The 144,179-nt window shown below is 46.7% G+C and overlaps 1 protein-coding gene and 1 long non-coding RNA gene across 2 annotated transcripts; one reads left to right on the plus strand and one right to left on the minus strand.

The window, feature by feature from the left end:
• Nucleotides 1-33,362: 33,362 nt before the first annotated feature.
• On the minus strand, nucleotides 33,363-100,969 carry LOC144827966 (uncharacterized). The gene is made up of 4 exons (XR_013610396.1): nucleotides 100,912-100,969; nucleotides 68,602-68,645; nucleotides 34,071-34,181; nucleotides 33,363-33,729 (listed from the first exon to the last, which is right to left on the minus strand). It is a non-coding gene; the product is annotated as an uncharacterized LOC144827966 (long non-coding RNA).
• A 166-nt stretch (nucleotides 100,970-101,135) lies between these two features.
• On the plus strand, nucleotides 101,136-107,219 carry TUBA1C (tubulin alpha 1c). Its single transcript, XM_078686125.1, has 4 exons — nucleotides 101,136-101,290; nucleotides 104,453-104,675; nucleotides 105,250-105,398; nucleotides 106,133-107,219. The coding sequence occupies exons 1-4, from the start codon at nucleotides 101,288-101,290 to the stop codon at nucleotides 107,102-107,104; spliced, it is 1,347 nt and encodes a 448-aa protein (XP_078542251.1). The 5' UTR covers nucleotides 101,136-101,287; the 3' UTR covers nucleotides 107,105-107,219.
• Nucleotides 107,220-144,179: the final 36,960 nt, after the last annotated feature.

Below are 144,179 nucleotides of genomic sequence, written 5' to 3' on the forward strand. Positions count from 1 at the left end.
CCGGGGGTTTTCATAGGCTTTTCTGGATTGGCTTGGGAGATTGTGTCACGTCTCTGTATTTTCAAAGGCACGGCACATGGAGTCCGGATTAATTTTAAAAATGGCTCCCACGCATGGAAGTTGCACATCCCCCCCCCCCTCTGGGTCACGAGGTTGAGAAGGGAGCAACACACCCTGTTTCCTGTTTGGGGCTTACAAATGGGTTTTATGGCCTGTTTTCTATTTCAGGTTGTATATCCGTCCTCGAGCGTCGTTTTACTGTTTTATGGGCCGCTGCGTCCGGGTAGCTCCTTGGTTTATGCCCCTGCTATTTTCGTGGGAATTGGGTTACAATTGACTTCTTGAATCATGCTGACTTGTTTTCTGCCATAGATCTTGTGGGCAGAGCAGTCGAGTAAAAGGCACGTTATCCTTTTCAGCTACACGTGCGTGTTCATTATGGCGGGTTCGCCATTAAGTGGAAAGGCACTTTCGGCTTCGTTCGAGCAGGATCAGGTTAGGCATGTTTGTGCTGGGACCGAGGGTGGTCGACTTGAAGGCGAGCGCGCATTGAATCTGTATGGCGCATCGACATCCCATACCCCACGTCAGGTCGTGACCAACAAGTGCGACGACCATCGCAACTTTCTCCCGGTGTAACCTTTCACAATGGGCACTTTTATGCCATGTGTTCATGTGCAATTTATGCTGTTTGGAATTTTCTCACTTGGGTTTTCTGGCATTAAATGTGACTAGCTTTCCGTGCACATGTAGTTCTAGTCTGTTGTGGTGTATGCAAAGCTGTTATTCGGCTGGATTGTTCATGTCCGTTTGGGCCGGGTCAAGATAGCTGTCTTTTGGCAGTCTCCCAGGTCAGCCCTGGGCTCAGTTAATAGCGTTTTTTAAAATAAAGTGAGGGAGTTCAGATCCCTGCAACCTACAGGCCTGTTGGCCCTCCCGTGATGGTGCCTTTAGCGGTGATAGTTGCCTGAAGGGTTTTGTTCCCAATTGGGGCATCGTCTGATGGCTACATGAGTTCTTCCCGCATTCTTTTGGGCTGGCTATCGCGGAAGTGTCTCTAGAGTTGACGTCGCTGTCACCCTTAAATCATGGAAAGGTCACTTCTGGCAACATTCCTCATTGGCAGCTATCATCTTGACGGCAATCCCACTCTATATCTTGCCTTTATATAGCGCAGACTTTACCCATGGTGTCAGGCCAATTATTACAAGAAGGAGGTAACAGTGCTTTTCAGGAGGAGAAAGTGACATGAGTGCAGGTTCTAAACGTACAATTTACAAGTAGAGGTATGAGACTGCAATACATAGCAGACAGTCTTACACAAAAACAAACGTTACGCAAGCAATGGTTGCACTTGCGCAGGTACCGGAAGCGAACACAATGTAAGAGGTAGCATTCAGTGTGTTACAAGATATAAGTGACGTGTGCATGTTTCATAAGAGTTCCTAACAGGTAAAAGGATAATACTGCAATTCGGCACTCTCTAACACAAGACCACTCTGGGAAGACACTTCCGTCTAGGAGAATAGAACTTACTATAATAAAAGGTCTTCCTTTAGATATTAGTGAGGGCTTTTGGAATTTTATCTAAAGAAGGAGAACCTTGAGTGTAGCCGGTAGGCCGGGGATGATGAGATGTTCCTTGGGTCGAATGGTAAGGGGACGAATACTAAGTGATTCTCATCACACACAACAAAGTGCATTGGGCATCATCAGACTTAGCATTTGCAGAATGGACTTAGTTTTTAGACAAAACACTACACCACGGCCTCCGGCGCAACGCAAGTGTTTGCCTCACCCATCTCCTTCCGAGAATGTAATATGGACAAACGATTTGTCGTACCTGACAAACAGGCTTGGCCTTGGGAATGTGGGGGACATTGATTGCCCCTGCCTCATTGCAGAGAACATATATTAGTATTTGAGGGGGGCAGGGCTTCTAATGGATGTTTATGTCTCACATACAGGAACCGCGCTTCGATCCCCTGTGACAAATTTGATATGCGTTGTCGTTAAACAAATGGTGTGTCTGGGCATATCATGCATCCCATGTGCAATAATGGAATGGGTCCCTATGTACAGCAACTGGGGCGCAAGTAAGGGGCTCTGATCCTGGCGTTCGAGGTAGCAATAGGCTTACCGGTAAAGGCTGTTTGGGGCTGTTTTCATGGATTTGTTCTCTCTTCCAGAAACGCACGGGTTTTGTTCCATATTGGTTAAAACAACGCATGGCAGGCCGGCCTGCCAGGGCTTGGAGCGGATGCAGGGGAAGAACACACCGGGGCCAGTGTGTGGGTTTCTGGGTCAGCACGTCCAGGACTGGAGTGCAACCTTTTTTCTAATTTCAGGACAATCGGATCAAGTACACAGGCAACACTCAGAGAAGGACAGGTGGGAACGGAAGCAGGAATTGCCAGGGCGCTCCCCGGTCCAGGGCCTGTACGCTGTTCCGGGTTATGTGCTCTTGGGGGGCAAGGTTGCAACTCAGTTCAGACTGCTTGTTGGGGAGCAGCAGTGTTAAGCGTATCGGTTGTGCCAGTGCCATGACATCCTTACACTTCAGCCCAGTGGTGCTCATTTACCGTATTCAAATACTGGCCTCAACTCAGAGATGACAGGAGGGATTACCACACGGGTAGGTTGGCGGAAGTCTGGTATGGTAATCATTAGAGGGGTGCTCAAGGGTCTCTCCCAGTAGTTACCTGTAGGTCAGTACTTGTGACACACTTTAGGGTTGCACACAGCAGGGGAGAGGGCCTGTCCAGGTGAGCAGGGGCAACGGTATTGTCAAGTTTAGACTTCCAGAAGTGCGCCAATTTTGGCCCACGTATAACATTCATGTAAGTTTCATCACCAGTTTCCTAGACCCAGGCCCATTGGCACTAGGGGGATGCGGGATCGATTTGCACAATTTTGTGCCTGATTTTGCATCACATATATCCTCCAGTCTGACCCCACCGGGACCTTCTAGCTGGCTCCGCCCCGGGTCTGGCAGACACAACAAAGACTCTAACTTGTTTAATTTTCTGGACAAAGGGTTGGTGCGTTTTGGCCATGTAGGCAATTGTTTTAGTGATTTTACGTGTAGGGTCCGGTGTGTGCAGGCTATTTCTAACAGCCTAAAAGGTTAAACAATCTTGGGTTGACACGCAGTGGAGGGCAACTGGCTAAGTCCACTGGTTAGCTTTCGCCTGTACAGTAATTTTTTTCGGGTCTTCATGTACTAAGCAAGGTCTCTCTTCGCAGTTTACACACGCCACGAAGTACTAGAGGTTTACACAAATGGGGTGACCCTGTGTCCCTCAGAACCTGGGTAAGTGCGGTTAAATACAAAGGTGGTTCTGTTGGGTGGGGGGAAAAAATGTCTTTGAGGGAAGGCTAGATCAGCTCAATACATATTGACAAAACCTCTCTGAGAACAAGCAAAATAGGAATACGGTCTTAATATTTAGTAAAAAGCAATCAGGATACATAAGAATTACTTCATTCTATGATGCCACAGGTTTCAATAAATGGTAAAAACAATAAGGAAACATGTGCTGAACGTGACTGTAGGTGAACAAAGTGATCAGTGCATTAAATCCAGTGACACATATATACAAATTATACATAGGGAAGTAGGATGGCCAGAATGTTGATTTAGTACTCCAAGGAGACAAGTGGTAAGTATGCAAGCTCCTGGAGTGTCTGGACCAGTGGTAAGCGTCGATGTTTCGACCCTTGTGCGCCCCAGTTGGTGGTCGCGGCGGGTCTTTATCAAGACAATGGACAGTATCACCTATCCTGAATGGTCAGTTCTTTCTCCCCTTTGGAAGTTGCAGATGGCATCTCCATGTGATGGGGTGCCTCTCTGGGTCTGGAGCCAGGTCAGGGTCTGCGTTCTGTCCAGAAGTCTGGTATGTCTTCAAACTATGGGAAGGCCATTTCGAAGGGGCAGCTCTCCTTTGCTGGCCAGCTCAGACGTGGAAATTAAGTTTCAAAATAAAATGTCCTCTAACAGAGGGTAGAGTCTGGCTCTGCTGGCCTGCCTCTCTGTTTATCTAGGCAGAATCTAGTACTGTATCCTCTCCGGCCCAGGTATGTATGTGTTGTTTCTATAGCGTAAACAGAGCCAAATGTAGCAGAATACTGTACATTGGGGATCTTTGTCTCTCCATTTCTCCAACCAGCGCCGGTGTCAATAAAGACCAAGAGGGAGGGTTCATCAGTGACACTGGTGGCCCTGCAGCTGTATGTCTGGAGGGAAAGATCTACTGAGATGGCCAATGCTTCATTGAGGTGGCCAGTGCTGTCCTCTTTCCATTTGGCTTGGTTGAAACTGACACCTAGGGTTGATTCATTTGGGTATGTCGGCGTAATTGGGGAAATTGCAACTTTCGAGGCCTTGTACCCTTAAGTAATATAGACAACAATTAAACCAAATATGTAAATGTGTAAAGCCTGTGAGTTGTCATTCCTAGAGTCAGGCTTGGAGTCCCCTCTTGAGATCTCCCTCCAGCATTTCACATAATTTCGTATAATTTTTCTAAAATCTCATGTAATTATGCAACAGGGAACTAAGCACACCCATACTTTTGAGCCCTTGGCTCTCTGAAATTTTAGAATAAAAATGGTCTTTATGGTAACAATAACTTCTCCAAATTGGTTGGAGATTGGCACTGTCCTTTGTAGCCCTATTTATATTGTGTGCCTAAGGATTTGGTGCCGTGCCCTTCTTTAGCTTTCAGGCTCGAGGTGTTGTCAACACTTTCACACAGGTCAGGAGCGTCTCCTTTCTACTTCCTTCTCTGATGTTTCTGACCCGGCTCGGCTCACTCTCCTGAACCTGGGAGAGCGTTGAGAGTGTATCTTGATCAACCAAATCCTTCAGAAAATCTAATTTCTTAATTGTGCCCTTGGGGCATACAGACACCAAACTATCAAGCCTTCCATTAGTGGGTGCATACGTTTTACATCAAACACAAAAAAAGGTGATGGGAGGAATGCTTGCAATAAGTCCAACCATTGGCATTCGCCTTGTGTAGCATCCAACTCATTGGTCTTTTGCCCACCACGCCACCTCAGATTAGACCCAGCAAATACACATACCAGTCTTGGTTCTGTTCCAATAGAAAAAGTCTAGCCCAGTGCTTAATTTGAGCCGGTGGTTTCCGGTGCTCAGCGCCAGCTCTTAATTGTCAACACCAGCGTTTGTACCAGTCTGCCACATGGTGGCGTTGTTAAAAATGACTATTGACTGCCAGCTAAGCCTTTCTTATAGCTTTGGGGGCCTAGAGAAGGCTGAATTGTCACACTTTTAAGAGTGTGATGATTAGTAATTTTGTTGGTACTGCCATTGGCAGCGCTGGAAGGGGCAATGTGTGGTGCAAGCTGCAGGGGCTTCCTAACCAGGGCCCTGGCACTTCTGTTTTTAACAAATTAAGCAGTGGACCAGCCTGAACAGCCGGGCCAGGTCATCCCTAAAGAAGAACACAAGCAACCCCAGATTGGTTTCAGTCTGATTGGGCCTCTTCAGTGAGGTGTAGCTTGATTCCACTCGCACAGTGTGCGAGGAACCTGTCACCTCCCTGTGTGATTGTTATTCAAACCCTTGGCACAGTGGGATTGAACCCACAAGGTACCACAGCGATGAAACCTCAGGCCCTCCCTGTCCATCTGCTCAACTGTGGCCTTCACACTGATTTTTGGAAGACCCAGAACCCTACACTGGGGATGCTGTTGGTATCTCCGTTCTTGAGTCAAAACGAAGGGTCCACAATCCTTAAAACATCTCTTAATGGGCACTCGGGCAAATAACTCCGCAGACAACACCACAGTGAGACAAACAACACCCCAGAACACCCACAGACCCTCAACAAAGAAGAAACCGGCATGTCATGGGCACACGAAATACCAGACGCCGAACTGGAGAACACGCAGCGAGAAATGTCGGCAGAATGGATCTGCTAAAGTGGCAGCAGTGTGCCCACTGCAAAGACACATGTTATGCCTACCACGAGAAAATCGATGCCATCAAGGCAGTTTCCGGACCTAGGCTGGCTAATGCCGCAGTGTGGAGCAGCTGCCAAGAATGACATCAAATGTCTCCCACAAGTGCAGCACAGGGGCCTGTAGCCAGGAGCCCGGCCCCATCCTGCACAAGAGCAGCAGGCCTGCAGAGAGCGATGCAGCACGACCAGCATTGCCAGCAACTCACTAACAGAGGCTCAGAATGTAAACCCTCTCACCAGACACAGACTTGCATCACTGCAAAGCTCCCAGAAGCCCATCGTAGCGCTGAGCCTGTGAAGCAGCACAGCTCAGTGACACAGCACAGGTGCCGCCGGCCTGATGCAGAGATAGCAAAGGTCCCTTGGTTTGATGGAATAAACAGCTATAAATGGAGTGCATTGCCCCCTCAGATCTCTGTGCCCGGTGCCACTGCACCTGCTGCTTTCGTGATAGCTGTGTCCCTGACTGCTCTGTGCTAACACAGATCAAGAAGAAAGCCAACCTGTGGGTAAAAGTGCAACTAGCAACCAAGGAGCAAGTTACCTGTAACCAGGGTCACTGCAATTATGCAGCAAGGGAAGAACAAATTATGCGGCTCGGTTCACTAAATTAAGTGGCAAGAGAAGGCAAATTATGCACCACAATTCAGCAAATTTTGTGATAGCATCAGTTCATTATTTTGCTGTTTTTACACATTTTAACACTATTTGGACAAAAGTTTGACCTCATTAATTTTACTGGCACAAAGAAAACCTAAAACAAAAATTAGAAACAAAGAAATTAAATTATCAAAAGCATCATACATATATATATATATCATACCTCCACTCTCTGACTCATCCCAAACCTCATTCCCCTCTATCTCTGCTTGGCTCCCCCCAAACCTCACTTTACTACTATGACCTCCCAAACAACCCTTTCTAAACTCTTCCCTCATGTACCCTAAACCTTATTTTACTATTATGATTTCCTAATCCCTTTCTAGAGACTTGTCACTCCTCCATCTCTCCTTTTACTCATCACGAGCCTCATCTTACAACTATAATCGCCTAAAAACACTTTCTATACCCCTCTTCTATCCCTCATTATCCTTGTCAATCCAACTAGCAGACAGACTCACATGTCCACTGCTCAAATTAACACATATTTCCCAAAACGAATCCACCACTAATCCTTTGAGTTTCAGAGCAGAGTGCTGCTCGCTGAAATGCACTTTGACGCCTCATCAGAGGTCCTACTAATATGATCTCCCAAATAACACCTTCTTCCCTCTTCTATCCCTCCATTATCCTAGTCAATCCAACACATGTCCACCACTCAAATTAACATCTATTTCTTTGTACTAACCCACCACTAATTCTTTTTGGGTTCCGGAGTAGCATGCTACTTGCAGAAAAGCACGTTGATGCCTTATCAGGTGTAGTAAGCGCAATATAAATGTAGTACTTGTAGTAGTAGTAGTAGTACTTGTATAGCGCACGAATCGACCCATGAGGGTATCTCAGCGCTTGTACGCATACCGCTGTGGAACCCTTCCTGGCTTTTCCCTGTGAAGTGCTCACTCCTGGGCACCCCCAAGGTGAAGCCAGGCATCCTAGCGTTGTTGGGGCTGTTGTGGAGATTAAGCAAGCTATTGCCCAGAGTTGCAGAGTGGGACCCATGATTAGAATAGGCACCAAGGCGAGAATTATCAGGTCCGAGGAAATTGAGCCCAAGACCCACCGAGGTGGGAATTGAACCCTGGTCCCGGGCTAGACCTCTGCATCAGGGTCTGCGGCTCTAACCATTGAGCCACACTTCTCCACAATACAATTACATGTAGGTATACCCAATGGCCACTTAGGGCTTGGGATATTACGTTGTGCCATTACATAAACCCATTCTCCTGCGTAGTTCCTGTTACAGTTTTTATGAAAGGGTGCTCAACGAGGTGGATGGCTGCATCTTCGGTAGCAGACTTGGCAACTCACTCGGTGCCACCATATGACACATGATATCGGCTATGAAAAAAGCAGAGTATGCTGTTCCTAAGTGGAGTGGAAGGTAGGAGAAGGAGAGGGGAAGATCTATTTGATGAAACCATGTGTTCATAAGGAGAAAGGAGAGGAGGGGATAGCTCCAATTAGGAGGAAGGGCCCTCACACCCCGAAGGGTGTCATGCTTCATCATTAGGCAGCTCCGCATTGGGCGGCGTGGCAATGCCCAATGGGCCCCGCAGGGGGGCTTTGTACCGGAGGTCTTCTCTAGTTGCCGATGTGGAGCTAAAAGATAATTTTGAGGCGTATGTGTGGTGAGTAGAAGTGGGAGAATGTGAGTGTGATTTAAACATGGCTTCGGGAATCCCAAAAGTTATTTTATTCACTGGGTGCCTGTGCTATGAGTAAAAAAAATAAACAAAAACCAAAGGTGATGATGTACGGAGCGTTGACAATACAAACACTCACCCCCAGTCAACTGATCTGGGTTTAATCCATCACCGTTCTTTAGCTCACTCCGCCACCCCAGTTCAGACATGGCCATATGCAAATCAGTCTGACCCTGTGCCTCATGGGAACAGTCCAGCCCGAACTGCCAAGCCATGTCTTCCCTGGACCGGAATCAAGCTTCCCAGGACTGGTTTCTGGCATTACTATTTCACACTATTTCCTTGTCTGATGGCAGGTTTTCTCTTTAAAAGCTTTTTGTATCTGATAGAACAGGACCAGAGAAGCAGGCAGTTCTCCACGGTAAAAGAGTAAAATGATTGTTTCTACCGGGAGGACATGACGAAAGCGCCCCTGGTCCCACAAAAAGCTTTCAAAGAGAAAACCTGCCATCAGACAAGGGAATAGTGTTTGAAGACACAGCACGCCTACCATTTCAGGACACCTAACAAACTACAGACTGCTCAAATTTAGGAGAGTAAACGAAAAATGAAGCAAATCACTATGCCGTAATAGACCCCCACATGATAATATCCAACGGATAGTTTTAAGGGTGATCTAACTGACCCCAGAAACTCGACAGACAGAACGTAGTGTCTTGACAAAGGTGGCCCAGAATCATATGTACCACCGAAACGCGTCGACGCATTTTATAGTATAATTCTTCAACTCGGACACCTGTGTTGACACATTAATAGACTGTGCATAACATATGGGGGTCGGATAGAGTTTGAATATACACTCAGTATTGCACAATTGAATGTCTCACTGTTGTCTGTCCTTGTAATTTGTTTCAATTTTGCAGGTCAATCTTGAATCCCATGTATTTTGATCATTTGTCTTATTAATTTTTTTTAACTGTTTTTATTTGTGTAAGTGGTGCTATTGTCCACTTGGTATTTTAAATAAATTGTGTAATTTAATAAATTGTAATACAAATTTTTTTTTTGCATAATTGTTGTTGATTTTATGTATTGAACTACTTGCTTGGAGTTTCAAATTGTTTCACTGTATATTTTTCAAGGGAATGTCCTTTGTTTATTGGTTGGTTAACCCTACTTCCCTTGATTTTAATTTAAAGGGGTACCTCTCATTATTTCTACCTCATGGGAACAGTCCAGCCCGAACTGCCAAGCCATGTCTTCCCTGGACCGGAATCAAGCTTCCCAGGACCGGTTTCTGGCATTACACCAAAAGTGGTGATGGACGGTCCTGGGAAGCTTGATTCCGGTCCAGGGAAGACATGGCTTGGCAGTTCGGGCTGGACTGTTCCCATGAGGCACAGGGTCAGACTGATTTGCATATGTGATGGATTAAACCCAGATCAGTTGACTGGGGGTGAGTGTTTGTATTGTCAACGCTCCGTCCATCACCACCTTTGGTTTTTCTTGGTTCGCCCTAAGTTGGCAGGGTATGCTCAGACGTGAGTCCCTTGCTCACTTTGCCACTGGAGTCAAGCAAGCCCGGCTGAAGACGGCTGTAATGCCAGAAACCGGTCCTGGGAAGCTTGTTTCTGGTCCAGGGAAGACATGGCTTGGCAGTTCGGGCTGGACTGTTCCCATGAGGCACAGGGTCAGACTGATTTGCATATGGCCATGTCTGAACTGGGGTGGCGGAGTGAGGTAAAGAACGGTGATGGATTAAACCCAGATCAGTTGACTGGGGGTGAGTGTTTGTATTGTCAACGCTCCGTCCATAACCACCTTTGGTTTTTCTTTGTTCGCCCTAAGTTGGCAGGGTATGCTCAGACGTGAGTCCCTTGCTCACTTTGCCACTGGAGTCAAGCAAGCCCGGCTGAAGACGGCTGTAATGCCAGAAACCGGTCCGGGAAGCTTGATTCCGGTCCAGGGAAGACATGGCTTGGCAGTTCGGGCTGGACTGTTCCCATGAGGCACAGGGTCAGACTGATTTGCATATGGCCATGTCTGAACTGGGGTGGGGGAGTGAGCTAAAGAACGGTGATGGATTAAACCCAGATCAGTTGACTGGGGGTGAGTGTTTGTATTGTCAACGCTCCGTCCATCACCACCTTTGGTTTTTCTTTTTTCTAAAAAAAATAAACGACTGGAAAGTCATGGCTGAGGTGGGAAAATTATACCAGTTTCAGCTCAGGGTAGTCAACATGTTTCAGGGTAGTACAGGGTAGTCGACATGGCAGGAGGTCGACATATTTCATGCCCTATGTAGCCCAAGTGGATCTAGGCATTTCATCAGGACCGGGGGATCCTCATCTACTCTAAGGGGACGGAATGGGTGTTTGTAAAGAGAGGTCATGTCCCCTATAGTCTGGACTCTTACTGTAGTCCTGTATGAAAGTGAAAAATTTATTAAAACGAGGTAAAGTGATCAATACCTTCTGGAAAAACACTTAGAAGGAGGGGTCTAGTGGTCCTAGCTGTGACGTCCAGAGTACTCGCTAAATGGCGAGAGGAGCAGTACTCAATTCGAGAAGCTCTGTACCGCAGGACCTACCCTTGTCTGGCCGTCACCGGGAGTGAATGATATTGGCTCCCATCATACATTCACCCAGTGAGGAGCCGCTACTGAACTGTTGAGTGTGAAAACACCCCAAGAACGTAGGCACCACCCTCAGCAAGCGTTTTTTTGTGAGTTTTTTTAAGGCGGGGGCTTGGGGGCAAAAGGGCCACTTAGGCCCTTCTTGGAACGAGGCCTCGCCCCTCCAAGGCCCGTCCCCTTCCTTACACAGTGAGATTTTTAGGTTGCGCCTTGTCAGTGCTTGCGCTGCACCGAGGCCCTCCTTGGTACTGCCTTGTCTGCAAGCGTTAGCTCCCAAAACAACTGGACCTTTTAATTATCTTGTTACATAGTCTGATTTATCTTAGCTTTGAGCACTATTTTGTTTAATGATTTGCCCCTATACCACCCACTACGTCGCAGCAGGCCACCCACTTTTATTTGAATTCTAATTACTAATGGCTGGCCGCTTTGACTATACAAGCAGCTTTTCTTTATTTATTTATTTTAGCTGCGCAGTACACTTTAAGTATGGGCGCTTTTACCACAAAAAAAACCATATGTTTGTCAACTTGACAAACAGATGCTTTTTTTGGTCAAAGCGTCCCATGCCACGGTTTCACTTTAATGTCAGCCACGCTCCTTTCTTTAGACTCTGCTTGCCTAAAGAAAGGGGCACTACCTCCATACATTTGAAAGCCCTGCATGGGTGCTAGTAATTTACATTGTAGTAGATCTCACATTTGCTAAAGTTTAAGCTATTGCATTGCCAATAGCTCAAACTCTCGTAAATGCGAGCCCTATTGCATTGCAAATGCTTGTTGTTCAATTTGGCAGGTCTGCGGTAGAGGCATTGGGGTTCCCCTGTTGTACATTTTAAAGGTCACAACTTGGATGTTGACCATCCCTTCTATTTCATACTATCATTTAGATGTGCCTGCAGCCCCTGTTGCAGATGGTGGGCCAGATGTATGACCATTGGCTTTTGTGACTCGCAAATTGCGAAAAATTGCGAGTTGCAATTTGTTAGTGGCAAAAGCCAATGTACAACAGTGTCAGAGACGCTGTTGGCGATTCCCAATGGGGTCGCAAAATGCGATGCTCATGAATGTTAATGAGCCACTTGCAATTTGCGACCCCATTGGGAATGGCAAGCACTCCCAGGGATGGTGGCCTGCTGGGATCAGCAGACCTCCATTTCTGGGACTGCTTTTCAATAAAGCATTTTTTTAATGTAGCTTGTTTCCCTTAAAGGAAAACGGGAAGCATTTTAAAAAAAAAGAAATGAAACGGTTTAGTTTAATTTTTTATGGGCAGGTAGTGGTCCCTGGGACTACTGCCTGCCTTTAAAAAATATTTTTAGAGCCAGTCCCATTTGCGACTCCATTACCACTCTCTTGAAGAAGGTGGTAAATTGTGAGTGTTTTGGAACCGCAATTTGGGTCGCAAAACGTTCATACATGGCTTGTGAGTCGCTATTAGGAAGGGAATGCCCCTTCCCAATAGCAAGTCGCAAAACATATATTTAGCGAAATTGCAACTCATTAAAGAAACGTTGTACATAGCCTGTAGGTTTTTGCATGCGCAAACGGGTCGCAACCCCGTTTGCGCATGCAAAAACAGGTCATACATCTGGCCCGGGGTTCTGAATTTGGCCGGTTCGTGTGTGCTTCTGCATTCTTGTAATTTTCTTTTGGAAATGCTATTATGCTGTGCTGTTTTTTGATCATTTACCTAAAATGGTCATATTGATTGACAGGTCTGTTCTGTGTGGTGAGGTTAGTTGGTCCCCAGCTAGATGCTTGCTACCGCATCTTCGCAGTCTGTGACGATGGTGAGTGGGCCCCGGAGTAAATAAGCTCTACCTTTTTCGATAACCCCCTCAGCTACCGAGACCGACCGGGATATTTCCCCGTTGCAGTTAATACCCGGAATGCTATGCCGGAGTAAAAGAATCCATTATTAACCCATATTGCGCTTTTCAACCGGTCCGAGCCGGCGGTTCCCGGCAGAAGTCAGATGACAGTAAGTGTGTGTGGAGGGGGCGGGGCCCCACAGCTTGCATTATTCAGCGCCGTTGGCCTTGCCGCTGGCAGAACAGACTCCCAGTCATTCATTTCAGGATGACGCCTCACCCACCCGTCCCTTTGTCCTCGGCCTTCCGACAGACAGCACAGTTATTCATTTAGCGGTTACATTTTCTAGGCCGCATCGACCGCCTGCGATGCTGCTCCGGGCCGGAAGCTCCTTATCAGCGATTTACGGCTTTCGAGTAGGACATTATTAGGCCTAATAGTATGCGTCCCAAGTGGTGGGGCGTGGGAGGGGGCTTGTTCAAATTCTAAGCGCTTGGACGTGTGTGCGCTCCGAGGATAACCCCCGCTCAGTCCTAGAAATATGACAGCGTTTCAAGGATCTACACCGACAGGTCTTACCACTTTGCTGACCAGATGTCTTTAAGGTTGTCAATGCCATGCGCACGTCCTAGGTTTTCATTAAAAAAAACGGTGCATTCTGGGATTGTAGTCCTGCTGTACACCCCAGTCGATAGAATTGAACTAGCACAACTGAAGAAAAGCACGTGTTTAGAACAGTCCCTTAGACTGCAGCATTGCACTGGTGACATTGAGTCATCTGGTACCTTCAGTAAGTGTCAGAAAAAGGGGGATAGCAGCCAATTCGGCCCTATTTCACCACTGGATCCCCTAGCCAGGCCTGCTTTATAGCCAAACGGCACACAAAACAATGGGGTCTCCATGCAGAATGTGGCTAGGGGGCTCTGAGATTCTCGTGGCGCACAGATAGTCAAAGGCCTTGTACTGAAAGGGCCCCCCCTGAAATGCTGTGGCCCTCATTTAGCGCAGGGGCCTGTGTTACACCCCTGCAGGGCAAAGCAAGGCGTGGCAGCGATGAGCCTACAGGCTGGATACTTTTACATTGTCAGTGTCCCTATGGGAGGACAACCAGTTAGCAAGAGCTCGGTTTCAATCCCAGTCACACAATGGCTGTCACACCAGGGCCGGGCTTTAGGTGGGCCAGTGCTGAGACGGGACCCTATTGGCTCTCTCTTTTTGCCCTCACCCTCAGGGTGAAAAATAAATATTACCTCTGCATCAGTACCACCCTTCACCGCCTTTGATGTTACTTCAAAGAGACTCGTTATAGTTCTTCCACTGTCTCATCATTTCAGACCTGAAGCATTTTCACTATTATATACAACAAATCCATAGTGGTTGCTTATTTATTTCCTGCAACTAACAACCAGTGGCAAAGCCAATAGTCCTGGCTTGGTGTAGGTGTAATGTTACCTGTATAATTTATTGGGATGCAATGACAGAAGCAGCAAAATACCAGTCGGATAGCACACTATGCTGAGCACAGATTTTCAGCTAACTTGTTTTTAAGCCGCACCCTTAATTACATTGGCCCCGCCCCTTTGAGAGACACCCCCCACACCGTTTTTTCCTCCCACTTAAAAGCCCTGTGTCGCCCTACAACAGTACCTGCATCTTAGTTGGGCAACAAACTATTCTAGTGACAGTCCTGGAGCCAAGAAGGTGGGGTAGAAGAATCTGGGTGGGCACTGCTAGGAGCTGGCACTAGCGGCCAGTCTGAGAAGCTGGCACTGTGTGGCCAATGTCCGAAGGAGGAACTAGGGGTAGTGTGAGGAGCCTGCTGTAGGGAGCAGCATGTGGAGCTGGCATTGGTGGGGATGAAAGGCGCTTGCATTAGTAGTTGGTGGGTGGTTATGGCACTGATGGATAGACTGGGCAGCACGCACCAGTTGGCTCTTTGGAGCATTGGTTGCAAGTCTCCCTAGGGATTGGGTTCCGCTTGCTGCGTTTGAGTCTCCATTGAATGTAGTATGTTATTTATTGGTTTATGTTGCTGCTTTAATTTATAACAGTCATTTTGTGTTTGTGTTGTAGCCAGAAGTGTGCTACAGATGGTGTGGGCTCCCAAGCTTCCAGTGAATGTTTCTGTCAGTATGGATTGCCAGTGCTTAATTTGAGCCAGTGATTACAGGTGGGACCAGCCGGCACTCGTTTTTGGGCACTGGTACTTCTTTTTCCTCAATGGACTTCGACCCAGAACAATCCATACTAATAATATAAAGAGAGAGACCAAACCTTTGAGGCGGGTAAGCTCCGGAACCACTGCGCCAACCGGAACACCGCATACAGCATTGGAAAGGTGAGGCAAAGCAGATGGACATAGGCTATACACCAGCACAAAATGTAGTTTGTAAGGGACAAAGCACGTTGTGGGACAAAGTAGTCTGTTGGATGTAGCACCACCTCTGAGGTAGGCGTGTTCATACAGCATAAGCGTGAGAATAGCGTTCTATCAAGTTGAAAATGTGTGGCGTCTGAGTATGCCGTCGGATGATGTTGACGCAGCGTGTGGCGTCTCAGGGGACCACGCCGTGTTGTTGACGTGCTTGAAAGTACGAGGCCAAGCAGAAGACACCCGGGCACGATGTGCACAGCAGGACGGCTGTGAAGCTTTTGCAGACTGTGAGGCCAGCGAAATTGGGAGCGGTCACACACGTGCAACCGTAGCGCCGTACATAGCGGATGCGTGCCGAATCACAGACGCATGGGAGCGGGTAATCACGCATGGGAGCGGGTAATCGCTGTGCCGTATATGCAGACTGTGAGGCCACAGAAGTTGGGAGCGGGCACACACGCTCAACTTCAGCGCCAAGGTGAGTTGCCCAACAACAAGATTACTGCAAGTGATTAATGACCCATTAGAACTACAGTGTAAATCATTTTTGTCATACCCGGACAACCGGACAAGGGATAAAAGAGAACCTGTAAGAGTGGGATAAGGGTGCAGAGAGTGTGTTGTGGTGGATTAAAGACGCATGATGTGGAATGAAGACTATTCAGCACCCTAACCATTGATAGCTCCTGCCGCGGGCTTCTGAGCACAACTTGGGTCCCGGCACCTATTCTTGTACAAATTAAGCACAGCGGATAGCTAGTGGTGTTGGACTGCAGCAGCTGATGTGCTTGCAAGGACCTGGCAGCAAAAGGAAGAACTGATAGAAGCTTCTGAAGCCGTGGGCCAGGTTTGAGTCCAAATCCAGCTGAAAGTGATCCTAAAGAGAGAGGGCCCCAGAGAAACCCAAGCTATTCTTTTGATAGGAGGCTGAATGATGTGTTAGGTTGTTACCTGGTAATCAGAGGATCAGTTTCCTTGCACAGGGAAACTGAACGGGCCTTTGCAGGCTCTGGTGTGAATGAGAACGAAGCTCTGCCTTTGTGTGCATGGGACTGTGTGAGGGAAACCTCGCTCGAAAGGGAAGCCCTTCTATGCATCAGCAAAAGTATCCAGTGTACCAAGCACTTATAGTCATCTGCCGAAAAGTGTTTTTATCATACCTTGCCATGTCAGAGGTTTTTGGGAGCCTGGGTCAAAAACTTCATTCAAGAAGGCCCTCACAAGCCTCCGACCCTTTTTTAGTTAATCAAATACGTTCTGTAGATTAAGCGAAAACAAAGCAGATCCGATATTTGGCCCCATCTAGTGCTTTTATCCACGTCGGCTGCCAAGTCATTAAGAAACAGCGCAGCCATTTGTTAAAATTCGCTGCAAGAACGAAGCACGGTGTCTTGAGAAATGGCGCCCCCACTGGCCATCCTATGCAACAACACCGATAAAACACTGGTGATTACTTCAACTGGACTTGCGCATTCTATACTGCACATTAGGGTAAATGTAAAGGGTAAATCGCCAGAAGGGTGTTGAAGGGGCTGGATGGCATGTCAGTCTAACAGGAAATTGTTCCAAAGTTTGCCTTTAAAGATAGCATTTTTCTTCCAGCCCAGTCTCTGTTGGAGGATTTTTCTACTCACTGTCAAATGTAAGAACGCATTTGGATCACTAGTGTTCGGAACCGGCTCTGAAAATAAATGTGTTCACAGTATAATACTTTTTGGGGGATGGAGAAATGTTCCCGACATGGCTCTGGGCAGTGTGTGCTCCTGCATCGATTTCATCATAGTAAGGTGTTGCACTTTGACCCCCACCTACACACCCAAGGGGATCATACATGTGCATTGGAGGCATGTCTGGGACAAGGACTGAAATCCAGAGTAGCGCTCTGTGGTCAGAAGGAACACGCCAACTCCACCCTCCTTTCCAAGTTCGTCTACTGTAAGCTCACCAGTGTGTACAGTACTGAAACTGTACTACAGATCACAGTGGTACAGCAGGCCTTTTCACATGTCCGTGCCGAGGAGTGTCTCCTACTGGTCCACATCTTCAGATTTCATGGACGTCATCAGGACTACAGTAATAAACCAGAAGATTCTATGTAATGGATAGAGAAACCATTCACTTCCTCATCTAATCATTTCTAGAAGTTGGCAGTTTTATTTTGAATCAATCAAAACACAAGACGTGTGCCAGAATTGGCGATCGTATTGTAAAACAGTATAATACAAGTCCATAAAGTGGACTGATTATTAAGCTATAGATCTCAAAGGTTTTTCAACCAGTTGAGAAAATAATACAATAATCACGTCCGAAAAATCATATCATCATTTTACTGATGCAAAGATATATGATTTTATCACAAATTTAGCGGGTCTAAATAACAGTCTGCACATGTTTGTGTCACATTTTCAAATACACAGAGAAAACAAATTCTGCAACGCCCAATCCCTTCACTATTTCCAGAGTGTTTCAGCAATGTCTGCATATGTCGTAGTCAAGATATAATGGAAATAATACTTATGTTAAGTAACCTTACTAATGTACTCCCCCAAACAGGTTGGTTACTATTGGGCTGTCACAGATGGAAACTGGGCCAGTATGTGCCAAGGGTGCCTGTGCAGGGCCACCTTTGGGACGCCACATCTCTTGTCGCTACAGACCAGTGAAAGCCACCTCTGAGCGAGGGAGGTCCCTGCGGGCAATGATAGGAGGGGAGCTTTTGCAGACCAGCAAAGGTGGATAATATGGAGGGCCAACATATGGGAAGTCCTTTCAGGCCTTAGTCCGAAGAATTCTTTAGGAGACTCCTTAACACCGGGACCTGCAGTACCCTCCGTCAACAAAGAGCCCAGGCCCGGCTTTAGCACTGGTGGCGCCCTATGCGACAATGTTTGTTTGCGCCCCCCAGTGGCGACTCCCACACTACTACCCTTTAACAGTACCCCCTCAAGTCTCCATAACCACTCTCTCTCTCGGATGTATTTAATAGCGCCACCTATACCAGTGTATGGTGTCAGAGCACTTTACATCACAAACACTACACAGAGACAATCAATCATAGGTGTGTAAATCAGTGTATAAGAAATGTTACATAATACAGAGGACTACAAGGTGTAGGAGTCACATGTCATCCATACTGGTAGACAGTATAGTTTAAAAGTGCTTGGTCTGGAGAAGCACAGACTCAGAATTTGAAAACATAACCGCATGGTTGGGGGTTACATTTAATAATATATTTTTTTTTACCGAAATGAACTCTTTTTGAAACATTAGAATAATGAAAGACAGAGGAAAACATCATGATGCTCTAATCCATACCTTGCAGTTTGCATGCAGTTCTTTGATGACAGTTATTAGCTCACTGTTCCATGTTAGATTTTTAACATCTACACTGCTAGTAACAAAAGAATGTAATTGACAAAAGCTCTGACCTACTTAAACTATATGCACTTTGTGATCTGCATGGTACACATTCTTTGCAGCAGGCACATTAACCCTCTGTGCTTCCATAAAATGAGCTAAAACTTCTACTTGACAAAAATCCTTCCTTCTCCAGGAAGAACATTACTCACAGAGTTATCTTGACCCTGCCGGCCCAGGTGTGTGGAGAAATCCTGCAAACCCTACCGTGAAGGGTTTTCACGCAAGGTTGATAGGGATGCTCCTCTAGGCAATGATGAGAAAGACGTTCTATCACAAGCCAGTGTGAGGGCGGCTCTTGCAACCCCTGGAGTAGGGACAGCTCCCGCAAGCAGGGCCGGACTGGCCATAGCGGGCACCGGGCAATTCCCCGGTGCGCCGCATGGGTGGGGGCCGGTTTTGGGCCCCTGGGAGCCGGTTTTGTTACTGGGCCGTTTTTGCAGCTTAGCTGCAAAATCGGCCCTGTACCAAAATCGGCTGAAAACCGGCCCCGTCAAAGAGCTTAGCCGCACCCCCAACCCCCCCGAGTGGGGAGGGGGGGCCGGCCGAGCACTTTGCCAGGGCCGGTTGTGGTTCCCAGTCCGGCCCTGCCCGCAGGCCTTGATGTGGGTGGATCTCTTGCAGTCCAGAGTGTGAGGGAGACTGGTGTGTGATCTAGGATATTGTCTATATTGTGTGTATGATAGTTATTTGTTTCTTGAAGTTTGATTTATCTGGTGTTGTGTACATTGCAAAAAAACTGAGAGTGGACCAAACTCTAGGGTCAAAGGAGGAAGATTCGGTTATTCCTAGGATAAGCGAGGATCCAGTAGCGGGGGAGGTCTCTTGCAGGTCATGGTATGTGGTAGGATCCTGCGACTCCTAGAGAGAGCTCTTGCAGGCCTTGGTGTAGGGAAGGTTCCTGCAGCCTAAGGAATGCCATGAGATGAAGGCAAGCGAGTAGCCATAAAATTCAAATACCCCATCTTTGAACCAAAGCTGTTATGGTACCAAGCAAGAGAAACAAGCCATCAACACCCTCCACAGAGAGGTTGCTTGTCTCTTCTATCCAAGTATCAATCCATTCAATCTTTCATCCTTCCATCCACCCGCTGATATCCACTGTTTCATTTTTACATTCTGTCGTCCATTCAATCTTACATCCATCAATCAGCCGCTTACCATTCCATCTGTCTGCCAATCCACATTCAGGCCTATCCATTCATCTTCAAACCTATCCATTAAACCTATCCAGCTACCATCTCACCCAGTCATCCAACCTTTCACTTATCCACCCCCCCTTTGATCCACCCATTCTTTCAATCATTCATCCATCCTTTCCCTCATCCATCCATCCTTTCACTCATCCACCCACTCTTCAACCCATCCATCCACTCATCCATTCATGCAATTACAGTTTCACACATTCATCCATCCTTTCACTGACTCATCCATCAATTCACCCTTTCGCACATCCATCCATCCCTTCATTCAGCCATCAACAGTCCCTCTCACTCATCCATCCATTAGTTCACTTACCTTCTCTCCAAGTATCAATCCATTCAAATTTTCATCCTTCCACTATTTCAACTTTCCATTCAATCTTTCATCCATCAGTCAGTCAGTCACCATTCCGTCTGCCCGTTCATCAGTCTGCCAGTCTATAGCCAAACCTCCATTCATCTTCAAACCTATCCATTAAACCTATCATTCCATCCACCATTTCACTCAGTCATCCATCTTTTCACTTATCCATCCTTTCACTCATCCTTCTATCAAATCACCTTTTCACTCATACATCCACCCCTTCCACCCAGCCATCCACATACCCTCCTTTTCACTCATCCATCCGTTCACTCATCCATCCAACCACCCCTTTGCTCACCCATCTATCCACCCTTTCCCTCCGTCCATCCATCCAGCCTTCCAGTCTATCGCCCATTCCCTCATCCACCCATCCATTTACCCTTTCACGCACCCATGCATCCTTTCACTCATCCATTCATCCTCTCTACCACACATCCATCCATTCATTCATCCATCCGTGCATCTATTAACGTTAATTATATGCCTTGATCTGCAGAGCCGCAGACAGAGAAGAGGGCCATCGAGCGCCCCACCCCCGCTGTAGCTGCGAAAGGGAAGGGGGTGTTGGAGAGGGGAGGGGGGGTGAAGCCCTGCGGGCCTCCCCGAGCGGGTTCTTGCTGGTCGTGTTTGAGGCCTGCTTGTGTCTGCCCTGGATGAGGAGCTCTCTCTCAAGCCCTCTGTGAGAGGCGCCTGCAGGTGGGGCCCAGCTGGCCTGACAGTGACGCAGCTCTCCTCACCCCCACGGCGGATCCATCTGCTGCGGAGCGCGGGGGAGGGTTGAAGGCAGGTGCTTCTCGCATGCACATGATCTGAGCTTCTCATCTTTCCATTATTCTCCTTCAGCGCCCTGATTTCGAGCTCGCTTAAGTGCATGGGTTTGCCACAGTCTCTAGGCAGGACGTAATACACCTCCACTTAATTGCAAAAATATTTTCAACATTATTTTACAGAAATCAACAAATTCAAAATTGAAGTATAGCATTGATACTTCCCAGAAGCATGCTTAATATTCAAAATGCCAGACCAAGCCGCCTGGTAACCCTGACAAGTGCATCACAACGTTTGTGCTCAAGACAACCTCCCTTAGCACCTATCTGGGCTATAGTCCTGGATACGCACCTCAGACCCTCCCTCCCAGATCACATCCAGGCAGCCATCTTTCTTAGGAAAAAAATACAGGCCATTTGTTCCCGGTTTATTATTCCAGACAAGCCAAGAGTTGGCAGGAGAAAAAGAATCCTTGCAAAATTGTCAGGATCTTGCCTAAAATAGCAATTGGTCCTCTGTTTGCTTTAATGATCATTCTGAAACGATCTAGACAGCTCCCATATATTTTTCAACAGCTTCCCGTATCTGTTTGCTGTTTTACATTTATGCGCGAAGGGAAAAATACAGGAAGGATATTTCACTGCTTTTCCGAGTATGCTTACCAGCTGGACTTAGTCATTTTTTTACAGGCCTGGCCTAAATTCATATGTGGCAAGTTACTGTGGACCGTTAAGGGCCATTGTTGGGATCAAGCCGAGCTATCCAAACTGGAGAAGGACGGGAGGGTGTAATATCTTGTAACCTGCCCTGGGATTGGGGCGGGCGGTGGCGTAAAGCAAAATGATTGGCCCCTCTGCAGATTGTCACAGGTGCCCCTGAGTCTCCCATAACTCATAGATATTCATTGGCCTTTGGTTCAATGGGAGCCCCTCGAAGAGTTGGGGGTCCTCCTAAAGGGTTGGGGGCCTACGTGCACCTCAGGGGCCTGCGCTACGCCCCTGGGCGGCGGCAGACACTCAATTATTCCATCAGTGCTGAGTGGAACCTCAAGAGAAAATACATTACCTGCATTCAGTGCTTAATTTGCGCTGGTAGTTTCCAGTGCTTGGCACTTAATTGTCTATACCAGCACTGTTGACAGTCTGCCACATGGTGGCGCTGTTTGTTTGATTTAGTGTGAGCACAACAGTTGTTTACTAATTCAATATACGTTAAAAGTGACTAATACCTGCCGCCCAAGCTATTCTATTACCCTTGAGGCTCTGGAATAGTCTGAATTGTCACACTAGTAGGATTGTGATGGTTAGTAGTTGTGTTGGTACTTTCATTGGCAGCGCTGGCAGGGGCAATGGGTTGTGCAAGCTGCCGTGGCCTCCGACGAGAGCCCTAGCACGTATTTTGCTTGAGGGCGGCGACCACAGTGAAATTAGGCACAATACAGACAGGGCTCTCATTAGAAATTCACTGAGGGCCTGTTAGGAAGGGGCTGCTGTTTTCTTATGTTTCCTGAACACACTGCTGGTTTGGGGGATGGGAAGTGTGAGGGTGAGACTGCAGTTTTTGTTGCTCAGGCGGGGGAGTCTCTGGGCAGGTCCTTTGCTTTGTGTGTCTGATTGTTGTTTCAGGAATGCTAGCTGACAGCCAGATGCGACAGCCTGCACTTCATTGTGGTTATGTTGTGGGTGCTCGAGGTTGGAGGCAGGCCACCTGCCCTGAGAAGAATTATTTCACACCAACACACTAAAACAGACTCTGTTCCCCTTCACCCTGCCGGATTATGGGAGGGAAAGGGGAGGAGCACCGCTAGCACAGACATATACCCCTTCCATGCTGATGACGAGCTGAGCTCGTCATCAGCGTTACCTACCGTGTGCTGATGATGAGCTGAGCTCGTCATGTAACGCGGTAAATCAAAAAATGCCGCATACCGCGGGAAAAACGGCCGCACGCATGCGGTTAAAATACAAGATTCATATTTCAGTGGTGTTCTCCATCAGATTTTATGTGAAAATGAAACCCTATTTAAATTATATTTACCAGTGGGTGGTGGGGTTATGTGTTCGTGCTTCAATTCTCATAGTAAGCGGTGGTACTGTAACACACAAAAATAATGATGTTTCCTTCTACAGTTTTGCGGGCTATCTCATAATGCCTTCACAATATTCCTAAAAGCCCTGCATGAAAACTAACATTGACTTAAAACTTCTGATTGTCGACTTTCTTTTGAACAAATCTCGCCTTCCTTTCTATCCTTTGCATACCTCCTGTCTCTGAGCACAGCCTACTCTAAGTCACATGTTATGTTTTGCCTTAACACCTATTATTTTGTCTGTGCACGTTACCCACACCTTATATCAAAGATCACAACCTCCGCCTCGAAAGTCATACCCCTGCCTTCATACAATACCTCGTTTTCTATATCTCATCTATTAAAACCGCCAACCAGTGCATGAATTCACATAACCCCTCCCCTCACTAAAGATCACACCTAACTCCTATTCATTGAATCTATCATATAGAAACTGGAGGAAAAGCGTGGCCTGCTTTTTTTTTTTTTAAGTGCAAGACTAATTTCAATAACCAAAATAACCAACAACCTGCTAACCCTGGGCTTCGGAGCAGGGTGCTTGTCCGTGTCAAGCCCTACAACACCTCATATGGGGTAGTAAGCACTATATAAATGCAATTACAAAACAAATACAATATATAATTCACAGAAATAGTAATATCATAACACTCAGTGGTTGGGCAGTCAACTGTAGTTCATACAGGATGCATCATAATTCCCTTTTACTCAGTGGCGTAGCTAGACCTTTGGCCATTTTGCTACCCGTGGTTATTGCATTTGCCGCCCTATGACAGCCAGCAGTAAGAGCGGGAGGTTGTACAGGGAGACAGATAACAACGAGGTTAAGGATAAAAGTGCTGCCGCCGCCCCCAAACTCGTCCCGCCCGGGGCAGAGACCGCCCACCCCGCACTCCCCCCTTGCTACGTCACTGCTTTTACTGATTGACACTCATGCATTCACATAAGACAAACTGCTAAGCGATATGTTCATTACTCAGAACTGTACCAGTCTAAAGCAAATAAACCAGCCTTTACCAAATGAACTATACTGAGGCATTATATAACTGAAGACATCTGCCATATGCAGCTGGCCAACAGAGGATTTTAGTTTAGTCGACCTCTGCTGGTCCCAACAAGCTACATACTTCGACCACTTCTTGACATCTCAGAATAACAATCAGATATGGCAAGATATTAACCTCTTCCATGCTCATGACGAGCTCAGCTCGTCATGAGGCACGGTTGAGCTGCACTCATGATGAGCTGAGCTCGTCATGACCGTTAGAACGTTCACACGCGGGGATAATATCCCCGCTGTGCTGAAAGTTCCAAAACGGGTGTGGCTGTGACAAGCTCCGCTCGTCATGAGTGCAGCTGCACTGTGCCTCATGACGAGCCAAGCTCGTCACAAGCACAGCAGCGACGCGCGTGGTCCCCCTCCCCCCGCACGGCGGGGGGAATACACCCCGCAGCGAAGCAGTTAACAAAGTCCTTCCCAGCAGATCGCTCCATCATTTCTACCTTTAACCTCGGCCTGCTCAGGACCATTAACTTTAAACAAAATATCTCAGAATGGACAACCCAGTGCAGGAACCAGTTAATTGAACTATGAACATAAAAAAATACCATAAATGGGCTTTCAGAGCTGCTCAAAGCTGCCAGCTTACTGAGAACTGTAGGCTGTGTGCCTATTCTCACACTTCTTCCATCACACTGCTAAGCGTTGCGTACCATTGCATGATAACCGCACCTCGGTGGTCATAACAAACCACAGGGAAACACTTCCCACATGGGACTGAAACAAAGACGTAACAATTGTTGAGTTTAGACTCGCTAACCTCCAGACTGGGTTCCCAATTCACAATGAAAACAGCGTTTTCTATAATAGGTTCATCAGCGTTTTTATTTGAAACGTTCAAGTTTGTCGTGTTTCATTTGAAGGTTTGTACAATTTTTTTATATCTTGTATTTGGCAACATAATCCAATTCTTATGCCGCAAACATCATTATAAATAATGCGCCACTTTTTTACAACACCCAATGCATTTCGGGTCGGAAACACATGACCCTTCGTCAGGGGTCTGTGGATTGAAAACAAAACAGGACCAAATTAGTCACTCTACGCGCTATCTCAATGGAAAATTAGTTTGACACATAAAGAGAAACAGAAAATAAAACACATTCGTCTGCCTGGGTACTCATTCTCTATGTTCACTGCTTATCAGCGTCAAGCATTAACTACAATCGTGCATCAATACTATTGACAGTAAATTGCAAGCCTACGCTACATGCTCTTTAACTAGGCATATATTAAACGAATAACGCGCCGTCATAACACTCACATCAATCTTAGCGCATTCGCGCCTCCAAGTAGATTCAAAATGTTTGCTTGCCGCATAACAACATAGCTTCTCATAGGTTTGATTGTATAACACGTGATCGCAGCATCCACCAATGGGGTTGGAATACTCCGATCATGTGTTATGAGTGCAATGGCTTCACCGGCTGAAATCGCCATAGTAGACGGCGGGAACTACATTACCCATGTTTCTCGTCCTAGATGATAAGGTGAAAATACGATAACATTTACTGGGCTGATGATTAAATGCTAAAACATAAATATATGCGAAGAACATGGTAAACAGAACATCAGGCTTTAAAACGAACATATTATACATTACCAACTTCGTTGGGGAACAGAAATGTGCTGAAACACTAGCTGTAACTCAGTTACATTATAATGCCCAAGTATGTTCAATACGATCATTTAAACCCCAGGGCAGGGTGGAATTAAGTCTCTTGATCCAATAAAATTCCGCTCTCAGTCTTTGTTTTATCGGATCCATGTCTGGGCGCTGTGTGATCGAGTCGATGACCATGAATTTTAATTGTGATATTTGATGATTCATCTCATTCCAATGGCTTGCAACTGATGATTTAAGATTGCATTGCCTGATGTTACTTTTATGTTCCGTAATCCGGATTTTGACTTTGCGTTCAGTTTGGCCAATGTATATTTTGCCGCACGGGCACTTGATCATGTATATACAATTAGATGTGTCACACGTACCAGAATGTTGCAATTCAATGGAATAACCTTTAGTAGGATGCGTAAAAGTTTTACCACAGATAACATTATTGCAGTGGATGCAATTAAAACATTTCGCCATGCCTTTCCATTTGGTTTTGTCTTTTACCGGAGCATTCAACAATTCTTTTAAGTTTTTTGATCTTTGGTAAGCAAAGGTAATATGCTCATCATATAGTCCTTTCAAATCAGGTTCCAACTGTATCAAATGCCAGTGTTTCATGATGGATTGTTTGATTCTGGCAGAATCTGATGAATACTTAAGTACACACACAGTTTTTTGTTGTTGAGATTGTTGCGCTTTCTGTGCTAAGAGGTCTATTCTCTTGATTTTATCTGCTTTCATCAAAGCATGTTGTAAAACTTCATTTGGATAACCTCTTTGTTTATACTTTGTTGTCTGTTGTTCAAAGGATTTGACTAATTCTTCTTCTGTGGATGTGATTCTCTTCAGTCGTATGTACTGAGACATTGGCAGATGTTTCTTCAATGGCTCTGGATTTCAAAGTTTCCATCCATCATTTGATACAGTTGGAACCTGATTTGAAAGGACTATATGATGAGCATATTACCTTTGCTTACCAAAGATCAAAAAACTTAAAAGAATTGTTGAATGCTCCGGTAAAAGACAAAACCAAATGGAAAGGCATGGCGAAATGTTTTAATTGCATCCACTGCAATAATGTTATCTGTGGTAAAACTTTTACACATCCTACTAAAGGTTATTCCATTGAATTGCAACATTCTGGTACGTGTGACACATCTAATTGTATATACATGATCAAGTGCCCGTGCGGCAAAATATACATTGGCCAAACTGAACGCAAAGTCAAAATCCGGATTACGGAACATAAAAGTAACATCAGGCAATGCAATCTTAAATCATCAGTTGCAAGCCATTGGAATGAGATGAATCATCAAATATCACAATTAAAATTCATGGTCATCGAGTCGATCACACAGCGCCCAGACATGGATCCGATAAAACAAAGACTGAGAGCGGAATTTTATTGGATCAAGAGACTTAATTCCACCCTGCCCTGGGGTTTAAATGATCGTATTGAACATACTTGGGCATTATAATGTAACTGAGTTACAGCTAGTGTTTCAGCACATTTCTGTTCCCCAACGAAGTTGGTAATGTATAATATGTTCGTTTTAAAGCCTGATGTTCTGTTTACCATGTTCTTCGCATATATTTATGTTTTAGCATTTAATCATCAGCCCAGTAAATGTTATCGTATTTTCACCTTATCATCTAGGACGAGAAACATGGGTAATGTAGTTCCCGCCGTCTACTATGGCGATTTCAGCCGGTGAAGCCATTGCACTCATAACACATGATCGGAGTATTCCAACCCCATTGGTGGATGCTGCGATCACGTGTTATACAATCAAACCTATGAGAAGCTATGTTGTTATGCGGCAAGCAAACATTTTGAATCTACTTGGAGGCGCGAATGCGCTAAGATTGACGTGAGTGTTATGACGGCGCGTTATTCGTTTAATATATGCCTAGTTAAAGAGCATGTAGCGTAGGCTTGCAATTTACTGTCAATAGTATTGATGCACGATTGTAGTTAATGCCTGATAAGCAGTGAACATAGAGAATGAGTACCCAGGCAGACGAATGTGTTTTATTTTCTGTTTCTCTTTATGTGTCAAACTAATTTTCCATTGAGATAGCGCGTAGAGTGACTAATTTGGTCCTGTTTTGTTTTCAATCCACAGACCCCTGACGAAGGGTCATGTGTTTCCGACCCGAAATGCATTGGGTGTTGTAAAAAAGTGGCGCATTATTTATAATGATGTTTGCGGCATAAGAATTGGATTATGTTGCCAAATACAAGATATAAAAAAATTGTACAAACCTTCAAATGAAACACGACAAACTTGAACGTTTCAAATAAAAACGCTGATGAACCTATTATAGAAAACGCTGTTTTCATTGTGAATTGGGAACCCAGTCTGGAGGTTAGCGAGTCTAAACTCAACAATTGTTACAGATTTAGAAGGCACGTTCATGACTACGTGCGACGACGTGGGCACCCACATGTATACTCAATTAACCTACACTAAATAGGAGTGCTCGGGATACCATTCTTTTTGTATCACTGAAACAAAGACAACACCTTTCCAACCACACATCCTCCATGGTTTAGCATGCTACCCATGTAGCTTCAGTGCCTAACCTAGGGGTAAGAAGCGCTAAATAAATATCACAATACAAGAAATGCCAGCAGGCATGTTGCGAGCTCCAGTGATAGCATTTCTAGTCACTTGATTTTTCTATCAACCACAAAACAAGTGAACCACAATGCAAAGCAGGTCTAATACATCCTCGGGACAGTGCTTTATTTTAGCCAGTGGTTGCCGATGGGGAGGCATCAGCACTTATTTTTGGGGACTGGCACTTGTTTTACTGATTTAGATGTTTTCCAAGCGGAAGAGAGGAAAAGCACACGGATGGGAAAGACGGAGGAAAATAAAGACGAAATAACCGGCTCACTGGGACAAAGCAGGAACCTGGAAGAGCAAGGTAAACAGGCAGGGCTGGTAGTGTAGCAAAGAGGCATGAGGAGAATTTAAAACCACTCAGCTTTGGTGTTCGGCCCCTGATATTTAATTGCGCCTAGCAGGGCGACCCAGCAGGGATTTAGGCACCGGTAAGCTTTCCTTTACAAATTAAGCACTGCTTCCGGACAACAGCCAACTTCTTTCAGGTGCAATACAGCTGCACGAAGTGCAATCTATTTCTCTCGTCTGATACGATACGATCAGCACCGCGTTTTCCACAGCACAAACAAACAATATGTCCGTACTTCATGGCCTCAGTAAAACTCTTCCCACATAGGTCATCATACTTCAACCAAATACCATACATGTCAACATTTTAAAAGTGGGAGTTAAAAAAAAAAGAAAATTCCGAGGGAATTTATTTTTCCCATTGACATACATTGAAGAGACACTTTTGGGCGGGAGACGGCTGAAATAACGTCATTTTGGCTTCACAAATCATGAGTCTCCCGCCTGAATCGGGTCTGTTGGCATGTATTAAATACTTGTGAAAACATGCACGCCCATCTGTAAGCGCTCCAGACATTTTGAATGCAATCATGCCACACTTGCGTCAGTTACACGCTATACAGCTGACATAACCTCTTCTTTGGTGAAAAACCGCGGTGCGTACCAGTTCCACAGCCACCCGAAATACTCCCACAAGTCGTTTAGTTGATGGGGTGCGCAGCTTTTTTGTACGGTTCATTTACTTCATGGGTGTTGGAGACCCGGCAGGCTACTTACTCAGTTCCGGATTATCAAATAGGCATAGTAGGCACTGGCCTATGGGCCCCACTCCTTTTAGGGCCCAGTGACAACGGATCAAAATACAACTTAAAGTACATAAACCAGAGACCTCAGATTCCCATCACAGTTTGTCTCTTAAAGCTCACCTTATGGCAGCTGTCGGTAAAAAGAAAATCCGGTGCATTGGGTATTAGAAGATAATTTGCGAGGGCCCCCTGAAACTCCGACTGCCTAGGGGCCTGCACAGGGTTTAATCCAGCACTGTACCTACTGGAGTGTGACAGATTTACAAGCAGTGTTCTCCTGGACTCAGTGTCTGGGGGCCAAGCCCTTCCCCTCTGAGGGCCCCCCATGCACAAGAGGGTGCTCCTCTTTCCTACTGAAAGAATTAGAAAGGTTAAAAGCAGCACACATCATGTAGGGTTTTGCTTATTTTAAAATACACCCAGTGACGCAGAGCAGTGAAGTGCCCTCTTTCTGAGGAGACAGGCCGGTGTGGGACTGAGTAGCACCCCCGAAGAGTGTAACTACAGCTGGACACTTGGAAGACGTGTCTGGAGGCCTCTGCACGTTGTTTATCTTAGCATGGCAACCGAAGGGAGATTAATTTATCTCTTACTCGAGGTGCCATAAATGGTGCTCTCCAACTGTCTCATTCAAGCAAGGCCCTTTCCTCCTTCTCCATGCTCTCTTCTGCGTGAGCTAACACCCAACGCGCTTTCTGAATTAATTTTTGCAGAATTGAGTACAAAGTGTAGAGGTAAGGTCGGAAATTATTCTATATTAGGCACATTGTGGAAAGTATTTCTAAACTTAGACCAGATACTTAATGAACCCTTGGGCTGTATTCTGAGATTTTAACCTCATCCATGCTGGTGACGAGCTCAGCTCGTCATGGAGTACAGTTGAGCTCCACTCATGACGAGCTGAGCTCGTCATGGCCGTTGGAACGTTCGCACGCGGGGCTAATTACCCCGCTGTGCTGAACGTTCTAAAAACTGGTGCGGCCGTGACGAGCGTCATGAGGGCAGCTCCGCTTTGCCTCATGACGAGCTCAGCTCGTCACCAGCATGGGGGCGCTGCGCGCGGCCCCTCTCCCCCCGCACAGGGGGGAAAACACCCGCAGCGAAGGGGTTAATGAAAATGTAAGCCTGTGTACTAGTGCTACCCAAAGCTGCAGAAGAAGCATTATTATTTGTTTAGGCCTCGCCTGCAGATAGCTTTTAGCTTTCTGTTTTGCGAAAGATATTTTGTAGACCGTACCAAAACTGGTAGGGGGCCTACAGCCCACCCATTTTTCACGATTGGTTGGCCTTCTTGTGACTCTCACTCATTTGTTTGCTTCTGGACGAGGGGCTGCATCCCCAACCTCACAGCCCTCGAAGAGAGGTGCGGGCCGGTTTGGACCCGTTTTGGGCTGCGGCCTAACGGTGGCCGCATTTTTCAAATTTTTCATAGGGTGCTTTCCCACGTCTAATTGTGTTTGGTCGAGGAGGGAGCGTTGGGGTTTCCTGGGCGGCTCACAGGAGTGGATGGGGGGCGAGTAAAAGGCATTACCTTAGCCTAGATAGCACCTGCTGCCTGCCTGCCCCAGTGGACTGCCGGTCGAACATCGCCCTGCGCGCTTGAGGACCAGGAACTTTTTAAGAAAGCATGTTCAAGGCCACAAGCGTCTTGCAAATGTAAGCACAATTGTTCCTTTTGTGTGATGACAGGGCACCCAGAGTTGAAATGTTTTAAGAAATCCAAGGAAAAAGGTGGACAGAAATTACCGGGCCTGTCCCCTGGTTTCAATAATCCCTCCAAGGTCTCACTACTGGTTATGAACCCTTGGTTAAATTAGTATCCACACCAGGAGCAGGCATACTGGTTTTCAATTTGGTTTTAGGATTCCCGCGGTAGGACTTCCGGGTCCTAAAGTTTGCAAAAATCAACAGTCATTAGTTCAGGGAGAGGAGGTGGCAAAGGGAAAGATTGACAAGAAATCGAATTTGGGAAGGGTGGCTGGGCAATTTTTCAAGCTGGAATCAAGCTCGCCTGGCTGATGAGGAGCCTTATGCCAAAACCGGTCCCAGGATGCTTGTTTCTGGATCAGGGAAGACCTAGCTTGGCATTTCGGGCTGGACTGTTCCCATGAGGCACAGGATGAAGACTGATATGCATATAACTGGGCCTGAACTGAGGAGGCGAAGTGAGCTAAAGAACGATGATGGATTCAACCCAGATCTGTGACTGGATGAGTGTCTGAAAAGTTTCAGCGCTCCTTACATCATCTCCTTGTGTTTGCTTTATTCACCCTGAGTTGGCAGGGTATGCCCAGACGTGGATCCCTTGCTCACTTGGCACTAGATTCAAGCTAGCCTGGCTGATGAGGGGTGTTACCCCGAAACTGGTCCCAGGATGCTTGTTTCCAGTTCAGGGAAGACCTAGCTTGGCAGTTCGGGCTGGACTGTTCCCATGAGGCACAGGGTCAAGACTGATTTGCATATAGCTGGGTCTGAACTGAGGTGGCGAAGTGAGCTAAAGGACGATGATGGATTCAACCCATATCTGTGACTGGGGTGAGTAAAAAGTTTCAGCACTCCGTCCATCATCTCCTTGTGTTTCCATTTGATAGGCCCCCATTTGCTGATTTTGTTTGCTGTCCCTTCAGTTCACCAAAAAGATCCAGGGAAATTTAGGTTGATTCACAATCTTTCAGCCTCTAAAGGAGCTTCTGTTAATGGCACCATAAACCCTGCCCTGACTTTGGTCACGTACGCTTCTCTTGATGGTCCCCTTGGGCTCTTAAGACAGCTAGGTCCAGGGCCACTGTTAGCTAAGGCGACATAGAGTCCACATTTCGTTTGTTGCCAGTTCAACCAGATGATTATCATATGTTGGCTTTTCAGTTCCAAGGAAAGTTCTATTACTTGTATGTGTGCGTATTTTGAACAATTCAGCACATTTCTTGAATGAGTCTTCACCCAGGTATCTGGATCTACATATGTCATTCACTATTTGGATGACTTACTGTTCTTAGGACCGGCTGATTCCGACCACTGTACCAAGTCCCTGGCAACATTTGAGGGTTTGATGTCTGAGTTCGGACTGCCCCTGGATCAGGAGAAAACTGCTAGTCCAGGATCAACATTGACTATCTTAGGGATAGAGACCGATTCCCTAAAAGGGGAATGAAGATTACCAGCGGAAAAGGTTCAAGCTTTCAGAGCGTCTCTTGAAGGTCTCCTTACATCAATTACAAGAACTTGTGGGTCAGCGCAATTTTGCTTATGTATAATACCAACGGGACATCCTTTCTCACATTCCATAGCCCAGGCTATGTCAGGCCTGCGAGATAAACACCATAGGACACGCCTGTTAGAAGATCAAAAGCAGGATTTAATTATCTGGTTGTCATTCCTCTCAGGTTTCAATGTGTCCAGGGTATGGCCTGTTCCTCCACAATCCAGTCATGATTTTGGTTTGTTCAGAGATGCAGCAGGAAACATTGTTTGGGTCTATTTTGGGCAACAAGTGGCGTGCACAGGCCTGGCCACAGGCTTAGTTTGAGTCTGCTTTGATAAAGAACATCAACTTTTTAGAACTGTTCCCAATCTTAGTGGCATTGCATATCTGGACTGACCATTTTTGCAATCAATTGCTCACATTTTGATCCGAAAACATGGCTGTTGTGGACAGCATTAATTGTCAGCATGCAACATGCAAGAAGGAGCTCATGTTGTTAATGGTGCTGGTCTTGATTTGTTTAAAGAATAACATTTTGTTTAAAGCAAGGCATGTCCTCGGAGTTTTGATTTACGCTGCTGATGCATTATCTCGTCTCAAGCTGCAGGAATTTCGGCACTACAAAAAAATAGACTCCCTCTAGACCTCAAGTTATTCTACAACCAACATAATCTAAATACATAATGTGAGCACCCAAGACAAAATTGTTTAATCAATAAACAAATACTCCAAAAATTACAAAAATATATTGTTTTATTTCATTTCTGTTATTAAAAATGTTTTCATCATTGTACTTTTTATAGATTTTTGTTTTCATAAACATCAGTTATAAATTCATCCATAATGACAAAAGAGCGAAGACAATAATTACAATATAAATAGCAAAAACCCAGGTAGAGAAATATATCAAATTCACACAACACCATTCAAACCATACTCACACACACCCAGGCAAACCTTCACATTCATAACATATCTGGGGAACTTAACTACAGAATGACTATGTAATTGGAAAGACCAAGTACAACAACTGCATATAGCAGGATATTATCAAGTCAGTGGTCGACGCGTTTCGGTGGCTGCAAATTAGTGAAATGACACCTTCCTCAGGACCTGCCAGATATGAGGCCCACACAAGGCCACTCCACCCGGGGAAAAAATGGTATCACCTGAAAGGTATAAAATACAATGAGCAAAAACTAGCCCATATACAATATATGAATACTATTAACATAGATTGGACCAATTTCCACAACAACCAATAAAACAGTCATAAATTTCATTGCTTTGACGTTGTATACTCAGAACTCATATTACATCATTTCCACTTAAAGACAACCAAGACCCAATACGCCCCTACCTACTCAGGGCTAGTATTGAGTCTGTAGAAATACACCCAGTGTTTTAACCATCACCAAAAATCATGAAAAAAACATGCACACAACATCAAATATTTGACCAGTGTTAACAATCCACAATAAACCCATTCTATTACTCTAAGGATACTTACTGTAAATAAGTTCCACTATGGTCTATTGCGATATCAACAGACATGATTGTATAGACTGACTCGGAATATGCCACTTCTCAAAAAGTGGTTGTAGGATACAGCTCTCAGATCCTGTGAGAGTGGAATACACAAGGGACATATATGTAGATATTTATATCTCTCAGGACACCCATGGATAAAACCATCCAATTAGTGCTTATGTCAATAAAGGTACTACCAAAAAACACAGGTGTGTCACCTTTCATAAAGACACTCCTCCGCAAGGCTACCCTTCTCCCCATTCAGGTAGTTTAGCAAGATGACAGCATTATCTTACCTAAGGCTCCTCAACACCGTATACTTATCCTACTGTTGCACTCACCGGAGTGGGAATAGTACATTTTATCCCTCTGCTATCCAACACTTTCCCTACAGTTGCACTCATTGGAGTGGAAATAGTAATATTTACTCATCCACCATCCAACACTTTCCCTACTGTTGCACTTATTGGAGTGGGAATAGTATGGTTTACCCCTCCGCTATCCAACACTTTCCCTACTGTTGCACTGACTGGTGTTGGAATAGTAAATGTAATTCCTCCGCTATCCAACACTTTCCCTTCTTTTGCACTCACTGGAGTGGGAAGACTTATTTTTACCCCTTCGCTATCCAACACTTTCCCAACAGTTGTACTCATTGGAGTGGGAAAAGTAATTTTTACCGCTATCCAACACTTTCCCTACTGTTGCACTGACTGAAGTTGGAATAGTAAATGTAATTCCTCCGTTATTCAACACTTTGGCTACTGTTGCACTCACTGGAGTGGGAATAGTTATTTTTACCCCTTCGCTATCCAACACTTACCCTACGGTTGCACACATTGGAGTTGGGATAGTAATTTTTACCCCTACGCTATCCAATATTTTCCCTACTGTTGCACTCACTGGAGTGGGAATAGTAATTTTTACCCCTTCGCTATCCAACACTTATCCTACTGTGGCACTCACTGGAGTGGGAATAGTAATTTTACCCCTACTCTCTCCAACATTTTCCCTACTGTTGCACTGACTGGAGTGGGAATAGGAATTTTTACCCCTTCGCTATCCAGCACTTATCCTACTGTTGCACTCACTGGAGTGGGAATTGTACATTTTATGCCTCCGCTATCCAACACTTTTCCTACATTTGCACCCATTGGAGAGGAAATTGTAATATTCATTTATCTACTATCCAACACTTTTCCTACTGTTGCACTGACTGGAGTTGGAATAGTAAATGTAATTCCTCCGCTATCCAACACTTACGCTACTGTTGTCACTGGAGTGGGAATACTTATTTTTACCCCTTCGCTATCCAACACTTTACCTACTGTTGTACTCAAATCGAATCAAATATAACTATATTCGGTTTCAAGGAAGAAAACCATAAAAGTACATAAGTTCAGCAATACAATTCAAGGCTTACACAAGCTCTTTAGAAACAGAGAACAATTGCTAAAATCCCACATCAATTATAAATAGACAATAAAATATAAGTGATTAAAATCTGGTCTAGGACGAAGCACATTAAGAAGATTCAGTAATACATTTTAAAATAATAGTAACAACTACAACAGCTAATAATGTTTTCTAATGGCAAGTGCTGCTTTAATAAAATTAGAGACCCCAATACATAGTTCAAGTGTGGCAAGGGAATGCAGACAATTAAAAGCATCAATATAGGAAACTGGTCTCATTTTTTTAAGGATCAGAACTAAAAATGTCCTCCTAGGTTCCTGATATAAGGTGCGAAAGAGCATAAAGTGCGCTGTGCTTTGAATTGCCAGGTTGTCACAAGGACAGAGTAGAGATGCCTTCAAGGGATGTGATTTAATTGAAACTCAATTGTTTAGTCTAACTTAGTAAGAGGAGAAATCAATTAACCTCATGTGTAAATCATATATTACTATACAAAAGATCTATTCATTTGAATCATATTCAACAAAAAACAAACACATGAAACATAAAAACAACGAAACACAAAGGTGTATATACAAAAGGATTTTATCAAAAAAGTTCTCAGATCAGCAATAAATCAGAAAAGCAGGTAAGGAAATGCTGGTGTAAGTGGCGTATTAATAAACTAATAAACAACACAGCAAAACCTAAAAAGAGCATCTATCCCAAACAAATAATGAATCAAACACTGCAGGGATAAGACGAATGTCGACGTTTCGGTCTCTTAGAACAAAATTATCGAGACCATCCTCAGGACTGTTGTCAGTTAAACACTGCTGAAGGCTGTAATGTAATCTGCAACATAAATGTTTACAATTACATGTCTGTCATAGTTCAAGCAAAATAATCCATACACCCATGTGACAAACCTAACTACAGAAATACGTGACTTACTGAAAATGACATAACAAACACATTTCATATTTACAAAATACACATATATTACGACACCAATTTGAAAAAGCAAAAACATTGCTCAAACTTTGTAACCCCTAGGACTAATTTATATCTGCAAGAGGGTAGAGTTGGTCATGTACATGTTCATGGAACTTATATCATTTAGACAAACAAAATGAAGAACATGGCGAAGATGATATCTACATGTATTAGGGACAGTCAAATAGATGTAGTTCAAACACTTAGCCCTATTAACTCAACCGTTTGAGCGACCTCATACATCAATGTTTCCATACATATAAGTCGCATATCAGCGAATAATGCATTATTCGCTGATATGCGACTTATATGTATGGAAACATTGATGTATGAGGTCGCTCAAACGGTTGAGTTAATAGGGCTAAGTGTTTGAACTACATCTATTTGACTGTCCCTAATACATGTAGATATCATCTTCGCCATGTTCTTCATTTTGTTTGTCTAAATGATATAAGTTCCATGAACATGTACATGACTGTGGAAGACCGGTGGTCCCTACCTCGTCGGAAGGGCGTTGTAGACGGGGGGGCCACACCCCCACACCGGGAGGAACAGCGTCCCTTGGTCACCGGACATCCTCTCTTCGCCCACAGGATCCGCTAACCCCCAAAGACCCGGAAACAGAACAACAGGAAACCGGAAGCGGAACTCCTGCCGACGTCCCAGAACCCGACCCATCAGGAACCGGAAGCACGTCCAGTGTGATCCGCCGGGAACACAGAAAAGACGGCAGGAACGGGGAAACAGCGTTCAGCCCAGCGGACTCGTGGCAGGAGACAGCGAACGGCGCGGAACCCCCGACGGAGAGCAGAAGGAAGGAGGAGAGCGGAGAGGAGACGGAGATCGGAGAAGAGGACGAGGAAGAAGACCTGTGGACGGAGGATTGGTGGCGACCTCCGGAGGTGGCTGGAGAGCGGCCGTAACTCGGATGAGAGTTACGGCGGGGCACGTGAGTACACTCTATCCTTCTCCGTGTCCCCTAGTGTAAATATTGTAATTGCCTGTAACATACTGTATATAGAGCCTCACGAGCACCCTGCACTCGCCTTAGTCATTAAGAGACGTATCACGAGCACTGTAAGTAACTGCCTCGCACTTATCCCGGACACCTCCCATCACACTACCCTCCTGCTTGCTGATTGGTCTTGTCCCTACCTACCCTTCCCACCTTCCCCACTTTCGTGACCTGGCCCTTCACTTCCCGGTGACGGTGGAAGTACTCAGTAGTCCTTACTGGACGGGACTAACCCCTGTACTCTCTCTCTTACATATCTCCGAGGAGACCCATCAACCGGCCGAACCCTGACGACAACAGCCCCCGCAGAGGACCACAACCCGGAGATCCACACAACATCCCCACCCTCCCGGCTGGGAGCTTCTCGGAGGCACTTCTTCCCTGCAAACTCTTTTGATCCAGACTTTGTGTGCACTGTCAACGAATAAATCCTTGAACATAGCTCACTACATTCGGCCTCCCCGCCTGTTATTCCGGTCCGCCCAGCCCAAGGTCTCACAGGTGGTGTCAGAAGTGGGATCCGCCGGAAGCATGGAGGCCGCCGTCAAACACCTAGCAGAGAGCCAAGAGCAGCTTGGTAAAATGATGGAACGCTTCCTGAAAACCGCGGAAGACGATCGGGGTCAACTCCATGACGTCCTTAAGGGACAGGGGACCGCTCAGGATCAAGCCCTTGAAAAACTGACCACAGTCATGGGGCAACAAAGGCCCACAACCTCCCTACCATCAGTCGTCCTCCAAAAATATGTCCCGGGTGAAGACCCAGATTATTTTTTTACAAATTTCGAGCGCCTGGCTCAGGCAGCAGCGTGGCCTGCGGATCGCTGGGGCCACTATCTGGGGCCTCTATTGACTGGTGAACTGCAGGCAGCGTATCAACAGGCCAATGTCCAGGGCCTGACTCCCTACCAAGACATAAAGACTTGTATTCTAGAGAGACTGGGAATCGATGACGAAACGTATAGGGTTCGTCTGCGACAGGCCAAAGAGGGTCCCCAAGAGACGCCACGGGCTCTCTCATTCCGGATACAGGACCTGGCAAACAGATGGTTGAAACCTGCCACAGCCACTAAAGAGGACATCCTCTCAAAAATATATCTGGAGCAATACCTGGCGTCTCTCCATCCGGCCACCCAAAAATGGGTGAGACAACACGCCCGCCTGACCCTGGACAGTGCGGTGGAGATAGCTAGTGCCTATAGTAGAGCCCAAGAGTCACAACGGGTCAAAGAGGAACCTCATCCCCGGATTCCACACGGCAGCCACGCACGTCCCCAAAGACTTCCTCCCGCGGCCAGAAGACCAGATCCTGCTCCCCTGATGCCCTACCCCGTCATGCCTCGACCTAACCCACCTGGTCCTCAGTGCTATCACTGCGGAGGGTATGGCCACATAGCTCGTGTGTGTCCCCAAAGAGAGGAGCCCATGGACATAGGGATGGCCCGGAATTATGTATGTCTTACCGGTGAAGTCAGCCCTCCGCCGTTCCGCTGCCCAGTGAGAATAGAGGGACACCGGCTGATGGCATTGGCCGACACAGGATGTAGGCATAGCGTCCTCCGACCCCAGGAACTACCCCATCCTGTCGGACCACTAACTGGAACGGTCGCTATCAAGTGTGTCCATGGAGACACCCAGAGTTATCCGACGGCCCAAGTACGGGTACAACAACAGTCCGATGAAGGTAGAATGTTAACAGTCGGTTTGGTTCCTAATCTCCCTGAACAAATCATATTAGGTAGCGACTACAGTGGTCTTCCCCACCTCCTGAAAGACACCACGGACTCCCTAAAGAGGTGGTGGGCGGAGGCCCCGTTTCCCCAGGGTTCTCCATCAGCAGACTCTCCTTCAAAACCTGGAAAGACCAAGAAGCAAAAGAAAAGAGAGAAAAGGACTTTTACTGGGGCTTATCCAGCTCAGGTTGATGTTCACCCCTGGGAAACTGACCGCGAGTTCCGAGCCACCCAGCAAGAGGACCCCGTGCTGCAAGAAGCCTGGAATCGTGCTCTGGACAATGAGGATCCCCTGCATGTAGGTCCTTACTTCTTTCGAAAGAATGGTCTCCTCTACAGAAAAGGGGGGCCACAGCTCCCCGCCCAGTTAGTCATCCCAGGATTGTTTCGAGACAAAGTCCTATATCTGGCCCACAGTCACCTGCTGGGAGGGCACTTCAGTGATGAAAAAACGGGGCAAACAATCCTTGCAAAATTCTACTGGCCGGGCGTACATGGTCAAATAAAGCAGTACTGTAGGGAGTGCCCGGTCTGCCAGAAAAATAGCCGGTATCGGCCCCCCCGAGTCCCGCTCCAGCCCCTTCCTCTTATTGATGTGCCTTTCTCCCGAATAGGGATGGACCTGATAGGACCCCTGTTGCCCTCTAGGAGGGGGTGTAGATACGCCCTGGTGTTGGTGGATTATGCTACCAGGTTCCCGGAGGCCGTCCCATTGAAACAGCCCACTACCCAAAACATCGCCAAGGCCCTTATCTCCATCTTCAGTAGAGTAGGGTTCCCTCGGGAGATCTTAACAGATCAGGGTACGCCTTTTGTGTCCTCCCTCATGCGTCAGGTCTGTGCCCAGTTGGGTATTAAACAGATAAGAACCTCGGCGTATCATCCCCAGACAGACGGGTTGGTGGAACGCTATAACGCCACCCTAAAGACCACCCTCAAAAAGCTGCTAGGCCTTGAGAGTAAAAGGTGGGAGGAGATGCTTCCTCTTGCCCTCTTCGCGATCCGGTGCAAGGTGCAAAGCAGCACCGGGTATTCCCCATATGAATTGTTATATGGCCGAGCCCCTAGGACTCTGTTAGACATGGCCCGCGAGGCATGGGAAGCCGAGCCTGATCGAACACGTCCCCTCCCTGAATATGTCGACAATCTCCGAACCCACTTAACCCAAATCAGAGAAATAGTGAGACAGAACATGGTAGCCGCTCAGGTCTCCCAGAAACAACAGTATAACAAAGGAACCAAGGCCCGTTCATTTAACCCTGGAGACCTGGTGTTATTGCTTCTACCCTCCTCCGACCATAAACTGTTGGGACAATGGCAGGGCCCCTTCCCTATCTTAAGACAGGTGACTCCCGTCACCTACGAACTCGATATCGATACCACCCGAGGGGTCACCCAAATATACCATGTCAATCTGTTGAAGCAGTGGGTAGGGCCCGTCCCTGTTCTAACAACCACTCCCTCTCTCCCCTTTGAGGGCTGTATTGATCCGGACCTCCCGGAAAGGAACAAACAGGACCTTAGACACGTCTTATCCTCTGTGCAAGCAGTATTTTCCTCCATGCCCGGGCACTCCACCATTGTGGAGCACGCCATTCACACCGAAGCAGGGAAAACAGTGCGACAGAGACCCTACCGGATCCCTGAAGCGCGAAGGGCGGTCATACAAGAAGAGACGACCCAGATGTTGAGGATGGGTATAATCGAACCGTCCAGCAGCAGTTGGAATTCCCCAATCGTTCTAGTACCCAAACCCGATGGTTCTACTCATTTCTGCATCGACTTCAGGGAGGTGAATAAGATCTCTGCCTTTGATTCCTATCCCCTTCCTCGCGTAGACGAGATGGTAGAGCGCATAGGTAAAGCCAAATATATCAGTACCCTTGACTTGTGCAAAGGGTACTGGCAGATCCCTTTAAAACTCGAAGACAGACCGAAAACGGCGTTTTCAACCCCTGAGGGTTTATTCCAGTTCAGAGTGATGCCCTTCGGGCTCCATGGAGCCCCGGCGACTTTCCAAAGGGCCATGAACCTGGTCTTACGACCCCATACCAGCTATGCCGGGGCATACCTAGATGACATTGTCATTTATAGTGACAGCTGGGAACAACACCTACACCATTTGCAGACCGTAGTACACTCCCTTGGTAAACACGGTTTTACCATCAACCCTGCCAAAACCACCTTGGCGGCCCAAAGTGTGAAATATCTGGGTTATCTATTGGGAGAAGGGGTCATTCGCCCTCAAAACAATAAGATTCAGGCTATTCACTCCATACCCTTCCCTCATACCAAGAGAGAACTTCGAGCCTTTCTCGGGTTACTGGGGTATTATAGGAGGTTTATACCCAACTTTTCCCAAATAGCCGCACCCTTGACCGACCTGTTGAGAAAAGCCTCCCGAACCGAAGAGAAGTTACAGCAACCCACTCCCCAGCTGCTGCAAGCCTTCGACCTTCTCAAGCAGACCCTGTTGTCAGAACCCGTGTTAATCAGTCCTGACTACTCCCGACCTTTCATCCTGCAGACAGACGCCTCCGATCAGGGTTTGGGGGCCGTCCTGTCCCAGCAAGATGCGAAAGGGGTCGAAAAACCAATACTGTATCTCAGCCGAAAGCTCTTCCCACGAGAGCAGAACTATGCGGTTGTAGAAAAAGAGGCGCTAGCGATTAAATGGGCTGTGGATAGTCTCCGGTATTATCTGGAGGGCAGGGAGTTCCTCTTGTATACGGATCACGCCCCGCTGGAGTGGATGGCCCGTAACCGGGGCCACAACGACCGGGTACTTAGGTGGTTCCTTTCTCTGCAGCCATTTCGATTCAGGACACTACACCGGAAGGGACTAGACCAGGGCAATGCGGATTACCTCTCCCGTTTTCCAGTTACGGCCAACCCTACTAGTAAGACAGCTAGGGAAAGGGGATGTGGAAGACCGGTGGTCCCTACCTCGTCGGAAGGGCGTTGTAGACGGGGGGCCACACCCCCACACCGGGAGGAACAGCGTCCCTTGGTCACCGGACATCCTCTCTTCGCCCACAGGATCCGCTAACCCCCAAAGACCCGGAAACAGAACAACAGGAAACCGGAAGCGGAACTCCTGCCGACGTCCCAGAACCCGACCCATCAGGAACCGGAAGCACGTCCAGTGTGGTCCGCCGGGAACACAGAAAAGACGGCAGGAACGGGGAAACAGCGTTCAGCCCAGCGGACTCGTGGCAGGAGACAGCGAACGGCGCGGAACCCCCGACGGAGAGCAGAAGGAAGGAGGAGAGCGGAGAGGAGACGGAGATCGGAGAAGAGGACGAGGAAGAAGACCTGTGGACGGAGGATTGGTGGCGACCTCCGGAGGTGGCTGGAGAGCGGCCGTAACTCGGATGAGAGTTACGGCGGGGCACGAGAGTACACTCTATCCTTCTCCGTGTCCCCTAGTGTAAATATTGTAATTGCCTGTAACATACTGTATATAGAGCCTCACGAGCACCCTGCACTCGCCTTAGTCATTAAGAGACGTATCACGAGCACTGTAAGTAACTGCCTCACACTTATCCCGGACACCTCCCATCACACTACCCTCCTGCTTGCTGATTGGTCTTGTCCCTACCTACCCTTCCCACCTTCCCCACTTTCGTGACCTGGCCCTTCACTTCCCGGTGACGGTGGAAGTACTCAGTAGTCCTTACTGGACGGGACTAACCCCTGTACTCTCTCTCTTACATATCTCCGAGGAGACCCATCAACCGGCCGAACCCTGACGACAACAGCCCCCGCAGAGGACCACAACCCGGAGATCCACACAACATCCACACCCTCCCGGCTGGGAGCTTCTCGGAGGCACTTCTTCCCTGCAAACTCTTTTGATCCAGACTTTGTGTGCACTGTCAACGAATAAATCCTTGAACATAGCTCACTACATTCGGCCTCCCCGCCTGTTATTCCGGTCCGCCCAGCCCAAGGTCTCACAATGACCAACTCTACCCTCTTGCAGATATAAATTAGTCCTAGGGGTTACAAAGTTTGAGCAATGTTTTTGCTTTTTCAAATTGGTGTCGTAATATATGTGTATTTTGTAAATATGAAATGTGTTTGTTATGTCATTTTCAGTAAGTCACGTATTTCTGTAGTTATGTTTGTCACATGGGTGTATGGATTATTTTGCTTGAACTATGACAGACATGTAATTGTAAACATTTATGTTGCAGATTACATTACAGCCTTCAGCAGTGTTTAACTGACAACAGTCCTGAGGATGGTCTCGATAATTTTGTTCTAAGAGACCGAAACGTCGACATTCGTCTTATCCCTGCAGTGTTTGATTCATTATTTGTTTGGGATAGATGCTCTTTTTAGGTTTTGCTGTGTTGTTTATTAGTTTATTAATTCGCCACTTACACCAGCATTTCCTTACCTGCTTTTCTGATTTATTGCTGATCTGAGAACTTTTTTGATAAAATCCTTTTGTATATACACCTTTGTGTTTCGTTGTTTTTATGTTTCATGTGTTTGTTTTTTGTTGAATATGATTCAAATGAATAGATCTTTTGTATAGTAATATATGATTTACACATGAGGTTAATTGATTTCTCCTCTTACTAAGTTAGACTAAACAATTGAGTTTTAATTAAATCACATCCCTTGAAGGCATCTCTACCCTTTCATTCTATTACCCAAGCCCTCAAGGGTTTAACTGGGTCGCTCACTTTTCCCTTGATCGTCACAAGGACAGGACACCAAGTTTTCCAACCACCCAGCTTGTATCAGAATAGCCACTAAAATGTGTATAGTCAGTAAACGGAATCTTGTTAAATATAAATGTATCTGAGTGTTTATGCTAAAAGAAAAAGAAAATTGCAATTGGGGCAAAAATGAATACGGGGGGCCTGCCGCCTCCACTAGGGAGTGGCGGGTATTTGCCCAAATAGAATGGGCCTCTTTTATGATTCCTTTCACGTTTTCACAAACACTAGAGGGACCATCAAAATAGTGTCTCAAATCCAACATATACATTTTGTGTATCTCTAACAAATCGTATCCAAGGGTTCATGAAAGCACCGTCAAGATTAAGACAGTCTTTAATAATGTCTCTGGTAAATGTCAGCTCTTCCGATAACCAGATTGAATGAATGAATGAATGAATATTGATTTATAGAGCGCATAGTTACCCGGTAAATTTTGACCCATAAAAGTAAAGAGGCAACATTAATACGATCTTCAATATAATCAAGCCCCACCTCGTGGTGACAAACTCTTGTGGGGGCACTGTTTGGGGCCATCAGCAGCCTTTTAATAAATGTATTCTCCATAATTTGCAACTGACCAGTATTGTGATATACCCAAACACCTGCACCATATGTTACAACTGGGACACATTTGGCTTTATATAGTGTAACAAATTCAGGCACAGGTTTTTGCCCCAATTTAGATGCAAAGCGAAAAAGTCACTCAACCACTCTGCCCGCATTATGTTTCCTTGAGGTTACAAGAGAGTCCCATTTTAGTCTATTGTTAAAAATATTCCCTAAGTAATTAAAATTTTCCATTGAGTCAATCCTCTTTAAACCAACTGCATGGTTTCTAGTTTTAGTCATTCTAGGTCCACAGACCATCACGTAAGATTTCACAAAGTTAAATCAAGCGATAACATAAAATCAGAAAACGCATCAAGGGATTTTGGTAGGCCACTTGCTGTTAAAGCCATCAGGACAGTATTGTCCGCATAAGAAAGAAGTGGGACCCGGGTACACCCAATACGTGGCCAATGAACAACTTTCTCTGACAGGTAAGCATCAAGACCATTAGTGTAGACCATGGGTACTCACAAACTTTATCTCGGGGGCCAAAAGTACAGTCTGGTATGTGGCTGAGGGCCGCACTGATGGGCCGGCAGGTAGGGGTTAGGTGGGGCAGGGGCAGTGTGGGCGGGGCTACTAGAGTCAAGACAAAGCACCACCTTTTCAAAACATTACTTGAAAGTGCTGCATTTCAAAGGCATATGTAACTACAAAGCTACAAGGAAGAGGCAAGAGGGTTGGTTAAGTCTGTACTGTAGTGTAATGTTGCATGCATTCACATGCATTGGTTCCTCTCTTCTCTCTGCCTACTTTGACTTTAATGCATTCAGAATTATTTATTGCACCATGGTGGGCAATGGGCACAAGGCTGATGCACACTCAAATACACACACAAGCATGCAAACACATGTTCATAGACATGCACTTGTGTATATGCACACACTCACTCACATACATACACACAGAATTTGAGGCATTCCAGTTTTTATTTTTATACTTCACTTCCACTGCCAGGGGTTGCATCTCCCCTCCTGTGCATGGCTGGAATACTGCAGGCAAAGTTAGTATTGGCATTCTAAGGAGGAGGGAGATAAATATGTGCATGCCTCAAGCAAATGGGTGAAGGAGCTATTGTGTGTGGGTTTCATGAGCAGGGTAAGAAGGCAGAGAGGACCATAGATTGAGTTTTGGGCAGTTAACAAAAAAAGCAGAGATGGTTAATGGATGTGCTTTGAGCAACTGAGAGGACAGAAAGGGGGGCATCACATGCTCTTTCTGGATGTGGAAAGGAGGCGATGGGAGCCACTGGGTGGGCCTCAGAAGCTGAGAGAGGAATGGAGATGGTCATTGGATGTGTTTCAGTTTATACAGAGGACTAAGGGGGACATTGTGCGTGCTTTGGCAGGTAAGATATGGAAGGGCGAAGTGGTCCGACACTGTGCTTGACAGCCAATAAAGGATATGGAAGGGCTCCATTGGGTGTGCTTGCTGTAACTGTGAAAAGGGAGCAAAGGGGCCACTAAGTGTACTTCAAGTGGCTGAGAGGATGGTAAAGAAAGGGGGATCGACAGGAGTGCCTCTGAGGGCCGGCTAAGGATAGTTGGATTAGAAATCTTTGGGGTCAGGAGAGGTGGAGGGATGGGGAGGCTCTCATCTGCCAGACACTTCCCTTCAGGTGAAGGTAAATATCTGACAAATTCTAATAAATGCAGACTTCAGTACAGAACTCAAAATTTTGCAGTACAATTCGCCATTTTCTTGGGCATACTCAGAATATGGGGCATACCACTCATCTGATAAGTGCCCCACAGGGCCAGCCCTAGATATAGGGGAGCTGGGCCCAGGCCTGGGGCGCCAATATTCTGAAGGGTGCAGCAGGGAGCTACCTGACAATGTCATGCAAACAGCAGCTCCTTCATCCCACCTGGTCTCAATCGGTTCCCTATAAAGACTTTGTAATCAGCCTCTAATGTACCTCAGCGTAATTGTTAGCCCCCCATCAATCCCCTGCTCTCCCCCATCTTCCGCATACCTCAGCCGTCACACCGCAATGACCCACTGCCCAGGGCACTGTCCCGGTCAATTCTGATGTAGGGCCGGCCCTCCTCCAAGGTGTTGATATTGACCAGGCGCAGTAAATACCCCACCATCACCAGCCTCATTCATAATCAAGCCCAAGGTAGTCTTGAAACAGAGGCATCCATCACAAGGGGGAATTTAACTCGAAACCTTAGCCAAATTCTGGTTTGCACAGAGATTGGAAATCTGATTAAACGCCAACCCAGTATGCATTAAGGTTCAATACATGCAGTAGTATGGAAAGCATCAAACACTCCTGTTATTCTTAATTTTCCATAGATAAACTTAGAATAAGAGTATTTATCGTACCCATACAGGCTCATCCATAATGAGGGTCAGAGTACATTATCAAAATATGTAAGTGAATGTCTATTACGGTTAAAACAGAATCAATGGTCGCCCGTGTAAACCTAGATATCATTAAAGAATGCCATTGATAATATGACTTGATAAAAGCATACCTTGGCACAAAGAGTTCAAAGCACTTTTAAATAGAAAGCCTATTGAAGTCAGAACTTTTAAACCGTTTTCCGAGCTCTGGACTGAGCACCAAGCTCTTTATGGCTGGTTGAGTAAGGTGCTACTCCTTTTCTGTGTATGGTCGGATGACAGTGATCAGTGATTTGTCGACTCAAAGTTGTGTGAATTGATAATTTGTGCTAGACCCTGTCTAGATACAGTAGCATGCAACTGGATTTTATCCGTGGAATGATCTGCAAAAGGCATATGAAGGATAGCTTTGCATTTTGCTTATACAAACCAAAGTGTTTTGCTAACTGCAAGGTTGTTAAAACATGACTTCCGGAAGAGAGGGTCTGATTCCTGAAAGCACTTTGAACCAGAAAACATTTTGAAGTGAAAAGCAACTGGAGACAAACCAAACTGTACATCCAGGGGCACTTTTATTCAAAAACACCTTCGAACTGTATCTGAAATGTGATATTTAAGTGCCGAGGAGTAATAGGAATTGCTTCTGCGCCATCTTGTACTGGTAATTCCAAGGGGGGGGTGGAGGGGGGTCACAGGCTGGTCGAATCTACGGGAGGCCCCCTGCTGCAGTCCTTAAAGGCTGCATACTCCGTTGAAAAGAGCAGGCAGTGGGTGGCAACGTCATCGGCAGAAGTAGCAGGAAGCTTTCCAAAAGGCCCCTTTCAAGTCAGCTGTGAATGTGCAACAGCTGATTTTAAAAGGGCCTTTGCTTCCCGCCAGTGCCAGGCGTGCAACGTCACCGAGGCTCTCGAGAAACACAAAAGAGGGCCGCTGGAGAATAAGCAGGGAAGTTATTTTCACGCACATATTCCAACAGCTCTCTTTTCTTTAAACTGAGCGCCTCGGGCAGCCTGGCTGCTACAAATGTGGTTTGGTGAAAAAGGACAGCGGGCCGCATACGAAGGTCTGCCGGGCCGCCGCCGGCCCGCGGGCCGTACTTTGAGTACCACGGGTGTAGACAATAAAAAGAAAAGGGGCCAAGATGCATCCCTGAAAAACACCCTCAGTCAATGGAATGGGCCTAGTTGTTTCACCATTTGGACCATATCTAATGCTTATGGATGTAGAAGCATGAAGCCTTTGAAGAAGGGAGACCAAGGGTTCCTCAACGCCCATGTTTCCCATCAGCGCCCACAACTTGTCCCGGTTTACAGTATCGAAAGCGCTGGACAAGTCCATGAAGGCTAGGTAGATAGAACCCTTCCTGGCCCGCATGTACTTGCCCATAATCAGAGACAAGTTGAGGAACTGTTCGTTGGTACCCATACTCCTCCTGAAGCCATACTGTGATCTAACAATCACCCCTGCATCTAACGCCCAGGTTTCCAATCTGGCATGGAGAACCCTACCCAACAGTTTTGCGGTTGCATCTATTAAGGAGATTGGCCTGTAACAAGAAGGGTCACTCCTACCACCCTTTTTAAAAACAGGGACCACTATGGTCTCTTTCCAGGAAGCCGGGATAGGACCAATTATCACTGCTTTAAACACATTAGCTAAAAATGGGGCCCAAACGGTAGAGTTAGCTTTATAAAGGTTCAATGGGACTTCATCCGGCCTGGGGGCTTTCATGCTAATTCCTTTAGCTATGGCTTCCTCGACCTCACTTACAGAGATTGATACACTCAGGTGGGAGGCCGAAATTAGATCCTGGGGCAAATCCTCGCTGGGAACCTCAAATATGCGACCACTTGGATTAAAAATAGCCGTACTGTTGTACTCATTGGAGTGGGAATAGTAATTTTTACCACTCAACTATCCAACACTTTCCCTACTGCTGCACACAGTTGAGTGGGAATAGTAATTTTTACCCCTCCGCTATCCAACACTTTCTCTACTGTTGCACTCACTGGAGAGGGAATAGTAAATGTACCCCTCCGCTATCAAACACTTTCACTACTGTAGCACTGACTGGAGTCGGAATACAAAATGCAATCCCTCCCCTAGCCAACACTTACTCTACTGTTGCTACCATTGGAGTTGGAATACAAATTTTTACACATTCGCTATCCAACACTTTCCTTACGATTGCACTCAGTGGAGTAGGAATGGTAATTTTTACCCCTCCCCTATCCGACACTTTCTCTACTGTTGCACTCGCTCGAGTGGGAATAGTAAATTTTACCCCTCCGCTATCAAACACTTTCCCTACTGTTGCACTGACTGGAGTTGCAATAGTAAATGTAATCCCTCCGCTATCCCTCCGCGATCCAACACTTATTCTACTGCTGCACTAATTGGAGTTGGAATAGTAATTTTTACGCTTTCGCTATCCAACACTTTGGGAATAATTATTTTACCTCTCTGCTATCCAACACTTTCCCTACTGTTGCACTGACTGTACTGGGAAATTTAAGTTTGAATATTTTTTAATAGTTTAACGTTTTAATTTATTATAGAATGTATTTTTCTTATATTTTAAATTATTGCTATATATATTGTTTTTAATTTTTTTATAATGTTAAACTTATAAAATACATTTAAATTAATAGTTTATTAATTGTTTTAGAGTAAATACGTATAAATTATTATGTTTCTGTCTAACTTTTTTAATTACGTTTATTTGTTATGTTTTGTTAAAATGTATATTAAATAAATGTTATTTGCTTAAAATTAATTTTAATATTTATTATTTATATATATATATATATATATATATATATATATATATATATATATATATAAAGAACACACCAGAGTTAGCCCATGTGGGGAGCCACACACCTCCAGACTCACACCGACACGTGGGTGGAAGAATGCACAGCAGGCATTCCGCATTCCTTTACGCCATACGCGTTTCGGGCTTGGACGCCCTTGATCACTCGCACAGAGGGGCAGTAAACCGGTTTCAAAGAACACTGCTTTATTTATAATTAGAGTCCCCGCCCCCAATGGGCGTGTCACTGTAGCATTGTGGTTATGATAGTCCCAAAATAAATGCTGAAGGACTCGTAGTTCTCTCACCAAGTGGCCCCAGTCCTGCCACTCCTTTATGATAAAGTACCCTGTAGGGAGGAAGGCTAGAGGCGCCTGCTGTTGTAAGCCTCCAATGTCTCCACGTGCGAGGCTCCGTTGGTCCCAATGCGTGCAAGAGGTTTCTCGCACCCGTGATCCGCCATCCGGCGTCGGGGCTCCCCGCGGCCGAGCATCGCCGCTATAAACAAAGAACACACCAGAGTTAGCCCATGTGGGGAGCCACACACCTCCAGACTCACACCGACACGTGGGTGGAAGAATGCACAGCAGGCATTCCGCATTCCTTTATGCCATACGCGTTTCGGGCTTGGACCCCCTTGATCACTGGCACAGAGGGGCAGTAAACCGGTTTCAAAGAACACTGCTTTATTTATAATTAGAGTCCCCGCCCCCAATGGGCGTGTCACTGTAGCATTGTGGTTATGATAGTCCCAAAATAAATGCTGAAGGACTCGTAGTTCTCTCACCAAGTGGCCCTAGTCCTGCCACTCCTTTATGATAAAGTACCCTGTAGGGAGGAAGGCTAGAGGCGCCTGCTGTTGTAAGCCTCCAATGTCTCCACGTGCGAGGCTCCGTTGGTCCCAATGCGTGCAAAAGGTTTCTCGCACCCTGGATCCGCCATCCGGCGTCGGGGCTCCCAGCGGCCGAGCATCGCCGCTATAAACAAAGAACACACCAGAGTTAGCCCATGTGGGGAGCCACACACCTCCAGACTCACACCGACACGTGGGTGGAAGAATGCACAGCAGGCATTCCGCATTCCTTTACGCCATATGCGTTTCGGGCTTGGACGCCCTTGATCACCAGCACAGAGGGGCAGTAAACCGGTTTCAAAGAACACTGCTTTATTTATAATTAGAGTCCCCGCCCCCGATGGGCGTGTCACTGTAGCATTGTGGTTATGATAGTCCCAAAATAAATGCTGAAGGACTCGTAGTTCTCTCACCAAGTGGCCCCAGTCCTGCCACTCCTTTATGATAAAGTACCCTGTAGGGAGGAAGGCTAGAGGCGCCTGTGCTGTTGTAAGCCTCCAATGTCTCCACGTGCGAGGCCCCGTTGGTCCCAATGCGTGCAAGAGGTTTCTCGCACCCGGGATCCGCCATCCGGCGTCGGGGCTCCCCGCGGCAGAGCATCGCCGCTATAAACAAAGAACACACCAGAGTTAGCCCATGTGAGGAGCCACACACCTCCAGACTCACACCGACACGTGGGTGGAAGAATGCACAGCAGGCATTCCGCATTCCTTTACGCCATACGCGTTTCGGGCTTGGACGCCCTTGATCACTGGCACAGAGGGGCAGTAAACCGGTTTCAAAGAACACTGCTTTATTTATAATTAGAGTCCCCGCCCCCAATGGGCGTTTCACTGTAGCATTGTGGTTATGATAGTCCCAAAATAAATGCTGATGGACTCGTAGTTCTCTCACCAAGTGGCCCCAGTCCTGCCACTCCTTTATGATAAAGTACCCTGTAGGGAGGAAGGCTAGAGGCGCCTGCTGTTGTAAGCCTCCAATATCTCCACGTGTGAGGCTCCGTTGGTCCCAATGCGTGCAAGAGGTTTCTCTCACCCGGGATCCGCCATCCGGCGTCGGGGCTCCCCGCGGCCGAGCATCGCCGCTATAAACAAAGAACACACCAGAGTTAGCCCATGTGGGGAGCCACACACCTCCAGACTCACACCGACACGTGGGTGGAAGAATGCACAGCAGGCATTCCGCATTCCTATACGCCATACGCGTTTCGGGCTTGGACGCCCTTGATCACTGGCACAGAGGGGCAGTAAACCGGTTTCAAAGAACACTGCTTTATTTATCATTAGAGTCCCCGCCCCCAATGGGTGTGTCACTGTAGCATTGTGGTTATGATAGTCCCAAAATAAATGCTGAAGGACTCGTAGTTCTCTCACCAAGTGGCTCCAGTCCTGCCACTCCTTTATGATAAAGTACCCTGTAGGGAGGAAGGCTAGAGGCGCCTGCTGTTGTAAGCCTCCAATGTCTCCACGTGCGAGGCTCCGTTGGTCCCAATGCGTGCAAGAGGTTTCTCGCACCCGGGATCCGCCATCCGGCGTCAAGGCTCCCCGCGGCCGAGCATCGCCGCTATAAACAAAGAACACACCAGAGTTAGCCCATGTGGGGAGCCACACACCTCCAGACTCACACCGACACGTGGGTGCAAGAATGCACAGCAGGCATTCCGCATTCCTTTACGCCATACGCGTTTCGGGCTTGGACGCCCTTGATCACTGGCACAGAGGGGCAGTAAACCGGTTTCAAAGAACACTGCTTTATTTATAATTAAAGTCCCCGCCCCCAATGGGCGTGTCACTGTAGCATTGTGGTTATGATAGTCCCAAAATAAATGCTGAAGGACTCGTAGTTCTCTCACCAAGTGGCCCCAGTCCTGCCACTCCTTTATGATAAAGTACCCTGTAGGGAGGAAGGCTAGAGGCGCCTGCTGTTGTAAGCCTCCAATGTCTCCACGTGCGAGGCTCCGTTGGTCCCAATGCGTGCAAGAGGTTTCTCGCACCCGGGATCCGCCATCCGGCGTCGGGGCTCCCCGCGGCCGAGCATCGCCGCTATAAACAAAGAACACACCAGAGTTAGCCCATGTGGGGAGCCACACACCTCCAGACTCACACCGACACGTGGGTGGAAGAATGCACAGCAGGCATTCCGCATTCCTTTACGCCATACGCGTTTCGGGCTTGGACGCCCTTGATCACTGGCACAGAGGGGCAGTAAACCGGTTTCAAAGAACACTGCTTTATTTATAATTAGAGTCCCCGCCCCCAATGGGCGTGTCACTGTAGCATTGTGGTTATGATAGTCCCAAAATAAATGCTGAAGGACTCGTAGTTCTCTCACCAAGTGGCCCCAGTCCTGCCACTCCTTTATGATAAAGTACCCTGTAGGGAGGAAGGCTAGAGGCGCCTGCTGTTGTAAGGTTTACTGCCCCTCTGTGCCAGTGATCAAGGGCGTCCAAGCCCGAAACGCGTATGGCGTAAAGGAATGCGGAATGCCTGCTGTGCATTCTTCCACCCACGTGTCGGTGTGAGTCTAGAGGTGTGTGGCTCCCCACATGGGCTAACTCTGGTGTGTTCTTTATATATATATATATATATATATATATATATATATATATATATATATATTCACTCAAAAAGCATAGGTTTCGGGCACGTTATAGTTAGAAATTAGCATTTAAAAAACCTTATAAATTCACTGTAAAAAAACATAGGTTTCAGGGGCGTTATAGTTAGTTGGACATTTCCCTCGTACAAAGCCATAGAAATTCCCCCATTATAGTTAGTTCAGCTAACTTTAACTCGTGCGCCCGCAATACACTGCTGATGACGTCACATATTACATCACTCATGACATGGTCAGTGACATCACTGATGACATCTCAAATGACATCACTATTGTACAACTGATAGTTAGGATTTTTCTAACTGTTTTACCCTCTAGTGGATAACATTTGCAATTTTCATCCAGTAAGGATGAAGATGAAGTTAAATACTTAAAAACATCACACCCCAAGATGGGGACAATTTATTTTCTCCCAAAAGTGCACAAACATCCCACGAAACCACCAGGGAGACCAATAATCTCAGCGAAGGGAGCATTATTTGAACCTATGGCAAACTTTCTGGATGTGTTCCTATTACCATATGTGAAAGGTCTCACCTCATATATTCAAGATACTGGCGATCTGCTAAGACGTTTACAAGAGACCCCGTGGCAGTCGAACTACAAGCTAATCACGATGGACGTGATATCACTTTATTCCAACATTCACAATGATATTGGCTTGAAAGCTTGTGAACATTTTCTAATGGACATGAAATATCCAATTCACTGATCATAATAACATGCTTTTAGAAATGATCAAAATGTGTTTAGAACAAAATGCATTTTTATTTGGAGATGAAATCTTTCGTCAATCAAAAGGAACTGCAATGGGATTTTCTTTTAGTCCATCACATGCCTGCCTAACCATGGGACTATGGGAGAAGAACTGGGCATGGAACCATGAGAATGATCACTTTGTGAGTAAAACGATTGCCTGGCTAAGATACATTGACGACTTGCTGCTAATTTGGGATGGAACTAAAAGTGAATTCGCTGAATATTTCAAAATATTGAATGATTCCAACTTTAAATTACACTTCACATATGACATCAGTGAAGATAGGGTGGCATTTTTAGATACTGAAATTCTCATCCAGAACAATGAGGTCCATACTATCCTGCATCGCAAGAGTACTGCTACCAATGCAGTCTTGCATGCTCAAAGCTTCCATCAACCCAGCTTGATCAAAAATATCCCATATTGGGAATTTTTGAGAATAAAAAGGATCTGTTCAAGAGAAGAAGAATGGATCAAACATCAAGAACAGGCCACATCAAGATTTGAAAAAAGAAAATACAATTCCAGAATCATTAAAACTGCTCTTAACCACACACAGCGAATAAATAGAACGGATTTGCTAAAAGAAAAACCAGCGGAAGAGATCAATGATACGAAAATACGATTGATTACAACATACTCCACGTCGAACCAACAACTGATGAAAATCTTAAGAAAGAACTGGCACATACTCCATATGGATACCACAACATCACAAATTGTGGGGAACCATCCGGAGATTATGTATCGCAGAGCCAGAAATCTAAGAGACCAGTTGGTACATAGCCATTTTCAGCCACAAAAGAAACCTGACACATGGTTAAAACCAAAAGGATTTTACAAATGTACCAGTTGTAAGGTGTGTTGCATTGCACAAAACACCAAAGAGATAACTATGGCAAACAAATCTACGTGGAGAATACAACAACTAATTAATTGTAAAAGCCAATTCGTCATTTACATTATTGAATGTCCATGCTCCCTGAAATATGTAGGGAGCACGAAATGCGAATTAAAAAAACGAATTCTCGAGCATGTTCGAGCTACGATCAATTGGTCTGTACCCAGCATGGATTTGATGGTGTCCAATTATGGTGTTATTTTTATCATTTCCTGACCACTTCCATGTGTCTCTCCTTGAATGCTCTTGAGCCAAATATTTTGCTCTGGCTTCAAAGTTGTTGTAATAAGGATTACTGGTAAGAAACAGGGCCACTTTGGACTCTGGTAACAGAAGTTCACCTATGCATTTTAGGTAGGGCCATGTGTAGAGTTACCCTTTGACTGTATATCAGTGCAACACAACTTTTCCAGCCCTCTGCTTATCTTTCACAGAGGACTGATTTCAGATGTGTTAGTCCAGTTGGTTCAATTGAATTGCTCTGATAGTACCCCCAATAATGCACAGATTTTTGACAAAAAAGTCCTGGTGACATGGAGTCTTCTTGTATCCCTAGGCATGTGCCTACCCTGGAAGTCACTGGTTATTAACTTCATCTGTGCAGTGGCGAGTTAAAAGCATACCCTGCTGTTGTGGAGCGAGTACGGAGACACTTTCGACAGTGTGTTCCGGTTGTGCAGTAATGGTGTGTATTCCACACAGTACATACAGTGGTACATGGACAAGGAACCACAGTGAGGTTTTTACATGCATCTCCACGGTGTTGTACCTCAAATCTGGATGAACCTTTTTAATGTTTAAATGCAGGTGTAATTAGGTTGTGATGTATTCCTATAGGTTCTGAATCGATCCCCCTATTCCTGACCCTATTCTGGTTAAACAAACCAACAAGTTAACTAACAGTCAGCCCATGAGGCAGAAAACCCCCATGATGCAGATACCGTTATCTGACGCAGTCACACTACGGCACAGGAACGTGTTATCTGATTAGGTCATAACGCTTGCGATCTAATTAGACAAGCGATATTCCTCCAGCCCCTGATAAGGCATACGGAGTTCTCATAACAAATCAAACCTATGACAACCTGGGCAAAACCCTGCGGCCATTGTTTTGATTTCACCGAGAACTTCAGCAAAAGAATGTGCTAACGAGCAAGTCGTATGACATCCTTATTGACGTATCTATGTCCATCCTTACGTCAATCTCGGCACCTTAAAGGTATAAATATTACCGATATTGCCCTATGCAAACACACGCGGTGGTGACGAGACGGAGCAGCCATACTTGCCGAAGCCCAGAGCAGAGCAGACCCCGCTGGCACAGCCCCGCCTTCCTGACGCGCTGAGAACAAGACGCGCTGATTTCTCCTGCCGAGAGATCCAGCACCGGCGCTTCCGGGTAGCCCTCGCAGGCAGCCTGGAATATCGAGACCAGAGAGAGAGATACCATCCCTCATTCAACCTAGATTCCAGGTACAGAACTGAATAACCCCTCACAGAGAATTCTTTAGTTATTTACTTGGCAAAAACAAACTTAACTTAAACTGTAACTTTCTATTCCCGCCCACATATTAGGCTTAGGTCAGGTACACGGGGTAGGCGTATTTAGAAACACCAGTTGAGTACGTTTAGTCAAATGTATATGTGTATGTAATATATTTTATTCATTTTAAAACATCTTATGGCTTAGAAACCATATCAATGTTTTTACAGTATTATTTTATACTATTGCTTTTAATGTATGCACTTTACTTAGCTATAAGTATTGCAATAATATCGATCCATTTCTCTTGTATGAGAAAAGAGACTGATCAATAAATAACACCTTTTTATTGAACACGCCCGTCTCTTCCTTTTCTCTACAATTTGATGAGACTAAGAATGCACGTACTGACTGAGTAAAATAAATTGCCTTTTGTTCACACGACTCTCGAGATATACTCTTGATTAGGGGAGAGCAAAGTTGTCATGTTCTATGGTTGTCAGAAACTAAATCCCTTCTTGTCTAATCAGGGAAGTTAAGTCCTTCCTGAACATTCGAGAAAGTTTCTAGTGAACTCTGAGCTAGCTGGCAAAACCCAAAACTTTAAGTCTAGTATCGACAGTAGTAGACCTAGTTAACGTCTGGCCTAGGCCTTTACTGCTGTAGGTATTATTCCAATGCGCAGAGCCTATTGGGATGATAGGAACTACACTACAAGGTGTGATCAACTTGAGAAAATGTTGTGTAAAGGAACCAGGTATTATTTGTAAACTGAAAATTAAAAAAGAGATTCTGTTTTAAAATCTGGTACATGTCGTCCTTTTCATGCTATGCTGCTGTGATGGGCCCTTAAAGACCCCACAGCTGTTTAATGTTAAGGATTTTTGGGGTCCCGGGCAAGAACTATTTTGGGGATCCTGTTCTGAACATCTTTGAATTCTGTTAACTCAAGCCCTTGCAATATGCCCAAAAAATCTTGCAGAAATAAGATCACACACACAACGTTGAAATGTATCTTTCCGGGGCACCCAGACATCCTTTCGAGGACAGTTGGCAAAGACAGACATAGTCAGAGGTAGAAGCAGGAAGAGAGTAAGAGAGAGGTTGAAATATTGGAAGAGGCAGAGGTGAGACAAAGAAAGCTAACTTTCTCAGGGATCCTCATGGAAAGTGATGGCCCTGGGCAATTGCTCACTTTGTCTATGCTTTAAAACGCCTCTGCCCCCCCAAGAACTATGACATCGAAATCTACACTCTACACAATATGCTGCAATAGTCGCCCTGCTCACTTTGCACAATTATGAATTGTGAATTGCTCCCAGAATACTGGAGGGACTTTGACACCTGCAGCACTTCCCTTTTACATTTGCACTAAATCCCAGGAAGGCCTGAATTTACTGGATAAGCCTCGGTTGATGGTGCTCAGTGTGAGGAGAGAGACAGGGTGCAGAGAGGAGGGTAAGGCCTTCCACATGCCTTGGTCGGAGGGCGTTGCTCGTCGTTATGCATCTGTGTTTACCTGTGTGTTAGTAACAGCAGGCCGCAGAGGTGCAGGTACAAAGTGCTTTTTTCTTTCCACTATAGTGTGCCACGGCGTGGAAAGTAATTACCCGCGCTACTGAAATAGCTGCAGTGCCAGAGCAGTGGCAGACTCAGGGCTACACAAAATACCAGTGCACGCCGCCAAAACTAACCCCTAGGGCCACTGTCTGTATCCTGTGTGTGAGGCCTGCACACCACACCTGGGAGGTCCTTAGGGTTGCTGTTTTGTCCTATGTCACCAGAACACCAGGTTTCCAGCCCTGGGCTTCAACATGGCATTCTACTAATGTGTTCAAGGAGTTTAAACCTTGCTTAGGTTCCACTGAAAGAAATTGGACTAACTCACCAGGTTGCATATGTGAGTTTACATGTGTTTATCCGTAGTCTTGCATTTATACCATAAATTACAGATTGATAAATACCAAACTCCAAATAAAAACCGAACACTTCATCATCAACTCGTGCATGAACCAGGGAAACTTAAGAGCGTGGCTGCCAGCAATGGCTTATAACAGAAAAGGACAGGTCTGGAGACATTGGGCTGTATTACACAAAGTGCCCCAGGGGCGCAAGGGGTGTTAGTGCCCGCTTTGCGTGTCCCCGGGGCACTTTGGTATTATAGAAGAGGCTGCAAATGCTTGTGCATCCCATTCTGTAATACAGACAGCTCTGGCGCACATAAAGCGACAGCGATATGTTCGGGGGGCGTTCCCTGATTAGCATGTGGGCGTGACCCATGCCAATGAGGACATCCCTTTGCCTCTGCGCCCACACCATATTACAGACGCCGAGGCAAAGCTCTCAGGAGGTGCGCTGACAGTAGGCCCTCTGGAGGGGGGAAAGGTGGTCCTATGGATGCCCCAGACATCCCCTTGGAGGCAGGTGCAGTCACTGACTGCACCTGCAAAGGGATCTCTAATCCCCTTTAAAAGTGCAGATGGATTGCCGCCTGCGCTGTGAAAACACAGAGCGGCTTCAAAGCAGCCTCTCTGTTTTTCACATGAATGCGCTAAGATCGCGGCTGCCCCGAGGGCATCACATTCATCATAATACGGTGCATTCTCCTTCTTATCGCTGGGAGCACCTTTTAAAAGGTGTGCCCAGCTCAATGAAGGAAAGGGTGCCGCATGTATAATGCGGTCCATGGTGTCCTAATCCAACTCTACAGGTACTGAGCAATGCACGTTTTGAGATCACAAGCGTCGCTTCAGTCAGGTGAGAGAGGCTGTGGTTCTTGGGTAGAAGGGTGTTCTAGATCAAGAGCGAGGCACAGTCCTTTCTCTCTTTATGTGGTCCTTTGGGAGGTGCTAAGAGGAGCCCAAGTATGGGTGATCGTGAGAGGGGTTCCACATGCTGTGCCACAGGGCACATACCTCATCGGTGAAACTCAAATAGGTTCTGCGCTTCCACTCTGCATCTTCGACTGATTCATAGAGTGACCACCACTCTTTGCCCTGCTTTACCCCACGCGCCTCCGCGCAGAAGGAAATGTCCCCACGAAGGGTGGGCTTCAATGCCACCCCTCAATGTACCCTGGAGAAAGAGGTTTATCTGCCCTGAGTATCGCCCCACGTCTTAATGTGAATATAAGGGACTCGTCTATGGATCAAGACTGCGACTCCCCGGGATCCCCGCACAAAGCCCAAATTAAACACTTGTACATATCCAAAGCGCTGAAAGCAAAGTGCTTTAGGTATTGCTCTGTTTGGCTCTGTGTCTTCCTTACCCCCCAGGGCCACCAGTACCCCTCCTGGACTCCGTGGTGCTAAGGTCACCCCCGCTCCGTGCCTGAGGCTGCGAAGTACCTCTCTGTAGCCATGCTGGGCTCTGTGTCTCGGCCGCTCCTTGTTTTGGCATTGCCCTCCCAAACTCTATGCCTATGGCAGCTTCACGCCCAGGTATCATTTATTTGTTTATGCATTTTATATGGCACTGACTTTACCCACAGGTGTCAGAGTGCTTTTCAATAGAATCAGTTACATTATACAAGGACTTCAGAGTGCATGAATTACATAAAAGATATGAAACAGATAAACTCTAAACCCACATAAGAATGGTAGTAAGTACATACGTCTACCACAGATACTAGTGGTTAGAGTTACATATATACAAGTTGCAAATTCACTCAAGATCACATTTTAAGAACATTTGAAGCAATTATGGTTGGAGAAATATATATCGCATATTTACAGAGCAAGATCTTCTCGCCCTTGCTGGGGGAGGTTTTACTGGGCTCATAAAACTTTGCTGGGCCCTGTACCTCATGCCGTTCACGCCTGGACCTCGCAGTCCTTTGTATTTTGTGCTGCTCGGTATTGCAGTCTCTAGAAAGTTCCTTTTAGCAGCCACTCCTTGCGTTTACAGCTCCAGACAGGACCATCGGCTCCTTTCCTCCGTCACTATAGCAACCAGACATGGACTAGCCCTGACAAAGGGCAGGCCTTCCTTCACGAGCAGTCTCCAGCCTCTGTTGCCATGACAACTGGATGACAGAAATGTGTCTTGTAAGAGGAGAGGAAGGCGCGGTACTTAATGACACTGCTTTACAATTAGGACATGAAGGACTGCAACCAAACCTCTCAGGCGGAAGCTATTGTGTGGGAAGGGTGGAGGGGGCTTTCGGTGTTTGACTGTCTTGGGGTCGGGAGAAATTGATCACAATTTGAGACTGCTGGTGGGGGATGGGTAATGTGGCTACTGTCCTGGGTTGGTGCCGGACGCCGTCAGCGTTTGGCTGTATCCAGTGATGCTCGGTTCGACCCTCTTAAGGGTTGCACCGTCCGACCCTTTGGGTGATTGAGTACCCACTATTTGGTCTGTTTTGAGGCCGGGTCTTAGGTACCCTGTTAGGATGTGTTGCTGGTTGGCTTAATGCAAAACTCAGTTCGTCGCTGTTTTGGTAACAGGGCACAGGGTGTTTCGTTTCTTTAGGGGGTGGGGTCAGCAATCAGGCAACCTCAGCACTTGACTGTATTGCTTGCTGGTTGGGTTTACATGGCACTCCTTTCGTCGTTATTTATTGGTTAAAGTGGAACTCGGTGCGTTGCAGTTTTTAGGGGATGGGGTGCTGTAAAGTAGGAGAAGTAATCGATTTCCTTTAAGTATTTTATTAAAGGTAAAGTATAATAGTAGAAGAACAGGTAGTGCCAGGAAGCACAACCATACAGATAGAAAGCCAGGCTCTGACTCACACCCTAGAACATAATGATGCAGTAAGCATTCCATGGGCTCGCTCCAACACGAGCCTTAAAGCAACATACAATTTCAATATGATACAACATAACATATCCCCCCTCTTACAATGAAAACAATATTAAACAACCTAAGAATTAACAATAAATGAAAAAGAATGGAATAATAAAAAAAAACAATAATACAGAAATACAATAATACAGAACCTAAGAAATTCTACCTAACATATTCTTTAAGCCAACTAGGTAAAACTCTTTTCCTCTTTGAGCCTTCAGTACTAACAATACAAGGCTCTACATTTTTGTCAACGTCAATGAAACTAGGATCCCTGTCTCCATCCTTGTACCCCACATTGCCTTCTTCACCACCTTGACCTGACAAGGACTCACCGACCTGCCTGTCCCTAACAGAATCACTAACCATCCCATCTCCTTCCCTTAAATGAGGAAACAAACCACCCTCATCAGCACCCCTTAGTAAACCTCCAGTCTGTTTTTCACCCAGAGTTAACTGAGATTGCAATTCACTGTTATCAAAATAATCTTCCACCCAATCAAAGTCACTTGACCTTTTACTCACAATCTTTTTTTCACCATGATCTTGACAAATATCAAAAGCAACGTCTTTAAGGTTCCAAACTTTTCCGTCACTTAGCCTGACAGAGTTCCTAAAAACATCAATAACTTTTCTTGGCAAATCAAATTTATTCTCACCCTTCTGGACCCTGTATGGTTTCCTGATCCTGACCCAATCTCCAATTTTCACCATAGTATCTTTAGCACCATGTTGTTTATCATAGTACTCTTTGCTTTTAAGATGAACTAATTCTAAATTCTTTTTCCCTTTCTCAGGTGACCATCTTTGCACACTCTCCTTAAATAACCAACCTGGATTAAACTTACACCTGGGTAATCTACCTCTCATCATTACAAAAGGGGATACACCAGTACAATTGTGCAAAGTTACTTTATAAGACCAAACTGCCTTCTGTATATCTACTTTCCAATCCAAATTCTTATTATTAGCTGCTTGCAAAATACCCTTAATCACCCTATTAAACCGTTCAACCGTTCCATTTCCGCTAGGATTGTACAAAGACGTTGTTTTATGTCTGATACCACACTTCTCAAAGTACTCTTTAGCTGATTTGGATAAAAATTGCACACCATTGTCCGTCAAAATATTCACAGGCAACCTTTCCATCATAAAAATGTTATCCAAGAATTTCAGAACTGTTTGAGTGTCCACTTTTTCCACAAGCTTAACCACTGGCCACTTAGTAAAAAGATCAATAGCAACCAGACCATACTCTTTCGTGTCTCCTATTGGACCAAAAATATCCACCGCAATAGTTTCCCAAGGAAGATCTGGAATCAGTCCCTCACTCATCGTAGGTCTCAACGTCCTCAAAGACTTATCAGCCGAACTACAGACCGGACAACCTTTTACAAAAGTTTCTATCTCCTTATCAATCTTCGGCCACCAAAACAAACCCTTGACGGCCAATTTAGTTCTTACTATTCCAAAATATCCCTCATGACACATTTGTAAAATCTTTTTCCTTAATCCTGTAGGTGGAACAATCCTGTCTCCCCTCATTAAAACTTCCTTTTCGAAAGATAACTCTGAACGTACTTCCCAAAATGGTTTTAAGTTGCCTGTCATAAACTTTTCTTTAGGCCAACCTTTGCAAATACATTTTGAAACTTCTACCAACTCTTTATCCATATCATGTTCCTTAGACCATTCTTCTCTGCTGATAGCAGGAACCCTAGAGTCTTGTACTAAAGCTACGCTGAAGTTCCCCCATGGGTCATCAACACACTCCTCTAGCGGTGCAGGCAGTCTAGACAAACAATCCGCCACTACATTATCTTTTCCTGGTACATAATTAATACTGTATATGTATTCCTTCATACGCATTGAAATTCTTGCCAATCTAGCTGAAGCCGTTGCAGTTCCATCCGTAGACAAAATGTGGACTAATGGTTTATGATCCGTCCTGATGTTTACCATTTTTCCCCATACAAATGCACGAAAGTGCTCTAATGCCCACGCGCAGGCTAAACCTTCCCTTTCTATTATTGGGTACCTGCTTTCTGCAGGTGATAAGACCCTGGACGCAAACAAAATAATTTTCTCTTTTCCATCATCCCCAACCTGTGATAGTACAGCGCCCAAACCTTTATCGCTTGCGTCAGTTGTCAAAAGGCAATCCAAATTGGGTTCAAAGCTTGACAAAGCATTTACTTTTTGTAACTCCCATTTAACTTCTGCAAACTCTTTGTCACATTCCTTCGTCCATTCAAACTTCACATTCTTCTTCAATAATGATCTAATATTATACACTTTTGAAGCAAAAAATTTTAAGATTTTAGCGCAGTATTCTGCCATTCCTAAGAAGGATTTAATCTCTTCTTTAGATTCTGGTGCCGGCGATGAAACAATGCTTTCTACCAGTGACACTTTTGGCCTGACACCTTCCTCACTGATGATATGTCCTAAATAAGAGACACTTCTTTCTCCAAATTTACACTTCGATAATTCTACAGTTAATCCTGCTGAATTTAGTGTGTCAAACACTTTCCACAGTTTTGTATCATGATCTTCTTTGTTGGTACCTGCAATTAAAACATCATCTTGGAAGAAACAAATCCCTTCCATATCTCCAAACAATTTGTGCATTAACCGCTGGAAAACAGCCGTGGCTGATGCAAGCCCAAAAGGCATTCTCCTGAATTGGTAACAACCAAACGGCGTGATGAAAGCCGTTAAATGCCTCGATTCTGGCTCCAGAACCACCTGGTGATAGGCGGCAGAAAGGTCTATCGTGGAGAACCAAGTTGCTCCTCTTAACGAAGAGACCATCTCGTTAATCTTTGGTAACGGGAACCTCTCAATCATAATATTCTTATTAAGATGGCGTAAATCTATACATAAACGAATTTTGCCATTAGATTTCCTCGCTACTACTACAGGACTAATCCATTCTGATGAATCTATTTCTTCAATAACACCTTTAGCCAAAAGGCCTTGTATTTCTTTCTTTACCTCATCCCTTATCAACAATGGAATGGGCCTGACCTTATGCACTTTAGGTTGTGCATCACTTTTGAGCATGATCCTATGCTCAAAACCTCTCAATTTGCCCAACTTTTCTCCCACTACATTAGTGAATTTACTTTTCAAGACATCCTCTATCTTGCTACACTCATCTAAGACCAACACCTTCTCTTTGCTGTTAGGGTCCAAAATGATGTGAAGATTCTTTTGATCATGCCACCCTAGGACAGATGGTCCCGTTTTGGCTATGTATAACTTCCCTCTTGTCAACCTACCTTTAAAAAGGAAAGTGAGCCATCTGAAACCCAATAAACCTATTCTTTCTCCCGTGTAACTCACAGGATTAACATCAGAGATATTCAATTTATCCCCTATTTTGTGTGTAAATTTCTTCTTCCATATCTCTTCATTAATGATAGTGTATGGAGATCCAGAATCCGCATACACTTTTACCTTTATACCCCCTAAGGACACTTCACAAACTGGTTTACCCACCATTGCTTCGTCAGTGATATTGAGCATATAATTCCCCCTTACATTTTTCACACAACTTTCATCATCTTCACCACTCTCATTAGCACTCAAATCTTCATTCCAGATACATTTAACATTACTACGCTTGCGACACATTTTGCTAAAATGGCCCATTAATCCACACACTCCACATTTTTTTCTTAGAGCAGGGCACGACTTGCTGTAAGCCATGTGTTCTTTGCTGTCGCAACGGTAACACCTTCTCTCTTCTATATTCCTTTCTCCTCCTTGACTCCTGAAAGGTTGATTAGAACTTTTGTTTTGAAATAGTTTAGCTTGAGTTTTTGCTGCCCCTTGTATTTTGAAAACTGCTGATGACGCTTTGTCCAATTCTTTTACTGTGTCCTTGACAACAGTGGCACATCTCCCGGACATCTCCGACTTCCTCATAATAGCAAGTACATCATCCAGGGGTGCATCACCATTTACCCAAAGACGGTCTTGTATTGGTGAGTTATCATTGTGCATAACTAGTTGGTCTCGAATGAGGTCATCATGCAGGTTTCCAAATTTACAGTCAATTGCAAGTTTTTTTAAGTCATCTAACCATTCATCAACTAATTCTTCTTTCTTTTGCTTTCTTTGAAAAAATGTATGCCTCACTACACCAATAAAACTTTTGGTGCAAAATATCTGTCCATATCTCCAATGGCATTATCAAATTCACTTAAATCTGCATTAATCACTTTTTGCATTCGTGAATAAGTCTTTAATCCTTTCGGTCCCAAGAAATGTAAAAGTATTCTTTTTTTTTGTTCTGGTTTCATTTTTTAGTTTTCATCAATAGCACAAATATAATTGGTGAAATACTCTTTCCATTCTACCCATTTCATATCTGGCTGAGATCCTGTAGCCCAGAAAGGTTGTGGAGGGCTAATTACAAAACTTTGTTGAGCCATCTCCTCTTTCAATGTACTCTCAGGCTGATCACCAGTTTCCATAAATTGTATTTTACTTTATATGTGCAATAAGGTGGTTGTAAATATGCTCAAATAACACAATAATCCACAATTACAATGCAAAAGTGTCCCGACAGTCTCACCTGTTCTTCATGTGAAGCGTTAATGAACCGCTTTATTTATAATCCAAATGCTCCCCTCCTTATTCTGTTTAAATGCGTGTCTCGTCGTGTGAAACTGACAAACTGAAATAATTTTACGAGGTGAAAAAAAATGGCTGCCACGCAAGGTCACGCTGCGTGACCTTGTGTCCTTTCGTCATTCCGCAAATTCATCACAGTGGAGAATAACGTCAGAGGGGAAGGACGTTCTAATGCCGGATCGTGGAGATCGCGCTTGGAAGGAGATCGCGCTTGGAACTCTGCACCCAGTTAAATGATGTAGGCAGGCGCCACTCAACTGAAGGTTGAGAGGTAAAGCGATCTTTTCCTCCTACCTTGTAAAGAAAGTTGTTCGGTGTCACAGCTTTTCAGTAGACTCACGCAGGCATTACTCTTCCGTCATTCTTTTTCCCTTGTCTTTATATTCCGATTTTTTTTTTTTTAATGTCCGCAGTTTCACCACGACGTCAAAATTATAAAAACTTCCGTATCCCTCGTCGTCGCCAATTGTAAAGTAGGAGAAGTAATCGATTTCCTTTAAGTATTTTATTAAAGGTAAAGTATAATAGTAGAAGAACAGGTAGTGCCAGGAAGCACAACCATACAGATAGAAAGCCAGGCTCTAACTGACTCACACCCTAGAACATAATGATGCAGTAAGCATTCCATGGGCTCGCTCCAACACGAGCCTTAAAGCAATATACAATTTCAATATGATACAACATAACAGGCGCTCAACGTTTCGTCTATTTTGGGTCTAGCTGACAAGCATCCTCACTTGTCAACTGCTTACTCAACAAGCATTGGCAACGTCAATAGATCGGGCTTTTAAATTAAAGTGCCTCCCTTGTCAATGATGGGGTTGGGCACTCATAGTTGACATGCATGCACTCTGTCATTACAATTAACACTCCTGTCCATTCATCCACCTAGTGACTAATTCTTTAATTCATCCACAACTACAATAAACTGACACACAACTCCACAACATATGCAAGATAAATAAAAAGTAGAAAAAGAAAACATGCTGATACCTAAACATGACAGCTCTGTGCTTGAAATAATAAATAGAATTAAACACAGCAGCAGGATCTGTATATGGTGTGCTATTGGTTTGTAGTTCTAGCATGGCTGCCAATGTGTGATCCATCTTAGAATGGTAAAACAGTGAAATTATGGAAAATACCATTCTATGATGGTGGCTGGGGCTAGAGGCTGCAGCCTCGCGTGATGTGGTACACTGCAGATTAAATGAACAGCATACACGTAAGGTGTCAACACTGTATGGGGAACTGTAATATGTCCTAAAAATGAAGAAAATACTATTTTTTATGAGAAGGAAAGAAATGAGAGGTAACAATGGAAAACAGAAGAACTGGCCAACCAATCCTGGCACTCAGAGGCGCAACTAGAGCCAAATTTCGGGAGGGGCTAAGAAAAAATTTCGGGGGGGGGGCTGAACCTTTAATCAGTAGGTGGAGCTGCAGGGCCTCCAACAAATGGTGAAACAACAGCAAGGCCTAATTAACATTCAAATGGTCTTTTAAAGACCTGTGAAACGTTCGGGTGCGGCTGTGTGTGTGCCCGGGATCTGTCTCATCCCTGGCTGCCACACACGACGGGGGGGGGGGGCTGAAGCCTGGTGAGTCCAATGGGTGTTGCGCGCCTGCTGGCACTGCAGTCATTTTTAGGTGGATGTGCACATCATCAGTCATGGGGCTGTAGAGCCAAAGTCTGAAATTTCTCAACCATTGCCCCAAGGTACATTTTTATCATGGATTAAAGCAGATGTTCTTCAGCCATTGGCTCTGTTGGACTGTGAGGGACAACATCTCTCTGATCTTCTCCTCTTTTCAAGATATTTATTGATATATATTTATATTTTCTTCTGGCAGACAAATAACCTGTCTAAACTTCTAAAGAGTTTCTACCAAGAATTATTATAGTGTAAATGTTTTACCCAATAGGGTTTGTCAGAGGGAATAATCAAAGCGAAATCCTTGCCTACAAAGGTAATCTGTGAGATTTAATGTACCAAAATACATGTCTGCAGACATAACACCATACAGTAACAATCCACCTTTAGAGCTTATTGGCTTTAACATATGTTCTTCACAATAAATAAATGAGGCATGTTGCCTTTGTTGTCTTTTTTATGAAAACAGATCAGAACTGTGTCATGTGGCATTTTCCATATGAACCAATCTCACCCACAGCCTTTATAACTGGAGTGTCACCATAACCACCTCAGGCCTAATGTATTGAGCATACGCTTTGCCATAAGGTAAGCATCAAGCACACAGGAATAAAATTGCAAATATGCACAAAATTATAGTTTTCAAAACCGTACGAAATTCCTCTTATTAGTGCCTGATTCGGATTATCACATTGGAAATCTTCCATCCCCACGGTTTGGTATAGTCACAAAAGAAATGTAACCAACATTTCATGCTGGCAAAGCAAAATACTAGGTCTGCTAGAAGGGTCTAAGAAGGACTATCAAGGTGCAAATCGTCTGTCATCACTGGTTGTCAGAGAGGTTTATCGACACTTAAACTCTAGCCTATTATAGTAAGCTGTTATATTCTATGCAATAAAATACCTCTGCAGATTTTAATAGAGTAATACCAATCCATCTTTAATGCCTGTTGACTTTAACAAAACCTTTCCACAGTAAATATGTCCGGTCCACTGACTTTATCGTACCTTTTCATAATAATCAGATCTAGTTTCTTACTTTATTGGCGGATGATGTATGTTTGAAAAGCAGGGCACTCCATTAACATCTAAGGAGGCATTTTGTTTGGCACAGGGGGAATGGAAGTAATAAGCTTTAGCAAAGCCAATAGTTCTTACCTTTATAATGCAAGTGCTGAGCTGTTAGCGTTGTCAATGTTTGCCTGTAAAGTATTATTTTTAAAAAGAAAAGAAAAAAATATTTAAAAATACTTTGGGAAAAACAAACATCTTATGGTATCTCAAAATTGTACACTGAATTTAATGTTTTCAATCTTTATAAATAGCATGGATTATTTCAGTTTTCACTCAAAACACTCTGAAATGAAAAGAATTAAAAAAATAAAAGGAAGGATCAGAATGCAAAGGTAAATGCTTGCCAAGGTCAAATTTAATTTCCACAGGATTCAGTTATTTGGCCGTCTGTAGCAGCTCGGACAACAGATTTATGGGACCAAAAGTGCCATGCTAACTACACCTTCTACCTTAGATGCAAGATGAGTGCAGTAGATGGTGCTTCCCCATAACAGCCTTTATGTGCCAAAGCATGTGCTTTCATGCAGTATATGGATACAGGAGACAAAACTAAAACAACCCTACAAGTCTGCTCTTCAGCGATACGGCAGTAAAAAATATCCCTATTGCTGTGCTTTTACAGACAAGTAGGGTGGGGAGAAACACTGCGTTGGGAGGGCAGATATTTGGGAAGGGAGGCAGGACACGAGGGAGAGCTATAAAACACATGCAGTCTCAGAGTGCTGAATGAAAAAAGCGCAAAAGTAGTTTCCTAAATGTGAGCAGTGGAAGAATATAAGTCAGCCAATCGAAAAGATTGTAAAGAGTGTTTAATTCAGGGGAAGAACAACAAACACAGGGCTAGAAAGGACAGTCATCAAATTAAAAGCAAGCAAATGGAAGTGAAAAAGTAGCCAAGCAATAGTAAGCATGAGTTGGACTGTAAGCCCACTGAAAGTTCCTAACAGGTCTTTCGCAACCAGGCAGCTTGTGCTTTCTGGTATGCGTGACGTGACGTAAATAAGATGGTGACACCTGCCAAATGCAGGTGAGGGGATGGGTATGCTCCCAGTGTTAGCCTCTATTGCTCATTGTATTGCAGGGACATTAAGTTGGGGAGTGATTTGGGTGATGAGGCCTCAATGTTGGTCAGTTTTGTGGCAGTGTGTGACAAAGAACTGATTTGACCAAAATGTTGATCTCTTTGAGGTTGAGTGACAGGTGCTGTGAATATTTGGCTGTATTAATTGTTAGGTTAGAATGGCACGCAGTTCCTAGTTGTTTCGGATGAAAGGGCCCTCACTGTTGGTCTGTTTTACCAGCTGAGTGGCAGGAGCACAGAATAAGGCGGTTTATAGGTGTGTGGGCGATATGGCCATCATCTTGGGTCGAAGTTAAAGTGGCAAGCACCGTCAGTGTTTGACTTTATCAGTGGGTTTGGTCACAGTGGTACACAATTGGGGTTATTTTAGGTTATAGGGCACTCAGTGTTTGGCTGTGTTACCAGGGTACAGAGTGCTTTGTAAGTTTTCAGGACTGGGGCAACATCTTAGAATTAATCTGTTTGTGCGGGATGCGGGATGTGGCCACCATGCTGAAGCCCGTGATAGGGCTGCCTGCTGGCCTCTCTCACTGCCTCCTATTACTAGCCATTCTGCCCGGTAGTGGCCGAGTACATACAGCTGAGACGTGTTAAGGCACGAACAAAGTGGAATCTGGCCAAGGGCCCCATCCTTTCAGAGGGGCCCCTGATAGAGCCAGCTCTGTTCTGCAGTCTTGCCCGGATGACCTTGAACAATTCTTAAAACATTATTTTCAATACCGTCTTCTTTTCATTTATTTTTAAATGTGGGTGATGTGCTGGAGTATTGCAGACATTTTGCAAAGAAATGTGTTTGTTTCATGCATCAAAAAAAGTTCCCTTTAGATCAAATCAAGACCTCAAATATGAGAAATGGGAGGGTGTCACGTAGATTATTTGCAGCAATATTAGTGAGGAGCAAGTGTGCCTGTGCGCTGTCAGTGAACTTAACAAATGGGCACGAAAGAGCTGAATTTGGTTCACAAATACAAAACTGTTCCGAACAATGGCCCAACAGTACGTTTGTCCGAGGGCCCCCAAATCCTCGAGCTGGCCCTGACACAGAGCTGCGTGATGATGTACACCCATGCCTGGCTGGTTACCGCCTGCCGTGTTATGGCGCTGCTGCTCTGAGGAGGAGAGAGAGGCGCGGCCGTGGTGGGCGGGGAGGGCCGCACTGCGGCAGAGCCGGGGCGGGGCCATACACTGTCGTACGATGCCGTCCTTTGTACTCCGCCCATGCCATCCTCCTGCTTGTCTTTGTTCGCCCTCTCGGACCAAATGGTCTGAAATTACCATTTTTTCCTCGCGACGCCCCAACCTGGACTCATAACACAGAGAGAGACCCCCCAACAGACAGTCCGAGCGCTCTGCGGGGTTACCGCCCCCATCAATCCGGGTTCACAGCCCCAAATATACACCAAGCCTAAACAATCCGGCGTGTTGGCTTCAGAAGCCTGCTGGTGCGCTCTCGGCCTTCTTTCCACACTCATCCGCCATCGGGGCTCACAGCGCCCCCTCCTCCATGTCCTGTTATCAGACTCCTGTAAGGACTCACAGCCGAGCCTGCCGTACCTCTGCGGTGATCAGGGGTGTACAGAAAAATACTCGTGCACTGAGTGTGCTGTGTAGCGCACAGCATTGCGTGAAGGCCCGAAGTGCTGTTCTTCTGTTAGTCATATTGTGTAGTGGACAGTGTGTGTGGTTTCTTCTCTTGTACTTGTGTTCTGCGGTAGTTGTGAGGCTAGAAAAAGTGTATGGGCTAAGTGCGACTGGTGGTGCATTGGTGTTATATAGCCAACTTTGCTGTTGTGCTGCTGGTAATTATGTTAGCGTTGATAGGGCAATTGGCTAGTATAGAGATGCTGTTTGGAAATACGACTGACGTTTCATTTTTGTTCACAATCGGACACCACTGACACAGGACGTGTGCAGAGTTAGCCTGGAAAGTCGTCAGCTCAGTTTTCAGAAAGTGTGAACAAACGTTGATGCTGTGCGGAGTTCTTAACAGAACGTGCGCGGAATAATCCTTGGGAAGTGTGTAGGATTATTGACTCAAAGTGTTTAGAACCAGTACTTTAAAGTTTGCAGGATCGTTGATTGATCAGAAATGGGCAAAATGTGGAGCCATTGATATAATCTGCGCAGTAATGGCAGAGCCATCAGAGTAGCGTGGACAGATGTGATGAACTGTGCGCTATCACTGATGGAAAGTCTGCGTTCTGTTTCCAAGACAAGTCTGCTGGTCTAGGACCCCTGCGATGACAGCACTTCATCCCTGCGCCACCTGCTGGCAGCTGCCGGGACTGTTCAGTAGAGAAGGGTGCTGTCAAGGCCCACGCCCAGAAGCGATGAAACCACCAGGCTCTTTAAGGAAAGAATAAAAGGCATTCAAAACATAGGCAAGGCAAGGCTAGACATGGATTTGATGGGGGGAAAAAACTGATCGAATAGAACATTTTCTAGGTGCGTAGTTGGGCCTGTCCACATAGCCAGCGGTGGAATAAAGACCGATGCCACAAGACAACACCTGAAATGTCCCTGCCCCCTCGGAGGCATTAGCGACACAAGGCCGACTGTGCCCCAGCCCTATTAGATGTTCAGATGCACAAGCCTGAAAAAGGACAGAGTACACCAGTTCTGCTGTTCATTCTGAGGCAGGGAGATGACAGGTGTCCACTCTGCAGACTCTGCCACATTAACCTTCAAATGTTGCCGAAATCTTCCCTAAATCTGCCATTATGTCCCAGGTACTGGCATGACACGTGGCTGACTCTGTCCCAACGCTGCTATTCATTCTAGAGACTTACCCAACGTTCCTGCCATGCCCCACCTATATTAACCTTTCATGGATAAATGTCTCACATGAGACTGACTATTCCAACAGTTCCAGCCTCAAAAAGGCACCGGCCTCCCATGTGTCTGATTCTGCCCAGCCGTATCAAGCTGCCAGAGATGCCTGGCTTCAGATGCGAGGACTCTGCTCCAGCACGACAAACGTTTTGGAGACACAGACCTAACATACCCATGACTGCCCCGGCCCTGGCTACCAGCATTTCATAGAACTATGTTTGTATGTGCCCAACACTGCCCGCCTCCTCTGCCCTTTCACAGGCACCAGTGACACATGCCAGACGTTGCCTCAGTCCTGGCTACTGACTTTTTAAAGTGCTCCACCAATTGATCAGTCTACATTTGTGTTTTGAAAATTCCCTGACTAGCAAGAGGCGCTTTAACTTTTAACAGGTATACATTGTATACAGATAAATACAGAAAGAAATCAATATATGTTTCTGTTGGTTTTTATTTTCAATTATGGAGAAAAAAAAGGTTTTCTTTTGGACATTTTCACTGCTGTCAATCATGAGTGCTAGGTCAGTAGATGTGCAAACGAACAGGCAGGGGGGAGTTAGAAAAAGAAAAACAAATCCTAATGAAGCTTAAATAACTGCAGCAGGACCTCTGTTCAAGTTGTTCTACAATGCAAATACTTTCAGATGACCGAATTGTACTGTAAATGGCTAAAGAATATTGGACTTTCAAACATGAATAAACATTTAGCAGTTAAATAAATGTGGAACTATGCACACACACACAAACACACATACTGCAGCTTATTATTTTTTACACCAAGCACAAAATAAATATGGATACATACAGACTGAAATGTTGTAAAAATAAATACAATAAAACCGGGAGCCCGAATTATAATACATTGCACCAGCAGCCTTTGGTTAAACGATGCACAGTGTTACTGAGGGGCCTTTTGTGCTAAGGCGTCGATTCCAAAGAGTTCAGACGTTGCCACCTCCTTTGCTCTGCAGTAACAACCCAGTAGTTTGAGCACTTTCTGCAACAATATATGTATATTCAGCGATTTACAGGTTTTAATCCCTCTGGGACAAATCAGACATTCATCTTTCAGGGGTCAACAGTACAAACCCCATCGAATAGGTCGTTTTTTTAAAGCGTTTCCCACGAAGTGTTGAACGCAGTACAACGTCATTGCAAAGGGGCCAATACTGATTGGGTGTTACACAAAGAACGGTGCCTGCTACATGGGGTTGAATAAAAGCAATGCAAACAGCACATTTTGTTACACAAAAACAAGATAAACTAAATACAACAATGAAAGCTTCATACATGAAGACACAATTACATTGCACACTATGTAAACAGTCACCAATACCTATACTTTGACAGATCAAGGTGTTACAAAGACTCTAATATGCACCCCACCCCAAATGCTATCTATTTGCTCAATCCCATTCGGATAGTTATGTCTGCTAACATCCCTAGAAATTATTTTAGGAGCATAAAGAGGGCACTGCTAAAATCCTCAGGCCTCCGGGTTTGTCTATGCAAGTGCATATTAATGAGTGGGGAATATCTATAGTATTAATATTACTGAAGTTTATATAGCGCAAACAGCTACCTCACAAATAGGTGTCTCGGCGCTTTGTAAGCATCATGATAAACTGAGTAGTAAAAAGAAAAAGCAGCATAAAACACAAATTACTGATTGAAAACCCATGTCTTTAGCTGTTTCCTGAAGGCGGGCTCTGAGTTTGCATTACGAATGAAGAGTGGTAGGGCGTTTCACAATTTTGCATTTATATTCTAGTGAGTAAAGTGAATTACGGGTAGCAGGGATGTTTTTCACTGAGGTCTTTTCAGTGACCTCAAATAGATAACGAGGAGCATAGCTCGAGTTGTCTATGATGTCACTCAGAACCCTGAGGTGAAAAACATCTCCATTATTCACTTTTTACCCATCTACAATTTTATGTTATCAATTGGTCCCCAAGATCATCAGCGCCAGCTTTCAACTGAAACATAGGTGTAGCGGAACAGTGAGGGAGCCATAAATATTGTGTCCTCGCCTCACTGTCCTAAATGTGGAGAGAAAAAAAAAGAAATACCTGGCCAGCTACCAAGCACCACCACCAACCCCTAAGCCTTCCCTCCGCTCCCCATCCGAAGCTGTGCTCTCTGCTCTCCATCACCAGAGAGCCAGCACTGCACTGACAGGCAGTCCAACATCCCTGTCAAAGCTGTCTGAAATTCCTTTATGGCATAATAACAATTTTGTTCCCAACAATGCAGCCAATAACCAGATTTAGAATCTGGTATTCACAACAGGGGCGCTCAGTGAAAGTGATATAATCTTACTTGTGTGGGTGCTTTTATCGTATAAAATACAGTGTTCTGAAAACCAATATTTGACAGGGCACATCGAATATAGAGAATATTTCACAGTTCCCTGTGAAAAATGAAAAATATTTCACAGGTCCCGGTTACATTGTGGCTGCATCTTCATAATGACAGTCGCAAACCACTCCCCACAACCTTACTGCTGTACATTTTTTTATGTTTGAAAGCTTTATTGAATGAAATTATATGAAACTACATTATGACATCAGCAGATAAAATAAAATGTAGAGAAAAACATGTCGAAAAACCAAAAATCTACTGATGACAATACTAAGAACCAAAAATCTACTGATGACAATACTAAGAGACTAAAAATCTACTGATGACAATACTAAGAACCAAAAATCTGCTGATGACAATACTAAGAACTGCTGTACATTTTTAATCTTGTGCAAAGAAGGGGTTAGGCCCTACTGGCGGTCAGGTCGGGCCTATACAAATTTTATACAAAGAAGTCCCTACCCACCATTCTATGAGGCTGTTTACTGATTAAACAGACTTAGACCATGTTGTTACTTCAGTTGGTTGAAAGTAATTTATTTACTTCTCTTTTCATCTTTTTTAGCATATTCAAGCATAATTAGAACATGTCCTTCAAAAAGACAGACTACCTACAACATTTAACATCTAAACAGAAAGTTACTCAATTAATAGAACAAACATGTATGACAAAACATACATTAAGTAGCGAATGCAACATAAGACAATTTGGATTCTTATTACAGCCAGTCAGAAATACACAACAACAGCCATGAACATGGTTATTTCCACATTATTAGTATTTGAAACCTGTGGAGGCTATTGTCCACTCGGTACACATGTTGGAGGGTCTAATGAGGCAAACACATTTTTAAACAAATGATCCAGATAGACAAACGAAAGTCATTGGTGTATTATCCCAGGGAAAGTCAACGCCGATGCGTTTCGAGCCCCTCTATCACTCACGGGGTTCTCTTCAGGGCATATGACTGGCTAAAATCTGTATATGTTCTTAATGGTACCAACTCATCTTCAATATATGATCCAACCTACTGCAACTTCAGGGTAATTGATTTTGGGCTGAATTCTTTTATCAATAAAGCCTTGACAGCGTGTGGTTCGCCTTAGCGGTGTATGAAAAGTTAGTTCTTACTTCTCCTTAAAAAGCCTGTGTACATTTTTAATCAGCATTCCATTCATGAAAACAAAACCTGAACAGGTTTTCTTTTGCTAGTTGCACCTTGCAGAGAACAGCTTTAGTAATCTCTGGTTTACAAAAAACACCTTGCTTGTTGCAGTCTACTTAACGTATATTTGTTCCACACCTAATCTATGAGGTTTCTGATTCAGCAGCAGGACACTATTTTGAAACCATGTGCTTTACAAATCAATCATCTCAACTATCCCAATTCCTGTTTTCAAAAAACATTTTAGTGTTTGAAAAAAAACATGTTTTTCAACCTAAATGCCCTAAACTAAACCATGTAATAAAAAGACAAGTATTACGAGTAATATAGCAATATGGTCATGTATTTGCATCTCGGTGTTCTGGTGACGTTTACAAACCAGATATCACCACAGCTTCAATGGCAGTATAGCACCATATTGCACTATTACCCATTATGTAGAGTGAATATGTGCGTTTGTGTCTACAAGAGCTGAGGCCACCAACAGGTTTGTTGGAAGATTAAGAAGGGCTAATAAGCCTGTGAAAGCAGACTTCAGCTCTTGGAGTGTCGCCTGCAGTATTTGCAGAGTAGGATGGTCCCTCTTGCATGTACACCTGAGCCAGAAGGTGCCCGCTACGTTTTTCCCACCATTTGTGAAAGATATATATACACACACATATACATATTCCACATGGGTGGTCTCATTGCGACCACAACCAGTAAAGTGCACACCAGGAATGTCCATTTATTGATTTTTTAATTGCCAGCACGCTAAAAACACCGGACAGATGCACTTAGTCACCCTTTCTCAATGTCCTCAAAATGTACGAAAAAAAAAAAAAAAAACCACATATACATTTATGAGTTTTAAAATCTGCGTCAGAAGCGGGCACAGCGGGTGCCGTGTTGCGTGAGGGCAGACTCATGTTACATCCGTTTCTCCAACAAAGGGCCGCACACTCAGAGAAATGCTTTAACCAAGTTTATTGGCCACAAAACAGCAAAAGAAACTTAGGCAGATGGGTTTTGGCGCTTGGCCTTTGTCAATGTCATGGAGACCAGTGTCTTTTCCTCATTTAAATACATAAATCACAGTGATTGGGTGACAGCATAAATTCAGAGTTGACGCACTTCAAACATTTGCCACTGGTAACCAATCACAGGTAAATTGGCGGCATCTTACAGTATCATTAAGATGCAGACCAGGACCTCTAGGGGGTTAAACAGCGACAAAGAGCTGTGGACACACATTGGGCAGACTTTAAATTTCTTTCAGTCAACTAGATATTGAGAAATTGAAACATTGAGACACCAGTAACATGCCCATTCAGGGGGAGATAGCTTTGGGTTATGTATGCTCCTAAAATTTGAAGGCGAGATGGCCCATTTAGGGCAGCATCTTTATACATATGTGGAGCACGACATATTTGGTGAGGGGGATACACAGAAAGAACATTATGACAATAAGCACACTGCAGCTCACGCTGTATCTTGTTTGTATATGAAATGCATTTCTGACAATACAGCTTGATGTTGTTGGCATACCATTATATTGTAAGATGGCCGTGCCGTCCAATCACAGTGAGTTATGTATTTAAATGACAAAAAGATGCCAGCCTCCATGACACTGACAAAGGCCAGGCGCCGAAACACAGCTAAGTTTCTTTTTCTGTTTTGTAGCCAATACATACTGGTTTAAGCATATATTAAGGCTCGGGGTATAAATAATTACCAGCAATCAATATTGACAACGGTGGTTGCTGAAACGCGTCTTGTCGTGTTAGTTTCTTTTCCCAATAAAATCTGGGATTTAACTGTTCCTGTGAGTGCTAGTAATTATTTTTACCCCGAGCCTTAATTTAATGCGCGGTATCAGTCACCGTGCTGCACAGCACCCAACCGCGAGTGAAGGAGGAAGACGGAAGTAGGAGCGTGAGATATATACTATAGTGGACTGCAACGACCATAAAGCTGTGTTGACAGCCACGCCCACTGAGGCAGGTAGTTGGTATTTAAACTGCGCTAGCTACGTGACTTTGTTTCTTCCTTCGCTGCCACTGAAGAAGGGAAAAAGAATTCCAGAAATGCGTTTGGCTAATGACATTGTGATGCCTGTGATCTGGGAGGCGACCAGCTTGCAAGTAGTTGAAAATAAATGAAAGTGAACGATTAATCTTCCTGAGGTTTCTCTCCTGTTTGGTACTACCCGTTTGTTGTATATTATTTATATATATATATATATATATATATATATATATATATATATATATATATATATATATATATATACACATACACACACATACATATATACATATATACATACATACATACATATATATATTTTGGCTCAGGATAAAAATAATTACCAGCAATCAATATTGACAAAGGCCGTTGCCGAAACGCGTCGTTGTGTTTGTTTCTTTTCCCAATAAAATCTGGGATTTAACTGTTCCCGTGAGTGCTGGTAATTATTTTTACCCCAAGCCTTTATTTAATGCGCGGTGTCAGTCACTGTGCTGCACAGCACCCAACCGCGAGTGAAGGAGGAAGACGGAAGTAGGAGCGTGATATATATATATATATATATATATTCACTTAAAAAAACATAGTTTTCAGGCCTTATATAGTTAGGAATTAGCATTTTAAAAACCTTGCAAATTCACTTAAAAAAACATAGGTTTCAGGCCTTATATAGTGCGGGGTACGCGCACGGTATGCGTACCGTACGCGTACGGTGCGCGTACCCCGCGATTTTTTCGATTTTCTTTTTTTTTGCCCTTGGGGTACTTTTGGGACCCCCGGAGAAGGGCTAGAGGGTTGGGGGGGGTCTACCCTGCCCCCTTTTCGTGTTTTCCATTCTTGTTTTGGGCTCTCTTGTGCCTCAGTTCTCCTGAAAAACAAGATGGTGGCCAACACTTCCTGGTTTGGACAGTTTAGAATGTTGACAGTCGACTGCCAGCCAATCAGAAATTCGCTCGCGCACGTAAGGGTACGCGCACGTACGCGTACGGTGCGCGTACGGTGAGCGCATATAGATATATAATTTGCTCCAATTCAATTTTCTCAACAACTACTGGAGGGATTTTCACCAAATATAGAAAAGGCACTACTGCATACCTGTCCCTACCATTTTGCCAAGTTTGGTGTAATTCCGTTCAGCCGTTCAGGCTGTAGCCGTGTCTAAAGGTCCCATAGAAAATGCCATTTGAAAAATTTCAAATTCAATTTTCTCAAGAACTACTGGAGGGATTCTCACCAAACATAGCAAAGGCACATCTGCATACCAGGCCCTACCATATTCGGAGGATATCCCTCCGTACATCAAAGCATTGCCAAGAATGTGTTGTATGTAATAAAGCAATAAACCTGTGTATAAGAGGCCAGGCCTCAGAGATGCGGTTAGAGCACCTCAGAACGATACCTGCTGTTTGAACTGATGTGTTCTTCTCCGGAGAGAATAAACCTTGTTTCCTGCCTTCCCGTCTCCAGCGCCTGCCTCTTCATTGATTAATATTTCGTGGGTTAAAGAGGCGATACCGCCGGGCAAATATCGATTGTCCCTGACGTAGTTTTAACAGTTCCAACACTCTTTTCTGTTAATGGCAGGTCATGCTACCAATGTATAACAGATCAAATGGGCATCTGAGAATTTACACCTCAAATGTACTTTTAGAAGTGATGGTTTTTGTAATTGCATACTTATTTCCTTTTATTTAATACTCCTTTGTGGAAACTGTGCTTACATGTTGTACAATTTAAGCACTTCCAGAAACCTATACTTTCCGTTAATATAAACCATGCTCTGATTCATTTACCTTGTGCTTGATGGAAATGGCTGCTGGTCAGAATTCTGGATAGGAAGGGAACCTTTATATATGTTAGGCGTGAAAAGAGTCCAATCTTATCTTTGACGTCTTGTCACTCATGAGAAGATGCCAGTGCTTTTTTATTATCCCTCGGATAGTTTACTTCTTCATTGTAGGAGATTATTAATATAATTGTTTCATCGTCATTTTCCTTTTTAATGTTGTTTTGTTCAGTAGTTAAACCCTATTTGAGCATTTTGTTACGTTGCTAAAAATCTCCTTTTAATAGTTTTGTAAATTGATATTCAATTCTTTTTTTTGTTGAGCAGTTCCTTTTTGCCCAAAAATTTCTCCATAAGGCAATGGTATCCAAACTTTTTCTACCCATGGCTTCCTTGACCTATTGGCCATGACTCCCCATTATGTTACTTTTTTTTGCGGTTGGGGGGTGTAAGGCCAGCCTCTGGATTACTTCCATTTTTCTCCCTGAAAATAATTGGGATGAAGCCGATGAAAGTATTATGATCATAGATGTAATCCTAACCACTCTGGAGCCCCATGTACTGACAATGACTCATTGGAGAGAAACAGGGTTCTCGGAGAAGTTAACTGTTACTGCATTGTGATGTTGTGCTCTTTAAAGAGGTGTGTCTTAAACTAATTCCAGCGGTACAAACGGGGGTAGTGATGGACGGAGCACCAGAACCAATCAAACACTCACACCCAGTCAACAGATCTGGGTTTAATCCATCACCGTTCTTTAGCCCACTCCGCCACCCCAGTTCAGACATGGCCATATGCAAATCAGTCTGACCCTGTGCCTCATGGGAACAGTCCAGCAGTGAAGCCATATTGAGTACATTGGCTAGGAATTTGTCATTACAAACTCCACAGCTCCAGGATGCCTTTACTGAATGCTAAGAAGTTTGGTATCAAACTTCTCAGCACAATACACCAATATGGATGCCTGTATTGGATTTCTCAGCCAGGACCACCCCTATGGTGTCCAGAGCTGACGTGGCCCCCCTCCTTAGAAATCCTACATCTTGAATGGAAGGATTTCAGCCAATCAGGTTAGGGGATGCCCCCCTCCCCAAAGGGAGGGGACATTCAAAGGGTGTAGTCGTCCTAAAGGCAAAGTAGCCTATTGACTACTACCTTCCAGTACCTGGAATGCCCCATAATTCAGTATTTAGGGTCACCCCTGAACCTTGATCCTCAGATTCCTGTGACCTAAGAAGAAAAGGACGATGAAGAAGCGGTGCAGCAAAGCTAGAAGACGACAACAGACTTGGCCCCAGCCCTACTGCCTCTCTCCAGGTGGAAGAGCCTGCGAAGAAGATTACAACTGTCCTGTGGCCAGCGACTTCCAAGAACCACAGGAAGATTGCCACTCTTCGACAAAGACCTGATCTCCAGAGGACAGCAGCCCGGTCCAGAAAACCACCAACTTGAAGGACTCCAGATCCAGACGGATCGGCAACCACAGCCCATTCAATCAATCAATCAATCAATCACAAGAATTTGTATAGCACGCTACTCACCGGTAAGGGTCTCAAGGCGCTGGGGGGGGGCGGGGGGGGGGGAAGAGTCGCTATTGCTCGAACAGCCAGGTCTGCACCGAAAGCCCATGCCCACGGCCCGAGTCTGAGTGGCTTACCTGTCCAGTGACGTCACCACAGCAGTCCAGACCTCGAATCCATCAATATCTGACCTCTCGTGGACCCCACTAAGTCACCTGCACCTTCAACATGAAGGGTCCCCCATACCGCGTCGGCTCCAGTGAAGGAAACCCAACCCCAAAAGGCATCCTCAGCCCCCAACCTTGGGAGCCGACCAACGGTGCCCAGGCCTTGCCCTGCATCCCAACTTACCTCTCCATCCAGTGGTCACCTTCATCCATCCTCCAGGTCCGAGCCTGCAGGCTCTTTGTGCAACTGAGACCCTCCATTTGTTTGCATTGGGCGTCCTATAGTGATTTGCATCCTGAACCCAGTCGCCCCTGTGCCACTGGTGAAGTAGCTTTGGTGCTGCCTTGTGGCCCCCCCTCTGCTCACCTTAACCCCCGGGCTCTGTGCATTGAAACCGCTGGTACCTACCTACAACCAGCACCTCTCGTGGGTGCCCCCAGTCTCCATTGGCTAACATTGGGTCTAATGAGCTCTGCACTCCGCTGCCCCGGTGCTGCTGGTGGTGCAGTACCTACTTTAAACTGAACCGTGTCCACTAGTGGTCCATACCCCCTAAAGACTGGAGTAAGTTGTGTACTTACCTGTTAATGCATACGCCTGTTTTCCACTCATAGGATTGCATTGCATTTTCTCCTACTGCATTCTACTATCTTTGTCAACTGCTAAGTTTCTTACTGTTTTTGATTGACAAAACCAAAGCATTTCTATGACTGTAAAGCTTATTTGCTGCCTTGCAAAACAATTCTTACTGCAAAGTATCATTACTATTCTTGAAAATGTTACTTACCTGCAGCTGAGTTCCACTTAGTTCTAAAATAAAATGTTTAAAAACGTATTCTTTTTTTACAAAACAATTGGTCTTGGATTCAGTCACTGAGGGGGTATAGTCATTTCTTGCTGGAGAGTGTACAACAAATGCTTAACACTGCCCTCTGATGAGCCTAACTGCTTGACAACACTACCACAAACCGAGCCTTTGGTATTATCTACTTAAGCCTCTGGGGATCCACTGGACTCTGTGCACACTATACCTTACTTTGGTATAGTATACACAGAGCCAGTTCCCACAGCAGTGCCCTGTCAGTTCTGTCCCCATAGCACTGCGAGTGCCCTGCTCCCAGTGCTCTAGGACCCCAGCAGCGCAACCTTCCTTCCATGAGTGACCCGACGGTGAAGTTGGAAACCAGCAGTGGGAGCGTCCTCCCAACTACATATGGGCAAACCAGACTAGACTGGAAGCTGGCTCCAGCTGAATATGTACTCTAGCCCTGCCATTGCCCCATGCAACTAGTGACCCTAAATGGAGCTGGGCCCAGCACCCCAGACAGTGTCTTTATTCCTCTCTAATATAGTTCCTAAAAGACAAAACCAAACACTGAATACAAGACAGCTGAGTGGAAACTGGAATTCAAATGAAGAACGTGTATTAAACACTTAATGTGTCTGATTAAAGAACTGTAAACTGAGCACTGCCTCTCCGGGATCTACTGCACTTGCTATTAATAATGCTGAGACAATTCAGGGAATTTGCTGTACTTCACACACTTATATTCCTTGGTCAACTAATTTGAAAACTGCACTCCCCGGAGTGAAAAGAGATGTCAAAAAAGTCAGGACTTGCTGCTGTTAAACATGACAGAGGTCTCCCAGATCAAGAAAAGAAAACGGATTTTACTTTATATACTACTAGAACATATTTAAAAGAAGGTTTCCTGTCAAGCAGCAGGGTTGCAAAATATTTCGTGCTTTTGCATAGGGATAGTCTGATGTCTATATTTGGCATGTCAATATTTAGTACTCTGTAAGTGTGCATTGCTCACAGCATACAGAGCCACTCCCTCCTCTCAAAGCTAAACCACATAATCAAAACGATAATCGAACAAGAGTCTTCTCCCTTTCTAGGTCTCCCTTTTGTTGTCTGGGACAACGTGTGCACTGGCACAGCACATCAAACACGGAGCCAGGAAACGTCGCCGGGCTGCATGTTACCATTACCACAAAAAGTCACACATGCAACCTTGGCAGTGATGTACCTGAACATAATACATAAAGAAAGATGAATGAAAATGGCTTTCATTAAATATACAGAACTTTTGAAAAACGTTTTCCACTCCGGCCACCTAAATAGATAGTGCTTGAGTGGGAGGGCTGGAGCTGATCAGAAAGGCTGGGTGTGTTGGTGAGTCAGTCTTCCCTACACTCCCAGCACTCTGGGGTCACGGGTGTTGTATGATAATTAGAGTGACCCAATCACCATAGATGACTCCATGTCACCGAAATACAACTTTCCACTTCTGGCTTTAAATTTAACTAGATGGATTCTGTGAGTTACTAATATTGTGAAAACACTCGCCATTGCCTTAGCATCCTGCCAACCCATAGCTGGTAAGCTCACAAGCACCGTCTCCCTTACCTTTGTCTCATCGCAGCCATCCGTGCTCTCCCTACCCCATGTACATAGCGGCCACTGAGCAGTTTCTTTTTGTCCTACAAATGACTCCAAAAAAGCCAGCAGAAAGCAGTACTCCACATTTAGGTCAGGGATGAGCCACACCCACTATGGTTTTGCTGCACAGTGCAATAGCGACAGCTTTCCATGTACAATAACCAGGCTGTAGTGGCACCGTGCGTTTCCCCAGCGGGCCGGAAGGGTGGGAGACGATTGTGGGCTGTGAAGTGTAGGGTGACCAGACGTCCCCGTTTTCCCAGGACGGTCCCCGTTTTTGGAGAAATGTCCCCGTGTCCCGACACTTTTCTCCAAGTGACTCAAATGTCCCCGCTTTCAATCAGTGTCCCAGTTAAACACAGAAATGTCCCTGTTTTTCATTGTTCCGGTTGAGTATGCGCCCGCATGCTCTCTTTGCACTGGCGTTTGCTAGCCTGTGATGTTTTATTGATTTTTGGCAAATATATGCTATAGTCCTAAAAAGTGTAAATGTAATAAGAAGTAATAATGCTGCTGTGTAAAGGAGAGTGGTGCCAATAAAAGACCTCGGATTTGTTTTCTGTAATGCTTCATCTCGGTCTGTGGAGGGAGCGGTCATTGTAGTCCTTTTTCTATGTCTATGACAGCTGTCAAATAATCCTACTTTTATGTCGATGGTTACTGCAAACAGTAGTCCTACTTCTATGTCTATGACCTGTCCCCGTTTTTTAGGTTTTGCCTGGCGAAAAGATGCGCTCTGCGCATCTTTTTCGCGCAGGCGAAATCCTGATGAGTTCTGTAGTGTGGCTTTGGGTCGGCCCTCGTCATTCATTGGCTGGCTCCATAAATGGAGCCTAGCCATTGGACGAGGGGCCTGTCCGTCAATGCCGGACCAGATTCGGGGGCGTTCCCGCGTTTCTTTGGCTTTTGCCGACGTCACGCGACGCCGGGAACGCCCCCGATTCTGTTCCGGCATTGCCGGCACCTCCCTTGCTCCCCCTCCCGCTTGTTTCCTGGTGCCCGCCTTCGTGCTCCGGCCGGCCGTCGTCAGCGTCTCTCCTCCCCCTTTCCCGCCCCCTCCCGCTTGTTTTGGTGCCCGTCTTCTGCTCCGGCCGGCCGTCGTCAGCTCTCTCCTCCCCCTTTCCCGCCCCCTCCCGCTTCTCTCTGATGCCCGCCTTCCGGTGAGACACTGTGATGAATGCCACTGAAAGCCCTGGATGGACTGGGCTGGGTCCGGGTCAGTCTGCTCGGTAGTGGGCTGACTAAAGCGTGAACGCTTGAAAACCGCTTGAAACATTGAAAGAACATATTTGAACCAGCCTTTGACAATAAATTATGACGTAATGCAGCTAACACAAATGTAACGTGTGAAACTGCAGACTGTTATGTTCAGCCAGAGTGGAGCTTCAGAGTGCAGAGTGCAGCTTCAGAGTGCAGAGTGGAGCTTCAGAGTGGAGCTTCAGAGTGGAGCTTCAGAGTGGAGCTTCAGAGTGGAGCTTCAGAGTGGAGCTTCAGAGTGGAGCTTCAGAGTGGAGCTTCAGAGAGGAGCTTCAGAGAGGAGCTTCAGAGAGGAGCTTCAGAGTGGAGCTTCAGAGTGGAGAGTGGAGCTTCAGAGTGCAGAGTGGAGCTTCAGAGTGCAGAGTGGAGCTTCAGAGTGCAGAGTGGAGCTTCAGAGTGCAGAGTGGAGCTTCAGAGTGCAGAGTGGAGCTTCAGAGTGGAGCTTCAGAGTGGAGCTTCAGAGTGGAGCTTCAGAGTGGAGCTTCAGAGTGCAGAGTGGAGCTTCAGAGTGCAGAGTGGAGCTTCAGAGTGCAGAGTGGAGCTTCAGAGTGCAGCTTCAGAGTGCAGAGTGGAGCTTCAGAGTGGAGCTTCAGAGTGCAGAGTGGAGCTTCAGAGTGGAGCTTCAGAGTGCAGAGTGGAGCTTCAGAGTGGAGCTTCAGAGTGCAGAGTGGAGCTTCAGAGTGGAGCTTCAGAGTGCAGAGTGGAGCTTCAGAGTGGAGCTTCAGAGTGCAGAGTGGAGCTTCAGAGTGGAGCTTCAGAGTGCAGAGTGGAGCTTCAGAGTGCAGAGTGGAGCTTCAGAGTGCAGAGTGGAGCTTCAGAGTGGAGCTTCAGAGTGGAGCTTCAGAGTGGAGCTTCAGAGTGGAGCTTCAGAGTGCAGAGTGGAGCTGCAGATTCAGAGTGGAGCTGCAGATTCAGAGTGGAGCTGCAGATTCAGAGTGGAGCTGCAGATTCAGAGTGGAGCTGCAGATTCAGAGTGGAGCTGCAGATTCAGAGTGGGGCTTCAGAGTGGAGCTTCAGAGTGGAGCTTCAGAGTGGAGCTTCAGAGTGGAGCTTCAGAGTGGAGCTTCAGAGTGGAGCTTCAGAGTGGAGCTTCAGAGTGCAGAGTGGAGCTTCAGAGTGGAGCTTCAGAGTGGAGCTTCAGAGTGGAGCTTCAGAGTGCAGAGTGGAGCTTCAGAGTGGAGCTTCAGAGTGCAGAGTGGAGCTTCAGAGTGGAGCTTCAGAGTGCAGAGTGGAGCTTCAGAGTGGAGCTTCAGAGTGCAGAGTGGAGCTTCAGAGTGGAGCTTCAGAGTGCAGAGTGGAGCTTCAGAGTGCAGAGTGGAGCTTCAGAGTGGAGCTTCAGAGTGGAGCTTCAGAGTGGAGCTTCAGAGTGGAGCTTCAGAGTGGAGCTTCAGAGTGGAGCTTCAGAGAGGAGCTTCAGAGAGGAGCTTCAGAGTGGAGCTTCAGAGTGGAGAGTGGAGCTTCAGAGTGCAGAGTGGAGCTTCAGAGTGCAGAGTGGAGCTTCAGAGTGCAGAGTGGAGCTTCAGAGTGCAGCTTCAGAGTGCAGAGTGGAGCTTCAGAGTGGAGCTTCAGAGTGCAGAGTGGAGCTTCAGAGTGGAGCTTCAGAGTGCAGAGTGGAGCTTCAGAGTGGAGCTTCAGAGTGCAGAGTGGAGCTTCAGAGTGGAGCTTCAGAGTGCAGAGTGGAGCTTCAGAGTGGAGCTTCAGAGTGCAGAGTGGAGCTTCAGAGTGCAGAGTGGAGCTTCAGAGTGGAGCTTCAGAGTGGAGCTTCAGAGTGGAGCTTCAGAGTGGAGCTTCAGAGTGGAGCTTCAGAGTGGAGCTTCAGATTCAGAGTGGAGCTGCAGATTCAGAGTGGAGCTGCAGATTCAGAGTGGAGCTGCAGAGTGGAGCTGCAGAGTGGAGCTTCAGAGTGGCGCTTCAGAGTGGAGCTTCAGAGTGGAGCTTCAGAGTGGAGCTTCAGAGTGGAGCTTCAGAGTGGAGCTTCAGAGTGGAGCTTCAGAGTGGAGCTTCAGAGTGCAGAGTGGAGCTTCAGAGTGGAGCTTCAGAGTGCAGAGTGGAGCTTCAGAGTGCAGAGTGGAGCTTCAGAGTGCAGAGTGGAGCTTCAGAGTGCAGAGTGGAGCTTCAGAGTGGAGCTTCAGAGTGGAGCTTCAGAGTGGAGCTTCAGAGTGGAGCTTCAGAGTGCAGAGTGGAGCTTCAGAGTGCAGCTTCAGAGTGCAGAGTGGAGCTTCAGAGTGGAGCTTCAGAGTGCAGAGTGGAGCTTCAGAGTGGAGCTTCAGAGTGCAGAGTGGAGCTTCAGAGTGGAGCTTCAGAGTGCAGAGTGGAGCTTCAGAGTGGAGCTTCAGAGTGCAGAGTGGAGCTTCAGAGTGGAGCTTCAGAGTGCAGAGTGGAGCTTCAGAGTGGAGCTTCAGAGTGCAGAGTGGAGCTTCAGAGTGCAGAGTGGAGCTTCAGAGTGCAGAGTGGAGCTTCAGAGTGCAGAGTGGAGCTTCAGAGTGGAGCTTCAGAGTGGAGCTTCAGAGTGGAGCTTCAGAGTGGAGCTTCAGAGTGCAGAGTGGAGCTTCAGAGTGGAGCTTCAGAGTGCAGAGTGGAGCTTCAGAGTGGAGCTTCAGAGTGGAGCTGCAGATTCAGAGTGGAGCTGCAGATTCAGAGTGGAGCTGCAGATTCAGAGTGGAGCTGCAGATTCAGAGTGGAGCTGCAGAGTGGCGCTTCAGAGTGGAGCTTCAGAGTGGAGCTTCAGAGTGGAGCTTCAGAGTGGAGCTTCAGAGTGGAGCTTCAGAGTGGAGCTTCAGAGTGCAGAGTGGAGCTTCAGAGTGGAGCTTCAGAGTGCAGAGTGGAGCTTCAGAGTGGAGCTTCAGAGTGGAGCTTCAGAGTGGAGCTTCAGAGTGGAGCTTCAGAGTGGAGCTTCAGAGTGCAGAGTGGAGCTGCAGATTCAGAGTGGAGCTGCAGATTCAGAGTGGAGCTGCAGATTCAGAGTGGAGCTGCAGATTCAGAGTGGAGCTGCAGATTCAGAGTGGAGCTGCAGATTCAGAGTGGAGCTGCAGAGTGGCGCTTCAGAGTGGAGCTTCAGAGTGGAGCTTCAGAGTGGAGCTTCAGAGTGGAGCTTCAGAGTGGAGCTTCAGAGTGGAGCTTCAGAGTGGAGCTTCAGAGTGCAGAGTGGAGCTTCAGAGTGGAGCTTCAGAGTGCAGAGTGGAGCTTCAGAGTGGAGCTTCAGAGTGCAGAGTGGAGCTTCAGAGTGGAGCTTCAGAGTGCAGAGTGGAGCTTCAGAGTGCAGAGTGGAGCTTCAGAGTGGAGCTTCAGAGTGCAGAGTGGAGCTTCAGAGTGGAGCTTCAGAGTGCAGAGTGGAGCTTCAGAGTGCAGAGTGGAGCTTCAGAGTGCAGAGTGGAGCTTCAGAGTGGAGCTTCAGAGTGGAGCTTCAGAGTGGAGCTTCAGAGTGGAGCTTCAGAGTGGAGCTTCAGAGTGGAGCTTCAGAGTGGAGCTTCAGAGAGGAGCTTCAGAGAGGAGCTTCAGAGAGGAGCTTCAGAGTGGAGCTTCAGAGTGGAGCTTCAGAGTGGAGCTTCAGAGTGGAGCTTCAGAGTGCAGAGTGGAGCTTCAGAGTGCAGAGTGGAGCTTCAGAGTGCAGAGTGGAGCTTCAGAGTGCAGAGTGGAGCTTCAGAGTGCAGCTTCAGAGTGCAGAGTGGAGCTTCAGAGTGGAGCTTCAGAGTGCAGAGTGGAGCTTCAGAGTGGAGCTTCAGAGTGCAGAGTGAAGCTTCAGAGTGGAGCTTCAGAGTGCAGAGTGGAGCTTCAGAGTGGAGCTTCAGAGTGCAGAGTGGAGCTTCAGAGTGGAGCTTCAGAGTGCAGAGTGGAGCTTCAGAGTGGAGCTTCAGAGTGCAGAGTGGAGCTTCAGAGTGGAGCTTCAGAGTGCAGAGTGGAGCTTCAGAGTGCAGAGTGGAGCTTCAGAGTGCAGAGTGGAGCTTCAGAGTGGAGCTTCAGAGTGGAGCTTCAGAGTGGAGCTTCAGAGTGGAGCTTCAGAGTGGAGCTTCAGATTCAGAGTGGAGCTGCAGATTCAGAGTGGAGCTGCAGAGTGGAGCTGCAGAGTGGAGCTTCAGAGTGGCGCTTCAGAGTGGAGCTTCAGAGTGGAGCTTCAGAGTGGAGCTTCAGAGTGGAGCTTCAGAGTGCAGAGTGGAGCTTCAGAGTGGAGCTTCAGAGTGGAGCTTCAGAGTGGAGCTTCAGAGTGCAGAGTGGAGCTTCAGAGTGGAGCTTCAGAGTGCAGAGTGGAGCTTCAGAGTGGAGCTTCAGAGTGCAGAGTGGAGCTTCAGAGTGCAGAGTGGAGCTTCAGAGTGCAGAGTGGAGCTTCAGAGTGCAGAGTGGAGCTTCAGAGTGGAGCTTCAGAGTGGAGCTTCAGAGTGGAGCTTCAGAGTGGAGCTTCAGAGTGCAGAGTGGAGCTGCAGATTCAGAGTGGAGCTGCAGATTCAGAGTGGAGCTGCAGAGTGGAGCTGCAGAGTGGAGCTTCAGAGTGGCGCTTCAGAGTGGAGCTTCAGAGTGGAGCTTCAGAGTGGAGCTTCAGAGTGGAGCTTCAGAGTGGAGCTTCAGAGTGGAGCTTCAGAGTGCAGAGTGGAGCTTCAGAGTGGAGCTTCAGAGTGCAGAGTGGAGCTTCAGAGTGGAGCTTCAGAGTGCAGAGTGGAGCTTCAGAGTGGAGCTTCAGAGTGGAGCTTCAGAGTGGAGCTTCAGAGTGGAGCTTCAGAGTGGAGCTTCAGAGTGGAGCTTCAGAGTGCAGAGTTGAGCTTCAGAGTGCAGAGTGGAGCTTCAGAGTGCAGAGTGGAGCTTCAGAGTGCAGCTTCAGAGTGCAGAGTGGAGCTTCAGAGTGGAGCTTCAGAGTGCAGAGTGGAGCTTCAGAGTGGAGCTTCAGAGTGCAGAGTGGAGCTTCAGAGTGGAGCTTCAGAGTGCAGAGTGGAGCTTCAGAGTGGAGCTTCAGAGTGCAGAGTGGAGCTTCAGAGTGGAGCTTCAGAGTGCAGAGTGGAGCTTCAGAGTGGAGCTTCAGAGTGCAGAGTGGAGCTTCAGAGTGGAGCTTCAGAGTGCAGAGTGGAGCTTCAGAGTGCAGAGTGGAGCTTCAGAGTGCAGAGTGGAGCTTCAGAGTGCAGAGTGGAGCTTCAGAGTGGAGCTTCAGAGTGGAGCTTCAGAGTGGAGCTTCAGAGTGGAGCTTCAGAGTGCAGAGTGGAGCTGCAGATTCAGAGTGGAGCTGCAGATTCAGAGTGGAGCTGCAGATTCAGAGTGGAGCTGCAGAGTGGAGCTTCAGAGTGGAGCTTCAGAGTGGCGCTTCAGAGTGGCGCTTCAGAGTGGCGCTTCAGAGTGGAGCTTCAGAGTGGAGCTTCAGAGTGGAGCTTCAGAGTGCAGAGTGGAGCTTCAGAGTGGAGCTTCAGAGTGCAGAGTGGAGCTTCAGAGTGGAGCTTCAGAGTGCAGAGTGGAGCTTCAGAGTGGAGCTTCAGAGTGCAGAGTGGAGCTTCAGAGTGCAGAGTGGAGCTTCAGAGTGCAGAGTGGAGCTTCAGAGTGCAGAGTGGAGCTTCAGAGTGGAGCTTCAGAGTGGAGCTTCAGAGTGGAGCTTCAGAGTGGAGCTTCAGAGTGCAGAGTGGAGCTGCAGATTCAGAGTGGAGCTGCAGATTCAGAGTGGAGCTGCAGAGTGGAGCTGCAGAGTGGAGCTGCAGAGTGGAGCTGCAGAGTGGCGCTTCAGAGTGGAGAGTGGAGCTTCAGAGTGCAGAGTGGAGCTTCAGAGTGGAGCTTCAGAGTGGAGCTTCAGAGTGGAGCTTCAGAGTGGAGCTTCAGATTCAGAGTGGAGCTGCAGATTCAGAGTGGAGCTGCAGAGTGGAGCTGCAGAGTGGAGCTTCAGAGTGGCGCTTCAGAGTGGAGCTTCAGAGTGGAGCTTCAGAGTGGAGCTTCAGAGTGGAGCTTCAGAGTGGAGCTTCAGAGTGGAGCTTCAGAGTGCAGAGTGGAGCTTCAGAGTGGAGCTTCAGAGTGGAGCTTCAGAGTGGAGCTTCAGAGTGGAGCTTCAGAGTGCAGAGTGGAGCTTCAGAGTGGAGCTTCAGAGTGCAGAGTGGAGCTTCAGAGTGGAGCTTCAGAGTGCAGAGTGGAGCTTCAGAGTGCAGAGTGGAGCTTCAGAGTGCAGAGTGGAGCTTCAGAGTGCAGAGTGGAGCTTCAGAGTGGAGCTTCAGAGTGGAGCTTCAGAGTGGAGCTTCAGAGTGCAGAGTGGAGCTGCAGATTCAGAGTGGAGCTGCAGATTCAGAGTGGAGCTGCAGAGTGGAGCTGCAGAGTGGAGCTTCAGAGTGGCGCTTCAGAGTGGAGCTTCAGAGTGGAGCTTCAGAGTGGAGCTTCAGAGTGGAGCTTCAGAGTGGAGCTTCAGAGTGCAGAGTGGAGCTTCAGAGTGGAGCTTCAGAGTGCAGAGTGGAGCTTCAGAGTGGAGCTTCAGAGTGCAGAGTGGAGCTTCAGAGTGGAGCTTCAGAGTGGAGCTTCAGAGTGGAGCTTCAGAGTGGAGCTTCAGAGTGGAGCTTCAGAGTGGAGCTTCAGAGTGGAGAGTGGAGCTTCAGAGTGCAGAGTGGAGCTTCAGAGTGCAGAGTGGAGCTTCAGAGTGCAGAGTGGAGCTTCAGAGTGCAGCTTCAGAGTGCAGAGTGGAGCTTCAGAGTGGAGCTTCAGAGTGCAGAGTGGAGCTTCAGAGTGGAGCTTCAGAGTGCAGAGTGGAGCTTCAGAGTGGAGCTTCAGAGTGCAGAGTGGAGCTTCAGAGTGGAGCTTCAGAGTGCAGAGTGGAGCTTCAGAGTGGAGCTTCAGAGTGCAGAGTGGAGCTTCAGAGTGGAGCTTCAGAGTGCAGAGTGGAGCTTCAGAGTGCAGAGTGGAGCTTCAGAGTGCAGAGTGGAGCTTCAGAGTGCAGAGTGGAGCTTCAGAGTGGAGCTTCAGAGTGGAGCTTCAGAGTGGAGCTTCAGAGTGGAGCTTCAGAGTGGAGCTTCAGAGTGGAGCTTCAGAGTGGAGCTTCAGAGTGCAGAGTGGAGCTGCAGATTCAGAGTGGAGCTGCAGATTCAGAGTGGAGCTGCAGATTCAGAGTGGAGCTGCAGATTCAGAGTGGAGCTGCAGAGTGGAGCTTCAGAGTGGAGCTTCAGAGTGGCGCTTCAGAGTGGAGCTTCAGAGTGGAGCTTCAGAGTGGAGCTTCAGAGTGGAGCTTCAGAGTGCAGAGTGGAGCTTCAGAGTGGAGCTTCAGAGTGCAGAGTGGAGCTTCAGAGTGGAGCTTCAGAGTGCAGAGTGGAGCTTCAGAGTGGAGCTTCAGAGTGCAGAGTGGATCTTCAGAGTGCAGAGTGGAGCTTCAGAGTGCAGAGTGGAGCTTCAGAGTGCAGAGTGGAGCTTCAGAGTGGAGCTTCAGAGTGGAGCTTCAGAGTGGAGCTTCAGAGTGGAGCTTCAGAGTGGAGCTTCAGAGTGGAGCTTCAGAGTGCAGAGTGGAGCTGCAGATTCAGAGTGGAGCTGCAGATTCAGAGTGGAGCTGCAGAGTGGAGCTGCAGAGTGGAGCTGCAGAGTGGCGCTTCAGAGTGGAGCTTCAGAGTGGAGCTTCAGAGTGGAGCTTCAGAGTGGAGCTTCAGAGTGGAGCTTCAGAGTGCAGAGTGGAGCTTCAGAGTGGAGCTTCAGAGTGCAGAGTGGAGCTTCAGAGTGGAGCTTCAGAGTGCAGAGTGGAGCTTCAGAGTGGAGCTTCAGAGTGCAGAGTGGAGCTTCAGAGTGGAGCTTCAGAGTGCAGAGTGGAGCTTCAGAGTGCAGAGTGGAGCTTCAGAGTGCAGAGTGGAGCTTCAGAGTGCAGAGTGGAGCTTCAGAGTGGAGCTTCAGAGTGCAGAGTGGAGCTTCAGAGTGGAGCTTCAGAGTGCAGAGTGGAGCTTCAGAGTGCAGAGTGGAGCTTCAGAGTGGAGCTTCAGAGTGCAGAGTGGAGCTTCAGAGTGGAGCTTCAGAGTGCAGAGTGGAGCTTCAGAGTGGAGCTTCAGAGTGCAGAGTGGAGCTTCAGAGTGCAGAGTGGAGCTTCAGAGTGCAGAGTGGAGCTTCAGAGTGCAGAGTGGAGCTTCAGAGTGCAGAGTGGCGCTTCAGAGTGCAGAGTGGAGCTTCAGAGTGCAGAGTGGAGCTTCAGAGTGGAGCTTCAGAGTGGAGCTTCAGAGTGGAGCTTCAGAGTGCAGAGTGGAGCTGCAGATTCAGAGTGGAGCTGCAGATTCAGAGTGGAGCTGCAGAGTGGAGCTGCAGAGTGGAGCTTCAGAGTGGAGCTTCAGAGTGGCGCTTCAGAGTGGAGCTTCAGAGTGGAGCTTCAGAGTGGAGCTTCAGAGTGGAGCTTCAGAGTGCAGAGTGGAGCTTCAGAGTGCAGAGTGGAGCTTCAGAGTGGAGCTTCAGAGTGCAGAGTGGAGCTTCAGAGTGGAGCTTCAGAGTGCAGAGTGGAGCTTCAGAGTGGAGCTTCAGAGTGCAGAGTGGAGCTTCAGAGTGCAGAGTGGAGCTTCAGAGTGCAGAGTGGAGCTTCAGAGTGCAGATTCAGAGTGCAGAGTGGAGCTTCAGAGTGCAGAGTGGAGCTTCAGAGTGGAGCTTCAGAGTGGAGCTTCAGAGTGGAGCTTCAGAGTGGAGCTTCAGAGTGCAGAGTGGAGCTTCAGAGTGCAGCTTCAGAGTGCAGAGTGGAGCTTCAGAGTGGAGCTTCAGAGTGGAGCTTCAGAGTGGAGCTTCAGAGTGGAGCTTCAGAGTGGAGCTTCAGAGTGGAGCTTCAGAGTGTCAAGAGCAATGCCAATAGCTCTAACTTTAACAAAGGCAAAACCATTGCATTGTAAATGCTTGTTATTTTGAGAATCTGGTCACCCTAGTGAAGTGCATGCTTTTAATTGCTTAGTACCTCTGAGGAGGTGTTAAAGGGACAGTTATGCAACAAAAAAAATGCATTACTTATGTTCTGGTATTACTAAAATCTACACTTTGGAAGTTCCATTATATCCTAAAACTATTTGCAAAGTTTGTAGCAGTCTACCTTACAATGTGTGTAATACAAGAATACAATAATGACTTACACTTTCACAGTGCACTTTGTCACAGGCTGTGACATCGTAGCACTTAAGTCACTATGCCGCACTTCACCAACCAAATTTAGGGGCAGATTTACAAGGAACTTACGCATCTGCATAGATGCGTCAGTTTCCTTTCACGAGCGGCAAAATGTCCTTGCGCCACCATGGATACATTGTATTTACAATACAGTGCTCCATGGCACAAGGATTAACAGATGCCTCAGAAATACTGATGCATCAGTTGACAGAAAAGTGACGCATATCTGGAATTGCTCATGAAAGTGACACAACTCCAGCAATGTGCCACAACAGATAGGTGAGTCTCACACAAAAAGCCCTGCATCATTTCTTATGCCTGGTCTGAGCAGGCGTATGGATTTTAAAGCAGTGAAGGCGTAGAGTGAAGCAGTGAAATGTTGTAAATTTCACTGCGTTAGTTCTACATGGCTTTTTGCGTGAGAACGCCTAGCCTGCATACATTATACCTGGTGCAGGTATAATGTGACACAGGGCTTTACAACATGACGTATCTCCCTAGATGGATGTATGACGTTACAACGCATACTTTTACCACGCATACCTTTACAACGCGGTTTTTACCACGCATACCATTACAACGCATAGCGCTTAGAGGTGCTGGATAGTGGTAGGTATAATTTTCTATTCCAACTCCAGTCCCCGTGGACACTAGGGAAGGTGTTGGATAGAAAATTTAACTTATTCCCTATCCTAGAGCGCCCCCCCCCCAGCGCAATGCGTTGTAATGGTATGCGTGGTAATGCCTGCGTTGTAATGGTAGTGCGTTCAAAAAATTCCGTTGTAAACGTTACATACCTCCCTAGATGTGTCACACTGTAAATTGGCCGAGTTGTTTGCTCCGCTGTTGCGTCAAAAAAAGGGACGCAATGGTGGCGCAAGGAGGTACAGAGGGCTTGTAAATGTGCCCCAAAAGTCTGTGGCTCTCGGATTACACACAGACCTCTGCAATGCATTAACTAATAGAGGTTTCATAATGTACTACAGTGCATTTCCTACTGAGTAACAACTTTTAAAAATGTATTTTTCATTTAAGCTACCCATTATTTTATATGCAGCTACCTGATGGTGAAAGACCTAAAAAACAACTAGCAAAATATTTTGGGCCTGATTTATGAGAGGCTTGATCCGCCGGAGCGTCACTTTTTTAAAGCTCCAGCGGCACAAGTGTTGCAACTGTATCTATGAGACGACGTAAAGTCACCCTGCATGGCTATGAGTGCCCTCATACATATGGAGTAAGACAAAGCAGAGCAAGTCGCTGCCTTGCCCTAGTCTGTCAAGTAGGAGTTCCATGGGTATTGCGTTGGGTGTTCCCACGCAACACCCATGGATTTCGACACTGCCCCAGATTTACCAAACCATGTAAACCTGGGGCTGTGCCAAAACCGTATGCCTGCCCACATCAGGCGTAATGAGGAGAAATGTTTTCATGTCTCCTCGTATTTTTCTGCATTCCATGTGTACTGCATTCTGCTACTCACATAGAAACATGAAAACCCCTCTCAGGGCACCTTGCTGCACAAAACCAATCCTGCCTACATTGGTGCTAGGCAGTAATTTGTGTGTGAACGCAGTGGGAAAGGACAGGAATGCATCATATGTCATAAATAATGCCCTATCACATTGGCATAGGGCAACGCAGCAAGAATACTTGCGGCGCTGCCCTACGCCAATTCCTCATACAGGAGGCCCTTTGTTTTTAGCTACACCTCTGACCACGCCCCCACGCTCAATGATCTTTCATTTGATAAACACTGTTTAATATTATTTCCCCACTGCAAAAAATGATTTGCCGTGGGAATTGGGGGCGTTTATGGTTGTCGATAGTTGTCAATGTTGAGGAGTTCCAAGTTCTAGACATTTTTGTCAAGAGGGGGTCCTTACGCCTAAAACATTTTGACGGGGGGGTCTCTACATCAAAAAGTTTGAAGACCTCAGGTTTAAAGTAAGACCCGTCAGAGGGAACCTGTTCAATATAATATGGATGATATTGAGATGTGAGCCATTCTATGGCTTCAGGTAAGACCGGCCAGATAAGTGCTGTTCCATACAACACGGGCCAGACCTATATGTGAACCATTCCATAAGTACAGAGTAAGATCTGTCAGATAGCGGTTCCATATGATAAAGGCAAGACTCATAAGTGAATCAATCCACACATACAGCGCAAGTACCGGAGTCCTTCCATATACTGAAGAAGAGACTGAGATGGGAGTCATTCCACAGGTATAGTGTAAGACTCTTCAGATAGGAGCTGTTCCATATATTCCAAGTGAGAATGCAGTGTGTGCCATGCCTTTATTATACAGCATGTTCTCCTTACGTTAATCTTTCAAATTAAAAAAAAAAACTTAGAAATACAAGAAGTGGAGTACAAACAAAACACATAAATATTTACAGCTAATGCATGTAGTGAGCCTCTCGGGCTCTAGCTGTACTGAATGACCACAGAACGCATCCCTCAACTGGGCACAGCAGAGGGGTTAAAGGGGAGCAGGGCCTCTCTGTGCCAGTCCTAAATGGTAAAGTGTGCGCCTTCTGTGGATATGCATTCACTGCACTCGGACTAGGCTTGAATTATCTGTCAGTTGGATGAGGTGGATGCTCAACCCCGCACGTGAAGCAAAGGTCTCCCTACATTACAGGCCTGGCCTAGGTGAGACACTGCCTCTCCTCGCCCGCTCGTGTTTGGAGGTGTGTACGGCTGAAGGAGGCCCAGAGAGTACACAAGCACAGCCCCATCATCATTTTTTGTGTGTGGCCCCTTGGCCAAGCTCTTCAGCGATGCCACCTGGCAGTGCCTGCAGCTCCTGAAAGGGTATGAGCCATTCCTCCATAGCTGAGCCCAACGATCTGGAGGGAGCTCTCAGCTGTGCACCACAGCACCACCTGGTGGCAGTTTCTCAGTACAGCAGATTTCAAGCCCACACCCTCCAGTCTGGTGCATGTGGTCAGGAAGCCTGTGAGGAAATGGAACAGTGGGCTGTCCAGGCTGCCAGCATGTTTTCAAGGACAAGGGAACACAAGGGTATACAATGGACCATAGGTATGGAATGTTTGTCGAAGAACAGGCAGTCCCTTGGTATGGAATTTCACAAACCAATGAGCATAGCAAGTAAATAAGTTCTATGTAACAATCTTTTAGTACCATTGCTATTGAACTTGTAAAACAATTATATTTGCAATAGTCATTGTTCTGTATGTCGACAATGTTTCAATCCCATTTATTAATATGGGGAATATCATCAGGACTTAAATTATACCAAGACTTAAAAATATCTAGCATCATTCCGGATGGGACGCTGGATGGAGATGGTAAAGGTGAGTGAGAGTAATTGCGAGCTGGTGCTGCCGTGAAGGGGTACTACGCTTCTGGAGGAAATCACTAGATGACCGGTGGTCGAGGTAAAATCTTGAAAAATTGCAGCGGATAGAAAATGAGTTGCATATTGAAAATACTTCGGCGGTGGGGGAAGGTGGCGATGCGTGAAAGTTTACTGTGGGAAGGTCTGCACCCGTCTGTCTCCTGGAAATGAAAATGTCGGAATTGTAAAGTGGCCCCCCTGTTGTTTTTTGTCTTGTTTTTCCCACTTTCATTACGTTTTTTCTGTTATGTGATCTAATAAATACTTGAAAATGTTCTTATTTCAAAGCTCTTTTTACATAGAACTTATAGGACACGGGCCAGAGGCAGAAGCTCAGACTACTGCTCACATCCACAAAGAACTAGATCTACTCATATGGAGGTCATCACTCCCTTCTCCTTGCAGGAATCATCAATGTGGTGGTGTATTACTGGAGCCAAGACACCCAGCAAAGTTTCACGTCACCATAGAGGGAGAAGGAATCCTCCTGGGGTGCAACACAGTGGAAGACTTCGGTCTGGTACTCTTTGCACAAGAAGTATGGGAACTACAAGTAGACCACCTGCTAGACCAATTCCCATAACTGTTCCAGGGCTTGGAGTGTTTAAAGGGTGACCCTGTAAACCTTCACATTGACAAGGTATTCAGCCTACTGCATTAAGGCACAAAAGGGTGCCAATCCACCTGTGCCCTCTCATGGAAAGGAGCTAGACAAGCTATATGTCATTGAGTGACTACCCATCCCAACTCATTGGATCTTCCCTACGGTAAGCACTGAAAATCCAAAGAATCCCAGGGGTTTCATACTATACATTGGCAAGGGCCTGCTCAACCGGGTCATAAAGAGGGAAAGGCACATCACGCCAATAATGGATAATGTTATCACTGATCTGATTTAGGCACAGTGGTTCTCGAAAACTTACCTAAACGCAGGGTACCACCAATTAATGCTTCGTCCAGAAAGTAGATACATAACAACATTCTCGTCCCATCTAGGGTTACATCTCTACAAGAGGCTGAACTTTGGGATCTCCTTGGCCGCAGAGGTATTTCAGAACAGCAACTGAAAGACAATCTCAGGATAAGAGGAAGTCCTGAACATAAGTGATGATATTCTAACTTACTCTACAACCCTGGAGGATACACTGCAAAGTCTCATGGATCAAGGCATCACCCTGCACAGAGAAAATGTCTTGTTCTATGATTCCAGTATTGAGTTTTCTGATATATCTTCTTTAAAGACGGCCTACAAGTAGAACTCATTAAGACAGAGCAACTAAGAAACTCCCAGCCCCTCGAAACACAACAGAGGTCTGCAGTTTTCTGGGGTTGGAGACATATTGCGGGTGGTTCTTCCTGAATTTGGTGACCCTGTTAGAACCCTTAAATGTCCTCACCAAAGCCACAACCAATTGTGAGTGGGGTGCTAAAAAAGCAGAAGCCTTCAAGGGAATCAAAGACACTATGCTGAGCAACACGACCATGCCATATTTCAACCCACAGAAAACCCAGTTGCCCTAGGGATCATTCTCATGCAAGAACAAGAGCTGACCGTATGCAAGAACAAGAGCTGAGCGTATGCAAGCCCCCCCCCCCCCCCCCCCAGCAAGCAAGGCACTCACAGCAACAGAAGCACGATATGCCCAGATCAAAAGGGATGCCTTGGCAATCAAGTGGGGATGTCACCACTTTCATTTATACATTTATGGGCATGAATTAAAAGTGCTTATGAACCATAAGCCCTTGATCAGTCTCTTCTGAGTCATTAAAGAAGACGTGTAACAATTGATAGGGAAACGTGCCAGCAAGTGATTTACTTTAAAGAAATTAAATAAACACCAATCACATGAATGAATCTATTATCAAGCCCAGCAATGGTGACTGACCAATGAACAATCAAAATTAGAATTAACTTATTTGTACTTTGATGAATCGTCCAATAAACAACTTTAACAGAGGTATGTATAGTTCAACAAATCAGAATATTTAATACACGCGAATGGACAGGGTACAAAATGATATAACTAAATACGGAGACCGAGGTAAATCAATATTGAACAAAAGTTGGGACTTCAGGGTCAAGTATGTAAACATCTATTCCAGACTTTTTGTATAGTGGAAAATGAATCTGAAATAACCGAAAAAAAATTCAAAAAAGCAGATAATTGTGGAAATAGATGAACTAGTCGACGTTTCGGTCTCTATGGCAAACAAGTCCGTTGGACCATCTTCAGGACGATGAATGAAAAGTTAATAGTTGGCCCTTATATATGGTCAAGTAATATATTTCTTGGACCAGCGGATACGGAAGTTATTTGATAATTCCAGATAGCTAACGCCGGACACGTTCTTGTCATGCCACCCAAAAATCTCAGACTGACAGAGGACCGATTGGGAGGTAGATACAGAGGTGTACCGTAATATAGTGGCGCATGTCCACAAGCTATGATGCTATCGGAGGTCAAGGATGCGACCAATAATGATGATGGGCTACAAAATGTGATCGGAGCATTACAACAAAATACACTGAAGAATTTTCTTCAGAATGAGCCTCCCACCCTGGGAGGATACGCATTGACAAGCTACTATTCAAGCTGTGCTAGTCAAGGACAGATACTCGGGTGGAAGTTTCAGATCCCTTTTGAAAAAGGTGAATGGACGGCACCCGATGTCAAGGGCACAGTGGTGTATGGCCAACGAGGGCAGGAGATGGCCATTAGAAACATGTCATGGTTCGAGAAGTTTACAGCCTCTCTTGGCCAAGTCTTGCCAGGGGCGGTAGATGAGATAACATGACCTGAGGATAATCTTGGCCTTAAGACAGGACCATATCTGGGTCAAGACCTGGAGAGCCACAGAGTGCCAAGCCCGGGTGCTGTGCCAGCTCAGGGAGCCGAGCAAGCGAGGCAGGGAGCACCAAGGAACCACGTTCCAGCGGGGTCCCTGAACCGACCCGCAGCATAAGATATGACATGACGCAAAATTCTGCTCCCAGTCAGCGGTTCAACCGGCTAGGGTCGCAGCACATTCCAAAGTGTAGAGGGATATAGTGAGCCTCCGGGGTACTGTACGGAATTACCACACCACGCACGCTTCAGCAGGGCACGAACATGGGGGAATTGAACCACTCGGGCCAGTCCCAAATGTTAAAGGAAGCCTGCCTTCTAGTTCGCCTTTTTAAGACAAAGCATGAACTGCCTGTCCACTGGGTCTGTCAGGAGTTTTTTAAAGAATTATAAAATGGAATAATACATATGCCTTAAAATCTGTAGTAGGGTAAAACAAGAAACTGAAGAATACAGCTGGATACAGCAAGGTTAATTACTCTCCAGTCGGGCACATACCGACCTCACTGCAGTCACCACCGAGACCACAATGTGTTTCAGAATTACCGTCCCGCCTTCTACTCCATGTGACAGCGAGCGCCTACCAGCTGGCTGATTTAAGAGCCGCACTAGATAAACACGAAATCCAATGGGCACCGCTTCCCAGGGCGTGGCGTGCTCAATAGGCCGCCGGATGGGCGGGACCAAGGGTACGTCACGGGTAGGAGGTTATATATAACCCCTCCCGCTGTGCCGTTTCGCATTCTTCTCACTGAGACTCCTAACGGTCGGTCGGTGAGAGCCCCGCCCGGAACACCCGCATCCCGCCCCGCACCCTCCCCCACAGGAGCCGCCGCACTCCCTCTGCACACCGAAATCTAAAAACTTGCAGCCACATCATGGTGAGTACCGGAGAGATGGAGTGCGCGCGCGAGATGGGGCTGCGCGCGTGCCTCTCTGGTTTGCCGCGTGTTTCAAGGATGCCATGGGCACTGTGCGCATGCGTCGACACAACGTCTGGCGCAGAGGTTGAATTGCGTGCGCTTAATATTGCGGATGAGGGGTGCGTATAGACGCGCGCGCACGTTTCATCAAAGGATGGTGACACGCGAGCGTCATTCTAACGGGGATTAAGGTTGGCGAGGGCTCCGTTTATTGGGTGGCAAGCCCTGTGACGTAGGCAGTCCTCTGTTGCGTGTGCAAGCATGTCATTTCAATGTTTGGTTCTATTGTAAAGCGCTCTGACACCTGTGGGTAAAGTCCGCTCCATATAAAAATGCCTTAAATAAATAAAAAAATACGCTTCGAGGTGTGATCTTCAGATGACGTGGGATCGGTATTGCGTGGGGATCATTTCCGTAGAAGCGGGCGGGGAATGGAGGAAATGAGAAGAGGGTGGATGAGTAGTTATATGCGAGATGCGGTCGGTTAACTAAAGGAGAGACCGCAGTAAAGGAAAGGGTGTGTAGAGGTAGGGGGATTGATAACTACCAGTGGTCTGAATAGGACTCTGGAAAGGGACCGACTGGTGTTATAAAAGGGTGGAGGGGAGTGCGTCCAAAGGGTGTGTAGAGTGGCGTGTGTCATAATTAGGGGTTGTCTGGAATAGGAACATATCGCGGCACGAGGACGTGTTGGGTAATGTATGCTGTGTAGGGTGACCAGATCTTGAGAGCCAAAAACCGGGACATTTTTGGGAAATAGGACTACCATTTTTCATCAACAGAATGACAGTTGTCATCAACATAAGATCACAGAAAAGGCATTAAGAAAATAAATAAAATGTAATTTCTACAACCAACATCATGCATACTGATTACATTGCTTACTTCTAATAGCTGCTCACTAGCACAGCTTTATAACACACAAAAAAGCCTCTCAATATTTTCAGTCGACCCCTCTAAAAACTGGGACATGAGCCAAAATTACTAAATCTACCGGGACAGCCGGTGAAAAACTGGGACTGTCCGGGCAAATCCGGGACGTCTGGTCACCCTATGTGGTTGTGAAGTGAGGGGTTTGTAAAAAGCTGAGAATGGGCGTTCATGAGGTTTGAGATTAGGGTGATGGTCCAACGGAGTCCACAGACTGCAGTGGATGGGAGTAGGGGCGGAAGGATGTACAGAGATGACAGGAGTACACCAGAGAGAGGGGTGGGGGCTATGTGCAGGAAGGATGGAGACGTACAATGAGTCGGCAGAAAGGGGGTGGGTGAAATCCTGTCTTCTGGGTCCTACTGTGGACGTTTTGAAGATAGCCGAATAAAGGGTGAATGCTGCTGGATTGTGGGTGCACTGACGCAGGTATTAGCAATGGGAGTTAGGACCCGTGTATGTGTGTGTTGGGGGGGGGGGGGTACTTTGCACGCCTGTTTGCAGCGCCTAGCTGCTTTAGCACTTGTGTCCACCTTTATGTAATTCAAGTGGTTAGCTGAACAGTTAACGTATGTCTGCACTAAAAGCACACCCCCTCGCCTGAAAGGGAGATTTTCGATGGTACTCGCCCGCTGCAGAGTAGCCACAAAAGCGGCAGCCACCAACAAAGCACTGGGGAGCGGCTTCCTTTGCTCCTGCGTGGTATTAGAAGGAAGAGGGTGGAGATGCTCCAGAGGAAGGGGCTCTGTGGCAGGGTTCCTGTATCAGATGGGGAGGTTGATGGTCTGTCTCGACACTTATTGGGTGGCATCTTCAGTGCAGGGAGGTTGCCAAGTATCTGCATATGGTGCATTTGTGCTCCATGATTGGGGCGCCTGGGGAGGCTTAGCATCCGATCAGCCTGACTGCTACAATGGTGGAGTGGAGTGTAATGGCACTTTACGCCTGCGTCAGACTGACAGCCCCGGGGGAGGGGGTGCGACAACTCCCCGCCTAATTACCATGAGACTGCGGTAAACTGCTGAGCTCAGCCCCGTCTGCAGCGAGTCGATTATGTCAGCCGCGCGTTGCGTAGTCAGCCTGCCCTGTTATTTCGGGCCACTAGGGGCAGCCAGGAGCAGGCCAGCCCCCTGCGCTTCTGACGCTTTGCTTTTTCACAGATTTTATCTCTGCGCTTGCCGCCCCCGCCCAAAAACTCCATTCCGTTTAGGCTTCTCTTTGTATCTCTAGGTGTGCGCTTCTGAAACGCTACACTGTTTCTTTCCCAGAGTCATCGCAGAATTTACAGCAAACTCGCATTCGCCATCCATCCGACAGCTTGTATCTGTACAAACAGGCATGCTATTCAGTTTACTGGATAGTGAACGCCACCGGAGCAGTCAGTTGTATGTACTTCTACGCAGCCGTTCTCGCCAAAGTCAGGGGACTGGAGATGAGCCAGTGTAAGCTGGTTAGAGAAGTGGATTAATGCCCAGCGTGGACTTGTGAGGACAGATCGCTCGTCTGGAGCCAGTCACGTGGTTCATCCATTGTCCGCTCGAGTACATAGTTCTGCACCAGCTACACAGCAGGGGGTCTGCTACCTTCACTAACAAGAGTTCAATGTAAATTGTGCCGAGCTACTAATAGCATTGGAAATGTAAACATCAGATAAGAATACATAAATGTCCACTCTATGCAATATTTCCAGGAGGGATCACCTCGGTACAGGATTGACAGCAATAATGTAAATTAAAAAGGCGTAGTCAGTGTGGAATGACTCTACAAGCGTAATGCATTACAGCGGCAGTGCGCCCTGGCACCAAGGTCAAATTAGTATTCCCTTTTCCAATGTTCCCCGATTCATCATTCAGTTATCAGCTTTAACTATATTCTGGAAATTATGGGGTCTAACAAATAAACATTTTTTAGTTTATAATATTCATATATTATTTCAACCAAACAAAAGCTTTTAGTAAAGTGGGCTGCCCTGTACACATGAAATCTACTCACGTGTAGCTGGGGAGCTATTCGTTGGCGAAGCCAGTACTACAGGTACAGAGCAGTAACAAATGCTTTCGGAACTTTTTAAGGCTGGCATTCCATTCTTACTTTCCTACAGACCTGGCCCACCAAGCAACTGTTCCCTCCAGGATAGTTTGTGCTTTTTATCGTGTTCCTTTATTAATTCCGCTTTTGTATCCTTTATAGCGTGAGTGCATCTCCATCCACGTTGGCCAGGCCGGTGTCCAGATTGGCAATGCCTGCTGGGAGCTCTACTGTCTGGAACATGGCATCCAGCCCAATGGACAGATGCCCAGCGACAAGACCATCGGGGGAGGCGACGACTCCTTTAACACCTTCTTCAGCGAGACCGGGGCTGGCAAACATGTACCGAGGGCCGTGTTCGTAGACTTGGAACCAACGGTCATTGGTAAGGCCCATCATATATATTGCAGTAGTTTCAGGTTTCTTATTGCTTCAGACCTTATTTCTAATTATTGGGTCTGATTACAAATGTCCTGGGGAGATGCTATTTATCATACCAGATAGAGCCTGACGCCCCGGGAATGGGAGTTTACCAGGCAAGATAAATTGCACCTTTTCTGACTTTTCTATTTCTTGGCAAATAACATGCACATGTTTGTCTTTACTGAATCAAAATCCGTGGGCCCCGGTAAACTCCCTGTCTTTTTTACTCATTAAATTAGAGGTTGATAATGCTGAAATTTACCAAGGGGTGCAAACTTAATAGTACCTGGCAATTACTGGGTGCAATAAACATTGTACCGCATTATGATGGTGTTCCCGGCATAAACACAAGTTTGAACAGGGATCACAATTTAAAAGGGGCACTTGTAATCTGGTCACTTTTCCTTTCCAATATCTTTCCCCTTCACTTAGTGGTTGGGAAGCATGCTAGTATGCACCCCTTATATTTTAGGAAAACTTCAGAAAAAAATCATTTTATGGATACTTAATGAGTTCTAATGTGTGTTACTCTTAAGATGAAGTACGCACTGGAACCTACCGCCAGCTGTTCCACCCCGAGCAACTCATCACTGGCAAAGAAGATGCAGCCAACAACTACGCTCGCGGCCACTACACCATTGGCAAAGAGATCATCGACCTGGTGCTTGACCGTGTCCGTAAGCTGGTGAGTTTTTATGTGTGGCTTTTTTGGCTGTCTGCCTTTTACAACTGCTGATACATTTTATTTGGCATATTCTAAGCAATTGAACTGCCTTTCGGAAATGGTGGCAGCTGAAATTTGAATTGTTGTGGCCTAAAATCCATGTCTGTGATTATGGCATGACCACGAAACACTTGTCTTACATCAAATAAGTTATTTGATTGAATGTACTTTGTGGATGGGCCTTACATGGCTGTTTGTCCAAGTATTTTTTATTGCCAGCAGTTACTCTTTATGTGCCAGCCCTAGCAACGTCACTGCAATTGTACCTAGTCGCTTGTGTGTAATCAGTTTAGTTATAAGCAAAGTGACTGCTTTAAAAGTCCAGATTATCTTTTCTAACCAATTGATGGCAGGTGTTTATCCATTACAGTAGCGTGTCTTTTTTTTTAATAGTCTGAACTGTTAATGGGCACAGCTATACAAAAATCTTTAACCCATTGATCGTGTTGGGTAGAATTTTAAATTGCTGTCTTTCTGCTTTTTTGTCTGTTACTGTCCCATGAGCTCAACTCAACTGAGTGACCCCATGTTTAGTGTATCAAGCACAGGCTGTGCTAATCGCCACCTCTGAATTCATAGTGGCTCTCACCCTACTACAAAGTTTAACAAAACCAGTTTGTCAAGACCGTTCTATAGGTATTTGAGGTGGGTGTAGCTGAGTATTTGTGCTTACTATTTGTTATTTCTTCTTCTAGGCTGACCAGTGCACAGGCCTCCAGGGCTTCCTCGTCTTCCACAGTTTCGGTGGTGGCACTGGCTCTGGTTTCACGTCCTTGCTGATGGAGCGTCTGTCTGTCGACTATGGCAAGAAGTCAAAGCTGGAGTTCTCCATCTACCCAGCTCCACAGGTCTCCACAGCGGTCGTTGAGCCTTACAACTCTATCCTCACCACTCACACCACTCTGGAGCACTCCGACTGCGCTTTCATGGTGGACAATGAGGCCATCTACGACATCTGCCGCAGGAACCTGGACATTGAGCGCCCAACTTACACCAACTTGAACCGCCTTATTAGCCAGATTGTATCTTCTATCACTGCCTCGCTGCGGTTTGATGGTGCTCTGAATGTCGATCTCACAGAGTTCCAGACCAACTTGGTGCCCTACCCTCGTATCCACTTCCCTCTCGCCACCTATGCCCCAGTAATCTCTGCAGAGAAAGCTTACCATGAGCAGCTCACTGTGGCAGAGATCACTAATGCTTGCTTTGAGCCGGCCAACCAGATGGTAAAATGTGACCCACGCCACGGTAAGTACATGGCTTGCTGCCTGTTGTACCGTGGCGATGTGGTGCCCAAAGATGTCAATGCTGCCATTGCCACCATTAAGACCAAGCGTAGCATCCAGTTTGTGGACTGGTGCCCAACTGGTTTCAAGGTTGGTATTAACTACCAGCCTCCCACAGTGGTCCCTGGTGGTGACCTGGCCAAGGTGCAGCGCGCCGTGTGTATGCTGAGCAACACCACAGCCATTGCTGAGGCCTGGGCACGCCTGGACCACAAGTTCGACTTGATGTATGCCAAGCGTGCCTTTGTCCATTGGTACGTAGGAGAGGGTATGGAGGAAGGAGAGTTCTCTGAGGCCCGTGAAGACATGGCCGCCTTGGAGAAGGATTACGAAGAGGTGGGTGCTGACAGCATGGATGGTGAGGACGAGGGGGAGGAGTAGTTACATGAAGTAGCCCAGCCTCGCGCTCTTTTGCTACAATTTTAATTCTGTGCCTTTTCTGTTCTGTAAAATTTCCATCTGCAACCTCCTTAATAAACTTGAGTGTGGTTTTAAATTTGCCTGCTTAATGTGCTCTGGATGGGGAGGGTCTGCTATTAAAGGATGAGCTGGCCCCGCTGTCCTTGAAACTGGTAAGCTGCATATGATTTCATTCGGGTGGATGTTATGTATTGCGCCATGTACCAAATGGAAAGTGTATGACCTGGAGTACAACTTTGCCCAGAGGTGCCTGTTCACGTTCCTTCAAGTTAATGTTGTCTTCTCTTGCTAACATCATGCATGTGGCAGGGTTCTCAGTGTAAACCGCGTGATGACTCATACCAAGAATGATTTGCCATAGATTCCATGGAATAGAAACAAACATTGGTGAAGACATTAGGGTCTGGCCTTGTCGATTTGGTACTGTAGTGCGAGCGCTTACCACAAAAAACGAAATCCTCCTCCTGTCTAAATGTGGTTGCCATGAGCTTGAATAAAAAAGAAAATTAAACTACCTGGCTTATAGAAACTAAATATAACAGTACACCTCTTCCTATCAGCTAGGGGTTCTTAAGTATGAAAACCCTTTTTAGCTGTAATGTACATCACAGGAAAGTATACTTATTAATGCAAACAAGCGGTACTAAAGGCTTCGATTTTCTGTAATCGAAGAATAGTTTTACCACACATGGATGTAAAAAAATAAAGGTTAAAAATTGATAAGAATTGACCCGATGCCGAGGTGACTTTAGTCTTACACTGGTTTGCACATGTGATGAGGTGAAATATTCACTCGCAGTGATGAGGTATGAATGAATAGAATCTTATACCGCGCAACTTGGCCCAAGGGCATCAAGGCGCCATAGCGGATCATCCAACACCTCATCAAACACAGTCGGCTTTTACATATATGCTTCTGAAAAAAGCCAGGCCTTTAAGGCCCTATGGAACAAAGCGAGGGTGGGTTGCCTTAAAAGATCAGGGGGAAGAGAATTCCACAATCTGGGTGCCACAGAGGAAAATGCTCTGCCTCCACATTTCGCCTTTACAAATCTAGGGACCTCAAGAAAGTTTTTATGGGAGGAACGAAGGAATCTATTAGGGGAATAGCGATGAACAAGGGACTTAGGGCTAGATGTAGGTAAATATATTTTACCACTTCTTAAATACGGAATTTTACCGATTCGGTATTTAAGAAGTGGTAAAATAGAGGGGGGGAGATGTAGGTAATTCCAGATGTGGAATTACCGAATCGGTAATATTCGGTATTTACCGATTCCTATGGGCTGTGAAGCCCATAGGAATCAATGGGAAATACCGTTTCTGTAATTACAGAATCGATAAATACCGATTTTAGCAAGGGTGCAGGGGGTGTCACTTTGACACCCTCTGGCACCCCAAAAATTGACGTGCGCCATGTCACATGGCATAGGTGTGCGTGCACACCTGAATTCGGTATTTTAACACCCAATTGGATTGGGTGGTAAAATACCGAATTTGTAGGTCCTTTGGGACTCTGAAGAGTCCCACCTACATCTGAGATTTACCGAATCGGTAAAAATACCGATTCGGTATTTTACAGAATCTGTAAATTTACCGATTCTGTAAAAAAGTGCCCCTACATACCGAAAACCCATTTACCGGTCGGTAAATGGCTCCTACATCTGGCCCTTAATACCTTCTGGGCCAGTACCATACACACTGGGAGGATACCAAAAGCTGACCCTGCCAGTGTGACACTGTCCGTACAGGGGTGGTTGAGGCATGTACTGGTAGTGATAACAAGGCCCTGACTGCTGATCCTGCAGGTGTCCGGTGAGGTTGTGCCGAAGATGTACTCTTGTCCCCGTAGTTGCCTGGACACATTTGATTTACATAAATTTAAAGAGAGCAAGAGTAGCTCGCTTGGTGGTAGGGGGTGGGACAGATAAAAGAAGCCACAGAGTGAGCTGAAGTCTTAGACTTAACCTGTTTTATTAATTAATTATAAAGAGGTTTGTGTGAGACTTTACAGGAAAAAAAAATGTAGTAGACCCCAACATTCCAAGTGCGATGGCGTATGGCACGAGCCGTTCATTCACAGGGACAAAAGCAGCCGCAACGCGGAGCGCCCTGCAGTGTGTGCCGGACAGACTGGTTGTACCCCAGCGGCTGCCGGCATAAGGCTTGTGGGCACAGTGTAACCAACCCCTTCGCAACACAGGTGCAGTTATCGGGGGCTGTGAGAGAGGGCGGAGTACCTCTGCTGCCACAGTAGTTATTTTTTCATAACGTTGCAAGAAGGGATAGATTTATGACTAATGCAAGGTGTGCATTTAATAAACTCAGTGCTCCTAATGGGACCCTCAGCTCCCCAAACCAATCCTGACACTGCTCTCATGCTGTTACCCAGCATGAGAGCAGCACCAGGGTTGGAGGGAGCAGCCTCTCTGCACTCTCGAGGGCATTGGAGGCCTGGGCTTGGTCTAACCCAGATGTCAAACGACAACTGGGTTAGAGAGGTTTACAAAGTGCATGTTTGGTTGTCAGTCGCAAGACGGCCGGCCAGTGGTGACATGCACACTTTGAACTGCTCAGGCAGCCTACCCTCCTCCCTGCTACTTTCACTCAGCAGGCCCCTCCCTGTCCTGACACTCCGTTCGGGACAAGCAAATGAAAAATAAAATGGTAAATTAACTTTATTACCATTTTATTTTTCATCTCTGGGTTTTTTGGGGGGCATTTTGGTTGGTGTGGTGGCGCTCCTCCACTCAAAATGCCCCTGCAGTTCTGTAGCTTCCTATGTAGCATCTGGTCCCGTTTTGCTCAAAATGTGGGATTCTTTCCTTCACTGAAGGAATTTTTACGCAACATTTGTAACGCTATGAGTAGGGCCAACAGCAGAGGACCTAATTATAATGCAGGGTTGACCAAATTATGCAGCAGTAAAAGCAAATATTGTAGTGTAAAGCAGCACATTTTGTGATTTTTCTTAATTTTCTAGTTTTTACCCATGTTAACACTGCCTTAGCAAAGGCATCTCCTCATTGTAGTGCCTTAATACTGAACATAGTAATAAGCTGCTAAAAGATGACATTCAACCATTTTACCTTTTGATTCCTATGAGCTAGAAACATGTTTGTGTTTAAAATTGGCAAACTATGTGGCCGCTGATGGATTGACAAATTTATAACTATGCAGAAAATTCCAATTCTGCATAATTTCATATTTTCAGTGGCCCTCGCTGGAAGTCCTGCCATTCATGCATATTTGCAAATTGTACCTTTTTTTGGCAACCTACTGGTTTTGCAAAATTACTCTGGTAAGAGAGCCTTATGCCTCCTTATGTTAACGGTTCCCTTTAGAATCGGATAATGGTAGACTGGGAGGTTGAGGTGCCCTGAAGAAGGCAGAGTGACCGATGGGGCATTTTCAAATTGGCTGAAACATGTTGGCAAAATGAGGATGCCGGAACCATTAGATTCTTTCATCTGCATTCTAGGTTTTAATCCTGAATCCATTGAATAAAGATATTTAAGGTGTACCCATAACATTTTTACACTTGGTTGCACCCCCCAGGAACTGTCCAGAAAAGGAAATATTTAAGCGCTCTCTGACTGGGTGTAGCCCACTATGGTGGCATGCCAATGAAGAAGCATGCTGCCGTTTGGTGGGTGAGGTATTTTTTTCTTATACGTTTTTGGAGATTTGGTACCACAGATAGTCATCAATAAGTTTCTGGGCTTATGCACTTTGTGGTGTAACCATTTGCATTAGTTGACATCCATCACCTCCGTCATTTGTTTTGGGAACACTAATGTATTCACTGCTTGCCTTTGCGCTGTATGGTGTGGTGCCATCACGAGGGCCATCTCGAACTGCAGGGCTCCCTTTGTGTTGACGGTCGATAAGGGTGTAGGTTGTGATCTTGATTCAAGAGAGGTGGTGAGGTTTGAAGATGTTTTCTAAGCATCGTGCCTCATAACTGTTTCAGCAGGAAGTTTTACGGGGTATAATGGATGCAGTAACACATGTATCTGTATCATAGCGTACAAGCCACCATTGATTTGGGTCAGTGAAGTCTACAAGTCACATTTTGAAAGTGCCCAGTCATGATAAAGGTCCCACTTCTGGGGACGGTAAGTTGTCACAGAGAAGTCTTTAGAATCTCCCCATGATGGAAAAAATTCCATCCTCTACAGGCAAATGTTGAACAACCAGAGAATACTATATGGACTAACCCAGGAGCATTAGAGGAACAACCATTATACGAGTACAACGCCTATCTAGAACATTCACGAATGGCAGAGTGGGCATTACATTGTAAGTTGAAATATTGGGGGGCGGGCAACATGCTCCCCCTTTAGGGTTTTTTTTTTTTTTTAGTGAAGCCCACTACTGTGAGTGGCAGTAAGAAGACTGCACAAAGGGTGCAATCTGTGGAAGGAATGCATGTGTGGTAATGGTATTTATTTAGCGCCTTCCACACCCATTGTGAGTCTAACATCGCTTTCTTCAAGGTCGAGTGGTTCGAGGAAGGAAATAAGGGCAGTGGAACAGAGAATGGGTCCTTGCCTTTGCCCAAGCTGGGAAGATTTTCTTGAACCCACCAACCATATCTTTCACCTTGAGGGTCTGGAAAGAGGGGATAATCGATGTTCTGGCTGGATAAGAAACAGCCGTTTCTAAATAGCATACTAGATGAAGCAAGACCAGTGGAAGCAATAGGGGAGACATTGGTCCCACTATAGAGCTCAGCTCCAATAGGTGGGCTGGACCGAAAAGAATGGTGTTATTTGAATGCAAACTTGGTGAAATACAGTGTCCAATTCACAACACCCAACACTTCCTGCAAGTAAATACCATTCAAATGTGGGCCACATGAGAGCTGATTCAAGCTTTGCTTAATGCAGTGGATGGAAAAAGGGGAGGCAGGACAGTGGTCTTTTTCTTTGTGCACTCTTCCTAGAGTGCTGCACAAGAGAAAGAGCGACCAGATGGCAAGTTGGAAGGTGAGGAGCAGGGGAAGCCACCTCATGCAGAGCAAAGTGGTCTTTTTCCCCCTTCCGTTTGTGTGCTTTTCACTTGCTCGAAGTTTGATGAGGAAATATGTGTGGGCCCTGCCTGCAACAACCGGCCAAATTAAGACTGTCTAGTACTTGCGGAAGGAATACTTTGTTCCGTTTTGGTCCATTTTGGCCTCTGCAAATTATATGGACATACTGGTAGTTTTCAGGAAGCCCTCCAAAAGCAATACAAGAAGCTATGATTCTGAAAATTGGCTTTACTGAAAGAATATCAGTATGTTCACTTGCTCAATGGACAAAGCCATGTCTTTTTCTATACATGTGGCCTATTTTGGTCTGAATGTGAGAGCAAACAAGATCTGCTTTGTAGACACTTTGTACTATTTGAACCTACACTTTTTGATATATATATCAGCTCATCCGCTGAGGCAGCATCAGCCCAGGATCTCAAGGACACCATGTGGAGGGGATTCACCGTCCACATCGTGGAGTCTGCATGAAGGTTTGATGACACTGTAACAAGCGGGGACCCACTTTGGGCTTCATTTGGCAGAAATAAGTGCACCTTTTACTTTGATGGAATAACCGGGACTACAACTCCCTCAAGTCTTCATTGAGCCCATTAGGGCGGAACTATATATTAATTAAGGGAGCTGCCCACCACAGAACGATCTTTCCGATAGCCTGTGAAAAAGAGGAAACTCGAAGCGCGTCAGCGTTTCAGAAAGCTGCCCAGCCAGCCTGCAAACGACGAGTGTCCATACCTTTAATAAAGGCTGGTAACCTTGTGCAGAACTGTGTGCATCTAAAGTGAGTTACCATGTGTTTAAATATGAAGGCGGAGGTTCATCCGCTGACGCAGCACTAGCCCAGGATCTTAAGGGCACCACATGGAGGGGATTCACTGTCCACATCGTGGAGTATGCACGAAGGATTGAGGACACCGTAACAAGCGGGGGCCGACTTCGGGCTTCGTTTGGCAGAAATAAGTGCACTTTTTACTTTGATGGAATAACTGGGACTACAACTCCCACAAGTCTTTATTGAGCCCATTAGGGCGGGACTATGTATTAATTAAGGGAGCTGCCCACCACAGCACGATCTTTCCGATAGCCTGTGAAAAAGAGGAAACTCAAAACGCGTCGGCGTTTCGGAAAGCTGCTGATCCAGCCTGCTAACGACGAGTGTCCATACCTTTAATAAAGGCTGGTAACCTTGTGCAGAACTGTGTGCGTCTCAAGTGGTTTACCATGTGTTTAAATATATATATATATATATATATATATATATATATATATATATATATATAATTTCCTGTGTGAAGCAGAAGTAGAAAAAAAAGTCATAAAGAACTACAACCTAAAATTGAGGGCATCCTTGTCATAAAAAATACAGGCAACAGAAGTCTTCGACAGCTAAATAAACAAGCACAAATGGTAAGATTTAAGAACGAAAGTAAGAAGGTACAGATAAGAAGGAAGTAGGAAAGGCGTCCACTCTGAACAGATACTTAAACATGCAGCTGACAAATTGCTCCATGTTTGAGTGGTTTTTGTTTGCTTATCTCTGCCCAGCCACATTGCATTGTTTTTGCATTTATATAGAGCTTACTACCCCTGACTTGGTGTTGTAGCAGTAAATTGTGGGCCGCGTGCTACCCCGTAATTCAAGGTTGGTGGTTTGTGCATAGATAATATTCACAAGTAAAGTAGTAATGAGTGAACCCCGCTGCAATTTTTCGTAGGTGAGTTTTAGTCAAACCTGCCAAAATGTACCTTGGGAAAATACTTGTACATATGAATTTTGGTGCAAAGGGCACCAAAATCTGCATGTTTCTTATTTGGAAGGGAAAATCCACAATAGCAGTTCATTAGCACTGATGTTGTTTCTATTATAGCCTGTAAATAACTCGCTCCCTGCTGGGCTACTCAGAATGAGTGGCTAAGTCTTTGATATAAGCCTCAACAGAATGGAGATGCTTGGACTTCCATATGTTCAAGATCAATTTCTAGGCGGCCATGAAACAACGAGCCAATGCTGCTGTCCACATGTTAAGTTTAAGAAAGATGTAATGGAGTGGCAAACAGCAAACCTGAACCCATGAGGTTCCCTCTGTCAAAGCTCCCAGGACCAACTAATCTAACCCACTGGGACTCCTTAGCTGTCCGCTACCAGGCCCTAGGCCATCCAGATGTATCTGGTCCTTGCCATCTCACAGAGTGGGGGGCAGTAGCCCCAGGTACATAGTATCCATTCTCCACTCTACCTCTCATCAGTGCAGTCCTAAACTGCCACTGATCTCTCAACTCGGGGTCTGCACCCTCAGGCCGACCAGAGGTTATGGGCGAGGCTCTCCTCCCCCTACCTCTCCTTCTGTGGTTCCGCACTCTCCTCCTAGGAGAGGCACCCTCAGAACACAATTTTCCTACCAATTCAGGACCTCTACCCTGCAACTGGTCTCCCAACCTAGGGACCAAACCCTCAGGTTGAACCGAGGTCAGAGACGAGGACTCCCTCCCTCTGCACCCCTTCCAGAGTTCTACACCCTCCCACCTGAAGTGGTACCCCTAGAAAACAAAATGGTAGGGACACTGCTAGCAGATATCCTTCCTTTCATGTCAGAATTTACCTCCTGAACCTGGGCTCCCACCTTAGGGACTACACCCTACGGCTGAGCACCTGCCTGGCACACCAGTACTTCCTGGGGAGTATGCATGCCACCCCAAGGGTAACCCATACCTCATGTGTGGTTTGACAGTCTGCCTGGCGCTGATCTCCCAACCCCTGCACTTCTGACAGTACGTGAAGACCCCCAAAATAGAAGTGGTGTCACCATGGTCACTCCTAGAAGGCAAAGCCCTTAAGGCTGGCCCCTGACCCTTTGGTTCTCCCCCCGGGGACTCTCACCCCTCTATCTGGACTCCTGTACCCTCCACTCAGGAGCGGCACTGCCAGACACCAGAACTGGTGGAGCTCTGCTTACAGACACCCCAAGTTCTCCTGACACTAGGAGATCCCCCTCAATGGATGGCCTACCAGTACAGCCTAGGCTCCCCACTTGGTGTTCCCTTAGGGAACACTCCAGGCCCTGAGACTGGATTTTGGGCACCTTGGTAATGCATCCCATTCTCACTCCTCTGCGGAGACAGGACTTGAGTCCCTACACCCCTCCCACTACACTGAGATATATCTGGGCTACTAAGAACTTTTCCCACTACTCTTAGTTGGGAAATACCTAAGCCACTCCCCTGAGGGCCACTCCCAAATGCCTTATCAGACCCTCTGGCACTCACCCAGATGTCTGCCGACCGTGCAAGCTCCTTGGGATCAGAGAACTCAAACTCCAACAGGTGTTGGCGTAACCCTGGAAAACTACAACGGAACATGTGCTCTCTGACAATCAGATTGAACAGCCCTTTAAAATTGTTTGCCGTGCTACCCATCACCCAACTTTCCAGTGCATCACAACATTCATCCACAAACTCCCCCCAAGAGTGGTGAGACACTTTCATACTGCCCCTGAACCTCAACCTATACCCTTCAGGTGTGACACCCTCTTCCTGGGAACTAGGTACCATGCTCTGGGATCTGGGAGTGGATCTTCCTACACTGGACTCTATATTGCTGCCACCACTGCACTCCACCCTCACTGGTAAATCCAGACCACTGAAACTACACACAGGGGATAACCTGCCCTCAAGAGCTAGTTTCTCTATGGCAAAGGCCCTCTCTGCCTCCGCTATCATCTCCTGTGCTAGGACCCTTTCAGTCCCTAGCTTTTTCTCTTCAAGGACCAGCTCCCTGAGACTCAACTCCTGATCCAACAAGGCATTTTCTCCTCCACATCTAGTTGTGCTATCTCCTTGGCATACTCTAATCTGAGCCTTTCCAAAGCCAGCTGGTGCTGCCTTTCTTCCCTCCTATCTACCCACTCCTCTGGGGACGGAAAGGGATTGGGCACTGGATCCAGCAAGGGACTCCCTGTCTACGGGGTGTTAGAACTGGCTATTTCTGGTAGGCTAAGGCTGACGCCAAAGCCAGGCAGAAACCACCATTCTAGTCAGGGCAAGGGAGTCGCACGCCAAGATAACCCCTACTCACCCCCTTGGTAGCTTGGCACGAGCAGTAAGGCTAAACTCGGAGGCAATGTGTAAAGCATTTGCGCAAGCACACAACAGCAACAACATCCTAGGCACACCACAAAAGGAACTCCACACAAGGTTATATAAAAATAACTTCTGTATTGTCAAAACACATCAGATAGAAATCACACATGTACATTGTGCCAACTGGCACGGGCAATATTCACAAGGGATTATTCACAAGACAGGGCCACATGGGCCACTGTCAGAATCAGCACTTGGTAGAAATAGCACTTCTAGAACATAGAATAAGTATAGCACAAAATAAAAGTTATAAATCACAACCAGTAACTACTGGTAACAGGTAAGTACCACCTACGCAACCCTAACCACCTTAGGAGAATGTCACGCAGGGAACCAGGACCTCACTAGGACCACCTGTACTAGAAAGAACAACCACCTAAGAATAAAATACATTTAGGGGTATCAGCAAGAACACATTACACATGATGCATCACAACATTCAGAGGTGTTGGGGCAAGGTAAACACATGATGCATAAAAACACATTCAGCGGTGTAATAACAAGGCACATGATGCATCAAAAACACATTCAGAGGTGCAGGGAAGGAAAAACACATGATGCATAAACCAACACATTCAGAGGTGTAAAATCAAGGAAGACACATGATACATAAAAACATTCAGAGGTGCCAGAACATAACTCAATAGCGCAAAAACACATGATTCCCAAAAACATTCAGAGGTGTAAGATCAAGGTGCGTAATCATATTAAATGCATTACATTTCCTAGCACCACATCACATTGCGCAAAACTCACATTAGGCAATTACCATCACATTGCGCCTAAATAAAATCACATACCAGCCCCCATCTAATAAAGGGACTAAAGAGCCCTGTGTCCAGAATGTCAGGGCGCGCTGCCTTGCAGCGCCAGTCAGGGATGCGCCACTGGCGCAAAACCTAAACGGTGCAGGTGCCCACTACTTGCTGGGCACCTGGGAACAATCACAAGACCTAAACGGTGCAGCTGCCCACTAATTGCTGGGCAGCTGTGAAACAAAACTGCGACAGGGTCCTCACTGACCCTAGAACAGAACTGCGCCAAATCATTGGAGCCACACAGGCTCGGACACCACACTGCGCAGAACGTTGGAGCCACACAGGCTCTGAAACTATGTGTCCCCAGGGCCCTCTAGAAAAGGAAAATGGCCCCCTAACTCACGCAGGCGCCTCAGGGGCTCTGAAACAAAATATGCCCTCAGGGAGCCTCTCGGGGCTCTAGACTACGTTGGGGCGACCCGCTGCCAACCGGGGCCACCCTAATTGCACCACCATCGTGGAGCGCACAGGCTCCTAAAATCATCGTGACCCCCAAGGGCCTCTTGTGGCCCTCAAACAACCAGAATGGCCCCCGGAGCCCTCTCGTGGGCTCAATTGACATCACTGGGGCCTCGTGGGAGTCCCTCGCAGGGGGGGACTCGAATTAGCAAAATGCCCCCGGAGCCTCTCGAGGCAAAGATAGCCCAAGCGGGAGGGGCAGGCACCGGCAATGTGCCCCGGCGCCCTCCTACCTTCACGTGCACACCAAGGCCCCACTCGCCGGCTTCTCCACCGATGCTCTTCTCTTCCCTGCCCGGCAGCAGCACTTCTCTCACGGGCAAAGCAGGGCTCTCCCTGACACATGGGAGCCCCGCGGGCAGCTACTCCTTCTGGCGGCCCCGGGGCTCACCCTCGCTCACGGGAGCCCCGGGCTGCGGCGCCTCTCACTCGGCCAGCTTCCTCTCTTCTTGCTGCAGGGCTCCCTCAGCTCACGGGAGCCCTGTCGACCGGCTGCCATGATTTCTCTTCCTCCCGGGGAGATTCCACCCGCTGCCCAATCAAAGCGCGGGCCGAAGGGTGATGTTGCGGCTTGGGGAACCAATCCCAGCGCGGCGTTTACTGAGGGGCTCATCGCTCTGAGCCAATCAGGGCTCTGCTCCTTCGGTTTCTCCTTCGGCAGTCCCGGGCAGCGGCGGTGGGAACACGGGGCCATGCCGGGTGGGCACCAGCTTCAAATAATTAAGTAAAAACAGGGCAAATAAGTGGCAAGGTCCGCGGCATTATGAAATGCAGGGTGGGCACCTGCCTGGATCATAAAAAGCGCTCCCAGGTGCTTAAAGGCAATACAAAGCGCTCTCCAGCGCTATGAGAAAGGATACAGCGCTATAAACCCAGTTCAGGGACAAGAGAGGTGGAGCACAGCAGCTCTCAACAAAGAAAAGTCCTCCAGCTCCCCCAGGAAAGTCCATCAGGTGTCCAGGGGCTGGGCAGGGCTCAGGGAGGCAAACCTTCCCCTGAGCCCAAGCAGCAGCACGCCCCTGGCAGGATTCAAGTCAGAAACAAGAACATTTTGGAAGGGGACACAGACACTTTTTATACACAGAAATCATTTGTCTAGCAGGGTGCAGGCAGTGTGAGAACCAGCTAGAACTGGTTATAGGGAATTCCGTTCACTGGCCAGGCTAGGGACATCAGACGCACCCCAGGGGGTGGAGCGAGCATTGTGTGGGGAAAACCCAGCCTCACTCAGGACCCTTAACCAGACGGTCAATCCACAAGCAGGCCCAGGCTCACTCCTCCCTTCACATCAGCATGCTAAACACTCCATTCACCACCGGGGCAGACCCTCCCAGACTCTTGGAGCCAGGCTCACCAGCCAGCCTCAGCCAATCACACGCCAGACACAAATTACACAAATATGCCAACTTCTAAAAGTGGCACTTCTACACTAGACACAATCATGCCGCATGTACCATTGCGCAGCATTCAATCTCACGAGTTCGCACATACCAAACTCGACCCTGCACTCCCCACATATCGGGAACTACCATGGGCATACATATTCCCCATTCATATCTATGGGAGGGCAGGTCACTCACCACACATACACAGAGAGCTCACGCACTTCACACTGTACCACAGTGAAAAGGTGCGCAAAGGCCTAAAATCACCAACACCAGGTTCCAGAAACAGGCTGGGTAAAAGCAAAAGGTTTTGGGGTGAACCTGCCAAAAAGGGCCAGGTCCAACACGGGGTCCTCACTATCTCCTTGCATCCGAGAGTAGAGTTTACATACCCAAGGATGTCATCAAGGATTTCCATAAGAGTGAGGATATTGGGCAATGGTTTGCCGCATATGAGATAGCCATGGTGTCCCACCGGGTCCCAGAGAAGGGTTGGGGAGCAGGGTTATGGGGACGCTTTGTGAATGATGGGAGGGATACCCTGTTGGATCTGCCTGAAGAGAGCAGGATGGTGTATGCCCATATGAAAGAGGCCTCGATGACACAATATGGTTTGACCCCAGAAATGTACAGACAGAGATTTAGAACCTGTAAGACGTTAGAGGGTACCACTTGGGTTGAATATGTGTCTTTTTTTGCAGAGCAATGGATCGCTGGGTAAAGGGTAGCAAGGTGGAAACTTTTGAGCAATTGTATGATTTGTTTGCATGGGAGCATTTATCTAGTAACTGTTTTCCAGAGCTACGCCAGCACCGTATTGATAGAAAGCTAACTCACCCTAGGAAGCTTGCTGAGGAGGCAGACTGCTGGGTGAGCACCCAGGTTCACAAGGGTCTGTTGAGAGACTTCGCCAAAGGTGGGCAGTGTCCCCAGCAGGGAAGTGGGGGGGACAGGGGTAAACAGAGGGAGTTCCAGAGATGGCCCTAAAGTAATTCCCAAGGGAACCAAGGAGTGGTGTCCCAGCCTCCCCTGAGAAAACGCCAGTGCCCCTGACAGGTAGGCCTGTTCACAGGGGGCCTCCTACTTGTTTTAAGTGTGGTCGAGTGGGCCACCGGTATTACGATCCCCAGTGTCCCCAAAGGGACTCCAACGCACCACCCCGTGTGCCCCCCGCCAGATTGCCAGTGTAGCCCTGGGAGGGGAGAAGATGAGTGCCCAAGGTGGGTGGGATCCTGTACAGTTGACCCTTGTCTCACTAGGAGACTTTGAAAAGGTCCCTAACCCCACGCTACCTGATAACACTAAGAAGTACAGGTAGTGGGTGACCATCAATGGCCATAGGGTGGAGGCTCTAAGGGACAGGGGAGCTAGTGTGTCTGCTGTCAGCTCCCGGTTGGTGTCCAAAGAGCAGGTTGTCCCCATGCATTCTGCCCAGTAGTGTCAGCAGACAACTCTGAGAGCCAGTGTGAGGTGGTTCAAGTTCCCTTTGAGTGGGGGGGTCTCAGGAACTCTTCAAGTAGCTGTGAGGCCAGCCATGCTGGTAGACAGTCTGTTGGGCAACGATTTAGGAACTCCCCGTGGGCTACGGTGGAGAGGAAATCTCACTTGGAAATGTTGGGTTTGCCTGAGTGGGCGTGTGCGACCACTCGGTCCATGGCAGCCAGTCAGGATGTTCAGAAGGACCTGGAGCCTGACGTATGGCCCAGGCCCCTACCTTAAAGAGAAGGGGTAGGGGGCATGTGAAACCGGCCCCATGGTTCCCACGGTCCAGGAGGGAGCAGACCTTGAGGGGGATGCCCTCGAGCCTACAGGGGAACAAGTCGCCGAACTGGGGGACCTACCTGAGATGACCCTTTGGCAGCAGGAAGGGGGGGGTCCACCAGGGAGGAATTTTGTGAACAGCAGAGAACATGTCCTTCTCTTGAGGGGCTGTGGTGACAGACTGCAGCCTGGGCAGCAGGTGGTCAGTCAGGATCACATCTGATCTATTGGGAGAATGGCCTCCTTTACAGCGAGCCTAAGATTGCAGAGCCTGGGTCAGCACATGTGCTGGTGGTACCCCAGTGCTTCAGAGCCTTCCTACTGGGGTTGGCTCATAATGTGCCATTGGCCGGACATCTGGGGCAGACCAAGACCTTTGAGAGGCTGGTCACCCACTTTTTTTGGCCCCAGATGCATAGGAGCTCAGATGCTCACTGCAGGACATGTGAAACTTGCCAGGCAAGTGGGAAGAGTAGGGAGAAGATCAAGGCCCTACTCCAGCCTTTTCCAGTAGTCAGTACCCCATTTGAGCGAGTGGGCATTGACATTGTGGGGCCTCTGGACCCAAAGACAGCCATCGGCAACAGGTTCATCCTGGTCTTGGTGGACCATGCCACCCGGTGCCCGGAAGCCATCCCATGCAGGACAGTGACAGCCCCGTGGTGGGACGTGCACTGATGGGGATTTTCTCCCGTGTGGGGTTCCCCAGAGAGGTGGTGTCTGATAGGGGTACTAACTTCATTTCCAAATATATGAAGTCCCTGTCGGAGGAGTGTGGGGTAACCGACAAATCTACGACTCCTTACCACCCCCAAGGTAATGGGCTGGTTGAGAGATTCAACCGGACCCTTAAGGGCATGATTATGGTCCTAGAAGAGCCCATGAGGCGTGAGTGGGACGTCCTCCTGCCATGCCTGCTGTTTGCTTACCGTGAGGTGCCACAGAAGTCCTTAGGGTTCAGTCCCTTTGAAATGCTCTATGGTCAACCGGTAAGAGGGCCTTTGAGTCTGTTCAAGGAAGGCTGGGAGCAGTCTGCCAGGAAACCTCCCCAGGATGTGTGTATTTACATGCTGGCCTTCAAGAACCAGACTCTGCATTTCAGAAAACTTGCTGAGGCAAATCTGAAAGCCAGCTAGGAAGAGATGAAACTCTGGCAAGATCAGAATGTCACTCTGATTGAGTTTCAGCCTGATCAAAAGGTTTGGGTCATGGCCCCAGTGGAGCCCTGTGCGCTGCAGGATAGGTGGACCGGCCCCTTTGAGGTGGTGGAACGCAAGAGTCCTTTACCTAGATGGTGGACTTGCAGTCTCCCAGGAACCCCTTGCGGGTCCTGCATGTTAACCGCCTGAAACCCCACTTTGACAGGTCCGAAGTGGTCATGCTTCTGGCCACAGATGCTGGAATGGAAGAGGAGAGTGAGCCTCTTCCTGACCTCCTGTGTGCAGAGGAACAAGATGGGTCAGTGGAGGGTGTGGTCCTTTCCACCACACTGACCCCTGAGCAGCACAGTGATTGTCACCAACTGTTGGGGCAATTCAGTGATCTGTTCTCCCTGGTGCCTAGTGTCACTGATCGGTGCGTCCATGACGTAGACACTGGGGACAGTACTCCTGTCAAGCACAAGGCTTACCGAGTGACTGACCGGGTCAGGGCATACCTTAAGGAAGAGGTCTCCAAAATGTTTGCTTTAGGGGTGATTGAGTCTTCTAGCAGCCGTTGGTCCAGCCCCATGGCCCTGGTACCAAAAGCTGCAGCGCCTGGTGCCACCCCAGAACTTCGGTTCTGCGTGGACTACTGAGGTCTCAATTGAGTCACGAAGACTGATGCGCACCCCATCTCCAGAGCTGATGAGCTCATAGATCGGCTAGGGGCTGCACGGTACCTCAGCCCGTTTGATTTGACATCTGGGTATTGGCAGATCGCCTTGACTGATGGGGCAAAGGAATGCTCAGCATTCTCCACACCAGATGAGCACTACCAGTTTCAAGTGAAGCCCTTTGGTATGAAGAATGCCCCTGCCACCTTTCAGAGGTTGGTCAACAGGGTGTTGGTTGAGCTGGAAGATTTTAGTGCCGCCTACCTGGATGACATTGCAGTGTTTAGTTCCTCATGCGCCACCTCTGGGAAGTGTTGATGGCCCTGTGAAAGGCAGACCTCACAATCAAGGCAAGTAAGTGCCAGATTGGACAGGGTTCTGTGGTGTACTTGGTACACCAGGTGGGGAGAGGCCAGGTGTCACTCCTACAGCCCAAGATTGAGACCATCCTTGCTTGGGAGCACCCAAAGACCCAGACACAGGTGAGAGCCTTTTTAGGACTCACAGGTTATTACAGGAGGTTTATCAAGGAATATGGCAACATTGTTGCACCCTTGACTGAGCTGACTTCTAAGAAGCAGCCAAAGATTGTGAACTGGACCTACACCTGTCAGAAAGCCTTTGACGCCCTGAAGACTGCTATGTGCACGGCACCGGTACTTCAGGCGCCCAACTTTTCAAAAGAATTTGTTATCCAGATAGACACTTCCGAGCATGGTGTGGGGGCCGTTCTGTAGTAGGGGATCTCTGTGTATAGTCATAATCTAGTGAATAGTCCCGCCCTTGTGCGTGGACCCCGGAGCAATCAAAATAATCTCTTAAATTGTCAAAAAATGCAGACCTGTACAGACACTTAAGAGAGAATTTAAAGACAGATAACGCAGCCTATATCCACACTGTCCAGTACTTCAACTAGAAATTCCACCAAAAATCCACAAACAGCACAGCCTGTCCAGATTTCTCCACATTGAAAAACTTGCTTTTACCAGCAAAACCCTCTGGAATGAGAGAGAAGAAGGAGTGGACAGACAAGCCCCATAGGCTGCCATTATGTGGCTCAGAACAGGATACTGTGCCTTTAAGAAAACTTTCCAGAACTCTCTCAGTATCCCAGAATGCACAGCAGGTCCCTTTTACTTTCAGTTCTTTTTTCCGGCTCCTGCAAGCAGGACCCTGGAGCATTGAGCTCTCCCTTTCCAAGGGTTTATTTGGTGATTTTTCACTTTTTCAAGGATTCGAGTGCTTTTATTGAAGTACTTTGGTGTTTTCTTCCTTGTGTGTGTCTTGGTGCACTCTTTTATTTGTCAAAATGCCTGCTTTGTTTGACAAATGCCCGGAGTGTCCGAGGAAGAAGGCCAAGTCGGACCCACATGAGGTGTGCATCGTCTGCCTTCCCTCTTCTCATGTCCCAGAGGAGTGTGGCATCTGCCAGACATTATCCACCAGGACCCTGAGAGAGAGGATAAGGATCAGGCTCCAAGGCCTGGAAGATAGAAGCCGGCAGACACAAGGTGGGTCTGGGCATGCTTCATCTACCCATGCTGAGGCCTCTGGGGGGCTCCCCAGATGCAGGAAGACCAGCAAACGTCCTGTTTCTCCGCCGACGTCGGCGTTGAGAGGGATGACAGCAGTCTGTTCCCCGTCTCCCCAGGGCTCTGGGTTGAAGCGGCGTCAATGTTCGACGTCGAGGGGACTGACGAGGCCGCGGTCGAGATCGCCGTTGACGGTGTCATCGGCGTCGTCGCCGAGTCATCGATGTCGAAGGAGTTCGGCCCGTCCCTCTGGGTCCGCTGGGGCGCCTTGCCGACCGTCTCCAATAGGAGACACTACATCGCCTCTGCCTAAGAAGAAGAGGGAGTCACAGGGCTCTGTGTACTCCGAGGTATATACACCTCCCAAGCCAAGATCGGCTACTCCTCCTCCTCCCTTGCCCAAGGAACCTCCGCCACGGAATCCCACTCCGCCTCCGCTTCCACCTCTGGTTCCACCTCATGGTCAGCCTCTGATACCTCCTCAAGGACTGCCACCGGTTCCGCCGAGGTCGGTTTCGCTGCCACGGTACCCGATGCCTCCTAAGGGGACTCCTCAGCTGAGGGTCCCGGTCAGGCTGCAGTTTCCGGCTCCTGTGAGACCTGCGGAGCGTTCGAAGCCAAGGAAATTGCGTTCTCGTTCCCGACGGAGGGAGAGATCGCGGAGTAGTCACCGGTCGTCGACAAGATCAAGGTGACGCCACAGGAGGCGCAGAGCAAGATCCCACGCGGGCTCTTCAGGGACCAGGGACTACTCACCGACGTTGTCGGAATCCCCGGGGACGAGGATGTCGCCAGTGGACGACATTGTCTCATTTCAAGATGTTCTACTGAGGGGTGCGGCGAAGTTGGGCATCACGTTGACGGTGCCCACGCCCACGACGTCCGTGATTTGCGAGACGCTACGTAAAAAGCACCTGTCTCGGCCGTTGCTACCCCTAGTACCAGGATTGGTAGAGCCCGCTCAGGAGTTGTTTCTCACTCCGGCGGTGACGAAGGCGGCTCCATCCAGGCTCCTCAAGAAGTACCGGGCTCTGAATTCTGACCCGGCCTTTCTCAGGATGGATCCGCCACTGGACTCGGTCATAGTGACGGCTGCTAGGAAGCAGCATGCCACCACCCCGTCGTCCACAGTACCTCCTGATAAGGAGAGCCGCTGGTTAGACTCGGCTGGCAGGAAGGTCTGTGGGACGGCATCTACTGCAATGAAGGCTGCAAGTGCCCCGCGGCTTTACTAGGGTGATATGATCGAGCCCTGTGGGAATCCCTCCAGCAATTCGCTGAGCTCTTTCCTCGAGAGAAGAAAGAGGACTTTCAAGAGATTCTCAATGAGGGACTATTGGTATCGAACCAAGTCATCAGCGTGGCTGCTGATGTGTCCCTTCTGGCGGCGCATGGATATTGCCATGATGTCAACCAACGGCGCCACGCTTGGCTTCGCCTTACATCCCTCAAGCCAGAGGCCCAACAATGGGTTGCCAACCTGCCGTTCTCGAGGGAAACCCTGTTTGGCAAGCATGCGGACGACGAAATGGCCCGCATGAAAGCGGAGGCCGAGACCCTGACGGCTGTCGGGTTGGAGAAGCCCAAGGAGAAGGAGACCTACCGCCTGTTCCAGAGACGGTTCGGGGCGCAAGGCAGAGAGCGAGGGCAGGCTTCGGGAGAGCAACAGCAACAACAGCAGCAGCAGTTCCGGAGGCCCTTCCAGAAGCGCCAGAAGGGCAGAGGCCAGCAGTCCGCAGCGGCGAACAAGGGCCCGGCTGGGTCTAGGCGCTGAGCGGTTACTTCCCCTACATCCGTTACCCACTCCGGTGGGGGAAGCGTTCTATTTTTTCTGGCAGAGTGGAGAAAAATTACTCAGGACAAGTGGGTGCTGAATATTGTTTGCAATGGATACAGTCTTCGGTTCCCCAGCCCGCCTCCAGCAATTCCGCCGGTCAGCTCGCAGTTTCAACTGCGCGAGCTCCAGGCGGAGGCCGATATCCTGTTAAGGAAAAGGGTGATAGAAGACACCCCTCTGTCTCAAAGGGGAAGAGGTCTGTACTCCCGGTTCTTTCTGGTTCGCAAGAAGGACAAGAACGAGTTCAGGCCCATTCTGGATTTGCGACAAGCAAACAAGTGGATTCGCAGAGAGAAATTTTGCATGCTGTCGTTGCATCAGATTTATCCTCGGCTGCAACAGGGAGACTGGCTATGTGCTATAGACATACAGGATGCGTACTTCCATGTGCCTATTGCACACAAACACAGGAAGTTCCTGCGATTCCAAGTCGGCGCCAATCATTATCAGTACACAGTACTGCCATTCAGGCTGAAGTCTGCGCCCAGGACATTCTCGAAGTGCATGGCAGTGGTAGCTGCACACCTGAGGAAGAACAAGGTGTTTGTCTACCGTACCTGGACGATTGGTTGATCAAGGCCTCCCCCTTCTCGGAAGCTCAAGCGCACTTCCAGAAGACGTGCGTTCTCTTGAACAAGCTGGGGTTGCACATCAACATGTCCAAGTCTGTCCCGACTCCGGTCCAGCACATACAGTACTTGGAAGCCGCCATCAATACGCTGTCGGCAAGCGTGTCTCCTTCGGAGGAGAGACAATTATCACTCCTTCGGAAGGTTCAGGCTCTTATGACCGCTCCATCTACAACAGTGAGGACGGTGTCTTCTCTACTGGGGTCGATAGCCTCTTGTATCTTCCTCCCGCCACACGCACGGCTGCAAATGAGACCATTGCAGGAGTGCTTGGAGGATCAGTGGGATCAGAGGAAAGGATCTTGGGACAACAAGATATGACTGTCTCTGCATGCTCTTCAGTCTCTGAAGTGGTGGTGTTCAGCGGACAATCTCCTCAGAGGGGTTCCCTTCCACAAGGACGTTCCCACACAGACTATCGTGACGGATGCGTCTCTACACGGCTGGGGGGCGCACTCCGATGACTTACAGATACAAGGAACGTGGTCCCAGATGGAGTCCACGTATCACATCAATTTCCTGGAACTCAGAGCTGTTCACTTGGCACTGAAGGCCTTTCATCCGTCCTTCCAGACCAACTCTCTGCTTGTACAGACGGACAATACGACCACGATGTATTACATCAACAAGCAGGGGGGCTCGATATCGCGGACTATGTCGCAGGAGGCGCAGGCGATCTGGCGCTGGCTTAAAGCCAGAGGACTGACGATAACGGCTACCCATCTACCAGGTGTGCAGAATGTTCAGGCGGACGCACTGAGCAGACTGATTCAGGAAAACCACGAATGGGTCATAAACGACGAAGTACTAGGAGAAGTCTTCGCAAGGTGGGGGACTCCAGACGTAGATCTGTTCGCCACCGCCAAAACAGCAAATGCCAAGACTTCGCCTTCAGGTACTACCAACAAGGGATGCTGGGGAATGCGTTATGGATCAACTGTTTGAACAGCTTTCTGTACGCATTTCCACCCATTCCCCTGATTCCGGCGGTGCTCATCAAGCTGTCCCAGTCCAGGGCGCGGATGATCCTGATTGCCCCGGAATGGCCCAGGCAGTGGTGGTTCACGAGCCTGCTTCACTGGTCTCTCCTTCCTCACATACGGCTGCCGTGCCGGCCGGACCTTCTCACAAAGTTCGGGGGGCAGATGGTGCACCCCAACCTCTTGTCTTTGAGTTTGGCGGCATGGCTCCTGAGATAGTGCAATATGGCCATTTGAATCTACCAGAAGATTGTATGGACATACTGAAGGAGGCTAAGCGACCTTCCACTAGGCCTTCCTATGCTTACAAGTGGAAGAGATTTAGCATCTGGTGCAAGTCCAAGAACTATGACCCTACGACGTGTAAGGAAGATGTCATCCTTCCGTATCTTCTACATTTGGCGCAGTCTGGCCTTAATGTCCATTCAATTAAGGTTCATCTTGCTGCGCTGACTGCCTACAGGAAATGCCCTTCACAGACTTCCTTCTTCCAGATCCCTGTGATCAAAGATTTTTTGGAAGGCTTGAAGAAAGTGTTCCCTCCTGTCCGGCTTCCTTCGCCTTCATGGGAATTGAACGTGGTGCTGTCCAGATTGATGAAGGAGCCTTTTGAACCAATTCATAAGGCTTCATTGCAGCACCTGTCCTGGAAGGCGGCGTTCCTTGTGGCCATTACATCGGCCCGCAGGGTGAGTGAAATTCAGGCGTTGTGTTGCCAAGAACCTTATACTGTATTTCATGCTGCTAAGGTTGTAATGCGTACTCACCCTAAATTTCTTCCGAAGGTTATTTCTGATTTCCATGTTAACCAGACCATAACTTTATCTACGTTTTTTCAGAACCCTTCATCTCCAGCGGAAAGGTCTCTGCATTCCCTGGATGTCAGGAGGGTGTTGAAATTTTATCTGGACAAAACCAAAGATATTCGTAGGTCAGACCAATTGTTTATCAATTATGGATCAGTCAGGACCGGTCTTGCTACCTCAAACAGTCCATCTCGAGGTGGATTGTGTCCTGTATACAATTGTGTTACCAGAAGGCTAATAAGACCTTAGGGGGTAAACCTAAGGCTCATTCCACCAGGGGCAAAGCTGCCACGACTGCTTTGCTCCGTAATGTTCCAATTGCAGAAATCTGCAATACGGCCACTTGGAAGTCAGTCCATACCTTTGCTAAGCATTACTGTCTGGACATTGATGCCAGGACAGACGCTCAGGTTGGGCAGGCTTCGCTGCGAAATCTGTTCGCACAATAGTGGTGTTATTTCTTCTTCTCCACCGCCGCTTTGGTGTGGGGATGGGCTTGCCATTCTATTCACTAGATTATGACTATACACAGAGATCCCCTACTACAGAAGGAGTAGTTTCTGTCCTGTAACTCCAGTTCTGTATTAGGGGTATCTCTGTTATAGTCCTCCTCCCCGGTGGAGAGAGATATTCATGTAAGGAATGCTACAGGTCTGGCGTGTTACGCCTTAAAAAAGAACTGAAAGTAAAATGGACCTGCTGTGCATTCTGGGATACTGAGAGAGTTCTGGAAAGTTTTCTTAAAGGCACAGTATCCTGTTCTGAGCCACATAATGGCAGCCTATGGGGCTTGTCTGTCCACTCCTTCCTCTCTATCATTCCAGAGGGTTTTGCTGGTAAAAGCAAGTTTTTCAATGTGGAGAAATCTGGACAGGCTGTGCTGTTTGTGGATTTTTGGTGGAATTTCTAGTTGAAGTACTGGACAGTGTAGCCTGTGGATATAGGCTGCATTATCTGTATTTAAATTCTCTCTTAAGTGTCTGTGCAGGTCTGCATTTTTTGACAATTTAAGAGATTATTTTGATTGCTCCGGGGTCCACGCACATGGGCGGGACTAATCACTAGATTATGACTATAACAGAGATACCCCTACTACAGAACTGGAGTTACAGGACAGAAACTACTCCTTCTGTCACAGATCAATGAGGAGGGCCTAGACCAACCTGTAGCCTTCATTAGTAGGAGGTTACTTCCACCGGAACAGAGGGGGAGTGCAATTGAGTGTGAGGCATTCGCTGTGGTCAGGGTACTGAAGAAGCTGAGACCATACCTGTTTGGGACTCACTTCCAGGTTCAGACAGACCACAGGCTTCTCAGATGGTTGATGCAGATGAGGGGAGAAGATCTAAAGTTGTTGAGGTGGTCCATTTCCCTACAGGGTATGGACTTTACGGTGGAACACTGCCCGGGTACAGTACACACGCCAATGCTGATGGTCTGTCCAGATTTTTCCGCCTTAGTGATGAGAACTCCCAAGTGGGTGGGTAGTTCTCCACACATTTCAGCTAGAGGGGACGGGTGTTAGACCTGGCACCATTGGCATGGGTCTCCCTTCCATTTTTCGCTTTTTTCTCCTCTGTGTTTGCTGGTGTTAGATGCTCTGGGCGCTGTGCCACTGCCATTCAGTGCCACAGCGCGAATGCTCCCTATTGTAAATTGACTGTATGAATTGGTATAATCATAATTGACCCAAGGAACATGTTAGGAAAGGCAAATTTAGTATGCCTAAGCTCCAAATATGAAAGTGCATCCTTTAGTGACGATTATTTTTATATTCTATGATCGAAAATGCCACTTTTAGGAAGTAGGTATTTTCTTGCCTAAATCTTCCAGTGTGCTCTGCCGTTATGCGTATTGGCTGTCTGTTTTTGGAGGGTCAGGGCAGGCTGAGCCAGACCTGGATTGAATAGAGAGACCTCTTGTGGAGAATGGGGAGGGTTGACCCTTTGATCTGAGCAGGGCTGTGCCTGGCAAGGTGAATGATGGCTCCACCTCCCACTGTGCGTCTGATGGCAGGATGCAGCCTTGTAAACAAAGTGCTTTAGGACGACACCAAACTGGTTCTGGCTGGGTTCAGTGATTTGTGACTTTTTGAGAAGAAAGACTTTTGGGGTATAAAGATCTGTGCTAAAACCCCTAGATGGTGTGTTACTTCTGGATGTCAAGACGAACCTCTGTCTGTGTAACTAGAGGGAACGGACTCTGAAACTTTCATCCTTCTTGCTGAAGCAACTACCCAGGGGCCTAATTTCAGCTTGCCTGCTGCCAAAGTCTCAGAGACATTAGACTTCAGCCCTCCGGATTCCTATTTGAGGGGGATTCTACTCGCAGGTGAGGCCTCTGTTGAGAATTCCAGAGCCTCTGGTTCTACTGCGGGTAACGCGGGCTGAAAGTCATCACATCGCTATTGTGGGCTGCCGCAGCTGAGGAGCTGTTGCAGCTGAGAGCCCGCATTTGCCTATGTTACCAAATTCATCGATATCACTATTGTGGGCGGGTCCAGCTGAGGAGCTGTTGCCGCTGAGAGCCCGCATTTGCCTGTGTTACCAAAGTCATCGTTATCGCTATTATGGGCCGTCGCAGCTGAGGAGCTGTTGCCGCTGAGAGCCCGTATTTGCCTGTGTTACCAAAGTCATCGATATCACTATTGTGGGCCGGTCCAGCTGAGGAGCTGTTGCCGCTGAGAGCCCGCATTTGCCTGTGTTACCAAAATCATAATTATCGCTACTGTGGGCCGCCGCAGCTGAGGAGCTGTTACCGCTGAGAGCCCGTATTTGCCTGTGTTACCAAAGTCATCGTGATCGCTATTGTGGGCCGCTGCAGCTGAGGAGCTGGTTTGGTGAGTCCTGCATTTGCCGTCCTACGAGAATCATCGCAATCACTATTGTTGGCCGCTGCAGCTGAGGAGCTGTGCCGCTGAGTGCCCGCACTAGTCCCCACTTTGAGGATCTTGTTCCCACCTGCGTGTGCCGCTGGGTGCCCACCTTTAGGCCCGGTCCCAGGATTATCGTGAGTGCACGCCGCGGACTGCTGCAGCTGGGAGCTGTGGCCGCTGCGAGTCCACCTATCATCACCGCGGCTTCCTTGTGAGGCTGCGTGCAGTGCCCCTTTAAATCTCAGGTACATTGTGCACCACCGGGTCACGTGGATCCCGGCCTTAAACTAAGTTCGTTCCACATGCTTTTTGAGTGCCTTCATTGCTTTTGAGGTGAATCTGTAATTATGTGCATTGTGGCTCCTTGAGCGTTTTTAAGCCTCGTGTTCAGTCTATATAAAGATAACTATTTTTCTATAACTGCTTGTGGTGTCCGTTTGTAGAGTCTTCCCTGCGTTATTGTCTATAGTCATAAATGCTTCACACACTGCCTCTGAGATAGGCCTGTTAGCTCGTGCTACGTTACCACAGGGTTGCGCAGGGGTTATCAAAGGGTGTAGCCCCTTACTCTGACGTAGGAAGAAGGATCCCTATTTGAACCTCGGCTCCAGCCGCTGCCAACTAGAGATCCCAATTTCTAACACGGTCCTAGGATGCTTGTATCCAGTCCAGGGAGGACCTGGCCTGGCAGTTTGGGCTGGACTGGTCCAATTGGGCACAGGGTCAAGACTGATTTGCATATGGCTGGGTTCTTACTGGAATGGCATGGTGAGCAAAAAAACGATGGATTTAGGCCCAGATCTCTGTACTGGGGTACATGTATGACATTGTTCTGCATTTTGTCCATCAATTGTTGTTTTTGCTTTTACCCAGTAAGTCAGCTATTTGTGCCCTCCAACCCAAGAGCTTGTCTTTGCTATCCCTTATGCAGGATAGTAGTGTGTGCTTCCCTACTACCTAAGGCTGCCTAAGCTACGTCAACCAAAGTAGGTTTCTATTGTAATTGCATTTATATATTGCTTACTACCCCTTACGAGGCGCTGAAGTGCTTAACGGCGAGTAGCATGCTACTCCTGAATTCAAGGTAAGTGCTTAATCCAGTGGTTAAATGTTGGTTATTGAGATTAGTCATGCTCTCTCAAGAAAAATGTTGCATGCATTTACTTTAGTTACCTTGTGACACATATTAATACCAGCTAGGTGTGATCATTAATGGGGCTATGTGCTTTCATGTGTATGGTTGGTGAACTAGACTGGAGGAGATTAGGTAATGTTAGGTAGAAGGGATAGGGTTTTAAAGCAGGAGAGGTTGTGATCTTTGAAATAAGGTGTTAGCCAATTGCAGAATTACAATAAGAAGGATTTGGGCAAGCATGTGACTGAGAGTAGGCGATACTAAGAAATAGAAGGCATGCAGAGGATGGAAGGTAATAAGAGGGTCACTCTGACGGAAGAAAGCAGAGGCCTCAAGCCTAAAGGATTCAAGTGAAAATAAGTAAAGTGAATTTTTTTCAAGAAAGGTTTTAGGAATAGAGAGGAGTGGAGGACAGCTTTCTGAAATAGCAAGCAATCTAAGGATGTAAACTCTAGAAAGCAATATGGGGATGTAAGCTGTAAAAAGAAAACATTACACATAGTGCTCCATCTTTGAGGCAGACAGTTTAAAACATGCAAGTTTGACTGTACACATATCTTAAACATTAAGATATAAAAGTGAAGCAAAAAAGTCTGTAAGCTGTTTCCAGTCCTCCAGAACACTAACTTCTCAACTGAGTTCTTAGAAAATTAGTCAAAACTGTAACCTGAACAGTCAGTTTTCTTTTTTCATGTATGCAAAAAATATATTTATTGAATTTTCAAACATAAGACAAACAATCTTTTTCCATATGAGCAGCCACGCCATCACCCATTAACATGCAATTCCTCATTGATGTAAACTCGATCATCATTATGCACAGTAGTCCAGTGCCTGCATCCAGAATCTCATCTAGCCATGGAGCTCACATGCCCGCCTCATCCCTCTCATCATGCTGGTGTCACACTCTGGCTACCCGTGGGGGATTGGGGGTAAGTCTCCGTGATCCTACCAAGCATGTCTCCCCATATCAATATATCTCCACCCTCTCGTCCCGATGGGTATATCTTAAATGCTGATCATTAGTAATCCCCCACTTTAAGTGGTCTGCTTGATTTATGAAGCACTTGCTGACACACCGTGTATCCCGGTGCAAAGTTGCGCAAATACCAAGCCCAGTGCTGCCATTCGGGTCTGCATTTTAGCATTCCTGCATCGTGGTAGAACCCTTAGTAGGCATAACTTGTCGATGCTCTCCAACTCCAGACCCACTATGTGGTTTAACCGATTCATCGCTTCTGTCCAGAATTCCGTCAATCGTGAGCAAGCACACTTCATGTGCAGAAAGTCAGCTGCAGGGACTTTGCAATGCGCACAGGCCACCTAACCAGTCAGTTTTCAAGAACAACAAGCATTGGCCCCAGCCAATGCAAGAACTATTGGGCTTGCCAATGTGTTTTAGCTATGATGTACACCAGTGTGGTTGCAACTCGGCATGGCTAAAAGTCTGCGGCATACAGGAGGGAGGCATAGAATGGAGTGGAGGAGAGTGGCGAAGAGTGGAGTGTCATGGACTGGAGAGTGGTGTTGAGTTGAGGGGTGTAGAGTGGAGGTATGAAGAATGGAATAAAGTGTCGTAGAGCAGAGTGGCGTAGTCATACTGTGGAGTGGCATAGAGTTGAGTACAGTGTTATGCTATGGCTCAAGCTAGCCTATGCTATCTAAGCAAAGGTTGAGGCCTCTGGTATCCTTAACCCCTAAATGGCAGTCTACAGTGCCACTTAGGGTTGGTTCCTACAAACGAAGATGGAGGTCGTTAGCAGTTTCTTAATCTCAAGGTTGATCTTGCCATAACTACTCAGAATGAAGGTTTACCATCTGATCCAGTGTGATCTGTGCTACCCTAGTACCTAAATGAAGACACATCTTGTCATACTGCTTAACATAGTGGTGTTTGGTACCCTCCTAAAGAAAATGGAGGCCGTGCTAGCATTTGACCCAAGATAAAGAGCTATGATCATCTCTACTGGAAATGGGGGTCTAGGTAACCTCCCGTTGATAGCAGTCGTTGCAGCCAATGTGGCCACACTTTGGAGGTGGTTCCTTCATCACATCGGACAAATCTGCAAAATTCCAATTCCAAACACCCCTCCCTTTCCCTACCACTCCCCCCTAATACCCACCCTCCCCTCATGATTAAGATTTGGTATTCTACGCGGTAAGGGTGTGCTTCTTCTGTTGCTCTGTCACTCTTCGGGAGCAGAACTGAATTTCAACCAGAAGAGCACTTGGGCGGCAATATTTGTTTTTAAGATATAAGATTGTAACCGTAGCCTGGTTATTATGCTGCCATGGCTATGGAGTTCAGTCTGTCTTCACTGGCCTGTGCATTTCTATGATATGGCAGAAGATGATTGGTTGTGTATGCACAAGGACCAAACTCCTGTTTGTGCTGGCGTCGAAATTAGGAGTGCGGATTTTATCACACTGTAATTATCGGGTACAATAAAATTCACTTCTTCTGGAGAAGTTTCGGAATCTCAACATGCCAATATTTTCGGCAGTGAAAAGACCCAGTAAATAACATGACATGGCAGGTATTAGAGCTCTGTGCACCGAATTCGGCTTGTAAAGTCTGTAATAGGCAATAATTGTGGTACCCAATAATCGCTCAAAAACTCTGTGCCTGCAGAGGCGTGACGCAAAAAGATGGGTCCCCCTGCAGACTATAATAGGGTGATCCCGAGTCTCCCATATCTCACAGATACCTTTACCGTGGGCTGAATGAGACCCCCAGAATGGTTGAGGGCCCCCTTCGCAGCAGGTGCTTGCATTACGCTCCTGTGTGCCAGATATTATTGAGCGCAGGATTTGACGTATCTGACACTAGCGCACTCTTACGGAGGCCTGTTTGATTTCTTTAGCATCTAACAAGTGCAGTGTAGAGGGCACAGTGAAACATGGATGCTGTGCCCTGGGTTACAAAACCCAGGATGCTGGCAGTAGAGGCTGGTGAGACCAGATGAAAAAATGCTGGCTATCCAACTGCTTCTACAACTCGCCACCAGCTCTGCTGTGGTGTCATTTACTGTGCTGAATAATTCACAACACTGGCCACTGCGTGTGTCATCACAGTGTTGTTCTAAGGGCTACAGGAAGCTAACAGGTCATTGGAAGGTCTAAGTCTCCCGGTTCCCTTCCATGGGTACCAGGGCACGAGCAGCCTGGTCTCATTAGGGCGAAGGAGGCCTGCAAGGGGTCTGTGGACAAGTCGAAGCCTCGCTCCTCGCCTGGGGAAGCGGTACAGACCCCAAGGTTCCCGCCCAGCTCCGTGAAAGAACCTTACGTGTGACCCGCGTGCAGTACGTACCAGCGGCTGACGTCATCGCTGCTTTGGCGTTCCTCTAAAATAGAGGTCTGTAAAAGCATCACCTCTGCCAATCTGGTGACAGAGCGGCCTTTGTTCGCATCGGAGAGGGCGGCGGGGCGAGTGAGGGCACAGCCCCGTCTCGCGCGCAGGAACTCGGCTTCACACGCTACGGATCACGGGATTTTTGGAAGCAGTTTAGTGAAATGACCTATTTGTAATGACATAAAAGAAGCATTTTTAATAAACATTCCTTCTTCGGACTGAAGCAGGGTGAAAACTGGGCGACTGTTATTAGCTTATGAATGCGTAGCATTTCAAGGCGTTTTGAAAGGTTACACGTCCAAGATCGCATGTAGTTCACCTATAAAAGTATAGAAGTAAGAAATGAATTAGTTGTGTTGCTCTCATATTTATTGTATACATTGATGTGGTGGGCTGCTTTAGCTAAAAGAGGGTATGTTTCGACATGTGTGGGATTAAGGGTGCATTTGAAAGGGCGTTTAAAATCCGATATTGGAGAGTTACCATAGTGTAGTTAACAGAGAAATGCAAATATTTGTATAACAGAGGTGATCACCAGAACGTGAGGAGGTGCTGGGGGAATAGTTATGAATGTTCTTGACGGTCAGGTCCCAGAGTGAGGGTAGGCAGTCTACGTTGAAGGGGGTGGGGTGTAGCTCCAGAAATTGGGAATATATAATCCTGTCTTCTCTTTTCTTGCCCTGGGGCGTGGCAAGAGAGGTAGTGTTTTTCTAGTTACATAGTATGGTTATATAGTTAACTGATCTGACTGGCTTTGTGTATTAGGCAGAGTTACTTCGCCTTCCTGCTGTATGTCAGTGACCAGAGGTAGGCCGCCCTCACTACTGCTGGTACATAAAATAAGGCAGCTGGTGCTTTTCACTGGTCAGGTCCTTGGCTGGATACATCAAAGCTGGGACTTGCCTCAGAACACACATCTATGCACCTTCCCCAGCTCACCTGAATCACCCACGATTTAGCGTGTTGGGGAGGGGTGTGGACGTGTGGCGGCAGAAATGAAAGGTAGATGGAAGGGCAAGGTATGAGGCTGATAGCTTTCTAAAAACAGACCAGCGCATTAAAACTATTAGAAGCACTTTAAACAGCTTCACAGGAGCCAGGTAGAGGGACATTGCTGTTTGCAGGCCATTTATACAGACAGTTCTTTTTGCTCCTATGAAGACTGGTGCAAGGCCTGGGCCCAGCTCAACCCATGCCAAAAGCCAACCCTGTCAGTGGCCATGAGTTTCTATTTTGTGTATTTGGCATACTAGTGAAGAGTGATATTCTATTACAACATTGGAATGTTGAGCGCTCCATTGAAGATAACGCTGTAGTTCCGGGTTTATATAGCCTAAGAGTCTGCCATAGCGGGCTCTACCGGCCACTAAAGGCCAGCTCCAGCATTTGGCGAGGGACTTTAACAAGGAAGCGGGCTATTAGAACATTACGCCCCTAGAGGGTAGAATGTTCTAATTTGTAAAACCATGGCCTAAGAGAGCCCGAGGGGATTGAAATCCCCCTGGGCTCACTGAGGTCTTTGTTCACAGCAACAGCTGTGAACAAACATTGTAATGTTGGAGCTCCAGGTTTCTACCAGCCATTAGAAGCCTGGAGCACTCTATTGTTTTCAATGGAGCTCCCAAAATTCCAATGGATGTTATAAGCTCAAAGGGCCAACATTCCAATATTTGTTTCCATGTTTCTCCCATTTTAATTTAGAATATGCTACCCTTAGTGGATGGAATGTTCTAATAGCCCTTCTGCGTCAGTCTATACCGTTTGTTAAAGGCCCTCTCACTCGTTATAGGCTCTTGCGACTCTGGCCTGTAACTCAGGTTTAGGGCCTTTAACAACGGGTATAGCCCTCGGCAGTGGTCTTTTAGGCTATATTAGATTAGTTAGATTAGTTAGTCTGCAGGAGTTTTAACAATATTCTCATCAGATATGGAACTCTAGATAACTGAATATCCAACAGGTGGAGGGACGATTTGAAGAGGCCAGGTAGACACACTTTATATCACCACAGATGAATCAGCTGATGCTAGCTCAAGTGATGCCTATGTGCTCGGAGACGGTACGAGTCTCGGAGTCATTCGACAATGTGATCTGATGGGGTCACTTGGATGATCCTTGTGCTATGCCTCTAGGCACTAGTAATTTGACCGTACCACGAGGCTTACTGCTGCCACTCTCCTTTTTGGTGTTGTGGTGCCCTGTCCCTCTTGACCACATATTGCAAAACAATCATGGATATGGTGGACTTCCCTTAGAGCTTGTCTTGCAAAAATAGATGTTTTCCTGAGATATTAGAGGCTACCACATCCAGGTCTTGAGTGAAGACAACAGGCCCTAATGGGTTTCCAGTCGATTTTGTTTTAAGAAGAACACTGGTAGATTAGTGGTCGCGCTTGCAGTCTTGTTTTGGGAAACTCTTCATACTAATACATGGCCAGATGATTTATACGGACCCCCAATAGTAATGATCCCTAAATCCGGGAAGTCTGTTACTGACTACACCTCCTATAGGCCCATAGCACTAATAAATACAAGGGAGTACATTCTTGCAACTGTCTTAGCTACCAGGTTATCTAAAATAACATGACTACTAAAGGAGTGGGATTAAAATAGATTTTTACCACATAGAGGGACCAGACATTCAATAAGACATCTGAACGTCTTCCATGCCAACATCTATAAATTAGTGGAGCCAATAGTGTTCGTCCTCGTGGACTTTGTAAAAGCCTTACATTTTGTTTCTTGGTCCTTTCTGCACCAAGTCCCGGAGAGAATAAACTTTGGCCCCAGGTTTCAGACTATATAAAACTGCGCTATTCCAACGCCTGGGTGCATGTTAAAGTAAAGGGGGCATTAACCTGCTCCTTTCCTCTTGAAAGGGGAATCCAATAGGGTTGAACCCTGCCCCCTTGCTCTTTGCCCTTATAATGGAGCCCTTGGTGAACTGGATTAGGAGAGATGCACAGGTATAGGGGGTTGAGGGGTGGAATACCTTATCACCCTCTATGCAGACAAGATTCTGTTATACATGCGAAAACCACATCTCTCCATTCCGAGACTCATATATTTCATTCAAATACATACTATGCTTTAGGCCTGCAAGTGAATTGACTTAGAGCAATGGTTTTGGGAGTTAGATAGCCCTAATCTTAAAATCGCTGCGGGACACCTTAAGTACTTGGAGATCCATATTTTTCTAGACCCAAAAGAAAGTGTGAATTTGAATATCCTACCACTCTTGAATAAGCTCTGGGCCCAAATGTTGTCTTGGGGTAAGTTGCCGCTCTGGATAATGGGCAGGGGTGCCTTATATGAAATGATCTCTCTTCCTCAAATCCTTTAAATATTATAAAATTACCCATTCACATTACTTTCTTCCATTTTAAAATGCTAAAATCTAATTTGACTTCCTTTCTATGGAATGAGGACCCTCTGAGGTTACCATTCAATAAAGATGTCCTGTATCCCTATGAAGGCGGCTTGGGCATCCCTGACATTCAACATTACTACTGACCTCTCAGATGCTCCCTATAAATGATTAGTTGTTTGGAGATCAAGATGACCCAGCCCTTCGGCTAGAATTGCATTGCCTGGAACACTACGGCCTATCAACACAACTTTATAATAAGAGACATGAGGCCTATCTCCTTCTCACCACCAAACTAACTAGTGACAGCTAATACAGTACCCTAAAGTGGGTGTCTTGAGATAAACAACTAACTAACGAAACTCGCCTATGATTCGCAATTGGATACCTGAAGTGAAAGGGTTGTCAGGTTTCTGGTAATGGGACTGTATTGATATATATAAACTGGGGGATATTTGGATTACGAATCACATGAAATCGTACAAAGATTTGAAAGATGAATATGACTTACATAGACCCCACTTTTTCTTTATTTTTGTAACTGAGACAAGCCCTAGATAACTAAAAACACAGGTTAAAACCCAAACCAGATTTAAATCCATTAGAAGCAAAGCTGACCTTGGTAGGAGTTGAGAATAAAGGTATATCCGGTTTGAGTCCAGCCTTAATGGAGAATCCCCATATCCCTTGACAGAGTTTAGAGCCAAGTGGACAACACATACACGGCGATGATTGACATGAAGCGAAGATGGCTGCCCGTGAATCAATATGATTGATTCAATTAATATATTTTCACAGGGTTTACTTTTCCCCTGGTTGACTCCATCATATGCAAAGAACCCCATCCCCAGATAGAAAGAGGTATGGTGAAGCGATAGGTTTATTCATCCATATAGTCTGGGAATGCCCGAACATCCACGCATTAAGCAAGCACACTGATTTGTAACATCCTGCATGAGGTAAATGGTTTCCCTGTTGATAAACATTCCAAAAGTATTTTCCTGGGGACACAAGCCGATTGGGAGGAGAATAGGGATAACAGGACGCTAAGTTGCGATCCCAACTGTATCAGAATGGATCAGGCGCATGGATCAATGTGCTGGGTGGAGGAGTCGGTCTACAGAAATCAGGGTTGCCCTGGGAAATATAAAAAGATCTGGAGTAAATGTTGGGATTGCCGCCAATGAATTGGCCCTTCCCATGATATTCGACTGAGCTAGTCTTGGTAAGAGTGAGTTTAATTGTGTTATGCTCCCTGTTCACTATCAGCCATATTCTCTTATGAATGTCTATATGCTGTGACTGCTGTTACTTGCTGTCGTTATGTTGAGCTGCTGGTTATTTGCAAAAAGAAAACCAAAACAGAAGCCTATAAAAATAGTTGTTTTCACCCAAAAGTGCCATATTCTAATAGCAGCTGATTGAAGGAATCGCAGTATGTGGCAAGCAGTTCCCAGAAGTCCAAGATTCTAACTTGTCGGTCATGGTCTGCAGGCTGCAGAATGCCCAGTGAGAGAAAATGGCACCAACTGCTACCCAGGGTATAACAGACCCAACGCACAACAACACCCCAAGCCAACTTCTCCATGTGGTTTGTCCCCCAATGAGAGAGTCCTCTCTAATTCCACCAGAATTACCTGCTCCGGGTGCAGAGAAGTTTTGGTTGAACCTCACAATTGGTTCATTTTATTCATGGACTCTCAGAAAATTTTACATAGCTTACAGAAAGTCATAAATATGAATACTTTCACCACATATTTCCTCTGTTGCTGTTACGACTTTCCTTTAAAAACTATGGGGGTGAAGGGTAATTTTGACAGGCGATGAGGAGGGTAAATTAATTATTTATTTAATTTTCTCTCGTGGTTGTCTGTCGAATCCCTTTCATTCTGGTCCCACCGCCCCACCTGGTCATAAGCCCTGGGCAGTTGCATGGGAATGCCATGTACCACCATGTAATACCCCCCTGATGCTGAGTCATGCAAAGCAATGCTTTGCGCTGCTTTGAGTTACTTGTAGAGTACTTTCCAAAGCAAAACAAGTTTTGCACTGGAAAGCAAATTGTTAAGAAAACTATTTGAGCTGGTTTGCATCACTTTTGTGACGCTAACCCAGCACAAAATATTTGAAAATCAACCCCAATATTTTTCCAGACTGTATTTAGTCTATTATATTCTTATTCCATATGTTCCTGTATCTAAGTTCAGAGGCGGTCGGCACGGCTCGCGGGTGGCGGGGCAAGCGTGGGATAGTAAGGGGGCGCAGGCTGCTTAAAAAAAAAATAATAATACAAAAAATAAAACTTACCTTGCCACTGCCGGTTCCCAACCCTTCTCTCTTGCTGCCTGTGTCCGACACCAAGTTGGAACGGGAAGAAGGCAGCCAGCCTCCCACCCCAAAGTCAATCACAACGCTCCGTGACATGGCGCTCAGCCAGGGCCTGCAAGGATTGGCATGTTCTCCATGTAGGCTGTAATGCAGCCTGCATGGAGAACAGGGGAGCACGCATGACTGTTTTGGACGACCCAAGAGGGCCGGCAAAACATTCATTGCTCACAAGAGTGTCTACCACTCCTCCTCTGCAGCTCAGCCCCCCCTCACGCACCGCTGCAGCGGGAGGAAAATATAAAATGATAATAACATTCCGTTATTATCATTTTATTTTTTCCTTTCTTTGCTGCTCCTGGCAGTGGGGTGACGCTCCTCCGTCTTAGTGGAGGAGCCGCCACCGGCTTAGTGCCTTCATTTTTGCTGGGATACTTCTTTTCTTTACAAGGTTTGTATGTATTATGTAAATATCCTCTGTGAACAGCGAAGAAAATTAAAAGATCATGAGGCCAAAACATTTTTTCGTTGCGTGCCAATGAACTCTGGTCCCTAATGGAGGATTTGTGTTATGAAATGAAATGAATGAAATGAAAGTGGGATTTCTATAGTGCATGGCTGCCCGGGAGCGTCCCAGCGCTGAGATTGCATTGACCAGTGGGGAAGGAAGCAGGGGGGGAGAAGAGGGTTATTTCGGGAAAAGGTGGGTCTTGAGTAGCTTCCGGAATTTCATGTGGTTAGGTTCGGCGCGTAGTTGGATTGGCAGAGCGTTCCACAGAGTAGCAGCTGTGACTGAGAAGCGACGTCCTCCAGTGCGGGCCTTTTTGACTCTGTGGACGGTAGCCAGATTACCTTGGGCAGAGCGCAGGGATCTGTTGGGTTTATATGGGAAGAGCATAGTCTTCAGCATCGGGGGCCCTTGGTTTTGCAAGGCTCTGTGTGTTATGCATAAGGCCTTGAATTTGATCCTTTCTCGGATCGGAAGCCAATGTAATGCCCTTAGAGCAGGTTTGGCTGATGCTCTGCGGGAGGTTCCTGTTAGAATTCTTGCAGCGGCATTTTGTGTTCTCTGGAGAACATTGATCGTGGATTCTGGGGCAGCCAAGAAGAGAGCATTACTATAATCCAACCTTGATAATATTAGACCTTGGATGAGGATTTTTTGTGATTGTGCGGGGAGTAGTGGGAGAATCTTCCTAGTTGAACGTAGTAAACCCACACAGGTACCAGCTGTTTTTCTTGCCTGCGTTTTCAAAGACAGGTCCTGTTCCATCCAGAAGCCTAGACTTTTAAGTTCAGTCTTGGGTTGCGGGAGGGGTCCTAGGCATGATGGCCACATAGCAGTGGGAAGAGGGGATGTTTGATGTCCCAGCAACATGAGCTCGGTTTTGGAGCCGTTAAGTTTAAGCCTGGAGTTAGACATCCAGGCATGGATTTCTTCTAGGCAGTCATGGAGGTTTTTAAGTTTGTCCTCTTCTAGTGAAAATGACACAACCATTTGGGTGTCGTCAGCGTATGTGACGGCTTTTATCCCAAAGGGTATAACCACATCCTCCAGGGGGGCCATGTATGTGTTGAAGAGTGTAGGGCTCAATGAAGAGCCCTGTGGAACCCCACACTGGAGGGGGAAAAGGTCCGATCTCACGTTCCCTTCACAGACTTGAAAGGTTCTGTCCCTAAGGAAGGAGGAGAGCCAACAAAGTGCTGTGTCCTTCACTCCCAAGCTAGATAGACGCTGGATCAGTATCTTATGGTCCACCGTGTCAAATGCAGCGCTTAGATCCAGGAGGATCAGTAAAACCGATCCTCCTGAATCCAAGATGCATCTGGCTTCCTCAACCACTTTCAGAAGGGCTGTCTCGGTCCCCTGACCTGGACGGAAGCCTGTTTGCGAGGGGCGTAGGAGGTTGTTGGTTTCAAGGTAAGCCGACAGTTGCTGGTTGACCACCTTCTCTGCAATCTTACTCAAGCCTGGCAGGAGAGAGATTGGGCGTAGGTTGGACAGATCTGACGGGTCATGGCCTGGTTTCTTCTGTAAAGCTTTGACTATAGCATGTTTCCAATTGGGGGGGACCACTCCTTGGCTTAGAGAGGCATTGATAAGGTTGGTAGCCAGGTGTGAGATGGTAGGTCCCATTTGTTTGAGGATACGGATGGGAGCTGGATCATTGGGAGAGCCACTTTTCATGTCTGAGAGAGCTTTCAAAAAGTCCTCATTGGACAGCTGATGGAAGCTATCCAAGGTCGGGCTGATAGTGGAGGGCAATAAGGCCACAGGAGGGTCGTTATCAGCTATAGGTGGGAGGGATTGCAGAATATTAGTAATTTTATTTTGAAAGTAGGAGGCTATTTGGTTGCATCTGGCAACTGAGGGTTGCTGATTTGAGGGAGGATTGGGAATTTTAAGAAGCTCTTTGACTATTTTATAAGTCTCTCGGGACGAGTTGGATGCTGCTTTAATTTTTTCCTCGAAGAAGGAAGTTTGGGCTGATTTTCGAGCTAGTTTGTAAGTTCTCATTGCTTTTTTATATTCTTCCTTGATGAGAGGGTCCCATTTTTTCCTCCATTTCCGCTCTTGGATTTTACAGATTTTTCTTAGGTTCCTAAGTTCTTGCGAATACCAAGGGGATTTAAAGATCTTGCTTTTTTTCTTTAGGTTTTTCTTGGGGGCGACTACATCCAAGGAGGAGGTGAGCCATCTAGTGAAGTTGTCATCTGCTATAACAGGATCGGGGTCTGCGGAGGGGGCGGAGAGTGTTAACTCCCGGGTCCAATGCTCAAATGATAGTC

Source organism: Lissotriton helveticus, chromosome 1_1, assembly GCF_964261635.1.
Source record: "Lissotriton helveticus chromosome 1_1, aLisHel1.1, whole genome shotgun sequence".
Taxonomy (NCBI): Eukaryota; Metazoa; Chordata; class Amphibia; order Caudata; family Salamandridae; genus Lissotriton; species Lissotriton helveticus.

Coding starts and splice junctions, on each gene's coding strand:
- TUBA1C (XM_078686125.1), top strand. Junction 104,676..105,249: donor CTTGGAACCAACGGTCATTG/GTAAGGCCCATC, acceptor GTTACTCTTAAG/ATGAAGTACGCACTGGAACC. Junction 105,399..106,132: donor TTGACCGTGTCCGTAAGCTG/GTGAGTTTTTAT, acceptor TTCTTCTTCTAG/GCTGACCAGTGCACAGGCCT.